The sequence below is a fragment of the Gigantopelta aegis genome, chromosome 14 (assembly GCF_016097555.1).
Source record: "Gigantopelta aegis isolate Gae_Host chromosome 14, Gae_host_genome, whole genome shotgun sequence".
In the NCBI taxonomy this organism is placed as follows: domain Eukaryota; kingdom Metazoa; phylum Mollusca; class Gastropoda; order Neomphalida; family Peltospiridae; genus Gigantopelta; species Gigantopelta aegis.
The window spans coordinates 36,547,805-36,691,983 of NC_054712.1; the positions used below are offsets into that span (position 1 = coordinate 36,547,805).

General features: G+C 36.2%; 6 protein-coding genes across 9 annotated transcripts in view; 3 read left to right on the forward strand and 3 right to left on the reverse strand.

Moving 5' to 3' along the window:
- Nucleotides 1-4,887, forward strand: part of LOC121388324 (bolA-like protein 3) — a 5,129-nt gene extending 242 nt beyond the window's left edge. Inside the window, exons 2-4 of the mRNA XM_041519619.1 lie at nucleotides 1,082-1,235; nucleotides 3,370-3,458; nucleotides 4,191-4,887. Coding sequence (XP_041375553.1) covers nucleotides 1,082-1,235; nucleotides 3,370-3,458; nucleotides 4,191-4,256 — 309 coding nt within the window. The 3' untranslated portion in view covers nucleotides 4,257-4,887. The remainder of the gene's footprint in view (nucleotides 1-1,081; nucleotides 1,236-3,369; nucleotides 3,459-4,190) is intronic.
- A 2,577-nt stretch (nucleotides 4,888-7,464) lies between these two features.
- Nucleotides 7,465-52,445, reverse strand: LOC121389219. Its single transcript, XM_041520821.1, is given in 28 exon segments — nucleotides 7,465-11,154; nucleotides 11,710-11,776; nucleotides 12,875-13,056; nucleotides 14,136-14,274; nucleotides 16,376-16,495; nucleotides 18,042-18,168; nucleotides 19,380-19,534; nucleotides 20,738-20,783; nucleotides 21,404-21,540; nucleotides 25,207-25,377; nucleotides 26,533-26,718; nucleotides 27,604-27,730; nucleotides 28,789-28,877; nucleotides 29,810-29,909; nucleotides 31,853-31,964; nucleotides 31,967-32,005; nucleotides 32,722-32,835; nucleotides 33,298-33,418; nucleotides 35,440-35,511; nucleotides 36,258-36,323; nucleotides 37,130-37,267; nucleotides 39,456-39,505; nucleotides 42,105-42,156; nucleotides 43,142-43,270; nucleotides 46,155-46,261; nucleotides 47,191-47,252; nucleotides 48,008-48,609; nucleotides 52,356-52,445. Coding segments are annotated over 27 exon segments (3,225 nt in total). The 5' UTR covers nucleotides 48,424-48,609; nucleotides 52,356-52,445; the 3' UTR covers nucleotides 7,465-11,053.
- An 87-nt stretch (nucleotides 52,446-52,532) lies between these two features.
- Nucleotides 52,533-69,091, forward strand: LOC121388517 (ubiquitin-conjugating enzyme E2 variant 2-like). Its single transcript, XM_041519880.1, has 4 exons — nucleotides 52,533-52,619; nucleotides 58,187-58,332; nucleotides 62,364-62,486; nucleotides 64,434-69,091. Exons 1-4 carry the CDS (start codon nucleotides 52,604-52,606, stop codon nucleotides 64,572-64,574), a joined length of 426 nt encoding a protein of 141 aa, XP_041375814.1. The 5' UTR covers nucleotides 52,533-52,603; the 3' UTR covers nucleotides 64,575-69,091.
- A 3,091-nt stretch (nucleotides 69,092-72,182) lies between these two features.
- LOC121388915 (cyclin-dependent kinase 10-like) lies at nucleotides 72,183-92,842 on the reverse strand. Of its 3 annotated transcripts, none has more exons than XM_041520454.1 (17): nucleotides 92,734-92,842; nucleotides 90,101-90,273; nucleotides 89,086-89,158; nucleotides 87,812-87,883; nucleotides 86,810-86,912; nucleotides 86,321-86,402; nucleotides 84,766-84,833; nucleotides 84,040-84,092; nucleotides 83,127-83,196; nucleotides 81,828-81,887; nucleotides 79,469-79,592; nucleotides 78,364-78,413; nucleotides 76,723-76,812; nucleotides 75,208-75,260; nucleotides 74,304-74,382; nucleotides 73,808-73,865; nucleotides 72,183-73,018 (listed from the first exon to the last, which is right to left on the reverse strand). In XM_041520454.1, the coding sequence occupies exons 2-17, from the start codon at nucleotides 90,206-90,208 to the stop codon at nucleotides 72,998-73,000; spliced, it is 1,164 nt and encodes a 387-aa protein (XP_041376388.1). In that variant the 5' UTR covers nucleotides 90,209-90,273; nucleotides 92,734-92,842; the 3' UTR covers nucleotides 72,183-72,997. The 3 variants fall into 3 exon arrangements, with proteins under 3 accessions (XP_041376388.1, XP_041376389.1, XP_041376390.1); XM_041520455.1 differs by having other exon boundaries at nucleotides 92,639-92,761; XM_041520456.1 differs by lacking the exons at nucleotides 90,101-90,273; nucleotides 92,734-92,842 and adding an exon at nucleotides 89,517-89,548.
- Nucleotides 92,843-93,061: 219 nt separating this feature from the next.
- On the forward strand, nucleotides 93,062-105,136 carry LOC121388578 (NADH dehydrogenase [ubiquinone] iron-sulfur protein 3, mitochondrial-like). Its single transcript, XM_041519969.1, has 6 exons — nucleotides 93,062-93,150; nucleotides 95,452-95,523; nucleotides 97,181-97,428; nucleotides 98,764-98,889; nucleotides 99,779-99,898; nucleotides 104,073-105,136. Exons 1-6 carry the CDS (start codon nucleotides 93,093-93,095, stop codon nucleotides 104,238-104,240), a joined length of 792 nt encoding a protein of 263 aa, XP_041375903.1. The 5' UTR covers nucleotides 93,062-93,092; the 3' UTR covers nucleotides 104,241-105,136.
- Nucleotides 105,137-133,848: 28,712 nt separating this feature from the next.
- Nucleotides 133,849-143,737, reverse strand: LOC121389036 (glycoprotein-N-acetylgalactosamine 3-beta-galactosyltransferase 1-B-like). 2 transcript variants are annotated; one of them, XM_041520641.1, is made up of 4 exons: nucleotides 143,622-143,737; nucleotides 138,743-138,978; nucleotides 135,483-136,141; nucleotides 133,849-134,602 (listed from the first exon to the last, which is right to left on the reverse strand). In XM_041520641.1, exons 2-4 carry the CDS (start codon nucleotides 138,936-138,938, stop codon nucleotides 134,465-134,467), a joined length of 993 nt encoding a protein of 330 aa, XP_041376575.1. In that variant the 5' UTR covers nucleotides 138,939-138,978; nucleotides 143,622-143,737; the 3' UTR covers nucleotides 133,849-134,464. The 2 variants fall into 2 exon arrangements, with proteins under 2 accessions (XP_041376575.1, XP_041376576.1); XM_041520642.1 differs by lacking the exon at nucleotides 143,622-143,737 and adding an exon at nucleotides 142,988-143,127.
- Between the last annotated feature and the right edge of the window lie 442 nt (nucleotides 143,738-144,179).

Sequence of the window (144,179 nt, forward strand, 5' to 3'; positions counted from 1 at the left end):
ACTAGTTGGGTCCGGTCCGTTTACAGGACATAAAATGATTTATGTTAAATTTGACGCATTTTTTTGATACACGTCAATTTTATTTTAAGATATTGGTATTTTCAGTAAAACACCAATTCATCTCGGTCATAAAATGACATTGAATTAACCGTTAACGTGGGTGGGTCCCGGCAGTGGGTGCGTGTGTTGGTGTATGTGTGTGTGTGTTGGGCGGGGAGTGAGGGAGGGGCATCACGGTACTCCACTGTGAAAAATGTGTCGTCTGTAAACATTCAACATGTAAATATATGAAGATAACAACAAGTGTTAAACGAATCATTATGGGATATGTTTGAAATGCATACATGATACACATGGCCGGTTTTACATGGTTGTCAACTGGTTGTCAACGACTCCATTTTTCGATACTAGCGCAATTTTTAAAGGTTTGGCATCCTTATGTGCAGAAATTACATTGATGCAGAGCTGTCAACCAGTAAATGTATTATGTGGTTCTTCCATGGCATGACATTTACCCTAAAGCTGAGTTTTTACTTTAAGGGGCTGGGGGAACATGGTCACATCCAGACCATTATATGCCTTGGTAGGGAGTCTTGTGGGGGTGAATCCTCTCACACTGTCCTCACTGTTTATTAATAAAGAAGTCTTGCCACTATATTTTAAGGCCTCTGGTAGCAATAGGTTTCACAAATGACATGATATATTTCCCTGGATATTTCGACACAAGTTAGTTGAGTATTCATGAGCATTCATTTCACTAATTAAAACACTATTCTGAATGTACTACAATCCCAACATTTCGATAAATATTTTTTTGCAGAAATAATTTTTAGGGACAAAAGAATTGCCATTTTGAACTTCAGAGCGGTATTTTGAACAAAAAACGTGACAGTTGACAGGTCTGTCACTCAGGGTTTGGAGTCTGTATCTAGATTGAAAATCCCATGCCTCGACTGGGATCCGAACCCAGTACCTACCAGCCTGTAGACAGATGGCTTAACACGTCGTCACCGAGGCCGGTCAAGTATAATTATAGATACTGATACTTAAGTATTATGTAAGAGTGTCAACATAATTTCAGGTTGTCCGACAGACCCTGTTTGGAAACCGACATGGTCAGCGTGGCTATGGCCAGACGACTGAACCTGAGCTCACTCCAGCGGAGAAACAGATCCATAATACTCTCAAAACTAAATTTCCTGGAGCGACGACCATAAATGTGGAAGACATATCAGGTACAATATTGCTTTAAACTAAATGAGTAGTTATTAAACCAGTGAACTATAAGATATACATTTGGTATATATATAGAGATTATTATACAAGCTTGTATGTCATAATGATTTTACGAAACCGATGTCAGGATTTTTGTATTGCCAGAGCAAGAGCGAATGTAACACATGAATCCTGACATGAGTTTCATAAAATCAGTACAATACACATGCTAATAATTTCTTTACCGGGTATTATCAATACAATTTTAAATTTTTTTTATGAATAAATTAAAAAAATTTCAATCACAACTAGGACACAACAAAATGACATCATATTTCATATGCAGTCTGAACTAGGACTGGGGAAGCAATGCCATGTTATGATATTGCTTTCCCAAAATTACATCATTACACTTGTTACAACACATGCGTTTTGTATGATTTTTATTACCGTATACGCAAAAATATTCGCGAATAAAATATACCGTGAAAATCGCGAACATGTTGACAGCACCGCAAATTTAATTACGCGCGAAGTTATTTATGATTTGGTATTTTCATGGATACAAAAGACAAGCAGTCAGAGGTATCTGTTAAATTTATACTGAGTTTTGTATGCATTTTGTCTTTACCACCAAATTATCCACAAGGCCAGGTGGTTCTGTAAACCTGCATGGTCACGTGAATTTGATCGAAGTGACACACAGTTGGGTGTAAGTCTGTTGTTATGTAATCTGTTTTGTTTGTTTTCTTTGTAACTGTGAATGGAGGTTTGTGGGTACCATCAATAATTAAAAGTTATTTCTTCTGATATTTGTCTTTTTCAATTTTCTGTATTGCATGTGCGTGTTCCATTGATAACAATGTCTTATCAGACATACATACAACATTGAGGTCTTGCTGACAGCATGGCGAACACGTCCAAGTATGTGCGTGAAATCGTCATTGAAAAAAGTTTGGCAAATGAAATATGGGTAATTTTGATTTTATTATTGGGGGACACAGTCGCGAAAATAATTCCTCGCGAAAATGTAAAATGAAAGCCCGATCGCGAATTATTTTAGCTGCGAAAATATTTGCGTCTACGGTATCTCGGTTATGTTGAACCATATGGATAATAATGTGTTTTAATCTAAATGTACTGCAATAACATGTATACAATCATTCAAATGGACATGTACGTTTGCTGCCAGGCAGCAGAAATCAATTCAGCTGATTTGAATTGTTGTCGTTCATTGACGCGGTTGTGCTAGCCATGTGGGGAAAAATGTCAATCATTTATTTTAAAAAAAATTGAGCTATGAAATACATCATTCTGAGAGATTACTCACATGATTATCTATAAAAATCCCATGCCGGCTTAATTACGTAATGATTTCATATGGAAGGAACCACATCACGAGAACACCGCAATGCAAAATTTAAAAGCATGTGGTAAGAACCACACCAATGGGACTTTTGACTTGATGGAAAGCAGGTCTTAGCACTTTAATCAAAGCTTTTTGAGGACTGCAGGATCTCCACATGTTAAGGGGCATTCTTATTTTGCAATTAGTCACACTGAGGTATCACTTGAGATTTGTTGGCCCTACAAATATCAAAACTTATTCAAGACTAAAGTCGTTCTGATTTAGATGTCACACTAATCACATAATGAGAATGTCTCCTTTAGTTAATAATGAGTAAAGAGTAGCACGAGACTTTTTATGTTTGTAACAAGTGTAGTTGTGTTCATCTAAAATCTATATTAAATAGAGGATATTTCATGTTTTTTGTCAAATATGATTTATATCTCATCGATTGAAGTTAGCAGTCACATCTCACGAGTTGCGAGTGTGATATTATGATTGCAAACTTCACTTGATGAGATATAAATCATATTTGACAAAAAATATGAAATTTTCTATTTATTATATAACTTTGGCAATTTACCTTCATTTTTAAAATGACAGCAGCAAAATAGTTCCGGCTTTCTTAGTTAAGATAACACTTTCTACAGTGATGACACATTTCAGAGTGAAATAATAAAATTTTCACTCTAAAATGTGTTATCATCACTGAGTGACTGATAACACTTTTATTTCACTGATATTTTAAGATATTTCACTAAATGTTATATAATAAATGTGGTTATTAATGGTGTTGTTATTTTAAGGAGGGTGTGGTGCCATGTACCAGATCTCAGTGGAAGCTAAGGAGTTCAAGGGAAAGCGAACAGTACAACAACACCTATTAGTCAACGAGGTACGTGTACCAATGGAAATGAGTTCCATAGTGCATTGAAAAATGCTAAACAAATGACAAGATGTTTTTAGCTATAATTTTACTTCAGGATTTATTAGTGAAAAAGGGAAATGATTTTGAAAATCCAAAGGGGGGGGGGGGGGGGGGGGGGGGGGGGGGGGGGGGGGGGGGGGGGGGGGGGGGGGGGGGGGGGGGGGGGGGGGTGGGGGGGGGGGGGGGGGGGTGGGGGGGTGGGGGGGGGGGGGGGGGGGGGGGGTGGGGGAGGGGGGGGGGGGGGGGGGGGGGGGGGGGGGGGGGGGGGGGGGGGGGGGGGGAGTAAATAAAAACAATTCTATAGTACATTAAAAAATGCTCAACAAATGACAGATGTCTTTAGCTGTAACCTTACTTCCAGACTTATATGGGGAACTGGAAAATGGTTTTGAAAATCTAAAGGGGAAAAACAAAAAATTAAAATGAAATATTCAAAACCAGATTTGAAGTAAATACATTTTTAGACAGAACATTTATATTAGAGTTAAATTGACAAGGCTGTTTTTATTAAACGTGTGTAAACAGTGTACATACATGTATATGTACACATGTAAAACAAAAACAGTATATTAAACAATATTATAAAAATTAGACTGTCTTTGTATACATAAATATTTTAAAAGGTTAATCCACGGTTCCAGAAAGTATTCCACACTTTAAATTACTATACATCATTTAACTCTTCTTCTTTTTTTTCAGGCCCTGGCTGATGAAATCAAAGACATGCATGGTCTTCAGATTAAAACCAAAGTACCAGAAAGCTAAATTATGTTTTAAAAACATGAGACCACAGTCTCAGTTGTTTTACAAGTGGCACTGTTTGACTATACATGTACGAGAGTATTTTTGATTTGGGTTGCTGGTCATATTCCTTCTGGACAACACTTTTCCCCATGCGGTAGTGGTTGGCAATGGTATGAAAGGGTACCATGACATGCTTATTAATTAATATGGATTACATCAGGATTGTTTTAAAATATTACTTTAATATACTTTTAAAATAATTGTGAGTATCAAAAGCTGCAATTTCACTTCCTTTTCGTGCATCTTAAAAGATAACGATCTTTACAATTTGCCATAATAAATTATATATTCAAAATTAATTAAAGACCAGTGGACTTGTTGAAATTCTTTGATTGTGTCGTGTAATATTTGAGAAAGTTTTGATCACAGATGGTTTTTAAAAATCGTTTTTGTACAAGATGACCCATGATATATGTAAACCTCTTGCACACTGTAGGTTTTTCATACATTTAAGCTACAGAAAAGCGCATTTGGCTAAAATTTGTTACATGTCGGTTTGTAACAATACTATTTTATAAGCTATAAATTGTTGTTTCAGTCATTAAATTTAAGTACATGGAAGAAGCTGGGGGGGGGGGGGGGGGGGGGGGGGGTGTTTAACATCCTATTTAAAGAAAAAATGCCTAAAATATCTTCTGACACTTAATTTTGTGGAGTATATAAATCTGTGTTGTAGTTAAAGGGACAGACCCTAGTTTTTAAACACCCAAGGCATATTTTTCCACCTAAACCCTAATTTTCAACCAGCAAAAATGGACACAAATCTGGATACAACAGAGTGAAACCAGAGTCTGCGATGTTGAAATACCTTTAAAAATAGACTAGAACTCGACTCCATAACCCGTTACTTCTCAGACGCACATGCGTTTCCAAAAATATGAAGAAAAAAAAGCATTTTGTGATATTACAAACACGATGATGAACTGAAACACTTCGGTTGTACGGAAGTGGATAATCTAAACAATAAAATGTAAGTAATGTTTGATTTCAGTGATCATAAATTGCTCAAATAGTGAAAAATATGCTGTAGTGTTTAAAAACTAGGGTGTGTCCCTTTAACATGTCTCATACCAATGTTTTAGTACATTGTAGTTCAAGAAGCAGGATATTCTAACAGCTGTACAATGGTTATGATTCTCAATATTTTTTTTTGTGTCCTAAATTTGAGATTGAAGACAATTTAAATAGAACAATGCCATTCTATTCCAAATGCTTCAGTATTAAATGTATGCATGAGACTGCAGTTTTAATTCGGGTACATAATTATTTATGAAAAGAACACTCCCAGACATTAATGGCTTCCGATTTTTATGAAGTGTTTTTTATTTTATTTTATCATATACACGTAGAATAAGTTTATGTTAATGGTGTTGTCCTTTAGACACATGATTACAAACAAAATGTATACAGATGTGATGGAAATAAACATTTCAATGAATAGTTTCATTTGTTTATACTAGTTTTTCTGCAAGAAAATGTCCGTTGTGCAGGACAAGGGCCTAGATTTTCGAAGCTATTTTAACACTACAATATTCTAAAACTTGTTGGCTATGGCATGTGCCATTGTGATGTCACAGCTTATGACTGTTTTACAATATCGTAGTGCTAAGACAGCTTTGAAAATCTGTTGCCAGATACTGGTATACAATATTTCAGTAGTTTACCTTGAATGTCCTTATAAAAATACTGCTCATGCTATACTTAAAATAGTAATAGAAAACACAATAATATTAATTAAAAAAAGAAGAAATTTATTTCACAAAACACCTCTTTATCAGTTACAACAATAACAATGGACGGACAATGAAGTACTTTTTAATAAATAACAACCATACAGTAAAATCTGTTTCAGTGGACATATCAAGATACCAAACTACACTACAAGCTACATATCTCTGTAACCCAGCTTTTGAAATATCCGTAAATAAATAGTTTACTTTGCATTGGCCAAACTCAGTATGTTATACATGTGTATTTTTTTTTTAAAGTTTCATTTCTGTGCCATAAAAGTTAAGTGAATGAAAATCTGTTAAGAACATTTTTAAAAAGTGTAAAAGTGATTCAAAATTATAATTATTTTGTATTGTATGAAAAGTCATAAAATTTAAACAATGTTACCACAAAAGTTTGTTTTGTTTAATGACACCACTAGTGCACATTGGTTTATTAATAATCCGCTATTGGATGTCAAATATTTGGTTAAGTCTGAGAGAGGAAACCGGTTTAATTTTTACCATTTGTAGCAAGGGATCTTGTATGCACTATCCCATAGACAAGATAGCATACATGTATATACCATGGCCTATAGTGGTGTTCACACTTACACTTTAAACGGGTTTAACTAAATTGGTATAACAAAACCAGTTTAAAATATAAGTATACCCATATTTCTAAAACACTTTGGTATGTCGTTTAAAGGCATACCGTCATGAATTTAAGGACCTTATTTATCTAAAAATGGATAATAAATAAAAATTACATTAATTGTTGGAAACCAAATCTAGCTATCGCATCACCATAACTGAACCATGATGGAGTGAAATCCATGTCATCCCTCTCGGCAATTTTAGTTTTTGAATTATGGACCATTGCCATAATTCGATTATTTTTACAAAACGTCATTAATAAATGGAGTATGGTGGTTATGAAGATGGTTGAATAAAGTACATTTAGGGACAAATCAAATTAGTTTTGTTCAGGTAATACTTTGTTATACCATTAAATACATGTAGGTCAGTGGTCTGTGACAATATGCCTTTAATTAAACTGATGTCACTAAAACAGTTTAAACGTATTTGTGAATGCAAACGGTTTTTCCTACATCACAAGCTCTGGGAATCCAGGGAGGACCTGCAAACAACTGCCCAATTCATCACTCAGATCGGAATATCTGTATGAGACAATTTTTACAAATTTGAACAAAGAAGTTAAACCAATATACGGTGGAGGTGGCAGTGATGTCAGTCGGAATAAGCAGTAAGCATGTGAGCAACGTCCTAACAGACTTTGTTTTGATGTCTTCTACAAAAAAAAGAGAAAGAAATGTTTTATTTAACAACATACTCAACACATTTTATTTACGGTTATATGGTGTCAGACATATGGTTAAGGACCACACAGATTTTGAGAGAAAACCCGCTGTCGCCACTTCATGGGCTACTCTTTCCGATTAGCAGCAAGGGATCTTTTATTTGTGCTTCCCACAGGCAGGATAGCACAAACCATGGCATTTGTTGAACCAGTTATAGATCACTGGTCGGTGCAAGTGGTTTACACCTACCCATTGAGCATTGCTGAGATGTCTTGTACAAATGCGGATAACTACACTTCCGACTTATACTGGTATAGCTGTTAAAAGTCTGAATGCTCATCATTTCCAACCAAAAATGTTTGAACTAAACTAGTATAGTTAAACCAGTTTTTAAAAAAAAGTTTGTTTTGTTTAACGACACCACTAGAGCACAATGATTTATGAATCATTGGCTATTGGATGTCAAATTAAACCAGTTTAACGTATAAAAATGTAAAACACTGCTTTTTGACCGTCTGGATCGATCCCTGACCGACTGTGCATCAGGCAAGCGCTATGTCCCGCCCCATGTTATAACAACCGATATCTCCTAAAAGATCATATTGTTCTACTTGTGTGGTCGTCTTTAACAAACTGAAAATAAACCTTCAGCTGCTAAAATATATTGCAGCAGATGACTGAAGAAAACTTTGATCATTTTGATACGTAATCGAACACCTCAGACTGATAGCAGGGCTTCAACGTAATGACAGCAATTGCTGCTGTTGCAATATAAACTGCCCTTGGTCAGTGGCTTTGCCGATGGCAGTTTTTTTTGCTGCTGGACTATATTAATAAATTATAAATTATTGCTGTTGGTTGAAGGGATAATTTTCGCTTTTTATATTTGTTGCAAGTTACTGGCTTACAATTGCTGTTGGCAGACTCGAAATTGCCATCTGTAAAAACAATCAAATTCTTAATTTCGATCCCTGTGAATGCTTTTCCCTACCCCTGAACTGCTCCAAATATCCTAACATCCATTGAAATGGCACAAATCTCCCACTGTGATGTGGTATCAGCTTCTATTTCTTTCACTCTTATGGTAATGTATAAAAAGAATTTTTTTTGTTTGTATATTGACATCCAAAAGAAACTTTACATAAATAAAATTTGAATAATTTGATAAATATTGTTTCTAAACAAAAACAACCAATTTAGAAACCACCTTACAAACACTTTGCATGTATCACGAAGTGCATTATGACGTTTAGGTATTGAACTTCATGATACTTTCATATCCCATTGTACCGTTTGTTGTTTTTCTATAATACAATTTCAAGCCTTGTAAAGTTTCTTTTGAATGTTGGTATAGTATTTAAGCGATTATCACTTGACAATATCGTTTGCATTGTTTCACAAAATACCTACCTGTACCCAAAATACCTGAGTTTGTTATAATTATTCAGCCATACAAAATAGTGTTTTTTCAGTTTAGTGCACATAAACACAACATATAAATAAATAAATAAATAAATAAATAAATAAAAGCAGAAGTGGTTCTGTTAAGACTCCACCCTACAGTTAGTCTAAGACAATACAGTTATACATGTACACATCACATGGAATGGGTAAGCAATAAACCATTTTGAGATAATGACTATACATGTACTGTAAGCTATATTATGAAGTCCCCATGGCGATTGTGTCAGAAAATAACATTCATGCCAGAGAATTAATACTGTGTCCACAGATCAAGCTAAAGCTATCTGTTGGAACAAATAATTTAATTGGTTCATGACCAAACATTATATATTGATAATCTGTTTATACATCATACGAGTTAATCTCTATTCCCCAATAAACACGAGGAAAGGAATGTTTAAAGATACCTAAGCATATTTTAACTACGGCTATTTGGCGTCTAATGAAGTTATTCCAAGAGAAAGGGGAAACCTGATGCTGCCACTTAAGTTATTCTTACCAATAATGCAGAAAGGGATCTTTTATATAGGCACAACAGTACATACCACAAACTTTGATATACCAATTGTTACTTATTAGTTGGGAAAAAAACAAAGTTCATAAAAGGTGACCCATGGCACCTAATTCGAGACCTCTACCACCGAATAAAATGATGAAAACTGTATTATGTAATAATTTGTTTAATTAGATTAAAAAACATCAAAATCATTGCAAGATCTTGATGATTTTGAGAGTTGAGAGTTAGAGTGAATTTTGTATTTAAAAAACATAAATGCTTTTCGGCTGGGCCTAAAATCCAGTATATTTCTGAGATTTTCATCTCTGTATTTGTATCCAAGGGTGATAAGGTGTTAATTGAGTTTGTTCACAAGGACTATTATTTTCTGTCACGTCACCTAAAGGGCTCCATAGTGTACAAACAATTAGAGCCGAATTTACAAAGCCTGTTTTTCTTAAATGCAGGTGTTTAAGCATTGCAAATGTAATTATACATGTGACATATAAATAGGCTTTGTAAATTTGACCCATTGTGTTTATTAAATTAATCATATCTAAATAAATATCTTATTCAAGAAATATATGTAAGAGGACTACATAGTTCACCATGGATACTATTTCTGTAAACATTTGCTGGTAATATGTTATTAAAATTACTGTTCATCAAAATATCTAGGTGTATGTACCAAGGACCAGAGAATGAAATTCTTTCACAATGAAACACTGTCAAGCCAGCTAAATACTGATAGTAAAAATAAAATAATATTCTTATCAACTGTCAAATACACAGTGTTATGTAGTTTCATCAAAATAATCAATCTTTCTCATTAACCATTTTCTTCAGCTTTCAGAACATTAGTTACACTACAAAGCTACATATGAAATACTTTGAGGGATATTACAATCAGAAATTATCTCAGACTTTATTTATAATTATCATCAATTAAGTCTTTTTAATTATGATCTAATTTCCATGTCTATTAAACTATTGTTTCAGTTAATACCACTGTTACTAAAGTACTAATCAAAATTATACCCAGGTGATTTTCCAGTCTTATATATTAGTTATGAAAATCCCTGAAATAAAAACCTGACAGGTGAAATCACAAGTACTAAGCTTAGCAGAGGGGTAGTCTCAGGTGTAATCAATATCAACCAGGGTGTTATAGTCTGTTTCAAATTACATATGTTTAGCAGTAAAATTGTAAATACATCTCATATTTCTATCTATAACAGGTCATTTATGATCATTTTTTGTACCGGTTGTTTGCATACAGTAACAGGTCATGATAATACTGACACATTTCTATGGTTTTCATTCCAGGGATTTTCATAACTAATATACAAGACTGGAAAATCACATATAATTTTGGTTAGTACTTTAGGTACTTTAAATACATCAATAATACTTTTTGCTGAATACTGACAACACGTCTTCTCTTATGCTGCAGTTAAGGTATCATAATGTGTATATAAAGAAATCGTTTTACAATGTAGTGCAGTCCATATACTTAAAAATATATTTATTTCTGTTAAGAAAATAATGTTTTATTTATAAATATTTCAAAATTGAAATAAATTAAAAGGAAAATATGACAAATATCAGGCGCCGATATCAATAAAGCCAGTCATCACAGGGCATTTCATATTAAGAAGCGATAGTCCACCAGAAGAATTGCTTTATAAAGTCTCAGTCGGTAATAACCAAATCAAATGCTTGCATGAAAGCATTACAATGGTTCTACTATGTACTGCGTTCGTGTTTTCATGAAGTTGCTGGCTCCAAGTCCTCAACTATCCTTGTAATGAAATCTTGTTCCTCTTTCTCCAGTGAAGAAATCTCCTTCAAGAATATTGCACTGGCATCTGTAAAGAAAAAAAATCCCCAAACCCAATAATTTATTAACAGGTTCACTGCAGCACAACACATCTCCCATCCCATACCAGTTACTTCAACTGGATTCCAGACTTTATTTTTTAGGGTGTGTGACCAGGAACATTTTATTCAGTATCGTCTTCCGATTCCCTAAGTGTCAGGAGATTGCGACAAAATTCTGTAATGTTATTTTCTAGTTTCTAATCAATTTTCAAACTGATAGCAAATGTTGCTAGGATCAAAGTTTTTAAAAACAAAATGTCCCCCGTGTGACATGTGTGAATGCACCTCTATGCACCCCTAAATTAAATTGAAAGAGTGCGAAATATCAAACAAACCTCACTTTTCCTTCTGATTATTCTGAAAAGTGTGATTTTTTCTTTCTATAGGAAAGTACACAATATACAGGATTACTTGCCAGAAGCAGCCCATATAGTAGCAGGAGGTTTCTTCTCGACCAAATGTTGAATATTTTTAATATGCTCGATTATCAAATAGCCTTAACATGTGCCGAGGTTTTATTAAATAAATATTCTATTTCTTACCTTTCCCAAAGATGTTTTTCATCTGTGTTAAGAAATTGCTGAATATGTTCGTCAGAGCACAGTCATCCTGAAATTAATCAAATAGCTGAATTAAAGTATTTAAGTTTTTATAAAACAACAAAGTAAATATTTGTCCATAATAAAAAAAACACACCCTCAAATAGAGCAAAGCACATAACATTGAAAAAATCTACCACACCACTAGAGCACATTGATTTATTAATCATCGGCTATTGGATGTCAAAAGTATGGTAATTTTGACAGTCATAGAGGAAACCTGCTACATTTTTCCATTAGTAGGGTTCTTTTATATGCACCATCCCACAGACAGGATAGCACATACCATGGCCTTTAATATACAAGTTGTGGTGCAATAAGCTAATGGGCCCACCAGCGGGGATCGATCCTTGGTCCATGTAAATGATGTCCTAAATTTTGTTTGGTAAAAAAAATAGGTTACGCAAAATAGCGATGCGTTTAAAGAAACTATTGTTCTGGACATTTTAAAAGGCCTCGATATGTCTACTCACTGTGAAAATTATCGTAGTTCACTATTTTCCACACACACACTCCTCCCCCTCCCCTTCAATTTTAAGTTGTTGTTTTTTGGGGGGTGGGGGGAGGGGGTGATAGGAATAGGAATGATGTAAAGTTATATAATTTGTGAAAAACAACCCCAACAAAACTGCTTTCTTTTCTACATGAAATAAGAGTGATGTGTAACTATATAAAATGAAACTCCCACTCTTCAAGAGTGGTAAAGCACTCGCTTGATACGTGGTCGGATTGGGATCGATCCCCGTCAGTGGGCCCATTGGGCTATTTCTCGCTCCAGCCAGTGCACCATGACTGGTACATCAAAGGCCGTGGTATGTGCTATCCTGTCTATGGGATGGTGCATATAAAAGATCCCTTGCTGCTAATCGAAAAAGAGTAACCCATGAAGTGGTGACAGCGGGTTTCCTCTCTCAATATCTGTGTGGTCCTTAACCATATATCTGACGCCATATAACCGTAAATAAAATGTGTTGAGTGCGTCATTAAATAAACCATTTCCTTCTTCCTTCCCACTCCTCAAAACTGCTTTCTTTTCAGATTATTCTGAAATTTATACACATTAATCTTATAACCATGACTCTGGACGTATCCCGTTGTAGACGTATACCTCATCCTCATCACTCCAGCTGTCCCAGTCAGAATCATTGTCGATGTGTCCGTCCTCTACGCTGTGACTGTCGTCTTCACTGCGTATGCTCCCAGCGTGAGACTTCATCAAGCTGAAACTGCCACTGTTACAGCTCACGTTCAGGGCCAGACACTCGGAGTACATCGACGCCAAGTCCTCGTCTGTGACACAAAATACACATTACAAAACCTGCTATAAGACGTTCATGACCTCACCCAATTCCGTTTGTTTTGTTTAACAACACTTCTAGTCTAAGAGCACATTGATTTATTCATCACAGACTATATCAACACATTTCATAGCTAATACCTGAACAAAAATAAATCTGCAGCTAGAGAGACAATCAGATAGCCATCCACATAGTTCATCATCTTTTTTTTATTCGGCTGTTTAAAAACATATTCTGCACCTTAAGAGCATTACTTTATTTTAATGTTAAGTTTGTAATTTATTGATTAACTACACCAATAAAGAACACTGACTGATTAATCATCAGTAATTGGATCTCAAACATTTGGTACTTCTGATAGAGGCTGGTTCAATCTTACCTTGAATGTAACCCCCCCCCCCCCTCCCTCCCTACCAAAACACCAGGAATATAAAGAAACAATCCCATAATCTATCAAATTTAACAACATTCTCATGCTATCTTAATTTATTTCTGTGCTTATAGGCACTAAAAGATCAGGTATGCTGTCCTGGCTCCGTATTCATAAACGTACTTAAGCCAATGTATGATGCCTAAATACATACTTAAAGTACACAGATAAGTATCACACAATGACTTAAGTATGTTTATGAATATGGAGCCCGGGGCCTAATTCACTAAACTGTCGCAACTTAACGATCTCGCAGTGCAATGCTAAAAGACTAGCTAAGATGATGCTTGTCTAGCAGAGCCGAAGAGAGCTTTGTGAATTAGGCCCCTGAGCACACATTTCAATTACTTGAACTGTCTTTTCACGAAAGGAATTGATAATAATTGTGAGAAGTCAAAGTAGAAACTTCACTATATAATTTTAATTCATACAAAATTATAAACAAATAAACATACATTCGTTAAACATAATCATTAAGCAATAATTTAAAATCATAAAGGATCATAAACTCTCCCAAAGGTGATGGAATGCTTGGCTCAAACTAGCCGATGGGTTGAACAAATGATGGTGCCCCAACGGTGTTCGACCCAACGAGATTCCAATGTACATCTGTTTACCAGTGATGTATAAATGTATAATACCTGGACAGTTATGGTCCTCCTCGTCTGGTTCTGACCAGTGTCCATCCACCTGGCTCATGGAGAAGTCACGCCACAACAGACCGATGTCGGCATCCTGCTCAGGTCTCGGGGACAGATCACAACTCGGCAGTCGCTCTCGCTGTATTATAGACACATTTTAACTCTGCAGCTAAAGATACAATCAAATAACCATCCACACAGTTCCTCATCCTTTTTTCATTCGGCTGTTTAAACACATATTTTGCACCTATAACAGGATTACTTTTAGTTTAATGTTAAGTTTATAATATTGTTTAATTACACCACTAAGGACATTGATTTAATAATCATCTGTAATTGGATTACAAACATTTTATAATTCTGACAAATAGACTTAGAGGAAACTAGGTACAATTGTCCATTAGCACCAAGGAATATTTTATATGTACTTCCCGACAGACAAGACATCACCAGGAAACATTTTGTTCAGTATCGCGTCGCAATTCACTATGCAAATTTCAGAGATCGCTACACAATTTTAAAACATTAAACAGCAGTTGCTAATCAAATTTTATTTGTCTAGAAATATCGCTAATCACGATTTAAAAAACAAAATGTTCTCTGATCACATACATGTACCACAGCCTTTGATATACCAGTCATGTACTTTTGTTTTAAATAGGATACTACATAGTATATTTAGTTATAAAATGCACACAGGGGTGCTAAATTATGATAGCCCCACTCCCATGGCTAGTGATATTCAATGTTGGGCTAGTAAATAACTAATATTACCATGCCCAACGGCTAGTGAAAACAAAAGTTGTCAAATGCTGCATTTTAATCTATTTTTTAAATATGAATATCCTGTAACCCACTCTCACCCCCACCCCCACCCAGTCTTAGTATTTTAAAGCTCCATCTCCCTCTTTAGGTGACATAGCCGATTATTACTATTAATTAGTAAAATTGTATTTACTTGAAGTTAAGTAGGGCTAGTGGATTTTTAATCGTGGCTAGTAAATTTCTTAAATTACTGATCCCATGGCTAGTGGATTTTTAATCATGGCTAGTAAATTTCTTAAATTACTGATCCCCTGGCTAGTGAATTTTTAATCGTGGCTAGTAAATTTCTTAAATTACTGATCCCCTGGCTAGTGGATTCTATAAACATTCCAGAAGCCCTGTCAAACTACCCTCAACTCAATCCAAAAGCAACACAAAGAAACCCAACAACCCCACAACAACCAAACACAGAACAACATACTCACGGAGTTATTAAAGAAACCCAACAACCCCACAACAACCAAACACAGAACAACATACTCACTGAGTTATTAAAGTAAAGAAAAAAGTAATAAGAACTAAATAATTTAATTTTTGGGACAATCAAATATAGAAACAGTTCTTTGCCTAATCAGCAATTACTCAAACTCGATGAATCTAGTTTAGACAGCAGGGATGAAATGTCATTGGACTAAAAATATCTGCACAATTTTGCAGGTCATTAAAAGTAGTGGACTGTTGACCTCTGACTGTGACCTTTTCATCAAGAAAAAGGAGTAGTTTTAAATAAGGAATTAACATGAAATCTTGAGGATTTTAATGATAGTGCAGCTGTTTTTGTCACTTACATTTATTGCATGTACAGACCTCGACATGAAAACAATTGAGAGGAGTAATTTATTGCGACCTTAACTTAGATTATTACTATATTTGTACCATATAAATTCACAATCTTAGGGGAGCAAGAGTGCATCTAATAAGATATAAAACTAATACATAGAGGATTCATCACAAGTATTTTTTAATATGGAAAATATCAACCGAGTCTATGTTTATCGGTATTTGTCGAGGCTCTGCTGAGACAAATACCGATTAACTAGACGAGCTTGATATTTTACATATTAAAACACACGAGTAGCAAATTCTATTTATCCTATAACACATCTAAAATAACATTTTCATTAATTTTGAGTAAATCACAGTAATAAAGTAGCCGTCATCGGTAATGTGACATCATCAATGATTGGCACAAATTAGTTTGACGTCACACATTTTAACTAAATCTTTGAAAACGTTATGCTCAGGTGTACAGGTCTTGTTGGCTTGTAAGCAAATGACCCATCCACAGCAACACATAGCCTAGAGATCTTGCAAATTTGCATACCATTATTAACCGTGTTAACGCACTAAATTATCACATGGGTTTATGACATGGATATGATGGGTAAGTTATAGGATAAAGAGTAAAATCGTACTTCTCCCATCCTGGCGCACACACTCTTGAATATAATTCTCAAATGTCTTGACGGGTTGATTGGTCGACACATGACTAAGTAAACATTCAGGATCTTCTGAAGAAGCTGACTGTCAAAACTCTACAAACAAGAACATAAATAATTACAAAATTTAATAGAACTATAATAAAGTAATTGGTGGCGCTTATGTTGTAATAATGTGAAATTATTTAGCAGATATTACTTTCCTAAGTTTGTCTTTCTTTCCTTTGATTTATAAATCATTGGCTATTGTACATTGTATGTCAAACAACTGGTAATTTTGACATATTGTTTTACAGAGAGAGAATTTTTTTTTTTTTTTCATTAGTAGCAAGGGATCTTTTGTATGCACCATCCCACAGACATGACAACACATACCACAGACTTTGATATACCGGTTTAGAGAGGTTCTGTATTGATATTTAAAAAGGGACTGAAAAACATCCAGTTTTGAGGGGTTTCACTTTAGTTACACACATTATGATCACCGGAACTTTATTTACATATTCCAAATATTTGTGGATTCAAAACATTTTCTCGACTAATTTTTTTTAAACTTGATGGATAGCACATCAGCATTGAAATATACTATCTCATTGTAACATGGTTCATACAACCACTCACCACTAAAATTCAAGGCCTTTTAAAGGCTTTTTCCAGTCAGCAAAAACCTTTTTCAAGACTCCTACACGTTACATGTACATGTTGTTGTAAAAATATATTGCCGCCATTTGCATACATACTTTCGGCATGTTACGGCACGGAAATTACCGACTGTCAAAGGGAAATAACTCTTTATTTCATACCGTGCAAAACAATTTCGTCATCGATTTTAACATAATTTTCAATAGCTAAAAACTGTTTATTTGTGGATTATTATTTTTAAATATATCAAATAATATTAATAGTAAGTTTATTAAAATATATAATTCACTACATATGATTATCTGCTAAATTCAAGGGCTTTTCAAGGCCAAACTACAATAGTCAAGGCCTTTTCAAGACAATTTTCAGTTTCAAGACCTTTTTAAGACTGCACCTCAAATTCAAGGCCTTTTCAAGCCTGTGCGAACCGTGTGTAAAACTAGTTGGTTTAAAATTCATTTGGAATGGCAGTATGGAGAAAACTTGAGATGTTTTGTCTTTCAAGAATACAAAATAGTAACCGGCGACTGTTGACCGGCACAAGGGACAATTAAAATGTTGGAAACTACAGTTCAAGTGTGTTGGGCAAGGTAACTCACCAGTAATGCAAATATACATTAATATAACTGACGTAACCAGACAATTGGTTACCTAGGTAAAAATCAAGTGAACCAAGTTCCGGTTACATAAAAGTTTGAAATACTGTCCCCTGGAATTCAACATTTGTTATCCAGTTTTTATTTGTTTTGGAAATGATTTGGCACATTACTTTGCTAATCATAATTAACTATCATTACTAAACTGCAGAAATGGGTCGGTCAGGTTGGGAAATGACAAAAGTGAAAATGATACTTAAAAATCTACTCATATTTGTTGGATATTGAAAGGTAGGAGGTTTTAATAAAAACAACAAAGGACAGAGTCAGTTTTCAGACTGTGCTGAAGTCTGAAATAAGGTATTTGTATGTTAATATGAAGTATACAATTATCTATTTAATACCTTCATGGCAATAACAGCTGCCAGTTCTTTCAGTGTGAAGAAAATGGCCTGGAGACAGGAGTGTCTTTCTTCTCCAGGTGCGAGTTTCAGGACCTGATCCACAACAAAATGAGCCTCCATACTCAGACTGTAAGTAAACATTACAACGCCACGTTCATGTGATGGCTTTCATAATCTTCCCGGTTTCTCCACAAGCCTTATCAGAACAATAAATAAATAATTTAATGATTTTAAATTTAAAATTTCCCATTGGACATCACACACCAAGAGATCTAGATTGTTGGCCACCATGGGCAGACAGTGTGTCGTAGTCAACATTAAAGTGCAATTAATTAAATTTCTGTAATATTCATTACAATTTGAAGCCACCTGATTGGTCCCTCTCGAAGGAAGGAAATGTTTGATTTAACGACGCACTCAACACATTTTATTGACGATTATATGGTTAAGTACCACACAGATATCGAGAATGGAAACCCGTTGTTGCCACTTCATGGGCTACTCTTTTCGACTAACAGTAAAGGATCTGTTATATGTACCATCCCACAGACTGCATAGCACATACCACAGCCTTTGTTACATCAGTTGTGGAGCACTGGCTGGAACGAGAAATAGCCCAATGGGCCCACCGACGAGAATCGATCCTAAATCCTAGACCTCCCCGGTCACTCTCGATGAATGTAAAATGAACGTCATCAGGGAATGTCATATCTGATGACATCACTTTATATTGATACTTTGTCTTATTGAGTGCTATTGTTTAAGAAAAAAAAAATCAAAAATCAAAATAGTGTTATTATCAGTACGTTTTAAATTTAATTATAAGGATTGTCCGTTATTTCGTTCATCAAGGTATGAACAAAAAACCCCAATCTACAAACAATTTGTGGATGATTTGTTTTGTTCATATCCCGATGTACATAAAAGAAATAACAGACAATCATGAATTAAAGTAAAATTTTAATCCTTAAAAGAGCTTTTTTTTAGCCATAAACAAAATCAGGAACGTCTCTTTAAAATAAATGTTTTTCATGAAGAAAGAAAGAAATGTTTGATTTAATGACGCATTCAACACATTTTATTTACAGTTATATGGCATCAGACATATGGTTACGGACAACACAGATATGGAGAGAGGAAACCTGCTGTCGCCACTTCATGGGCTACTCTTTTCGATTAGCAGCAAGTGATCTTTTATATGCACTGTCCCACAGACAGGGTAGTACATACCACAGCCTTTGATATACTAGTTGTGGTGCACTGGCTGGAACTAGAGTTTTTCATGATGATGAGTACTTGAAAACTGAGTACTTAAAATCTTCCAGATGGGTGGCTTACCTCCGGAGTAGTGATTTACAAACACAGACATCAGCTACGAAGAGGCCAACGTTGTGAGCCAACATCGGCAGACAGAGTGCGGTGTTCGACACAGGATGGAGACGGAGAAACGCCTGCAGGCTCCCAAGCATCTTCTTCATAAAAATCTTTTCTACCTGGAATCGTAAAATGACAATACTTTTTAACATGCTACAATTAAATGTTTATTAATATTTACCCCTTTTATGTTTTCCACATCATAAATTATGGTGAGTTTTTAAAACAATTATTATAAGTAGTGATAAATAGTACATCTTGTAATTTCTTTTAGCAATAAAATTTTGCAAGAGGAATTATACTGTATGAAAATTAATCTCTTATAACCTCTGGACTCCTTGAAAATCTTACTTAACTGATCTGATATATTAACTTTTAGACTACTGGATTAATTTTTAACAAAAACCACGTTGAGTGGGTACAAGTTTATAATTTTTACTCACATATATTCACATAAATGTTTTATAAATACATGAAATAAAGTTCATATATAAATCGGTAAGTATTATTTTCGTGTCTTTTTTGTAATTTTTATTATTTTTAGATCGGCTAATGGTGATTAAAATTAGGCAAAAAATGGAAAAAGTTGCGTTTACTTACGGGCATTTGTGGCCAGCTGTCCAGTATTTATGTCCATTATTCCCGATAACAGTGGTTTTCTGACCAGAATTTTTTTAAAAGCCCGAACTACGATTCATATTGCAATATTTGATAATTTTCGTTGTTGGTAAAACGATCAAATTTATCAAATTAGCTGTCACAATCAGCTATGGATACCTGAAAATGACCGTGACGTGCCGCCATTGTTGTCAAGCGAAAACACTTGCCGAAAACCACTTTTTGAACTCAAAATTTCAAGGCATTTTCAATTGAAAAAATCAAAACAAAAGCCACCATTTTGAAATTTTTTAAAATTCTTTTATTATATTTCCGTTTCCAGTGAGTGTCGTGTGCAAAACGGCGGGAAATATGAATTGGGGAATGTACTGTATACAGTGTACAGTATGTCGAGTGACATGATGTCGGGCGAGATATCTCGCCTGCAGTACTCAGAAGGTTAAATAAAGAATACTATTACCATTTATCTTACACAAGTTGCTTAAAAATTTATCGAATGAGAGAAAGCACATTAAATATGGTTTTTAAATGAGTTGTAGGATAAATGCTATCTAACAAACACAAATGTATTCCATACATCTTTACACAATGTGTTATTGCCGTGTGATATCACAAATAATGCATGTTGTTCTCTCACCAATAGGAGTGTAACAAAAACATAACTTCCACATTTGATGAACTTGAGCTAGTAGAAAATGTTTTACCTGTCGTGCACACTGAGTATCTCCATCTGGACGTACCAGGCAACAACTGAAGCAAGAAACAAACATTTATTCATTATATAATTACAAATGTTTCACCAGTTTTTACCATTCTGATTGGACAATGTGGATAAAAACTGAATGTTATTCTTCGATAAGCCTCAGAAAATAACGTTATAACAGCAAATTGGATGTCATTACCTAAATTGGTCATGGAAAGGACATTAGAAACTGACATATGTTTATTTTTAACTAAATACATGTGTAAGTTGTGTTGTTTGTAATCATAAAAAATTGTCATTTTTGTGGACTCTTAATTTTTAACAATCACAAATTTAGTATAAAATTGCTTAGCGTAGTGATGCTATTTTACACAATTTATGACTAATACAAACTGTTGTATAAAACAACAATACAAACTATCTCCAAAACATAGCTATACCTCATTCCAGGAATTTTTTTAAAATGTTTTTGTCAATAATTCCAGTATGGTTTGACATAAAACAAAAAAGAAAACGTTTCTGAAAATAACAAAACTGTTTACCTACACCCCAAAAAACAACAACAACAATAAAACCCAACAACAACCAACAGACAAAAAACCCAAACAAGCCCAACCAACTCACATTAAAACATGTCTGCAAAAAAACATAATCAAGTAACAGTTACCTTAAATATCCACAATGAGGTGAGGTGAAGTTATTTTCAGAACATCTAAACACCTCCTTGGATATCCGACTGTTTGGATGTGCAAAACAGAAGAGATTTTTCCAAAATGTTATCACAGACGTGCCAAGATGAGATCTCTGAAACCAAGCAGTATACAAGATGAAAATTATACAAGCAGGATTCAAATGTATCCACGGCAACAACGGCACGTGACATAGTTGCCCTTCTTACTTGCCAATGTGTCCTAAAAAATCTAATGTTGTCAACGGCAAGAATAATGCTGTGATGGGTTTGAAACCGTGCCTTCGCATACATTCCATGTTGTATATATGAAATAGTAAAATTATCATTAGTAACATGGTAAACGGACGTAGCCCAGTGGTAAAGTGCTCGGTTGATGCACGTTCAGTATGGGATCGATCCCCGTCGGGCGACCCATTGGGCTATTTCTCGTTCCATCCAGTGCACCACGACTGTTATATCAAAGGCTGTGGTATGTACTATCCTGTCTGTGGGATGGTGCATATAAAAGATCCCTTGCTGCTAATCAAAAAGAGTAGCCCATGAAGTGGCGAAAGCGGGTTTCCTCTCTATATATCTGTGTGGTCGTTAACCATATTTCTGACGCCATATAACCATAAATAAAATGTGTTGAGTGCGTTGATAACTAAAACATTTCCTTCCTTCCTTCCATTTCCAATGAAAGAAAAAAGAAAGAAATGTTTTATTTAACAACGCACTCAACACATTTTATTTACGGTTATATGGCGTCAGACATATGGTTAAGGACCACACAGATTTTGAGAGGAAACCCGCTGTCGCCACTACATGGGCTACTCTTCCGATTAGCAGCAAGGGATCTTTTATTTGCGCTTCCCACAGGCAGGATAGCACAAACCATGGCCTTTGTTGAACCAGTTATGGATCACTGGTCGATGCAAGTGGTTTACACCTACCCATTGAGCCTTGCGGAGTACTCACTCAGGGTTTGGAGTCGGTATCTGGATTAAAAATCCCATGCCTCGCTTGGGGATCCGAACCCAGTACCTACCAGCCTGTAGACCGATGGCCTACCACGACGCCACCGAGGCCGGTCCATTTCCAATGAATTGCATAGGCAAGAGTCAAAGGCACCAGGGTGAAATAATTTTTGTCTGAGGAAACTTGATAGAAAGTACATTGCCTTTGTGCCCCTCTTTTTAAATGAATGAATGAATGTTTAATGACACCCCAGCACGAAATATACATCGGCTATTGGGTATCAAACCATGGCCCTTTTTTTTTTTTTTTAAAGTTTGCCTTGGTTTGCCTCTTACTTGCCTTGGTAGAAGAGGGTGGTATTTCAGGTTTGGTATTGGTATTGGTATTTTGGGGGTAATTTACCTCAGAATCGGTATGGTATTAATGCATGCCTGAGTTAAGGCTCACCCATTACTTTCATACTTTCCCTTGACACAAAGTGTAAATGTATTTATCATCCATTAAAGGCTTTTGTAGGAGATATTGCTGGCACTATAATTTGTGATATAATTTTGATTGGTCAAATTTTAATCACAAGACAATGTTTTGTTATGTCACTGTTTTTGTTTCAGTGCTAAACCTACCATTAGTGACGTCACGCCACTGCTGTTCTGCTAGTTAACGAGTCCACCGCTGACATTCAACCCACATTACTGATATTGTTTACAACTGTCGCAAATGAAAAGAGTGATAAAGGATAATAAAAAGAATACCCCCTTCGTGTCTTGTGATATCATAATTTATCAACACTCGTTGATAAAAGTATAAAATCCTTGGCAAGCCTCGAATTTCATACTTTTATCAACTTGTGCTGATAAATTATGATATCACAAGACACTTGGGGAGTATCCTCTATGTACATGTTTTTCTATCAATTATGAGGAAGAACGATGTCCTTCAGCTCTTCTTTTAAGCCATTTTGTGTTCATTAGTTATATATTGTTAGTAGCAGGAAACATTTTTTAAAACCGAAATTTCAGTATTTTGAGATCTGCTCGATACAGTAAATCGGTACTGACTTGAAACAAATACAAATGGTATATACGGTATACCGCCCAGATCTATGCCTTGATGCCTTCCTTTGTGTTATTAAACTGAAGGCAACATCTGCTGTGTTCACCCAAAATTAAAATTCAATCCCTGTACAAGAATTTATACAAAGTATCATCCTTCATAATTGATACCGTAACAATGTTCCTACAGAAAAAAGTGATAATGGCCCACATTAAAACAATCACCATTCAAAATGTTTTTGTTTTTTCTACTTCAGTGCTAATAATAGAAAGTTTCAAAGCCCAAGGGCCTGGTCACATGAAATGAAAAGTTTTTTATTTAACGACGCACTCAACACATTTTATTTATGGTTATATGGTGTCAGACATATGGTTAAGGACCACACAGACATTTTAAAGAGGAAACCCGCTATCGCCACTTCATGGGCTACTCTTTTCAATTAGCAGCAAGGGATTTTTTTAATATGCACCATCCCACAGACAGGATAGTACATACCATCCCACAGACAGGATAGTACATACCATCCCAGACAGGATAGTACATACCATGGCCTTTGTTACACCAGTTATGGAGCACTGGCTGGAATGAGAAATAGCCTGATGGGTCCACTTATGGGGATCGATCCTGGACCGACCGCGCATCAAGCAAACTCTTTACCACTGGGCTACGTTCTGCCCCTTTCAATACATGCACCCTCCCACACAAGTAGCTCTGGCACTCGGCAAATTCACCAAATGCGAATTTTAAAAACTGGCAAAATTTTATTTTAATTTTGCAAAATAATTTCATGCAATTATTGCTGTTTTGTTAGAAAATAACTGGATTTTTACCATTTTTAAAATTTAATAAATAATTTGGTGAAACTTTCTGCTCACTCAGAGCTAGCCCTGGATCAGTATTAGCGGAGTCATACATGAGAATAAAGTGCAGTATTTATCAAGGAAGGAAACAATATATAAACATGGCTGAGCTAACAACAAAAACTCACCCAGTGAAAATACTATGAATCAATAATGTTTAACCACATCCTAGTGAAAACAAAAAACCCAAAACACTCAACAAATATTGATTATTAGTTTTAAAAGAGCCAATAATACAAATGTTATGTTCAAACTATTTGAAAGATATTAAACGATAAACAAGCATTTTGAGAGTACTGCTGAGGCAATACACGTCAACTACCTGACCCAACAATTTTTCTTATCTCCTAAATTCAACGGCCAAACATCCGTGAAAATTAAACTTGATCATAATGGTACATGATAAAGCTATATATAAAATTTCAGTTCAATATCTCAAGGTCTTCTAAAAAAGAAGTTTCGGAAAAACAATTTTCACACTGACTAAGTTCAAGGGCCATAACTCCATCAAAAATGAGTAAATCGCCATGAAAGTTGAACGTGATCTGTAACAGTACATGCTAAAGCTATACACAAAATGTCAGGTTAATATCTCAAGGCCTTCTGAAAAAAAGTCTGAAAAACAAACTTTCATATCTCCTAAGTTCAAGGGTCGTAACTCCATCAAAAATGGGTAAATCACCATGAAAGTCAAACTTGACCTGTAACAGTACATGATAAAGTTATACACTTCTGCAAAAAAAACATCCGGAAAACATATGTGGGACAGACAGATGGACAGACAGACAGAAGGACGGAGATGAAACCTATAGTCCCCTCTGGTTGGACTGGTAGGGGACTAATAAGAACATTCACGTGAAAAACAGATATATAGTAGCTATACAAAAAACACTGGCAGAAATTACTTACCTGATCTTCAGGAATATCAAAATTTACAAGTGATACAGTGATGATTTCTGCAGACAGTAATGAAAGCCGATCGAAGCAGTTTCTCTTGAGAACGTTTTCGACCAATGAAAGACATCCGTGAATGTTAGACTGAATACAGTCCACAATCTCCGTTACTGCTTTTCTTGAAGCCTGAATCACAACAACAAACACATCCAATTAGAGTTGTTAGTTAAACACAGGGCTTTATTTCTCAAATTTGACTTCACACCCACTGGTTTTGAATTTTACCATTGTTTCAAAAAAATTTGAAATTTTCAGTTTCATTTAAAAAAACATCTGAGTAAGCCTTGTTAGAATCGAAAAGACTAATACTATATATATACTTGTATTTATTAAAATTAATATCTAGTCTTATGTATTGTTTTCAAAATATGCCTTTGTATAATAATATAAAAAAGATAATTATTTACATTGATTGGGAATTTTTTTTACTCCAAATTGGGAATAAAAAACCAACATAGCTTTTTGAGGAATGGTGGGGAATAGTGCCGATTATCGGAGTCTAGAAACATAGATGACAAAACCCTTAACAGTTACCATTGCCATACAATTTTTCAGTTAAAATGGTTGGTAGAAAAGTCTGAGATATTGCAAAATAAAAATCTATCTCACATTATTGCAACATCGACGGTTTAATTCAATTTCATTGTATGACGGAATCACAGATATGCAACTGGCTTTAAAGGGACTCAGTCACGGATGGCTGACCTAATTAATGACCCAACAAAGTATTATCAGAAAATATATACCTTTGATTTGTCCCTAAAAGTACTTTATTTAACCATCTACATAACCAACATATCTCACTTATTATTGATATTTTGTAAAAATAACTAAATTATGTCGACGGTCCATAATTCAAAGAAAAATAATGGCTATTTGGATAGCAGAGGTGTGACATATTGTTTTTTAAGTCACGTGACGGGCATCCACCGTCTAAGTATTCAGTGTCAAAATGGCCAACCAACCTGTGTGCCGAAATATTTTCACTGAAAAGATGCAAGGAGTTCCGATTTTGTAATTTCTGCACCATGAAAAGAGTTCCAACATTCAAATTTTTTAATCGATGACAGGGTGACAGGGAATCCCCTCGAGTGAGATTTAATTAAAACGTCTTGGATGATACAAAAGTGAGGTTTGGTATTTACAATAAATGTAAGTTTCATTTATAATCCATATTTAGAGAAATAAAAATAAGGATATTAAATCTGTGACTGAGTGCCTTTAAAGTATGAGAACAAATGAGTCGAATGAACATGAGTTATTTTCAAGTTGTAGACTAACTATGTGCTGTTCTGTTGGTTTGTGAAGTAGCGGCACTAATCTCGCTCCGTGAACAACATTTTCTCTCAGGAGATAGAGGGCCATGTACAGACTAAGATCAGAACTTGTTGGCTTGATCTGCTTCCAAATGTCCAGCATTGTTTTACAGCTGTACCAACGGATAACCTCTGCTAAATATGGAAAAACCTAAAAGAAGAAAAGAAAAGAAAAAAACAAAACACTAAATGTTAAGAAAGAAACGACGCACTCAACACATTTTATTTACGGTTATATAACGTCAGACATATGGTTAAGGACCACACAGATATGAGAGAGGAAACCCGCTGTCGCCACTTCATGGGCTACTCTTTTCGATTAGCAGCAAGGGATCTTTTATATGCACCAATCCACAGACAGGGTAGTATATACCACAGCCTTTGATATATCAGTAATGGTGCACTGGCTAGAATGAGAAATAGCCCCATAGGCCCACTGACAGGGATTGATCCCAAACCGACCGCGCATCAGGCGGGCGCTTTACCACTGAGCTACGTCCCGCCCCCTAAATGTTAAGGAACATTAACAATTATAAACATTCCCCCCACCCACAACAGTACAGTATACATGTAATTTGTATCTCTGTGTGTTAATCTAATACATGCCTTAAAAAACAAAACAAAAAGTGGATTAAAAATATTCATTAAGATAGATCTCTGATGTAAATTTGTTTTTTAGAATGCTGATTTCCAAGGTACATAACTCTGTCAAAAATGAGTAAATCGCATTGGAAGTTAAAGTTGATCTGTAACATTACCTGATAAAGCTACATACAAAATTTCAGATCAATATCTTGAGGCATTGCCAATTTTTTTTTTTTTTTTAAATTGTATCTCTTAAGTTCAAATAACTCTGCCAAAAATGGGTAAATCGCCATGAAAGTCAAACTTGATCTGTAACAGTACATGATAAAGCTATACACACGTGTCGGACAACTATATGTGGGACAGACAGACAGACAGAAATGAACCTATAGTCCCCCCAGCTGGATCGGAAGGGGACTAAAAATAACAATCATTAATGTGAGAGTAAAACCTGTAGAGCAATTCTTCTGAGCTCCCACTGCGAGTCGGCCAGACACTCCACAGTTTGGTACAACATCAGTTTAAACAGATCACCACATTGCACAAAGGTCAGTGATTTCAAATGTATGTCCTCAAATCTGTAAAAAAAAAGAGACAGAGAAACGATTACAATATAGGCTAGAGGTCAATAAAATGGCTTCTTCAAATTCAGCAGGGATTGTACAAATTATTTACTAGAGCATTTTTTTTAACCACTATTTAGTATTTAAATTCAGCTGGAATTTTTTTTAATTATCTGCCAGGGCCTTTTTACTGCTATTAAATATTTAGTCTGTAATTAGCTGAATTTGTATCATTATGACATACTTAGATTATTGATTTGTACTAAAGTTCTATGGCAATATCATCTGAATTTCAAGGGTTCTTTTCAGAGGTGCACAAATCAAAAATATTTCACTAGCCCTTTGGGCCAGAACCAACTAAAATGTACTAGCCCGCCAGTATTTCTACTAGTTCGCCAGCCCATAGATCAAAATATTATTGTTTAACAATATTATAATATACACATCAAATGATAGATATAAATTTGACAAAAACATTATTAATAACACTTGGTTGGCCAAGTGATAAAAATCACATGGCAAACAAAATTTTAAAAAGTCCCCTCCTCCTCCCACCCACACACCCAAAACCTTAATTAACAAAAACAGATTGCCAGTCGGATTAGTAGTTGTGTTGTTTAATTCGTCCGTCAGAATTTGTACTCGCATTTGGCAAGCCGGCGAGTACTTTCTGCACCCCTGGCTTAAAATATTTTGTGAATGAATCTGTATACTGAAGACAGAACAAGTTATATGGTATCTTGTTAATAAGAAAGAAGTTGATTTAGTGGTCTTACAACACCCCCAATATTGTCAACGTACATAGACTTGAAGCTGGTAATAACCCATCAACAAAGCATCTACTAACTTTAAACCAGAAAGTTTAACCAATGTGTTATCAAGGCCAAATGAATGAAGATACTACAGATGGTATTTTTGTGTTATGCTGATTTTTATGGTCGTCTGCATATTTTAACAAACATTTATTATCCCCAGCACGGTTACCCACATTTCTTACCATGTCAGTAATACAGATAAATTGATTTTGAAAGTAAAATATCTTCTCTGCCTATTAGTGTAAAGAGAAGACCTACTGTTGTTTTTCTGAACAGCCTGCACAACATTTCATAATACTTTCTTGAATCTCTTCCACTCTTTCACTTGATTGTCCAGCACCAATAATCTAAATTAATTTCAAAATTAACATTTTATATTAAAACATTCAGGATTCTAAATTCTCATACAATACATTACAAAAAATCTACTTCACAAAAAAAAGAAAAGAAATGAAAAAAGAAGCAAAACGCTAATAAATTGTCTTAAACTTTAGTTTAAAAACATTAATTTTGCAATGTTTGAAATGAGATAGATCTATAAATTACCGGAAATGATTACATATGATGATCAATAATATCTTTTATCCCATCTAACCTGATATAACTTTGTCCAGCTGTAAATATGTTCTGCTGCATGGTCTATCCAAGAATACAACACACTCCAGAATGTTTTAAGTTAAAAACTGAGAGGAAACCCGCTACATTTCCCCATTAGTAGCTAGGGATCTTTTATAGGCACTATCCCACAAACAGGATAGCACATACCACAGCCTTTGATATACCAGTCATGGAAATAGTCCAATGGGCTTGAAGACTAAATATCACAATTACCAAATGTACGACATTCAATGGCTGATGAATATTTTATGCCTGGAACACATCACTTAAAACCACATTTATCCGTAAAACCATGCAAATAAAAATTTGACTAATGGCAGTTAATCTACTGAGATAAACTACTGCGAGCAAGCGTTACAGCTTCTTTATGGCAATCGATCCCCATCGGTGGGCCCATTGGACTACTTCTCCTTCCAGCCAGTGCACCATGATTGGTACATACACGGCCGTGGTATGTGCTATCCTGTCTGTGGGATGGTGCATATAATAGATCCCTTGCTACTAATGAAAAAATGTAGCATATTTCCTCTCTATGACTGTCAAAAATGACCATATGTTTGACATCCAATAACTGATGATTAATAAACCAATGTGCTCTAGTGGTGTTGTTAAAAAACAGTTTTTTTTCTTTATGGCAAATTAAGCAAAAGTGTCATCTTACTTGTATATAAAACGCATCAAGCATCTTGACTTGATTTAACAAGGAATGTCCATCAAAAGATGACACAAGCTTCCCACAGCCAACAACTCTCTCCGTATGCCTTGAAAACAAACAATTAATCTATTAGTTGAAATGTCATACACTGATGGCACCTAAGTCTGTGCACCTAAGCATTTGTGTTATATTTTAAAGTTGAAATATTTCTTTAAAAATATTTGTTTCACCGCCACAGTACAATGGAACAATAAATGTGTTACAACTAGTTATTTTAATTTTAATGTTTTTTAAACTCAAGTAATGAGTGCATTTTTAGTGGGACTCCCCTGCATTTACTGGCCTGCATGACGGCACATAAGTCTGCGCAGCAAACATTAAAACTACCACTTCTGTCGCTGAAGTTTACATAAAACAGCAACAAACAATGGATCTGACTGTTTATAAGTTCTAAATAACAAACACTTCCTGTTATAGTCTGTTTCAGAAACATTTAGATTGTGCAAATGAGATAAATATAAATGGTGTCCCATGCTCCTTAGTTTGGACAACACAAAATGACAATATTAAAAAAAGCCAATGTAAAAATATTTGACCATTATTCAACAAAAGTTGTCTGTTATTAACTGTAAATGAGCACAAATAGTGTTCGTTAGATACATAGGACAATCAATGATAATTTTGAAATAGACTATAGTAAACTAGGCCATGCTGTAAGTGCAATCTTCAAAGTCTGTGTGCAGCCATTTTGCATTATGTAAGTTGATATGCAAGGTTGATCATTACAACGTTGACAGACACGTGTTGACAGGTGATAGAAAAACACGTTGATCGAGGCTGGCAAAAGTATACTTTTAGTGCATTAATTCAGAGGTTTTTTTAAATAAAAGTGTTATCGACCAGTTTTATAGATATATTCACAATCAAGATGTGTTGTTTTAACAACGGTTTTGTGAATTAAATTAACGTTGTTTGTTTATTTACAAACATACCCCAACATTTGTTTCAAGACGTAATGTAACGTCATTAACGTGTGCAGACTTTTGTGCCGCGCAGACTAAGGTGACATGAGTGTACATCTATTGTTACATATTTTCAACACTTCCCCAAAATACAAGGTCCATCTTTTTTTTATCAAAAAGATTTCTTACAAAAGGAAACAGACATTGTTTACCACAAATTTTACAAGCAAAAACATTTGATTAAAAACAAAAACAGATAATGACCAATTCGAGTATCTATTGAAGAACACCATTATAAACTATAATTAACTAAATTGTACAGGAAAACCAATTCAAAATTTCTAATACAGGAACCTGTGGCATGTTTGGGAGGCTGACTGCTCCCAAACAATTTGACTGGTACCATTATCTTCTATCATATCACATTAATATAACGTCAGGTGCAAAAACCAGTCTAACGAGCAACCGCGATGGATCACTTTCCTGAATAGGCCACCGATAAGAAAAAGAGGGGATTCAATAAATAAAAAAATATTCCCATTAACACTTGGGTTGTTTTGCTAAATCACACCATCAAAATAATACTGAATCTTTGAATGGACACAAGAACATAGATCCTGCTTTCTTCTACTTCACCCCTACCATTCAAATAAAAATTCACAAGTCCATTTTAGGGCTCGAACTTAACAACGACACTGACGGCAATTGCAGTCGTTGAGATATAAATTGCCATAGGTAGAGAGAATCACAGACGGCACAAAATGTATACACCAAGTGTGCATTATCTGCCAATATTTAACATTTGTACATTTGAAATATGTTAACATACAGTAACATAATCTTTCAGTCATGTTTATTTGCTGCAAATGTCACATTTTAAAAAAATTGTCAGAGGCAGGCTCAAAATTGCCGTTGGTGGGCTGTTACACTCATTGCAATTCTTTTTTAAATTGCTGTGGAAGACAAATTCTTAAGTTCGAACTCTGCCATTTGTTCCTTACAAATTCAAATGCTTATTTACCAAGCTAGCAATTCATTACAATGTACAAATAAAAAAAACCCTAATAAACAGAAGAAAAAACCCCACCTTGGAAAGCAAGGTTCCTTTCCATTCTGTTCTGACTGGAGTTTTAGTTTCTGGTTCGCCTCAGGGCCAAAAATGTTACACACATGATCTTTGATCACATAGTGGCAGATGACTCATAGGCAAACAAACGACCTTCTCTGCCTTCCCAGGAATCTGTATAAAAGAAAGAAAGAAATGTTTTATTTAACGACGCACTCAACACATTTTATTTACAGTTATATAGCATCAAACATATGGTTACGGACCACACAGATGTTGAGAGGGAAACCCGCTGTCGCCACTACATGGGCTACTCTTTTCAATCAGCAGCAAGGGTTCTTTTATATGCACCATCCCACAGACAGGGTATTACATACCACGGGCTTTGATATACCAGTCGTGGTGCACTGGCTGGAATGAGAAATAGCCAAATGGGCCCACCAACAGGGATTGATCCCAGATTGACCGCGCATCGAGCGAGCGCTTTACCATTGGGCTACATCCCGCCCCTCTGTATAAAAGAAACTCGTTGCATTAGCCATCACTGTGAAATACAACCACAAGTTCAAACATCCATTATATAATACACCAATATACTTAGTCAATTATACAAATTAGACCTCTTACAAGGACACACTGTGGTTCAACACAAGAATTTCATGGAATTAAAGGTGAAACCTACCACAAACTGCTTTCAAATGGTGATTAAAACAAAAGAAAAACACTTTTATTTTTAAAAACATTTAATTAAAAATCACACATATTTTTATTTTTTACTTTTTATTTTAAACATGCAGTGATCTACAGTCCTGGTTCAACAGCTATAAATCTACATTGTGTATGGAACCAACATTTTAAAAGTACGACTTAGTCCACCTGTCTGACAGTACCTGTTTGTGCCTTTGATTTTACTTCAGAATTTTCTTCAAGGTGTGGATGCCAACCACTTGTTAAACTTTGTAATACCAGCTGAAACAGGACTGGGTTGTTGTTTGATCTTTGTACTAAAAATAAAATAAAAGTTAACATAATTATAACAAGATAATTCTTATAACATTACATTCGATAAGACAATGTTTAAAATGAAGTTGAATATACAGGCATAATTTCATATAGCAATTAAAAAGCTAATTTGCCAACGACATTTTTAATCGCATTTTCTTTTGTGATTTAAAAAATGCATTTGGCCTATATCTGAAAACAAAATTTGTCATATGTTTAACAATACTGTTTGACTCACTAATATCACACTGTTCCTAACACCCACTTCAACATTGCTATAAGACTGACTAACGGGTTTATTTATTTATTATTTTTAATCTCTCCCATTGAACTTTGAGGCAAGTCTTTTTTGATGCTAACAAATCTCATATTGACCAAACAATATCCTTCTACTAAATGAGTATTAAAGCTTAACCAAGGCTCCGCAACTAGCATAATTTGCAGAAGAAGCAATACATTTTTACCAAGTAGTTTAAAGAGATTGCTGGTACACTGCCTCACTGTGGATGCAGGGTGTGACAAGAAGCCGACAAATGTTGTCCAGTATTTACACCACTCTGTCATCAGGTAATACTTCGGCAGAAACTGTAATATAAAATAAGTTTAGCTCACATCACTTCCAAGAAGATAAATCAAAATAATATCAGGGGTTCAAAAATCCCATCGCCTGACGCCCGTGCCATGTGGAATTTTCATGCCGGGCAAGTAATTATGTTAACTTCATATGCCCGATGACAAGTGACTAATGTAACACGTAAAACCTTTTTTAAATGTTGTTACAAATCTCGATAAAACCTTTCGAAAGAGTTCTGATCATGCGAGCATTTACATAGCTCTATAAGGAGAACTAACCCTAACCCTAACCCTAAATGATGGAACGATCGGAACTCTTGCCAATGTGTTGATACACCAAAATGGAAAACAATGTGTTGAAAAGTTCGATAACAACTTTAGAGTTATTCCCCTTTTACTATCGACTAAGATCGGTAATTTCCGCCACTGAATGTTCGACTGAATTCATACAAGTAATCGGTTCGATGATCTTCAAACTTAGAAATAATATCCAATACACTTTACAGCTTAAATAAAATTAAAGTATACATGCCTTGTGTGTGCAATCATAATGTTTAATCCTTGCAAACATGGTAAATGAGGTGGGATACAGTTTCAAATTAAATTAGATGTTAACGTGATTCCGGAATCTGTTCTTTGCAAATGAACGGGGCGTAAAGCAAGTTTATAATTTCCGAGTTCACTTGAATAGAGCCTAAATATTATGAACTGTATTATTATAAAAGTTGCAAGACATTTTAGTTTATGGATTTTTCAGTACTTTACAAATGTAAATTTACGTTCGTGTAAAAAGAACGGGTACGGTAAAGTTATATTTCATTAGCCCTACGTCATAATCGTGATGGTGTGATGCCCTCTAAGCATACATGATTTTTTTTTTCTGCTTTATTAATAGTTTTTAACAAATAAATACAAAATGTTAAATAATATACACACAATAATGACACATGGGTCAAAATCCCTAAACATTTTTGAACCAATGCCAGCCATAAAAGAATGGCTCACGAGTGGAAAGGGATCTCACAACATCTACGCCCATACAAGTGGTCACTAAGGCATACATCGACACAATAATTATATTTAGATGAACAAGTGGACACTACCAAACAAATAACAAAGTTTAAATCAACAAATGGACACTATTTAAAAATTAAAGTTTAAATCAAATAGAGAAGAGAGTTGATACTACTGGACAGACATATACATTTAGTACTTCCTAGGTAAGTGTTGTAACCTATTGGCAAAATTCTTTATTTGTGCAATTAAACCAATTACTTTCAAGATTATTACACTATTAAAGGCATACTGTCACGGATTTAAGGACATTATTTCTCTAAAAATGGATAATAAATAAAAAATACATTAATTGTTGGAAACCAAAGCTAGCTATCGCATCACCGTAACTGAACCATGATGGAGTGAAATCCATATCAACCCTCTTGGCAATTTTAGTTTTTGAATTATGGACCATTGCCATAATTCAATTATTTTTTACAAAATATCATTAATAAATGGAGTATGGTGGTTATGAAGATAGTTGAGTAAAGTACATTTAGGGACAAATCAAATAATTTTTGTTCAGGTAATACTTTGTTAGACCAGTAAATAGGTCACTGGTCTGTGACAATATGCCTTTAAGCACTGTATTAAATTAAATAGGAGTAACACAATTGGTTACCGTAAGAAGTATGGGCAAGTGGAAAAATATATGGGGCAAGTGAATATCTGATTGGCACTTGAGAAAAAAAAATTGAGTACATTTAAAGGACATATTATTTATTTTTTCCTGCATAAATCGGTTTCTAACATTCTTTCCATGGCTTGTTTTACGAAATGACATCCCATTTGACGAAATGACATCAATTTCTTAAGTCTATTGAAGGATAACATTCAGTTTTTTAGTGACATTGTCCAATCAGAAAGTTTGTAATTATGTTTCATGAGTTCTAGCCACAATTTTATCAATCAGAATTGATATGTCATTTTAATTTTAATAAATAATTAAAATAAAAAAGCCACTTTTAAAAGTTCACCTTGAAAATGAAGTGACAAATGCTGAGAAGTCCTTCTGCTTTATATGCATCCACAAGACAGCATCCTGCATCCTAATAAAGGTATAATACACATATCAAAAACATCAGTGAACATATAGGGCCAACAAAGCCCGTTTCAGTCTTAAACGCAAGCACATATATTTGCAATGTTTAAACACTAAAAACTGGCTTTGTAAGTTCAGCCGATAATGTCATGTAGAAAATGTCAGCCTATAAAATATACAACCAAAGACAAGCAATCCACATGTCTATCTGTATGTCTAGTATATGTTTAAAAGCAGAAGCTGTATAGAAATGAATGAACGAATAGAGGGATGGAGGAAGGAAGGAAAGAATATTTAAGGACACATCAATACAACAATAACTCGGTTATTGAGTCTCAGTCAAAGGTATGTGAATCAATGAACTGACAATACAAATTAATTAACATCATATGGTCACTTTCAAAACACCGATGCCATATAACCGTGAAATAAAATGTGTTGAGTGCGTCGTTAAATAAAACATTTCCTTCCTTCCTTTCAAAACAGTGTAATAGACACTGAAATTTGAAAAAAAAAGCACTTCTTCTTCCAAATATTTTTTTTTTATAACTCCGATATGAGTTACTTTAAAATAAACCAAAAACTTACCTCCAATCCTCCCCTCCCCCCAAAAAACAAAAACCCATTAAAGCTGTCAGGTGTTACAAACCTAGTGCAATGGATACATTTTAACTGAATATTTTGTGAAGTCTTCCAAAATTCCAAAAACTATCACTAGTGATAGAATTAAAACAAATGAAATTATTATGTTACCGTGTCACCACATTTCTCCTCAGATGTCAGCAATGACATAACCTTGTCTAAAGTCTTCAGTGTTTCCTACAAGAAACAAAACACAAATCCAGTTCTACACATGAATATCTATGGTCTGACCATTTTCCAACCTCTAATATTCGTAAACTGTAAAAAAGCAAACAAAATAGTTTAACACCAGCTGATTAAAAACTGACAACCAGCTGAAATCTTTTGCAACCGCAAAAAATAAAGAATGTAACTTAAAGCTTTGAAGTATATGCATGGGTGGGGGTGGGGTGGGGTTACAGATTCATTGCTAAAATGTTGTATGCATTTTAATTGTCTGTACAGACTTTATGCAATATCAGGGCTATCTAGGGGGGGGGGGGGGGGGAGATGCGGTGGTGGCGGCAGGCCACAATTTTTTTTTTTTATCTTCTGAACCGTTTAAGTTTTAGACTATTAACTACTCAGTTGCCCCCCAGAACATAAACCGTACAGAAATTAACAAAGAAATGACCACTTTAGAAAATATATAATATGTCAATTTCCCCCATTTAGTTTAGAATACAGACATTTTATAATTAAAAATAATGGGCCAACTAATCATTATAATAAAATTAATGGACAGTAAAAGGTTACAGTTGTCTTTAAATGAAAGAATAAAATCAGGAACCAATCTTTCAACTGGTTCAGCTAAGGTAGAAATAGAATTAAGAACAAACCTTTTGATTAGTTGACCTGATGTTGAAGAATTAAGAACAAACCTATCGATTGGTTGAGCTAATGTAGAATTAAGAACAAAACTTTTGAATGGTCGAACTGATGTAAAAGAATTAAGAACAAACCTTTTGACTGGTTGAGCTGATGCAGAAGAATTTAGGACAAACCTTTTGATTGGTTGAGCTGATATAGAAGGAGAAGGCCTTGGCAGCAGTTTCTCTGATTGTCAGCTGGGAGTGGGAGACCAGAGAGAAAACGACGTTGTCGATGTTACGACTCACAACGTCTGGCATCACAAAATCTGTCTGAAAAACATTCAACAGTAGTGCTGTTTAGATGATCTATTATTATAATAATTTAAAAAATTTGATTGGTTAGGATCCAATGATGTCACAATTAATTACGTAATCCAAGCAAAACATTTTATTCAGTATTGCACTGTCATTAGCTATGCAAAATTTAAGAGATTGCTACACAATTCTAAAATGTTAAACAGTAGCTGCTAATCAATTTTTAATAGACTAAAAGCATCGCTAATCACAATTTTTTCTCGTCTGGGGCGAGCGAATGAGTACTTTTGGCCAGCCCTGCATACCATGGCCGTGGTATACCAGTCGTGGTGCATTGAGATGAAAAATAGCCCAATGGGCCCACCGACGTGAATCGATCCCAAACCGCCCACACATCAAACGAGCGCTGTACCACTGGGCTATATCCCACCCACACACATAATATAAGGACTGCAGTAGGTGGCCTCCAACTCATCCAGGAACAAACCAACTATACTACTCAAAAGAATTTAAGGGTCAAAAATTTATAACCAAATAAGTTTCAGAGTGTATTAGATTGATGATGTAAACTACACCAAATTTTTTATTTATTGTTCCATATTTACAAAAAACCACAAATAAACGTCACTGTATACAAGAAAGTCACATGACATGCTGTCAAAGTTGAAGGTTGCCAAACATGGATTTTACACATTAGAACATTCGTTTAATAGTGTGTAAATCCACCCCTGGCGCGAATACACTCGACACATCGTTGCCTCATGCTGTTGATCAGACATCTGAAGAACTCTTGGGGAATGGCCTGCCACTCTGCCATAAGAAGTTGACCCAAATCATGAAGGTTGGCCGGAGGGGCATGGTTATCCCGAACTCTCCTGCCTAATTTATCCCAGGCGTTCTCTATTGGGGCCAAGTCAGGCGAATATGCTGGCCAATCCATCCTGGCGATACCTTGTTGTCTGAGAAAGTCTGTTACCACCCTGGCGCGGTGGGGTCTGGCATTGTCATCCTGCAGAACTGCCCCGCTGCCAATCTGCTGAAGGCCTGGGAGAACCAACGGCCGGATAATCTCATTTAGATAGTGGATTCCATTCAGATTGCCATCCACCACATAGAGGGGGGTCCTGTGGTGGATAGAGATGCCGCCCCACACCATGACGCTGCCACCACCGAACCGGTGACGTTGTCTAACGTTAACGTCAGCGAAGCGCTCCCCAGGACGTCTGTAGACACGAACCCGACCGTCATTGAACTGGAGACTAAACCTGGACTCATCAGTGAACATCACTCGACCCCACTGAACACGTTGCCACCGCAGATGAAGCGTGCACCAGTGACGTCTGGCCGTTCTGTGACGTGGTAGGAGTGGTGGTCGAACAGCCTGGCGAAGGCAGCGTAGATTATTGGCTCTCAGACGATTGCGTATGGTTTGATCAGACACTCGAGTTCCAGTCGCAGTCCGCAGATTGTCACGTAATCAGCGTGCAGTGGTTGTGCGTTGACGTAGAGCCATATTGGTGATGTAGCGGTCCTCTCTATTTGTAGTGCTTCAGGGTCTTCCCGAACGCGGACGATTTCGAACAGAATTCGTTGCTTGGTACCGTTGCCACAGTCGGCCAACGACACTCTGACTGACACCAAGTCTCAGAGCAACATTTCTTTGCGTATTGTCATCCTGAAGCCAAGCAATAGCCCTTCCTCGATCTTCGATAGTCAGTTGAAGTCGTACCATTGTCGAATTTGGAGTGTGCACCGTACACGAACGCAAGCTCCAATTATACGGAAATTCAGCATTGGGAACATGGAATACACGTGCAAAGCATGCAAATGAAGCGCTTTGTGAAAAAGCAAGTTATGGGCACTTAGCTGACCTTTCGCTTTCGCCCTAATTTACGTGCAAATGTAAGCATGTTTTCGCCATTAGAACTAGTCGACAGTGTCAATGACAGTGGATTTTAATTCCTTTATGGGTTGCTTAGACCCACTTTCGTCAAAATGGAACAATACCATGCGTGACATTATGGTCTAGCTAATATAATTGACATTCAGAAAATAATGTCGAAAATATCGTCTGACCCTTAAATTCTTTTGAGTAGTATACATATATACACATACTTTTCCTACATATTAGCCAATCTCATGCAAAACATTATTCAGTGGTTCAAGAATAATACCATAAAAGTATTGTCAACTGCAGAATTACCTCCGAATCCATCCTTTCCAACAGAAATTGATAGAGCAACGAACTGATTGCTGAAATGTAAAAAAACAAAGCAAGTAAAATAAATAGATTCATAAACAAAGAATGCATAATTATAATTATAATCCTGTGTTTAATTTCAATAATTTATCATTACACATGTACAAAACTGTGACCCAAATATTCTCTAAGGTCAAAGACAGAATCTAATTTTACCCACTTTGTGGGAAGGTAGGCAATGGTTTATTTAACGACACATTCAACACATTATATTTACAGTTAAATGGCGTCAGACATATGGTTACGGACCACACAGATATTGAGGCAGGAAACCTGCTGTTGCCACTTCATGGGCTACTCTTTTTGATTAGCAGCAAGGGATCTTTTATATGCACTGTCACGGGGATCCTATAATACCCGTAACTGAATAAAACACGATTATCCAAATATCTCTCCTAACTGTATATCTAATAGATCTCTCTGTATCGGGCAGTGTATACCCGAGTAGCTCGGCTCTAGGTATATCAGAGATACGATCTTATATAAAGTATATGAATATATAGCACGTTTAGTTCACTAGAAAACACAACAAAAACACAATACACTTTGGAATCTGTATTAATACTACGCTGACAAATGTACTGCCGCAGTAGTTAATTAACAACAACAATATAATAACAACCCAGAACTAATCACTTAATTAGTTAATCACTAGGTGTCTAGTTTACACAATATTCTAATCACTTCACCGTGACACAACACACACACATGTGATAATTGACAAACGCTTCCAGGGGAACTTAATTAATAAAGGAATTACAACTCTATTCCTAACTGGTTAATTTTTAATTAACCCTTAACTACTCATTCAGTAACCTTGTAATACTGGTACATATCACCATAAAGACAATAACCTACAGTTTACCTAGGTCCTCTAGGATGACTGGTTAAGCTTTAATAATTTTAGACAGTGAAGCATACAATTTACTTCGTCAGTTTACCGGAAACACTGTCTAAATAATATTGGTATAATACAGTATTAAAATATTTAAAGTCACATCAATCACATCAAGGTTATACAACAAAGCAGAAATAATATATTTACCAGTCCGGACGGACAACGTTCCCCCTGGAAGCCTTCCTATGTTTCTCCCCGATAACTCTAAATCCTAGCTATTTATTACAAAAAGCCGAATATCGCCTGGGGGCACAACGCGGCACCTCACGTATCATGAGATATTGCTACAACTCCTGGAGACGTATTTTTCTCTTAGAAGACCAGACTGGTCGTCGCCTAGTTCGCCAGCAATACCCCAATCGTACCGAACTCGCGGAGGTATTACGTAACTACTGGCCACATGGCCTCCGCACCTGGTCTGGGTGTGTATTGCGAACAGCTCGACCACCGTTGCGCGGAGGTATTACGTAACAAAGTGCCCACCTAGTCTAAGTGCATATTGGGACTGCACACGGCCCTCTAAAACAATTAATATCGCCACAGGCGAAAAGAAATTAAGAGCATGTTCCGTCACATGCACCATCCCATAGACAGGATAGCACATACCACGGCCCTGCTAAAGTGAGAAATTAGCCCAATCGCCACTGATGGAGGCGATGGGACAGGACAAGGGAGGCCATGTGCCCCCCACTTTTCAGAGAGCTTTTTGCTTTAAATATTTACACCTTTATAATAGCGTAAAAGTGTGTGACAAACATAAAAGTGTCAAGCCGCCATACACACACTTTTTGGCACCGTACGCCACTGAATTAATGTTAGATATATAATTGTAAGACTGTGAGGTGACATAATAAGTTAGCTGGATTTTAAAAAGATGGTAAATTTTTATTTTATTAATGGGTTTTTTTATTTTATAAATGGAATATACTATGAAGTCAGCATTCTTAGCGTAGGTATTTCACAAGCAGAAATCACAACAAGCATTTAACACGACGCTGAAATCAACAGCACCAACATGGCACAAATTATGAAATTGGTGGGAATGGGGAATTGGTGGGTTACTTAAAAAAAATGTTTTTAAAAAAGAAAGCATGATTAGCTGGATTGAAAGAAAGAAATGTTTTATTTAACAACGCACTCAACACATTTTATTTACGGTTATATGGCATCAGGCATATGGTTAAGGGCCACACAGATTTTGAGAGTAAACCCGCTGTCGCCACTACATGGGCTACTCTTTCCGATTAGCAGCAAGGGATCTTTTATTTGCGTTTCCCACAGGCTGGATAGCACAAACCATGGCCTTTGTTGAACCAGTTACGGATCACTGGTCGGTGCAAGTGGTTTACACCTACCCATTGAGCCTTGCGGAGCACTCACTCAGGGTTTGGAGTCGGTATCTGGATTAAAAATCCCATGCCTCGACTGGGATCAGAACCCAGTACCTACCAGCCTGTAGACCAATGGCCTAACCACTACGCCACCGAGGCCGGTCCATTAGCTGGATTGAAGGCAAACACTTAACTGTTTTCAACCCACTACCCCACTTATTTTGGTTTGATTTGTGTAATACTGATGCTGGGTAAAGGCCTGCAAGCGAGTGCTTTACCACTGAGCTACGTCTCGCCTCCCCACTATGTGAGAACAATCATATGGCAGCCTACGACTTGTTAACACATGCGCGTGTATCTCACCTGCAATAGCCCCATCCTTAGATTGCCATGGTGCTTCAGGATCCAAGCAAACCTAAAACAATTATATTTTTAATTAAAGCTGACAAATTTAAAGCATATACAAACAAATATTCAAGAACTGAACTTAAAATAATTTTATTTGATTTTCAAAACAAACTAAGACCTTGAAGTTGAATCAAGAAAACTCAAGTGTCTATTTTTTTGTATAGTTTTTTTTATTTAACGACGCACTCAACACTTTATTTACAGTTATATGGTGTCAGATATGTGGTTACCGTTAAGAACCATACAAATATTGAGAGAGGAAACCTGCTGTCGCCACTTCAAGGGCTACTCTTTTCGATTAGCAGCAAGGGATCTTTTATATGCACCATCCCACAGACAGGGTAGTACATACCACAGCGTTTGATATACCAGCCGTGGTGTATTGGCTGAAAAGAGAAATAGCCCAATGGACCCACCAACAGGGATCGATCCCAGACTGATTGCGCATCAAGCAAGCGCTTTACCACTGGGCTACGTCCCGCCCTTCAAGTGTCTAATCACATGTAGTTTAAAAATAGCTCCCAGAGAGATTAATATAACAACTTGCAGAAAAACACGGCAAAAAAGGAGACAAAGATGGGGGATAATTTATCAATTCTTGCAATTAAAAAAAACAAAACAAGTTTGAGCAAAAATAAATCCTGAGGCGAAATTAAATTTCCTCAGTTAAAATACACTTTTCCCTGGCATTTGTGTTTCTGATATTTCTTCACTAAAATTACATTGGCAAACAATTTTACTTCAGCTTTACATCAACAACCCTTGCAATTAAGAAAATGTCCACCTCAAAAAAAAACCCCTGCTAATATAAAAAAAAACCTGAAAAAAATGCAGTGGAGAATTAAAAACACAGCAGCAATCTCCACGGCATTGCCGATTGCTGTCGGCAAATTACAGGGGTTGCATCAACACTGCTGAATGTTACATATGAATTGCAAGCACTGTATTAACAACATAGGATAGACAAAATCAAAAATGATTTCCATTCTTACCATGACAAGATCATTAAATAAAACATCTCTAGCCTTGTTTGGAAGGCCATCTACTATGGCTCCCAGGCGGCTGCAGGTTGCCTTGCGTATAGGAGACCAAACATCTGTTATACACAGCAGTAGGAGACCCTAAATATCAAGTGAAAAATAGTTAGAGACATCAACTTAAACACAGTGTCTGGTAACCCATGTTTAGGACAGTTTTTAAACCTAATGTTAGAACAAAGTGATATTACAGAAGACAATTATACCAGATAAAGTGGTCGATGGAAAGTGCAACTTCTTACCTTGTGTTTAAGGTGAGCGATCACTCAAACCCGCCATCACCCGTGTAAAATGAATTTTAGGTACTGTATGCTATCAACCCAATCTGATTAAAATTAGCTCTACTGGGTCTAACCAGTAGATCTAACAGCATTGCATGGACTCTCATGTCCAGGTGACATTTCATCTATAAATAACAATTTAAATATCGACCAATTACACTTCGCCTTTTATAGCGTTATTCAGGAGCATACAAATTCTAAAAATATAAGGCTAGACTATTTATGCAATAGGCGAACTTGTTGGTCTATTTCAACATTAAAAAAAAAAAAAAAGGGGGGAAAAAGTGCAGTAATAAACTTTCGATTGTATACTAGTATAAACAGATTTTATGGCTATACCATCGCGTTTTTTTTTTGTCTTGAAACAAATTTTATATAAAATTTTATATTGCAATTAGTTTCCGGCATACTTTGTAATTCACTCGAATTATTTCGTATACCCTTGGCATAATCCCGAATGTATTCAAATTCTTTTCAAATCAATGGAATGATTTTGCAAGTAAGGTTTTGATTGGTTGAATGAAAGGTCAACTGGACATGAGCTCCAACAGGCTGCTGTTAGATCCACATGTAATAGTGGAGCTAATTTTAATTAGATTGGCTATCAACTCACCCACCTAGCAAAAAGTAATGCAGTCCTACACAAATACAAGTAAATCCCATTCTCTCTTTCATTGTGAAACAGTTTAAGAAATTACACTTTTGCAATAAATTATAAACTAACTTCCACATTAAAAAAATATTTCTCGATACTCGTACATACCAGTTCATTATATTTATTTTTTATGGATGCTGGCCTTTTTAAGCTAATGTACATGTATGTAACCACAGATTAAAAAATTAATCTATTACTAAATGAAATCAAAGCTATTTGTCCTGTTTCTACAAAATATCAATGTTGAGTCCTCTAATTGTCATGAATTCTTTTTATGTCCATTAAAGATGGGGGTTGGGGGGGGGGGGGGAGAGAGATACAGGTCACCTACTGTATAAAACATTTATCCATGTTTTTTCTCTCACTTGCCTGCATATTTGAAATGCAAGACCTGGGTTATCACAAATTTATCAAGTTTACAAATCCCAGTATTTTTATTACTAAATCCCTTCACAGATTTACTGAAACATGCACTTGTTTGTTCATTTGTATCAATATTCTTATTATAATGCACTTGTGTATTAAAGGGACATACCCAAGTTTTTAAACACTAAGGCATATTTGTTATTATTAGAGCCGTTTGTGATAACTAAAATCATACTTTACCTTTTCAGTTAGATTATCCATTTCTGTACATTCAAAGTGTTTTTGGTCATCCTGGTGTTTTTAATATCACAAGTCCATTTTTAGAGGGTATTTCTTCATTTCAAAGTCAGAAACTCATGTTTCAGTCAATTGTAACTTTATCCAAATGTGTTACAGGTTTGTAGATTAACTAAACTTAGTCTGTCCCTTTAATAGATTAATAGCAAAGGATCGGCCAACTGGCCATTTTTATAAACAGACTTCTTCATGAATCAAGACTAAATACAAACATGCAATAAAGTGGGAACTAAGAATGAGGTTAGGAGACAAGGAATGAGAGAGAGAGAGAGAGAGAGAGAGAGAGAGAGAGAGAGAGAGAGAGAGAGAGAGAGAGAGAGAGAGAGATTAACTAAACTTAGTGAGCATTTCGATCTAATTAAAATTAGCTCCACTATTACATGTGATCTAACAGCAGCCAGTTGGAGCTCATGTCCACCAATCAAAACCTTACTTTAGAATCATGCCAGTGATTTGAAAATAATTTGAAAATATTCCAAATTATCCTGAGAGTATACGATATGTTTCATGTGAATTACGAATGCCTTATTTAGACCAGTAGAACTAATTTTAATCAGATTGCTAACAACACTGCGTAGTCTCCAATGTCCAAGTAACATTTCGTCTGTAATAATAATTTAAATATTGACCAATCACACTTCGGCTTTTATAACGTTGTTTGGGAGCATACAAATTCTAAAAATATCGGGCGAGTCTATTTTAGTGGCCGCAGTACAGCGAACCATACCAATACGTAAGGGATGGGTTATCAGTCTTCAATTTAGCATTAAAATTTATTTATTTATTTATTTTTAAACCCCCCCCCACCTAAATCAGTCTTAAGTTTTACATTACAAATTATTTATTTTATAAAATAAAACATGTTTTAAGGCATTCGTAATTCACACGAAACATGTCATATACCCTCAGGATAATTTGGAATGTTTTCAAATTATTTTTAAATCACTGGCATGATTCTGCAGTGAGGTTTTGATTGGTGGACATGAGCTCCAACTGGCTGCTGTTAGATCCACATGTAATAGTGGAGCTAATTTTAATTAGATTGTGTGCATTTTCATGGGTTGAAACTAGGGTCTGTCCCTTTAAGGGGAGATAATCTAGATTAGTCGGTAGAGAACACACTTAAGGTACTTGGTTCCAAGGATCAAATTCCATCGCTGGACCTATTCTTTGATATATTTTTTTAATTTTAAATGAGCCTAAATTTTTGGAGGTTTTAGCAGGTGACACTTTATTACACCTGCTAGGTTTAAAAAGTGGACTCTGGGTTTTTACTTTTTGCAGGCTAATATTTCAAGCCCTGAGTGCAGGACAGTTTGCAGAAATATTACAACATAAAAAATATTATAACAAAGTAATAGAACCTGACCTTGACAGACTGGAAAGTACTGGGTTGGATGAGCTCATGGTGGTGAGACTGTAGCCAGGACAAAATGTGGACAACACTTCGGTTTCTCACAACAGGCAATGCCGATGCTGAAAATCAAGTGGAAATTTATTAAATAGTAGTAAATGCAACTTTAAATAAGGCAGCATGCCATCATTTTTAACTGCTGTGTACTTGACTTTAAAGGAAAAAACGACTGCTGACAATGTTTTTTTCAAGCAGTTTTATTTGTTATTTATGTTCAAGATTTTGCACAACTCTATAAAGTACATGTACATTTACTGACTGTTTAACTTATTACAACATGCCTTTACCATCTGTTATATTATTACCACTATTTAATAAGTTACTTTAAAAAACAAAAACATTTCATATATTTGTTTAACACCCAATAGCCAAATAGAATATAGTATTCATGCTGGGTTGTTGTAAACATTCATTTCATTAATTATTAATAAAAATAATTAATGCAAAAGACATCAATGTCAACAAAAATCGTGCAGGTATTTGATAATCAAGGCTTTAAATTCATTCTGTAGTGTGGAAAGCAATCTTTGCTTTTCAGATTCAAAGATGGAAGCAAAAAAAAAAAAAAAAAAAAAACGCTAGTAGTTGAGAAGCTCTAGAATTCTTGTATCTCAAATTTAGACTTGTGGGTTTTTTAACAGCAATGTGGAAGGCTTGAGACAAACACAGGGCTGGCTTTGGGTTAATACAAAGTTTCGCCAAATTATCTATTGAACTTCAAAAATGGCAAAAAAAAACAAAGTTATTTTTAAATAAAATGTAGTAAAATTATTTCATCAACTTAAAATATAATTCGCCAATTGTTTTCAAAATTCGCAATTGGCGAAAATGGCGACTGTTATTACCTCTAATAAATTAAACATTCTCAATATTTCTAGAGTACTGTCAAAAATAAAATGGACAACAGAAGCTGATTATTAAAAAGCATATTGTACGTGTTGAGCAACATTTGCTGCCTGCCTCTTGTCAATTGCCAACGTTGGATAATTACCATTTGTAATCAGCTTGACATAGCCATCTATAACGGCAGGTGTGGGTCTTAAAAGCAGAAACCTATTAAAAAAAGACGTCAATTTTTAAACAAAATGTAAAATAATCATGATACATAGACACATAACATTACAAATATATGACAGCAGGGCACAATATTTCATATGAACTCTTGTTGTTTGCCTGTTGGTTATGCAACTTTTAATCATGTGAACTGCTAAATGGTTACATGGTGAACTGCTATGTTGTAAAATTAAATATTGAAAACAGGTGGGTTTTTTATGCTTGGTGTGTATCATGTCAGTAACAAAATATAATCTCTTTAAAAAAAGAAAAGAAGTTAATTTAAAATACATTTTGAATGACAATGTAATATAGAACCATTGTATAACACAGGGTGTTAGGATTAACGGCAACTCACTGGTTACACAAATATAATTTCTGTAACCCAAACAAATGGCTACTTAAACCTAGGTAAGAATTTTTTTTATATGTACCAACTTTTGGTTACCTAATCAGGCATTTGAATGTGGGGATTCTGCCAGAATCATAATATAAATAATAATATAGATATTTTCAGATTCCATCTCATAATTTTACGCTTCAGACCCAAAATCTGAGATTCGCAGTCTATGCATGGAATCGTGCTAAATTCTGTCTGCTAAATTGTCTTTTTTAATTGTGCCCTGTAATACTGACATGCATACCGTTACATCATATGATTGTATAACAAAATACCCATATTAATTAGTGAATCCGTGAAGGGCTTTTTAGTAATAAAAAATAATGGTAACTGAAATTAATTTTAAAAAAAGTACCATTTAATAAAGATATCCAGCAGATTGTTGAATCCTGTTTTCTGTCCTTGTGGCGACACCGGAATGCAAGTCAAATCTTTGACACAGTCTTTGTTGTTTTGGTCTAACCAGCCGTATCTTCGAGTGAATACAAACCATAGCAGCCTGTCCAACTTCTTAATGTTACTGAACAGTTCGTCAATATCTCTCTCGGAATACTTGATGTCTATGTGTGTATTATTCGTCACGAACACAGAATTATTTGTTGTTGAACTTGGAGACTGTCGGTTTGTCTGGATCTGGGACAGGCAGTGGCAACAAATATGATAAACGTTTTGGAGCACTCGATATTCTTCAGCATGGCAAATGTTGAGTATCTTTGAAACACTTTCGTTTAAATCATCAAAGTTTTTTTCCATTGTATGACCACAAATCATTGTATGTATAAATATAAATACCGATACAGATGTGACAGTATCACAGTACACATCTGTAATTCAATCATGTTTTGGTAATTAAGGGCTATTCATAATTAATAAAATCTGTCAGTACCAGCACATATGACGAAGCAGAAACTCGCAAGGTGGATGTAAGACTTGTCATTTACCCATCATGTGTATGACCTTAAAAAAATTAAAACAAACAGTAAAAATAAAGTTTTAAATGTTGATATCAATTATCATGCTACCATTTTAGCCTGTGAAATATCAAAATATTGTATTATAGCACTACATAAATTAGATATGTATAATGTAATTAAATGGTTACCTATCCATAATCTACAGGTAAACAGATATACCTGTTTACCGTTTCAAACAAACAAACTTCCATTTTGATATCTCCAGGCATTGCAAAAATCTGGAAAACAAATTTTCACATCTCCTAAGTTCAAGGGTGATAACTGTCAAATATGGGTAAATCATCATAAAAGTCAAACTTGATCTGTAACAGTACATGATGAAACTATACACATAACTTCAGCTCAATATCTCAAAGCCTTCTGAAAAAACATCAGGAAAATGTATGTGGGACAGACAGACGGACTGAGATGAAACCTATAGTCCCCTCAGGTTGGACCAGAAGGAGACTAAAAAAAGCAGGATGTGTCTTTACTTTGTTGGGTGAACAAATGGAAGATATATGCTAACTCAGTAACTGTTCTAGGGCTGAAAAGTCAGAATACTCCCTTTATAAGTACTGAAGTCAATAGCATAGGTGACAGATGCCATTAACCAAGGGGAGGGGACAGAATCTATATTATTTTTAATAACTGCCCCCTCCCCTCACTTGATGGCATCTTACCGGCCTCGGTGGCGTCGTGGTTAGGCCATCAGTCTACAGGCTGGTAGGTATTGGGCTCGGATCCAAGTCGAGGCATGGGATTTTTAATCCAGATACAGACTCCAAACCCTGAGTGAGTGCTCCGCAAGGCTCAATGGGTAGGTGTAAACCACTTGCACCGACCAGTGATCCATAACTGGTTCAACAAAGGCCATGCCATGCTTTGTGCTATCCTGCCTGTGGGAAGCGCAAATAAAAGATCCCTTGCTGCTTATCAGAAAGAGTAGCCCATGTAGTGGCGACAGCGAGTTTCCTCTCCAAATCTGTGTGGTCCTTAACCATATGTCTGACGCCATATAACTGTAAATAAAATGTGTCGAGTGCGTCGTTAAATAAAACTTCTTTTTTTTCTTTTTTTTTGATGGCATCTTCTGACACCTATGAGTATGATATTGATTAAGGTTGTTACTGAATTATATGTTCTCTGTCGCTATCCCCAACTTACAATTCTTTCCTTTCTTATTTTATATTTAAAATTAAATATTTTAATTTCAAACATGGGCCTAATTTCACATAAAATTTTATCTTATCCGAGATAATATTTTCTGTATTTAAGCCTGGAGCATAAATATGGAAAGTCCCGGTACCAAATGGTTAAATATCAGTGTTTACAACAATGACTGGGGGCAAAACGTCATGGATCCAAAGAAAACATACACTCCAATGGGGATAAAAAAATATATAAAATTAGATGGATCTTATACTTCACATTTTTTTTTTATCCATGGATACACACCCATTTTAGATTGGCATTTTTGAATGCTTATAAAAAAAAGTTTTTTTAAATATCCTTTCTGTTCTAGTTGACTTGAATCCGGTAGTGCAGGGCACACATTAAGTCAATACTTTTCTCATTGTGCAGGGCAAGTTGCTTCCCTCTATTTAGCAAATTTAAAATGGCGGGCAATTTTTTTTTTATCTTGTCGTTGGAAGATTTATTTTGTTAATAATGATGCAAGTACTTCAATCAGGATTTAGTGAGTATGGTAGGTTATACATTTTTGGTTTGTGTCCATTTGTTGCACTATTTCGGTTGAGAAATGGTTGAATCATGGTGCCACAAGTTTTGAATACCAGCTATTTAAGGCTATAGGCTCAGCCTACATATAGGGTATATAACAATATTCAGATGTAGAAAGAACCACACTTTCTACATCCCTTCAGACTAGAATCCAGGTCTGGTTATCGCCCATTCAATAACTTCATGTATTTTACAACACTATGTTCATTATGTTGATTTAACTTGTACCCCAGTATGAGAATCTAAAACTATTATAATTGATCTATAAACACTGATTATCAATATGAAAACATGCACACTCATGTCACCTTAGTCTGCGCACATTAATTATGTTACATTACGTCTAGAAACAAATGTTGGGGTATGTTAACTTTGTAAACAAACAAACAACGTTAATTTAATTCATAAAACCGTTGTTAAAACAACACATCTTGATTGTAAATATATGTATAAAACTAGTAGATAACAAATTGATTGGAAAAAAAACCCCTCTGAATTAACACTAAAAGTATACTTTTGCCAGCCTCGATCAACATGTTTTTGTATCACCTGTTAACACGTGTCTGTCAACGCTGTAATAATCAACCTTGTATATCAACTTACACAAGTTTACATAGAAGCTTCAATACATACCTTATTGGGTAGGACTTTCCTTTGGCACTGTCACGTATTTAAGAACATTATAAATACTTACAATAAATAGTTATGGTTAGGGTTAGTGACAGTGCGAAAGGAAAGTCCTCCCCCTAATTGTACTTTATGAATCCATAAATGAAATGAATGTTTTATTTTATCTGTCAACGTAAACATCCATGCATACTTTGAATTTCCTTCCGAGTGACACAACGCAAAATGGCTGCACACAGACTTTGAAGCTTACACTTACAGCATGGCCTATTTTTAGCTACAGTCTGTTTCAAAATTATCATTGATTGTCCTGTATGTCTAACGAACATTATTTGTGCTCATTTACACAGTTACGGTAATAACAAACAACTTTTGTTGAAAATGATCATTGGCTTTTTTTTATATTGTCATTTTGTGTTGTCCAAATTAAGGAGCATGGAACACCATTTATATTTATCTCATTTGCATAAGAGACGGGGCGTAGCCCAGTGGTACAGCGCTTGCTCGATGTGCGGTCGGTTTGGGATTGATCCCCGTCGGTGGGCCCATTGGACTATTTCTCGTTCCAGCCAGTGCACCACAACTGGTATATCAAAAGCCGTGGTATGTACTACCCTGTCTGTGGGATGGTGCATATAAAAGATTACTTGCTGCTAATCGAAAAAGAGTAGCCCATGAAATGGCGACAGCAGGTTTCCTCTCTCAATATCTGTGTGGTCCTTAACCATATGTCTGACGCCATATAACCGTAACTAAAATGTGCTGAGTGCGTCGTTAAATAAAACATTTCTTTTTTTTCCTTCATTTGCATAATCTAAATTTTTCTGAAACAGATTATAACAGGAAGTGTTTGTTGTTTAGAACTTACAAAAAGTCGGATCCATTATTTGTTGCTGTTTATGTAAACATTAGCAACAAAAGAGATTGTTTTAATGTTTGCTCACAGACTTATGTGCCGTCATGCAATCCAGTAAATACAGGGGGGGGGGGGGGGGGGGGGGGGGGGGGGGGGGGGGGGGGGAGAGTCCCCACTAAAATGCGCTCATTACTTGAGTTTAAAAAACATTAAAATTAAAATAACTTTCAGCTGTAACACGTTTATTGTTCCATTGTACTGTGGCGGTGAAACAAATATTTTTAAAGAAAGATTTTAACTTTAAAATATAACACAAATGCTTAGGTGCCACCAGTGTACATGTAATAATAACCAACATCGAAAATACGTTATTGTCGACAACACATTAAAGCCTGCTTAAAACTGACTGTATGAATATTAAATTCACTTAATCGATTCGCTTTAGCTAAAATAACCTGTCTGTTTCAAAATATAAGTAATGAATAGAAGGATGTAAACAGTAAATTAAAAAAAAGGAAGTATACCATAACAAGTTTAACAAATCCCTTATATTCGAAAATTACACTCTAACCCGCGAAACATCGTTATGTGTGACGTATCCACACTAAACTTGCAATGTTTCATAGTTACGCTATTGCAATGTGTCGTAGTTTACAAATGGACAAAGATGCCAGTCGTCTAGAAATTTCTAGTTCCAGTCTAAGCAGGTGCCCGATATTGTACGGCGCAATATAATCCGTACACCAGTTTACTACCACCATAGAACTAGAAAATGGCTACTAATAATGGTTTGTATAAATGACTCTCACTCTTTTTTTTTTAATGAATTATTTCCGCAATATTGAAATAGCTACAGCTAATCACATTTTGTTGCAACAGGCAATATTTTCATCTATTTAAAAAAAAAAAAAGTATTGATTTTTTTTAATGGTTATCTGTAATCAGTACTTTCTTTTCTATAATGAATCAATATCGTTTGACACAAACACTGACAAACATGACAAAGATTTTCAAGATCACAGATTAAAGTATTCTTACATAACGAAGTTTCCGTACTTTAATAAAGTGTGTTATTTTTATCATGATTACATAATATAACTAATCCTCAATAAAATAGATTGTCTGCCAATATTTTATAAGGAAAATTATTACAAAATTATTTCCCGCAAATTATTACCTATTATTGATGGTATGTGGTCAAAAAAGCTGTAGGATGAAATGGCCCTGAACATGTAAGGCAAACGATCACATAAAAAAGATCGAAATGTCCATTTTAAAAAAAGCAATAGAAATATGACTGCTTGATATTTTGTCCCTAAGCCATTTCACCTTGTACTAGTTTACTCCCCTATTTCTGGGTGCTTTCCAGACGGTTCGTCCACTGGACAATTCGTCCACTGGACGATTCGTCCACTCACCTCGGACAATTTGTCCACTCGACTGCATTTTGTTCAAACATATTAATAGTTATTTCTTTGACATTGTAATCGTTTCTTAACATTATTTTGTGGTATACTATAACCAAAAAAGTAAAATAGAGTTAGAATTCAACATTATTATCCAGTTTTTATTAACTGTTTGTATTCATTATCATGCGGATGATTCGTCCACGGACGATTCGTCCACTCGCTCGTACACGATGTGGTAAATAGGTAATGCAAGCCTCCGCGTCGGAAGACATTATTACCCCTCCGTCCATACACCCCTGAGCGTGCTGTAACCTCACTGTGGTGCAGGGGTGTAACATTCTCTTTGAGAATGGCCAATACAGCACACATTGAAATTTTGAGTAAAAGTCAGTATCTATCTTTGATATTTGTATTTTTGCACAATTCTTTCCAGTGTTTTTATTTAAATCTTGAATTTTTATATTGATGTTGATCATCACCTTATTTGTTTGCATTGCCCCTCCGTCCATACACCCCTGAGCGTGCTGTAACCTCACTGTGGTGCAGGGGTGTAACATTCTCTTTGAGAATGGCCAATACAGCACACATTGAAATTTTGAGTAAAAGTCAGTATCTATCTTTGATATTTGTATTTTTGCACAATTCTTTCCAGTGTTTTTATTTAAATCTTGAATTTTTATATTGATGTTGATCATCACCTTATTTGTTTGCATTGCCATAGTTTGACACCCAATAGCCGATGTATTTTTCGTGCTGGGGTGTCGTTAAACATTCATTCATTTATTCATTCCGTCCATACAGGTAGTTAGCGGTGCCGCTTTGAAATAAGGTGTGTTTTAGACGCTACTGGATCCAACTTGGTGAAACAAGCGTAAGCAGTAATGAGCCTGCATTGCTAATTACTTCACGATATCACAATAGAGTACACCTGTACACTTAATTGGTAAAGCAAATAGAAACCAAACAAGTTGAAAGGGAAGGGCTAAAGATTATCTTTACTGGGCATATTGTACTAAAAACATCCTACGACATGTAGCGTGAAAGGCGTACATTATAGAAACAAATAATAACCGAATAAATAGAAACACCAAATAATTATGTCTGCAGAGCATTGTTACAAAAACCTACCAAGCGTAATCTAATGCAATACCATTTATTTTCACCTTTGTAAATTTATGACACAGCAAAAAAAAAATACGGGGTAAAATATATCTAATAATTTATTTAGCCCCCACGTACATGTAGTACACATTATTTAGGCTGGGGAAATAAAAACCCAGTGGACGAATCGTCCGGAACTGATTTTGTGTATTGGATGAATCGTCTCGAGTTCCTCAATGAACGAATTTTCAGTGGACGAATTGTCCAGTGGACGAATTGTCCAGTGGACGAATCGACTGCATCCCTTCTGGGTCAGATTCTCCCTTTCCTCATGTCCATTTTCATTTTGTGCTAGTTTGTCATTTAAAAAAAATATTTGTTTAAATTATAGGTTTTGAACTTAAGAATTTGTTAATCACAAAATGTTTGAAGTGTTTTGGCCATAGGCATTATTTCTCACCTATTGCAACTTTGCTATAAATATGAAAACCAAAAATTATATCTTATTCTTAACCAATGGCAATAATTTGTAACTAGGGCCCCGTTTTATGAAGCAGTCTTAGCGCTACGATCACCTTAAGTACATATCTACCATGCGCACTTAAGGTGATTGTAGTGCTAAGATCAAGGCCCAGTGGTAAAGCCCATGACCTATGGCAATTTAGCAAACTAAGGCATTTGTCATCATAAAGAAATTAAAATAAAGAGAGAAAAGGGAGCATTTTTGGGGTGTTTCTTAAGGAAATTAACAAGAAAAATTAAGTTCAATGTCTAATTGCTAATTACTGGATAGTTGGCCTCATTACTCGACCTGCTATTACCTTTAACATAAAGGGCATACTCAGTTGAGCTACGAAGTTGTAAGAACTCGTACATTTTTTATGTTTTATCTGACATTACATCATCAGTGTATCAGTCTAAATTTTAGTTTTTGTTTAACGACACCACTAGAGCACATTGATTTATTAATCATCGGATGTTGGATGTCAAAAATTAGGTAATTTTGACAAATAATCTTATGGAGGAATCCCACTACATTTTTCAGTTCTAAAGTAGCAAGGAATCTTTTATATGCACCATCCTAAAGACAGGATAACACATACCACAGCCTTTGATATATACTAGTCACGGTGCACTGGAATAAGAAATAGCCCAATGGGCCCACTGACGAGTATTGATCCTAGTACTAATACTACTACTAATAGATTAGTCCATTGCACCAAGTTTTACATAATTTACATGTACTGCAGAGCTAGCTCTAGGTAAGCAAAACATTTCACCACATTATCTTTTAAACTTCGAAAATAGCAGGAAAAACAGTTATTGTCCAATAAAATATCAATTATTACATGAAATAATTTTGCCAGATTAAAATAGAATTTGCTAGTTATTTTCAAAATTGGCGTATTTAGAGAGTGCCAGAGCTTGCTCTGTACTGTTAGGCTTATTGGGTAGGTGTATCAGATTGAACACTTATGTACACCCAAGTCGCACGTACTTGGTAATGCTTCATGGGTGTGATTATGGTCAATAAAAAAAAGAGTAGTGGATAGTATCCGATACATGTCAGTGGTAAATAAAAAAGTAATGGATAGTATCCGATACATCGTCAGTGTTTTTAATAAGGAAAATATCAGCTGAGTTGATGTTAATCCCTATTTATCAAAAGCTCTACCAAGACAAATACCGTGATTAATTAGATGGGGGTTGATATTTTTACATATTAAAAGCATGAGTAGCGAGTACTATTTACCCTTTCAAGGTTTAGTGATTTCCCTAGAAATTAGGCAAGGCATGGTAGACCAAACACTTTTGGGGTATTTTCAGGGCACTTATTTTTCGTTAAAAATACAAACAAAATTAATTAAAATAAACATTAATGTAAGTTATGTGCTTCCTTTAATAAATGAATGGCAAAAGATATAAAAGGCATATTTTATTAATTAATAATACCTTTTTGGGTGTTTTATAAAGGCAATTTTAGAATTAATTATTGAAAAAGGCTTGTTTAATCTCAGGGCAGCATGGCGCTGATTGAGGCACCATGCTAAAACAGGCTAGGGAAAACACTACGGTTTCTGCCAGAAAGAAATATTTGGATATATCACTTGAGAATTTAGTTTTTACAGGGGGTCTGGGAGAAGCCCTGCCTTTTTACATTTCTAAAATAACATTTTAATTCAATATTTAGGAAATCATAATTCTAACGGTGGCCTTCATGAGTAACCCATATCCCATTGATTGTCCGTTGTTTTTAATTTGTGCTGACTGTACATCAATACATGTCACGCCATTTGCAATGACCGGTCTAGTGTTGTTTAATTCTTGGCCAGATTTATTTTAGTACTGCCAGAAAAAAAAAAATTTACTTCCTTTCATTTTAACATATATGTAACGACATATTAATTATTATTATAGCTTACTTAATATTATTGTTTTTAATGAAAATATTCAATTGTTTTGATTAAATTTGATTACCAGAAGTAGTAATATATGATAACGGAATATTATGCTTGAAACAGGTTATAATTCAGAACGTTGCCAAATAAATGCGGAATATGACAAAGCATTTTGAACTGTACATTCAATTATTTTTAATAAAAATAAATTGTTATTAAAGGTAAAATTAAAATTGGTAGACTATCCAGGAGAACACAACAATATGTGCATGGTTCTTATAATTCAATACATCTTACATGTATACATAATTCTAATCGATTATATAATAAGTTAATCAGTTGACACTAGCTGGTTAAACCCATAGTTGACGATACAATTTCAACCAATTCCCTATGTACAGTAGAATGTTTATGTAACATGCATACACTTTTCCTTACAATTTTAATCAACTTACTGCTAAAATTTTAAGTAACATTCATGATAAGACAGTGTACTGCTGCAATGACATACATGTTTGTACATGAACGTTATAAGTTTAAACTTTAATTAGTTAATTTACATGTAATGATGTAACCATGCGCTGTAATTTGCAGTTTCAGCTTGTGAATTACTTTATACTTTTTATTGTCTCACCTTGAGTCAAAAAACCATGATATAGACCTTTATCATGTGATATCTAGCATACCCAGTGTAATCAAAGTACATGTATGTATATTTAAACAGTACACAAGTTTTAAATATTTTGGTGGCGTTTGTGAAAAAATATATATAGAGAACAAAGTACCGTTCTGGACTTTCTTGACGTTGGTAAGCTGAACGACCATTCTCGACTTATTTCAAGATGCCTGGTAGGCAACACATTCAGTTCCGTAGAATTCCTTTTTAATGTGCAGGAGGTGGCACCGTGGGTGAGGTTTATTCTTTGGTGAAATTTTATTTTTCATTCCTTTTATTAAAAAAACAATCTTTCTTGCAGTTTTGACAAATACAATGAAAAAACAATCTTTCTTGCAGTTTTGACAAATACAATGATAGACATGTACATTTATTCAGGGCTTGAAAGGGCCTGTGGCCCAAATGCGACCAATGTCCTGTTTGGGTGACTTAAATATTACAAAATCATGGCGTTAATAACTTAATTGCCCAAATAATAATATCTTTTTTAGAGCTATACTAGTAACACATGAGCCACTGTTAATATTTGTATTTCATATTAAAATCATATTTGTGGTTCGCTTACAATAATTTGCCAATATGTATTATTATTTTTGGGCCACCATATTTTTTGGCGAGTTTCGAACCCTGTTTATATGTCCTTTTTCACCAGTAAACATTGCCAATACAATAAAATATAGGAGGGTGTATTCCCAAATATGGGCTTATTTGCAGTCAAGTACTGAATGTCTGTATATTTACATTTATATACATTTATTGTTGTGTTTCAGTTTTAGTGCCGCGGAATTTCAAGCTGTTAGATGAGCTGGAATCGGGACAGAAAGGCTATGGCGATGGGACAATCAGTTGGGGCTTGGAGAGTGATGAAGACATTACCATGACCTACTGGAACGCCATGATCATTGGGCCACCCAGAGTAAGCAGTTGTCTTTATTACATACCTATTCAGTCTTACTATAGTGATAAAGACATTTTAAACCATGTGATAAATTTATCTTGTATCACACATATGGACTGGAACTTGTAAATGGGGAATTCCATTTTTATGTTTACTCGAGTTGGCACTTTTTATTTTTTACTCAAGTTAGCTTCTTTTTATTACTGACTTCATGTCTGATTTACAAGTTATGTCACATCGTATTTGAAACATTGGTACACAAGATTGCTGCAGAGTATGATTCTTAATGTCAAGTACATCCATGAAAGGAGGATTGATTAATAGTTTAAAGAAAGTGTAGTTATGATGTTAAATTAAAAGTTGTTTTTGTAAAAAAATAAAACAAGGTATGTAATAAATACATAACTTCCCATATGTTGTTTTCGCTTCCTGTTTATTGTACTCATTTATTTTGTGCAAGAAAATACCACTTGACCGTTACAATAAATAAGAAGCGGAAATGGTTTATGTGAAGTTCTGTATATATAGCACATTACTAAAACCAGTAGAACATTCAGGATTAAGAATTTTGATCTCTTAAATGTTATTTATTTTTTAAAAAAAATTGGTGAAAAAGGGATCATTTTTCAGTACTCTCGAGTGTCAAATAAACATACACCTACATTTATTAAATTTGTGAAAAAATGTCGGTGTCTACGCTTATTCAGCACCCTACGTTTAATTACATCTGAAAAAAATGTAATCCCCTATGCTAATTCGGCACCCAACACTTATTACAATTCTTAATTTATCAAAAGCTTACATATAGCCTCTATTAGAAATTAGCGAGAAAACTTAGGCAGAGTTACATATACATACTTTCAAGATCTTACTACTGTTTTATTCTGTTTTATTACTAGTCAATTTTAGCTAAATTTCCAGACTCTATGCTAATTCCGCACTCTACTCTTATTGGGTTTTTAAAAATTTCCCCACCCATGCTAATTCCACACCCTACTTTTAATTGATTTTAGAAAATTTTCCAGACCTTATGCTTATTCAGCCCCTATGTTTATTAGGCACTCGAGAGTAATTTGATCACATGTATTCTAAAATGTATTTAAGACAAAAATCTTATACAGTTTATTCCCGTGGACTTCATATATATATATATATATACTCTTCAAAAAAAGTAACGCAAAGTCAGATTTTCATTGTATGTTTCTAAATCGTTTAATACATGAAAGAAACATGGCAGAAACTTGCAATTTGACACAGATAAACAACATTGACAGAGGCTGTTGTAACAGCCATCCAAGTTCCCAAGGTCCCGTTTGATGTCACGTACAGTCAGTAACGAGTGTGACCCCCATGAGAGTCAAGTACTGCCTGGCACCTCCTGCCCATCGAAGCAATCAGATGACGGATGACATCCTGCGGAATTGTAGCCCACTCGGCCTCCAAAGCGGCAGCCAGCTGTTGTAGTGTCTGAGGTTGGGGTTGTCGTCGTCGCAAACATCTATCCAGTTCATCCCACAAATGCTCGATTGGGTTTAAATCTGGGGATTTGGAGGGCCATGGAAGAACATTGATGTTGTTGTTTGCTAGGAAGGCTGTGGTGATGCGCGCTGTATGAGGACGGGCATTGTCCTGCTGGAAAACAGTGTTGCCGTTGGCCATGTTGGGGACGACGTACGGGCTCAAGATCTCGTCCACATAGCGCTGTGCTGTCAAGTTCCCCCTGATGTGCACCGTCTGTCCTGGCGTTGTAAGAGATGGCTGCCCACATCATCACACTTCCTCCACCAAATCTGTCCACTTCCTGTATGCAATTGCGTGCAAAACGTTCACCTTTTCGGCGGTAGACACGTGCCCGTCCTTCCTGTCTGCGGAGCATGAATCGCGATTCGTCGCTGAACCACACGTGTCTCCATTGTCTTTGAGGCCATACCCTGTGTGCTTGACACCATTGTAGTCGAAGCTGTCGATGCTGCTGGGTTAAAATCACGCCTCTAACAGGATGTCTGGGTCGCAATCCTGCCTCTCGTAGACGGTTCCGGACAGTCTGGTCAGAGATCCTACGCAGTCCCGGTATTGCAGATTGAGTGGAGGTAGCCGTGGTCGTCCTTTGGCGTAGGTGGCGCAACCGGATGTAGCGATCCTGGGCAGGAGTGGTGACACGTGGTCTACCGGATCTGCGAAGGTCACGTGTTGATCCATGCGCCTGGTAGCGGATCCATAATTTTGAAATGGTGCTAGGGTACACATTGAAAAGCCTCGCAACCTCTGATTGGGATTCGCCTTCTTCCAATTGTCCGACGGCGTTGTTCCTCTGTGCTTCATTCAGTCTTGGCATTGTGAAAGCTACGCTGACAGTTTTAAACTGAGTACAGCTAAGTCCTGAACCCTGCACTTTTATAGGGCTTCTTGTGACTCTTGCACGTGCACACCATGCCGACCGTTCAAATCGCTGAATTGACCGCAGGTGCGGTTTTGCGATTGTTAACTTTTTTACACCTGTCTTCAAGGTCATCAAATTCCGAACAACTTTGCTGGTGAAAATGCATTTGGTACGCCCCATTACACAACATACTTAGCGTTCGGAACACAATGTTTCCACACATCCATATTTATTAGGAAAATTTTATTTTTGCGTAACTTTTTTTGAAGAGTATATATATATATATATATATATATCTATATCTATATCTATATCTATATACATATCAGAAATGAGTCGATTACTTGACAAAAGTAATTTATTACGATTACTAATAGATTACGATTACTTAAGAATGTCCTGATTACGATTACAAGAAAATGGAAAGTAATCGATTACAATTGCAAATACATAATATGTCTGTGTGGAATGACAACTTTAACTGAGTGATGGAGTTAAAGACTGATCCCATTTTTTACGGGTTTGTCCTGCTTTATAATGCAATATTCCACAACTATTACATATTAAAGGCTATGGAATAACTACAATACTGGCCTGTCTTTGGGAAAGTAATATAAGAAGCCCTTTGATAATTAGGAGTTGTATACTATCCTGGTACACATATATGGGCATACATGTATGCAAGGTTAGTTGTCAGATTGGACCCACAGTACTATAACTAATTAAATTAATTACTGTGCATTGCCATCATTCAGTGGTCTAAACAAAATTCCCAGTTATGATTAAATTGTGCTAATTAGTAGTTGTTTACTGTCCTGGTACACATATATGGGCATAGCTGATTTTTTTTCTCTTGTTTCAACAAAGTGTCACAATTACTATCTCTGGACTACAAAACCATAGACAAGGGTATATCTCTGTTCAAGACAGAGTCAAAAAGATGGTTTAATGTTTGTACAAAACTGAGAAATAACTGATGTCATTATAACTATAACACCTTGTTTTTTAAATATTATTTCAAGGAGTTACTTCTCCTCTTTCAACACCATCCCTGCTACAAATCTAGCCCAGTTGTTTTGCATGCAAGGTCAGCTGTCAGATGGGACCCACAGTACTTAACTAATTAAATTAATTACTGTGCATTGCCATCATTGAGTGGCCTAAACAAATTCCCTGTTATGATTAAATTGCGCTAATTTTCCCAATCTCATCAGACATCAGGCCCTAGCTGCAAAAAAACCCTGGATAAATCCATGCCTTTGCTAAAATTGGTACATATAGAATACTACACTCATTTTCACTCTAAAGATATAATTTTTACGAAATAAGTGAACTTCCGATGTTAGTATCTGACCATGGGAAGTTCACGAGTTACGTAATTTTAAGTGTTATTTAGTGAAAACTAGTGTGGTATTTTATTTATTACCCACTATGAAATGATGTAAAATGTAACAATTATTTCCAACATTATTCAATGAGACCTGCAAATGCACACAGCTTAGACCAGGGAAGATGACATCATTTAGAAACTAATATGCACCACCAGGTGCATATAAAATTTGTACAATACTCAGATGTTTTCCAGGTGAGTAATTAATGTATTTACATAACAGTATATTACCTACATGTATGTTTGTAATATTGTTTGTTATTCACCTGTGTATTTCAGACTGGATTCGAGTCTCGGATATACCAGCTGCAGGTGATATGTGGAGAAGATTACCCCGATCGGCCCCCCTTAGTGAAATTCATACACAAAATCAACATGAGTGGTGTAGATGAAAATGGCAAGGTTGGTGTACATTTTATAACTTGTTTTATTATTCAGTTCTTCATTAATAAATTTGGCATATTAGATTCTAATTCTAACTGAAAAAATGAAAGAAAATTACACATTGAAAAAATATTTTAGAATTTAAGAGGTCCTATAAAAGAAAGAAAGAAAGAAAGAAAGAAAGAATGAATGAATGAATGTTTAATGACACCCCATCATAATAAAAAACATTGGCTATTGGGTGTCACAAATGTTAATACTGAAGTTGGAGGTTTGTGTTATTTTCATTTATAAATGTTATATACACATTTTAGTGTTTACAGGGAACGTTTTGTTCAAAAGTGTGTTAATATTCGCTTCACAAGTTTCAGAGATCGCTACACAATATTTTGAAACATTAAACAGTAGTTGCTTATCAATTTTTAATTGACTAAAAATATCGCTAATGAGGATTTTGAAAACAAAATGTTCCTTGGTTTATTAAAAGAAATTGAGGGTACATAATTACTACATATTACTTTGATGTTTTTTTCAAGACATGTTGAATTGTCTCAAGCTGGGACGGACGGACATGTTGAACTGGAATGGTTTATTGTCTCAAGTCAGGGGTGGGCATGTTGAACTGGAATGGTTTATTGTCTTAAATCAGGGGTGGACATGTTGAACTGGAATGGTTTATTGTCTCAAGTCAGTGGTGGACATGTTGAACTGGAATGGTTTATTGTCTCAAGTCAGTGGTGGGTATGTTGAACTGAAATGGTTTATTGTCTCAAGTCAGGGGTAGGCATGTTGAATTGAAATGGTTTATTGTCTCAAGTCAGTGGTGGGTATGTTGAACTGAAATGGTTTATTGTCTCAAGTCAGTGGTGGGTATGTTGAACTGAAATGGTTTATTGTCTCAAGTCAGTGGTGGGTATGTTGAACTGGAATGGTTTATTGTCTCAAGTCAGTGGTGGGTATGTTGAACTGGAATGGTTTATTGTCATAAGTTGGTGTGTTCATGTTGAATTGGAATGGTTTATTGCCTCAAGTTGGGAGTATAGGGGTGGGGTCAGAATGTAACTCTGGTAGGCAGGGATTTTTCCAGAAGTTTAAATACATAAAACTCTTGTGTCCTAAAAATTGCAGAGTGAAAGTGTTTTCAGAAAGGTTTAAAAATAATTTAAACATTCCATATGCTTTGCAAGATTAAAAAGTATTTTAAACGTTCCTGCATGCTTTGCAAGGTTAAAAAGTATTTCTTCTCTCTCTCTCTCTCTCTCTCTCTCTCTCTCTCTCTCTCTCTCTCTCTCTCTCTCTCTCTCTCTCTCTCTCTCTCTCTCTCTCTCTCTCTCTCTCTCTATACATTCCCCTGTACCTCTCCCATATATTCCCTCTTTCTATCATACCGGCCTCGGTGGCGTCGTGGTAGGCCATCGGTCTACAGGCTGGTAGGTACTGGGTTTGGATCCCAGTCGAGACATGGGATTTTTAATCCAGATACCAACTCCAAACCCTGAGTGCTCCGTAAGGCTCAATGGGTAGGTGTAAACCACTTGCACCGACCAGTGATCCATAACTGGTTCAACAAAGGCCATGGTTTGTGCTATCCTGCCTGCGGGAAGTGCAAATAAAAGATCCCTTACTGCTAATCGGAAAGAGTAGCCCATGTAGTGGCGACAGCGGGTTTCCTATCAAAATCTGCGTGGTCCTTAACCATATGCCTGATGCCATATAACCGTAAATAAAATGTGTTGAGTGCGTCGTTAAATAAAACATTTCTTTCCTTCTTTCAGTCATGAGCACGTTTTGAAATAACCATATCAGACACCAAATACAATTCTATTTTTAAATGTCCTAGGTTGTCATTAAATAAAATTAATATTTCTTTCCTTGTCTCCGGTTTTGAAAATCAATCCTTTTACACTGAAGTCTAGTACTCATTATATAACTTGTTGCTGAATTGAAAACAAATTTCTTTTACAGATAGACAATAAAAAAATTGATGTCCTCAGAAGCTGGAAGAGGAGTTACACAATCTGTACAATTCTACAGCATTTACGCCAGTGTATGTCAAGTAAAGAAAATTACAAACTGACTCAACCACCAGAGGGTTCCACATACTAACAGTGGAGCCATGTAACACGCCAACCTTCTGTACTGAACTTGTGTAACCAACTTGAGGCATCCGATCGCAAAGAATGGAATTAAAGCATATGCACCCATGGACGTTGATACTTATTCAAACACAAAGGATTTGAGACCAAAGTTAAAAACGTGTTTGCTTGATGTGCTGTCACTAACATGTGTACCGTACCTGTTGGAGAAAAAAAAAATCCAACATCAATCCAATTTTTTCTTTATTTTGGTCTGTTTTTTCTCTCTCTTCCTTTTATTGTTTTCCCTTTTCAAGTCAGAATGTTTTATGCGTTTTTTCTTTCTTTTTTTGTCCAAAATGGGTCGAAACCTAATCTGAGATTAAAATACTTTTGCCAGGCCACTGTGAAAATTCTTTATCGTTTACTATCGAGTAAATTTGTCATTTGGTTTAAGGATTTTCGATGCTGGTATAGGTGGGGAAAGGGGTGTCTTTCAGTTAGTGTATACATTGTCATGTATTCATGCATTTACATATATTTTTTACAGAAATATTCTTTTCAGGTTTCATAACTAACTCAAATATTTTTATGTTTTTCATGGAATGAAATGCAAAACTGAAAAACATATTATTATTTTTTATAATAAGAAGAAGCAGATTTGTCAGTTAAAACTAAACTTTTTCAGTCGTGCACGTCAAACAAGCATGTTTTTAAAGATGGCTTCATGGCCTGGTGTCATTCAAGCCACACGATCGAACTGCAGTCTGTTTTTTTTCCAGTCTGGTATATTGTTAGGGTGTATCAGAACATTCAGGCTTTCTTGTGATTAGGTAATCACATACTAGTGGGTGGGGTGGGGGTAGTGGGTGGGAGTGCAAGGACAACTATTTTGTAGATGAGTTGTTGGGACCTTTCTGGAAATAAATGGATGGGTTGAGGAGGGGGTGGGGTGTAGAAGTATCCAGAAAAAGATAAGTTTTGAATCCAACCAGTAACACCAAGAGTTAAAGTCGAATTTTCTGTATACAATCCAATTAGTTTCTCTATATTCTTGATATAGTGATATTTTATGTTTAATACAAGACTAGTCCATGTACCCACTCATCCAGTATTCTGGAATGGTCCCTCAAGTAGCTTGCCATATGTAAATAATGAGAGGCAAAATCACTTTCTTGGGCATGCTTTTGCAGCAAGGTAGATGATAAAAGTTTACCATGCATATCAATGGTTCTGCATGTATATGCTTGTGATCCATCTTTTTAATGACCTAATGAAAATTGGTGTTGATAAAGATTGGGACCATCTTACAATTCAGTATGCATGTGTTGATGCATATTACATGCTGTTGAGTACTTGTTTTGGCTATTTTTACGAAGTGGATATGTACTTAATAAAAATAGATGTACAAGAAGTAATTTTTAATTGTTGGACACTTCATTAATGCACACTAAATTACAGTAACAAAATGGAACAAAGAAAACTTCAGAAATATTATCAAGACTTAATTTAACTATAACTTCTTTCCTAAATTATATTAATAAATTGAACGATTTCTTGCAAAAATATTTTTTTAAATCGTCCTTGCTTTTAAAAATTTTTTTAGAGCCATAAAATTCCCCAAAACGTGTAAAAGCACTTGACCTAGAAGTGATTGCCATTAACTGTCCAAACCATAAAGCCTGTAATGATGTTATTTGTATGCTTCTATAAGAACTTGTCAAAGTTGTAGAAGGAACTACTGCTGTTACTTTAGCCACGCTGTATCAAATCTTGTAGCCCTGTTCTATGCTAGCAGTCCATTTCCACCAGTTCAAACCTTGTTACTGCTCTCAATGAAATGATGACATACCAGCATGTGATGCTTCAGGTTTCATACAGGTCATGAACATATAGGAAAGTAGATGGAATTTGCAAATGTCATGGAAAATCTTGGAATTTTAAGCTGGGATATGGAAAGTTGTGGGGAAAAAAATTAAGGGGACTTTTTTTTTTCCCCTATTAAAATAATATAAAATATTGGCAGTATGCATCATATCTTTGTAATACTATGAGGTTAAAAAAATCCTTGAAAATCAAAAATGAAAGATATATTTTAAATCTCTAAAGTTGCTCAGGGGCCATTCTGACATCCAAGAATTATACTATAGATTATGATTAATTTTAATTAAGTTTGAGGTCTTTGATTTATTTGCTTCATTTGTTGCCCAGATACTAAAGAAGTATTATTAGGTTGTGTTTGCACTAGTCGGTTATAATATTGCATACACCAATTTAGAATGATTTAAAGAGTAAATTTCTTAATAGGGATAACCTTTTTAATCGAGATGGGTGTGGGGTTTGATTGTTTTCTAGCCCCACCTGTGTCTAAATAAAGAAAATTTTTACGACCAAAGTCTAAATAAAGGCTTTCTATTTCTTATATATGAAAGAACCATGTAGGTACAAGTCTAGTCTAAAAAGCAAGTGAGTGACATTCACTCCGGAGGTTACTGTGGGCCAAAAGGTTTGAATCAGAGATTAATGGACTGCAAAAGTCTGCTTCCAGTAAAACAAATGCTGAAAATGTGTTCCCAGTAACACCATACCCGTATCACCGGCCAAGTGGTAGCAATAGATCCCCATCGTATATGGAGAGCTTTGGTGTATTTTATGTTTTCAAGAAAACCATTGCTCTGTGCTTTTAATAACAGCTTCTTTGTTCAGACGTGGATTTGTACATACTTGAGTTTTGTGTTCGGGTGTATTTGTTTGCTACAGGTATTATGTATTTCTAAGTCTCTTTCTACCATTGTCGAAGGTTTTTATGTGGAAAATAAGAACGGTGTACGTTGAGAGAAGAAAATGGGATATTAAATTAACTGTATCTGCACTAACAGTTTGTGTTTATGATTTTTCAACAGTTTTTAATTGTTGATAATCGATTTTGAGATCAGTATACTAAACTCATGCCCTTTTGTCTAACAAACAACCAAATTACCTTTAATTTTCTGTAAATGGCAAAATAATGTTTTCTGATGAGGGATTCTGTTCCCATGACTAAATTATTTCCCTTTAGAAGAAACTGAATTTAGCAGAGTTGATAAATACTTATATTGATCAGATTTTCAAATAGCGGAAAAAGTACAATGTAGTTATAAATAATACTGCATTTCAACTGAATCATTAGTGGATTACATGTATATGATGCCCTATTCTGTCTTAATACCCAGAAGTTTGCAAACCGTTACTCATGAATCAAATATATGGTGATGCCATCGGATCTCTTATAAAATTAAAGAATAATTACAAAAATTATTCTATTCTATTGCTTATGATTGATCCATCAAAAAGATTGCCAAAAAAATGCACCACATAATTTGCATGTATAAAGCCTTTCACTTATCTATGGGCCGTGAGTTATATGTGTTATTTTGGAATTTAAAGTGGGGTGGCAGGGAGGCCAACTTAAACTGCGAAACCACAACAAATAAGAATTTAATTGAATATGTATTAAAAAAAATTTAACATTTTAAATGGCACAGCTGGCTAAAAAAATTTCTTTTGATTACAACAGAACTAGATCTCATAAATTCTTTATTTTGTCATGGATTTGTAATTCTGTGTGCTAAAATACTCCTATCTATGCTTTAAAATATTTCTTTTCACCCCACTTCTAAAATATATTTTTGAAGCATATTGTTTAATGTAACAATATTTATTATGAACTAATGTGTGTAAAAATGCTGGACTCTTTTTATCTTAACAAATAAGTGAATGCTGGCTTTGTTTAACCACACCACTAGAGGACATTGATTTATTAGTCATTAGCTATTGGATGTCAGACATTTGGTAAATGTTTACACATAGGCTTAGAGGAAACTTACTGACACCAATTGCTGTAGCCCTAAGTCATAGACTTTATCCATGACAGGTTTTATTTTTTTTAATTAATAAGTAATATTTAGATCAAATTTGAGCAGATTAACACAATACTAACGGTATTTAAATAGTCTGTGAGATTGTTATATTGAGAAAAGTGTCACTTTCAGTCTGTTTGTTTGTTCTTAACTGACCAGGTTCTTTTACCACCGCCTTACACATTCAGTATAGTAATATTTATTTTGTTGAATATTTTAAGAATGTGCTAAAATAGCCTGATCAATTTTCAAACAGCAGTGGGTTTTATTTTTGGGTTTTTTTAAATGATATCCTAGTTGTATGTTTTATGTCCACAATTATGATTCCCATGTAAATAAAACATGCCACAATATTTAGCTTCTTTTTAAAACATTTTTTTCCCCGATTTGTTCCATGTTACCCGTTTTTTTCTTTTCTTGTAGTATAAACTTTAAATCTGCATTGTTGACAGCGATATGGTGTTAAATATGAATGAGTATTATTTGCTAGAAGTTTGTGATTCCATTTCATATTATGTCTTGCTCTGCATCTAAATTTTGTAAGAATCCCAATGGTTTTTGAAACACTATGTGGGAAATCTCCTGGAATCCACTGTCAAGAATGCATAACGTGCACAATTTGTCAATAAAACGGATTAGAAAGTCCAAATTGTTGTTTTTGATATAATTTTTGTTGTACGAAAATCATTCACCCACATCATGCATATATATATACTATTAGGTACATGTACATGTATTTAAATTGGGGATGGATTTTAGCTTTTTGTCCATAATCTCAGTATAGGGGTCTGAAGATAGTAGGAAAGGGGGTTGGGGCAGCAGCCACACGGACCTCAATGTGAAAACCAATTTGAGGAGAGTGATTAATATAATAACTGCAATGTTGATACAGTTAACATGTTACGGGGGGGGGGGGGGGGGGGTACGTAGCTCAGTGGTACAGCGCTTTCCTGATGTGCGATCGGTTCCTGTCGGTAGGCCCTTTAGGCTATTTCTCATTCCAGCCAGTGCTCTACAACTGGTGTGACAAAAGCTGTGGTATGTACTATCCTGTCTGGAATGGTGCATATAAAAAAAAAATCCCTCGCTGCTAATCGAAAAGAGTAGCCCACGAAGTGGCAATAGCGGGGTTTTTTTCTCAATTACATGGCTGTTAACTCCGTCGTGAGACGGATTTCCGTCGTAGGAGAAATTGTGGAAATTATTTTTTCAGTTTTTTTTTTTTTTTTTTTTTAATGAGAATCACTTGGGCCGTTTTCGGTTTCCGTAATGTCAACCCGATCACTTCGGCCGTTTCCTTTGCCCCACTGACCCCCCTTTAGGTACCCATCGGATGGGTATAATCTACCATACATTTAGGGGCCGGTGAACGGCCCCCTTCCCCTAACGTGAATTCCCAATCCAATATCAAACCTTTTCCCCAGTTACGACCCAACGGTTTCCCATTAAAGAGTCCCAAAGTTGCTCTCATCGTGAACACTCATAAAAATGTTTACAAATTTAGCTAATAGTATATTTAAAAAAAACTAACATCGAAAAAGTTTCGTTTTGGTTTTCCGATTGATTACGAACACATGACGAACAAGTCTGACCTGGATATGCAAATTAGGTGCACTTGTTTTTGATAGTCTGTTGTGTCGTAGTTTTTAGTAATAATGCCTACATTGTCTGATATAATACAGTTTTGGTAGACGATTACAACTTTTTTTGTTTTAATTCATCCATTTGCGTTAACACATATTTGGGATCTATCGCAACACGTCCAATCCGCTATTTACATAGTCCGAACGGACGTAGAAAGTAAAGTACACTGTCATTTGCTGTGCTATTTTAAGCAGACGATCTTATTTTGTAAAAAGGTGTGTACATATGTTTCGTACTTTTTTTCTTCAAATATTTTATTATTTTATTTTATTTTTTAAAAATCATTTTTGGTATGGTTTTTGTAATTAAAAAACAAAAACAAACGTTACTACAGTAGTTGTAAATTAAGTGGAAAAAACCCATTTAATTTAAATGTGCTACTCACTCCCTTTGAAGTAATGGTCGTACCCGTTGTCACATCATGTGGCGTAACAGCCCCCCTGAGAATCGTGCGAGTTTAATCTTTATAGTATGTTAAAAATTATGAACACTGTTACAATGAAATAGTTCTGCTGGGAGATTATTAGATTGCGTATTATAGATATTGAAACTTAATAAAGTTGATCCGGTCAAATATAACATTTACCGACCAGCGGTATGTTACTTCTTTATTATTCACGATTGAATAATGGGTCATTCGAGAACTACGCAACGTGCACTGAGGAGAAAGTGGAAATTATGGAAAATGTGACGAAACGTAATTGGGGGGGGGGGGGGGGGGGGAGAGATTATTGTGCAACGTAATGTTAATTCATTAACTTTTCATTAAGTAAAATGCAACCAGTCATTGCCATTTTATGTTAACATATATGTATTACTAAAGACCCCAGAGTAAAATATGACACGGTCACAAAACATTACAAGGGGAGGGGGTATTAAAACTGCAAGGTTTTGCGTTACGTATTGTTAAATGGACACAAAGATCAACAAAGGACTATTCCACATTAGCGTATTGCAGTATCGGACATTGGCTTTTACCCCAATTTTGAACGATCCCTTCCCCCTCCCATAATGAATTTGCAATAACACAAGGGCCACCCGATGTAAATGTATTTGATTTGCCGTCCATTAGCTGGCGGTCAAGCCTAAATAAATAATATCAGGTAATAATGCAAACTTTAAAAAAATGCCCGTAGCTTATGAAAGAACACCCCAACAAATGTCAGCCTAATAGGACTATTTCCATTAATATAGGTTCACTGCAGGACCCATCAAATTAATGTTTTTGTCCAATAAAAAAAAATAACAGGGTGTGGGATGGGAGAAATACATGTTTAAAGTGGACTACAATTGTCATATAAAACATTACCATTTTGAATGCCCTGTACCTTGAAATTTCAGTCACAACATTTTACTTTTGTTAACAGCCATGTCTATATCTGTGTGGTCTTTAACCATATGTCCGACACCATATAACTGTAAATAAAATGTGTTTGAGTGCATTGTTAAATAAAACATTTCCTTTGAATAACAAGTCTGAGGAGAGTGATGGGAAACTAGAGTGATAGTTCCCTTTGCAAGTCTTTTAGCATTGCACTGTGAGACTTAGTGAATATTCGCTAAGCTCTCTTAGGCTCTACTAAACAACAAAGCATCCTCTCTGTAAGTCTTTTAGCATTGCACTGCGAGATTGTAAAGTTGCGAGAGTTTAGTGAATTAGACCCAGGGGCAGTGCAATGCTAAAAGACTTGTAAAGAGGATGCTTTGTTGTCTAGCAGAGCCTAAGAGATCTTTGTGAATTAGACCCCAGGTCTGTAGGCTACATACCGTATTACTTTGACTTTCAACTGGGCAAGGCATTCCATTATGTTAATGGGATCCGTGCCCCTTGCTTTCAATGTGTTACGTCCATTTTAACTGCATTTAGGATATTGTCCATGGATTGCATCAGTCTTTGTTTCAATCCTAACCGTGCATGTTCATATTTATTCTCTAACAATTTTTATATTCTGGACCAGACGTAATTTGCTACATATGAGATCCTAGACAGCACCAACATTGCTAAATCTCTCACTTGTAGTGTTGGCTCGGATCTTTGAAGTAGACTGGGAGACAAAAAGACTTTCCTGTCCATAAAAAATAACTGTCACTCAGTATAATGAGTAATACATGTACTTGAAAAACAGAATACATGCATTTTCAACAAACATTTATACAATTACAACATTTGTGTAGCAATTACACGTTCATGGACGACGCACACTTCAGTCACAAGTGAATAGACTGCTTAACAAAAAAAAGTGAATGTTTCTTCTATTTCTGTAACAATCACTCTTTGTTCCTGTCCAATCTTATATTTGCCATAATAACAATCGGTTTCAGTTGCTTTCCAAATGTTTCAACTGATCTATCAAAAATGATGATGAAAGAGCTGAAGAATATTGAGAATTTTTCCAATTATAACCTTTGGTATTTATGTGATCCATAATAATATATATGCATATCATCATTCAAATGGACATTTTTTTTTCCATTTATGTTTGCAATAGTACATTGACAAATAACAAGTGAAACACTCCATAAAAAGGATCCGATTCACAACTGTACAGTCAGTTGCAGTTTTTAGAGAATTGTCAACATGTTCCGTATGGAATATCTATGTTGGTTCCGATTGAACACTTCTTCCATTTTTACTATTGCACAGGTAACGATAATGCTGTCTGCACACCTTCTTAAATGTCCAGTTTTATATTTGTGATTTGTTAGAGATGATTTTCAGTCAGTCAAGAAAATTGCTGTTTCAGTGTGACTTCACCCTCTCTGAACATTCTTTTAGAATATTTTAATAAGGTCTTCGAATCCTTTCTGCAACAGCTCATAACTTATTGGTTTTTGTTGTGGATTATGACATTCCCAGTAAACCACGTTTTTAAACATTTGATAAGAAGTCTTGGCAAACTATTTTTCACGATCACACTTTTGGTTTCTTGGCCTGGGAAAAAAACACAAAGAAATTTTCAGATATCTATTAAATCCACCAAGGGAAAGTGTGAAACACTAGCAAAGTGTATATGATATAACAAGAAAAATTAAAATTTCTAAAATGACTAGAAGTCTCTGATAGTAATTTTTTAATGTGTAATTGTCCGTAATAACAAACTAATTTGATATAAACAAAGTACCGGTAGATGACAAATAACTGTGTGTCACTTTTGGACAATGAAAAAGTGGAATTGTGACTCCCAAGTTAAAAGGTTAATACCGGCCTTGGTGGCGCAGTGGTTAAGCTATCGGACTACAGGCTGGTAGGTACAGTGTTTGCAGCCCGGTACTGGCTCCAACCCAGAGCGAGTTCTTAAGGGCTCAATGGGATGGGTAGGTGTAGTTTATTTCTGCACTTTTCCCCCTGTTTTTTCAATGTTAAAATAGACCAATAACTGCACCTATTGCATAAATAGTCTCGCCTGATATTTTTAGAATTTGTATGCTCCCGAATAATGCTATAAAAGGCGAAGTGTAATTTGTCGATATTTAAATTATTTATAGATGAAATGTCACCTAGATATGGGAGTCCACGCAATGCATTAGATCTACTGGTAGACCCAGTAGAGCTAATTTTAATCAGATTGGTGTAAGGCCACTACACCCTCTTCTCTCTCACTAACAACTAACCCACTGTCCTGGACAGACAACCCAGATAGCTGAGGTGTGTGCCCAGGACAGCATGCTTGAACCTTAATTGGATATAAGCACGGAAATAAGTTGAAAGGTTAATACTTACAGACAAGGTAAGATGTGAGCTGCTTCCAAATTCCTTGAATGAACCAGGTTTTGATTTTCTGAAGAAAAAAAGAAGATTCTAGAGAGTAATGCATGAATGAATGAATGTTTTATTTGACTACGCACTTAACACACGGTTATATGGCATCAGATATATGATAAGAGGACCATATTTATAATAAGAGAGAAAATCTGATGCCATCAGGCTCTGGGCTACTCTTTTTCAATCTTTATATGCACCATCCCACAGGCAAGATAGTATACAAGACAGCCTCTGTTACACCAGTTGTGGAGCAGTGGCTACAACAAGAAATAGCCCAATGACTGGGTTGCCACAAACTGTGTAAAACCTTGGAGAATAACTAAAACCATTTCTAATTAACACAGAGATCTAAACATTTGTTACATTTTAATGATATTTGGCCACACTGAAAACCAGGCAAGACTAAAGTCGAAAAACGATCACACATGTTTAAGAATAATTGAAAAGTACACACTGTTCTTCCTTCTGTGAATCGGCATTCTTTCGCTTCAGACGATGTTGAGGAAAGGAAGGCATGAACTCTGGTTCACAAGCTGAAAACAGAACACTCAGTATTAAAACTGTTCCATAAACACAATATTAAAACTGTTCCATAAACACAATATCTTAACAAACTACAAGCATTCTGACAGCACTGAGTGCCATAACTCCATCAAAAATGGACAGATCCCCCCCCCCCCCCCCTAAACTTAATCTGTACCTCTACATGGTAAAGCTATATCCCAAATTTCAGCTCATATCTTTAGGTATGTGGGGCAGATGAATGGACAAAAAGATGGACAGACCGATGGAAAACAAAACCTACAGTCCCCTCTAGTAGGAGACTAATAACCATAAAGAGTTGTGGTACCAAAATGTATGATGTAGGAATCACACCATTTTAAAATTGTCACACATAAAAATAAACAGAACACCACAAACATTATGAGCCTTATTTAAAAAAATTACAAAAATTAATCAATGTGCATTATTTCATATCCCTGAAAATCTTAAATGTGGACCACATAAAATGTACATGCAGTGTTAAACAACAACATTTTCCCTATCAGCCAACATACAATACACGGAACACCTTTTCACGTAAGCTGTTGTTTTGTTCATGCCTCAATTACACTTTAACTTCACACAAACTGCCAATTGATTAAGTGGTAAAATTAATAGTTGCAAACTTCAGATAACTAATTTTAAATTGAATGCAATTTTTTAGTAGTTAATTACATGTGTATTAGACAAATATAATTCAAACAACTGAACAATCAGCTACCAAGGTAAAACCCATTGGCAAGTGAACAGACTTCGGGTTATTGAATATTTTTAACTATTTGCCTCAAAAAATATTTTTTAATGATATGACATACGATGAGGCTGCTCCTTGAAATACGAACAGTCCAGACAGTCCTCAGCTGTGGCTCTGAAAGATCAAATATAACAGAACTTTACGTACTGGATGGACGGTTGACACATGAGAGACACGGAGAATACTACTAGTACATAATATGTGAAATTCAAGATACATGTGCATTGATTGTTTCAAAGGGGGCGGGACGTAGCCCAGTGGTAAAGTGTTCGCTTGATGCACGGTCAGTCTAGGATCGATTCCCGTCGGTGGACCCATTAGGCTATTTCTCGTTCCAGCCTGTGCTCCACAACTGGTGTAAGAAAAGCTGTGGTATGTGCAATCCTGTCTGTGAGATGGTACATATAAAAGATCCCTTGCTGCTAATCGAAAAGAGTAGCCTACGAAGTGGCAACAGCGAGTTTCCTCTCTCAATATCTGTGTGGTCCTTAACCATGTCTGATGCCATATAACCATAAATAAAATGTGATGAGTGCGTCGTTAAATAAAACTTTTCCTTCAAGTTACATGTGCATTGATTGTTTCAAAAAGTACATAACTGGCAAAAGTGAGGTAAGTTTCTACACAATAAGTTGTAAGATATAGAGAGAATACTACACAAGTTTCTGTTAAATATTGTTCAAGTTACATTCACTGTTTCAAAATGTTGATAACGGGCAAACGTAAGGTACATTTTTACACAATGAGTTGTAAGATGTAACATGGTATTGGGGGTCATTCAACATTTAATATGTAACACTCATGGGGAGGTTGAGGTGGTATCATGGGATGTATTACAAAACATTATGGGGTATAGAGAGAGCTTTTGTCAAGAGTTATGTAACATTTTCAAAACAATTATCTGAATTTTATTTTGTATAATTGTCTTACATATCCTCAAATTATAGGTTAAAATTATTTTAACCATCTGTTCAAATTAAGCTATTTACAGAGATTCTGCTTGTATGGTTAATTTGTGTTCCTCATTAATAAAAATTGTTAAATGTTAATTTCACTGGACAGCTTTAGCATCTAGGTGATCACCATAAAGCAGCCAGTGCCTTTAAATCAATCTGTAACATATGTGGGATACTATAAATCTTACAATGTCCTTTAAAATAGGCGTGTAAGAAAAATGAATTACTATGTGTGATGATGTTAGTATCTCCATTATGGTTCATAGGTTAAAAATAAATTAGTCCTACAATAACTTCAATTAATGACAGCCAGTCATCATCAAACGCACCAGACACATTATGTACAGGGGAATGTCCCGAGTAACTCTCCATTCCTGAAAAATAATGGTGACGAGGAATGGAGAGTTATGAGGATATTCTCCTACTTAAAATACGCCACTAAATAATAATTTTATGTGAATATATGTTAATATGGATTTTAACACCAATGATTTTGGTGGGTTAATTTAGTTTGAGTTTCATCACAACATCATTGAAAAATACTGTGACTTTGCAGGTGCATTTTAAGGATAAAGTAATACACATATTGCAATTAAGTTTAATGTGGTTAAGAAACTTGCCTTTTCACAGGATCAAACATGAACAGGAAGTTCAGAAGTCGAACACCACCATCAGACAGCCAGGGGAATGTGTGTCTTAAATTGTTGTACCTGTAAACAGAGAATAAATTACACATAACATTATCAGAGAAAGAAAGTTTGTTTGTTTTGTTTAACAACACCACTAGAGCACCTTGATTTATTAATCATCGGCTATTGGATGTCAAAAATATGGTCATTTTGACACAGTCTTAGAGAGGAAACCCACTACATTTTTCCATTAATAGCAAGGGATCTTTTTTATGCACCATTCCACATACAGGATAGCACATACCATAGCCTTTGATATACCAGTCATGGTGGCATATCAGAGATGACCAAGAAAAGGTGGATTGTAAATAAATGTTTATTTGTGTAATAACATCACTAAAGCTCACTGATTAACTGGCTAAGTATTGATTTCATACAATATATAATATAGGGTTAGACAAATCCACTAACCCTCAGTTCCGGCTAGTGAATTTTTGGTCTGGACTAGTGGAAATTATCAACTGTATTACTATAATGCATAGGGCACTAGCCAAAGCTAGTGACTTTCTTCAACACTTGTCGAACACTGTCGTATATTTGGTAATTTGAACACATGTATGGTCCCTTTTTGCAGATGTGGTCACATATATTAGTACAATGCACTCTGATCCAACCAGCATCCGAGTAATATGGATTCTTGTGTATACCAGCATAATCACAGAAAGAAAGAAAGAAATATTTTATTTAACGACACACTCAACACATTTTATTTACAGTTATATGGCGTCAGACATATGGTTAAGGACCACACAGATTTTGAGAGGAAATCCGCTGTCGCTACTACATGGGCTACTCTTTCCGATTAGCAGCAAGGGATCTTTAATTTGTGCTTCCCACAGGCAGGATAGCACAAACCATGGCCTTTGTTGAACCAGTTATGGATCACTGGTCGGTGCAAGTGGTTTACACCTACCCATTGAGCCTTGCGGAGCACTCACTCAGGGTTTGGAGTCGGTATCTGGATTAAAAATCCCATGCCTCGACTGGGATCCGAACTCAGTACCTACCAGCCTGCAGACCGATGGCCTAACCAGCATAATCACAGAGTACTGTCAAGTGACAATAGCTTAGATACAATTTGTCTAATTTATACTGACGTAATTCGTCTGTCTAATTTGAATCCAGTTTGGAAAGTTAATGTTTGTTTTGTTTAACGATACCACTAGAACACACTAATTTATTAATCATCGGCTATTGAATGTCAAACATTTGGTAATTTTGACATAGTGTTTTCCCTAGCTTGTTTTAGCATGGTGCAGCACCATGCCTCAATAGTCTAGCACCATCTTGCCTCAATCAGCGCCATGCTGCCCTGAGATTAAACAAGCTTTATCAGTAGTTAATTCTAAAATTGCCTTTATAAAACACAAAAAAAGGTATTATTAATTAATAAAATATGCCTTTTATATCTTTTGCCATTCATTTATTAAAGCAAGCACATAAATTACATTAATGTTTATTTTAATTTAAAAAAATTGTATTTTTAATGAAAAACAAGTGCCCCGAAAATGGTGAAAATGCCCCAAAAGTGTTTGGTCTACCATGCCTTGCCTAACAACGTGAGTCACTTACGGCTGTTTCTTCAGTGAGATATTTTCCAGTGCTGGCAAAGAAGAAAATCCCTGAAATATCAGAATGGAAGTAGCTGAGGTCTTGTTAGTGTGAAATGTTTTATCATTTAATCAGAATGGAAGTAGCTGAGGTCTCGTTAGTGTGAAATGTTTTATCATTTAATCAGAATGGAAGTAGCTGAAGGTCTCGTTAGTGTGAAATGTTTTATCATTTAATCAGAATGGAAGTAGCTGAGGTCTCGTTAGTGTGAAATGTTTTATCATTTAATCAGAATGGAAGTAGCTGACGGTCTCGTTAATGTGAAATGTTTTATCATTTAATCAGAATGGAAGTAGCTGAGGTCTCGTTAGTGTGAAATGTTTTATCATTTAATCAGAATGGAAGTAGCTAAAGGTCTCGTTAGTGTGAAATGTTTTATTATTTAATCAGAATGGAAGTAGCTGAGGTCTCGTTAGTGTGAAATGTTTTATCATTTAATCAGAATGGAAGTAGCTAAAGGTCTCGTTAGTGTGAAATGTTTTATTATTTAATCAGAATGGAAGTAGCTGAGGTCTCGTTAGTGTGAAATGTTTTATCATTTAATCAGAATGGAAGTAGCTGAAGGTCTCGTTAGTGTGAAATGTTTTATCATTTAATCAGAATGGAAGTAGCTGAGGTCTCATTAGTGTGAAATGTTTTATCATTTAATCAGAATGGAAGTAGCTGAAGGTCTCGTTAGTGTGAAATATTTTAGCATTAAATCAGAATGGAAAGGAATATTTTATTCCTCAATTATTATTGATGAAATACTTTACAATGTGAATGTAAGTAAATTAGATCCTTGCCATGTATAAAATCAACGAATGGATACTTCAAAGAGCATTCCAAATGCACCTACACACAAAAACGTAACGCTGAGCTAAACATTAATTAAAAGTATATTAATTAAAATGAGATGAACATACATAGTTGCAACTATATACCAAGTTTCATTGGTCTATGTTAGTTTGCAAGCAATGAAACTAAATGCGAAAAGTTAATGCCGGAGGTAAACTGTATTCATCCCCACTGATTTCAACTAACCTGCATGGGGCGAGTGTTAGGTTTTAATTCCTGCAAAACTTACAGGCCAGATACTGTCGTTTGGGGTGCCGAACATAGTAATGATGAGTTCAATCTGGTGAATTTCTGATCGTCCTGGTAACAGAGGTCGATGAGCTAACAATTCTCCCAGAATACATCCAGCAGACCTAAAAATGAAAAAAAAAAGGAAGAAAAATATTTTCTTTGAAGCACAGAGATGTATATACAGAGATGTGAGAGGGGCTGGAACAAAAAAGATTGCTGCGGCTGGGGAGCAGGGGTCGCTCAAGGACCCCTGAAGGAAAATTGTTGTTTGCAACCCCCGGAACTGCCAAAAAGTGCATTAAATGCTAACAAATCTAAACTGGTTATAACTTATAATATAAGGCACACATCATAAACTTGAAACCGTGAAAACATGTAAATGAATCATGTGTGGTCAACAGTATTGAACATCATGTTTTTGTTTTTTTAGACAAAATAGAAAAGCGCAGTTACGCATTTCTGCATAGCTCTCACATCCCTGTATATAACATCAACATACATGTTAAACCAATTTGTGGAATACAGTTTAAACTTTAAAGTTTGTTTTGTTTACTGAAAGAAAGAAAGAAAGAAATGTTTTATTTAACGACGCACTCAACACATTTTATTTACGGTTATATGGCGTCAGACATATGGTTAAGGACCACACAGATTTGGAGAGGAAACCCGCTGTCGCCACATAGGCTACTCTTTTATGACAGACAGCAAGGGATCTTTTATTTGCGCTTCCCACAGGCAGGATAGCACAAACCATGGCCTTTGTTGAACCAGTTATGGATCACTGGTCGGTGCAAGTGGTTTACACCTACCCATTGAGCCTTGCGGAGCACTCACTCAGGGTTTGGAGTCGGTATCTGAATTAAAAATCCCATACCTTGACTGGGATCCGAACCCAGTACCTACCAGCCTGTAGACCGATAGCCTAACCACGACGCCACCGAGGCCGGTTTGTTTAATGACACCACTAGAGGACATTGATTAATTTATCATCGGCTATTGGATGTCAAACATTTGGTAATTCTGACTCATCATCCGAGGAAATCCACTACATTTTTCTTAATGCAGCAAGGGATCTTTTATATACACTTTCCCACAGACAGGATAGCACATACCATGGCCTTTGTCCAATTGTGGTGCACTGGATGGGAGGAGGAAAAACTCAATCAGCTGAATGGATCAACTGAAATGTTTTGATCCTGTGACACAAGCACCCCAAGCGAGCACTCAACCAACTGAGCTAAATCATGTCCCCAAGACTACACATGTTTCAAGAAGTAATTCTATGTTTGAAATAATAGCGGATACTTGAATTCAAATGTACATCAATATGGAATGAAACATGATACAAATTTCTTAACATACACACATTACCCTGGCCAGCTCTAACCTCAGATAATTTTCCCATTGAACTTATGTAGTGTCCAATGGGCGACATCTCTGTCAATTCAAATTCTGTGCAACATACCTTTACGAAATGTTTGATCTGGAGCATGTTACAACAGATTCATGTATATTTAGATAGCTATGGTGATTTTACAATGTACATCTTATTAATGCATTAACCATAAGTAACATTTTGTTAGCATGGCACTGATTACAGGTCTAGACGCTAATTAAAATTTGGAAAACAAAATGTTTACTGAATCATTAAATTAATTTCCCATTCAAATCAGTGCTTCATGACTGCTATATCAAAGGTCTTAGTACCTGTATGTTCCGTCCTGTCTGTGGGATGGTGCATATAAAAGATTACTTGCTGCTAAAAGAAAAATGTACCGGGTATCCTCTGAAAACTACATGTCATAATTACCAAATGTTTGACATCCAGTAGCCGATGATTAATTAATCAGTGTGCTCCAGTGGTGTTGTTAATCAAACAAACTTTACATTAAATTTAATTTCATAATCTCTACCCTGGCTTTTTATCTAGGTCTGGTTTGGGTGTATTCCTATATTTTAAAGGGACATTCCTGAGTTTGCCGCACTTTTTAAGATGTTATCGACTAACAGAGACGTTTTAACAATTGTAATTACATATCAAATATATTTTTCTGCATAAAATATTAGTGGCTGTATATTGAACGTGTTTCTAATCGTTCTAATATTTGTACTAGGTTAAATTTCATCTTATTTCCTAAAATATTGTTTTTTCGTACGTACAAAATTATTTGAAAACACAATCCAGTTTGGGCTTCTTACAAATATTAAGACGACCAGAAACACATTGAATATACAGACATTGACATTCTAAACAAGAAAATATATATTTAATATGCAAATTTAATCGTAGGAATATTTTACTAGTCGGAAACATCTTACAATGCAGCAAACTCAGGAATGTCCCTTTAATTACTTACCACATATCTACAGCTGTTGTGTGTGTTTTAGCACCAAGAAGTAATTCAGGTGACCGGTACCTGTTTAAATAAAACAATAACATATTACCTGCATACATTATCTATATTATAATATGTTCATATAATATATATACATTTATTATATACATACAATGAAATCTACAGATCTATGGAAACCATAAAAGTGATATCCGGTGAAAAGTCATATTTTCACTGTATTTTAGCCACAGTGAAAATATAGAAATCATATTTACTTTTTTGTAAAAGATCATGATTAAATTATCTCCCTTCTCCTTGTCTCTTCTTATTTAAGTTTGATGATTACCAATGAATCTGATCGTATTTGAAAAATAACAAAATGTAATTTAAACAACTGTACCTATAAAAAGGGGATATTAAGTGCAATTAAGATAAAATATCTAAAATATAATGATGACACAATTTCCTGTCATGAGTATAAGTTAAAATTTAACAGTGTTCAATTTGTTTTCTTTTTGTGGGGTATTTTGGAGGATCGCTTTGTCAGGTATGTTTGCACAGCAGTATAATTAAATAAATGTTAATTTAATAATTAAATAAAGATAATTTTTATTCAAATGTCTTTTAAAAAGTCTATGGTCAAGTAAACTTTCTGGAAAAGTTCCATCAGAAGAAATATATCATGCCATTACGTGTTTTCAATAGGAAAAGCGAAATAATATTTTTTTAAATTAGGAAAGATGCATATAATAAATAGACTATTTCATGGTGTTTTTTCAAATGCGATTTTTATGTCAACTCGTGATGTGTGTAAACCATATTTTACTCATTGCTTCACAATTCGTGAAAATATGCTTTTCACACCTCACTCGTTGACATAAAAATTGTATTAAAAAAAATACACGAAATAGCCTCTATATATTTATTACATAATAAGCAGCATATCCAATAAAATAACATTTCCAAATTTCATAACGTTGTCGATTGGTGCAAATTAATCAGTTCATATATGTATATATATGACTGTTTCACACAACAATTATCATATCTTTAAGTCATTAGTAATACTATGAATAGTGTGTAAAATGGTTTTGACAGATGATATATATCAAATTGGAACAAAAGTGTAAGAGAAGGACAATAAGAGTAACTGGGTAGTTAATAAAATATTAAATTGTTTACAAAGTATTACAACGTTTATGTCCATTTAGAAAGCTGCAGCTTGTGACAATTAAAAATGGTTTAACTTGGGACATAAACTGGAAATAATATGTAAATGGTAACATCTTCACTATCCTCTTTCTATCTAATTTTACATACCAGAGAGTGACCACTTTAGGTGTCATGGCTTTCATGGGCAATCTGTACTTCCTAGCCAAACCAAAGTCAGCTGTAAAAACATTAAAATTAATTTGTTAAATACACATATATGTAGTCCTACATTTATTGTTATAAATGACAACACAATCACAGTGTTCGAGATTAACGGTATCCCGATATCCCAGGGATACCAGAATTTAATTTTGGATACCAGAATTCAATAATCCAGTATCCCACCAGGATACCATATAATGCTGTTGGGTTTCTTTAATCCTGCGTTTTTATTTTTCGCTGAAACAATGAAAGTAGTAATTTACTGGTGAAGTTAAGTAACAGTGTCGTCCAAGTTTGTTACGATGTTATTTATGAATTTCATTTAAGTGGGATACTAAATTCTCAGGTGGGATACCAGATTTTGAAATGTTAGTATCCAACTGGGATAATGCCCCAAAATTTTTATCTCGAATACTGAATCATAATAATTCTTGCAAAGTGAAGGAACCTAATAGTATACAAAAAATAGCACAACTTTTAACACGGAACATACATGAAAAAAGGATTATAAAATGTTTAAATTTTTCATGCTAGATGCATTTTTATTCACCAAGTGTTTCATCAACTGTTATAATTAAACTGGCTGGGATCATGAAGTGATTTCAATGAAAATTCTTTGGCAATAGGATTCACAGCCTTTTACTGAATGTACCTAGTAAAGTGCAGTCATAAAAAATGTCCCCACTCAAATTTATATATTTTTTAGCATATAATTGTAAATACTACATGTATATAAACAGCTAGCGTATATAAACCATTGTAAACTTAATAGCTAGCAAATAAAAGATTGTAAATTTTAGTCATTTAACTTTATCACAAAGCAAGAAAGTTAAATTATTAAAAAAAGATGATATCTAACCTATTTTAATACAACCCTTATCAGTCATCAGGAGATTGGATACCTTCAAATCTCTGAAAATACACAAAATGAAAGTACAGTGAAAAGTAATGTCCAGTTTATGGGGTATCTGGTTTAGAGAGGTTACGTTTTATTCTGATAATTTAAAAGGGACAGTGAAAAGTGTCAGGTTTCGAGGGAGTTCCGATTTACCGAGTCTTAGTTTTGAGGGATTTCTCTTTATATTAACTTGATTTATAAGTATTCAACATAAAAAAAAAAAAATTGGGTTTTTTAACGACACCACTATAGCACATTGATTTATTAATTGTCTACAGGATGTCAAATATTTGGCAATTTTGACATATAGTCTTAGAAAGGAAACCTGCTACATTTTTCCATTATGAGCAAGGTACCTTTTATATGCACCATCCCACAGACAGGACAGCATATACCATGGCCTTTGCTATACCAGTCATGGTGCACTGGCTAGAACAAGAAATAGCCCAACAGGCCCCCTGATGGCTATCGATCCTAGATTTGAGGGTGAAGTAACTTCGACTTCTGCCCACCCTTTTTAATTACTTTTTGTTCTGATGTGTTTATACATCTCTGAGTGACTTTATTTATAAATTTTCCAGGCAACATGCCTCCAAATCCCCCTACAGATTGCAATACCCTCTGGAAGCTCGACTCATTTGCCTTGAAAATCCTGGATCCCCCTTGTTTTACCATTGTTGCATGTACCTGTGAATTATGAAATTTTCATGGAGATATCGTAGACCTTTCAAAAGCTGGATGCCAATACACTTCACCTGAATAATCAAAAGAAAAAAAGTTCAGCAGAAATGTTATAAATTATATTTCAAGTATATTCTATGCCTGATTCAACGGTATATATTTTTATATTATGATTATAGAATTGGCCAAAAGTTTAAAAATGTAATTGACACAAAATTCTTCCATTGTATTTTAACTCTCTGCCCCTTCATATCGAGAATCCTGCCCTATTTGTTAGTGTGGAACATCAGAAGTCTATAATGATTAAGCAGGCCCACAGGAATAACATTTGTTTGTTACAAGGCATTTTTGGGAGGGTACCGGGATACCAGAGCATTACCCAACTAAAAATATTTCTCTGTATGGCATTAAATTCCTAGTACAGTGGACTCTGTCTAAACCGGACTCACTTCGTACCGTCAAAACAATCCGGTTTACCTAGAGGACCGGTTTAGACAGAGTTCATCCAGAGTTATGGTTCTTGAATGATCGACAACTCGCGATCAACAATGATGTTAGCAGGAACGAAATTTCACCGTTACGTTGCTCACACTTAGATCTTGACCGTGGGATGGTGCATTGTCAATAAATAACAGTATATTTCGTCGTTGTCGTCACATCTGTCTGTTAAGTTGTTGTAGCCAATCGCGAAACCGTTGAGATGTCATCCAAGTTTTGCTGTTGGCTGTCCAAGTGACATGTAGTGTGTCCTTGTTTATGTTCTTGAAACAACGAGGATTCTGTGCTTTACCAATCACCAAAGGTTTTAACTTTTCTCCCATTGAACTACAGCACAATAAAGCAGTTAATCTTTCTTTTGAAACTTTACCACCTTTCACCGCCTGGGTTTTATAAGCGAATGTTTTGTCGGGTAACGCTCGAAAGAACAATCCGGTCTCATCAAAGTTGAAGATATCTATTTATACATGCGTTAGGTTGGCAAGTATAACTCACCGAATTCATAAGAGTGAAATCAGTTAGGTATCAACACACACACCAATATTAATCTGATTGATCTCACGTCCTACTGCAATAAGAGTAAACTTCACACGAGTGCGATTACATTTTGTATTTGATCTTGCGACAGCGTCCTGATTACTTGGCAATTGACGATCATTGTTCGACTAATTAAGCAGCCCGTCATTCAGTCAAATCCCAATCCGGTGTAGACAGAGGTAATTAATGCATGAACGGTTCTTTCGTTCTTGATTTTTGATCCATAGTCCGGAGTAGACAAAATACGGATTAGGCAGAGATTTATACCTAAGCAATAAACGGTAGCTGGACGGGGCTTTAGAAATGGACCGGTTTATGCAGAGATCCGGATTACACAGAATCCAGTTTAGACAGACTCCACTGTATCTGGATAATAAACCTGCAGTGACTTTGGGTTATAATATTCAGTTATTTTAACATGGTTGTTTTTTTAATATATGCTGGTCAAAAAAAGTTAATTTTGGAGTCCTCAAGTGGCCAAGGGGATTACTGGTCCTCAAGTTCCTATAAACCTGTTGAGAGTTACCTGTGATTCTGAAAATGGAGCTGCCATGTTGTCAAGCAAAGACGCCAAGTCCTGTTCACAATACTCCATCACCAGAAAAATACTAAAAAAATTAAACAAAGTATATGATATGTACCTCAAAAACACAATAAACACAGCTATAGTGTCATGATACCTATTTATAAATAAAAGTTGAAATAATGATAAAAAGCTGTCAACACTATCGAAGTTAAATAAAGGTAATTTTTCGGCAATTTTGATCAAATTGAATTTAATGTATGAAAATGATTTGCTGCAAAAAAAAAAACCTGAAAATCACTCCTGAGCTATAAATTGATGAAAAAAAAGGAATCATTTATCATTAAAAACAAATTGAATGAATGAATGTTTAACGACACCCCAGCACGAAAAATACATCAGCTATTGGGTGTCAAACTTAGTAAATGCAAAACATAAATATTAAAAACGAAGTCTTTTTATTAATGAAGCTGAAAGTACATATATAGATACCTGTCGAAGCTCTTCCCAACAACAACTTCTTTCATCTCCACAATATTATCATGCCGCAGATTCAACAAAATGTTGATTTCTCGCAGACCGCTGATGGGGATTCCTGAAATCATCATCATTAACACTGAAACTATTTACAATACAGTTATAAAAAAATTCACTATGCTAATAGCTTTTATTGGTTATTTTGATTATTAGTTTCTAATGTGGTTGAGTTTGTTTTTTGGGTGTTTTTATTTTTTAATTTTATTTTTTTTAAATTGGGGGGGGGGGGGGGGGGGGGGTTGGTAGTTGTAAATAATGGATGTGGTAGTGAATTAGAAGTATGTGTTTCTCTGTTTGCATGAAAGCATTACTTATTTTTTAATTATATATTTAAAATGGCTGCTTGTGTATGTTAACTAAACTAAAATCAGGGCTAGCTCTGGCATTCACCAAATTCGCCAATTGTGAATTTCAAAAACAATTGGCGAAATTTATTCTAATTTGGCAAAATAATTTCATGAAATAAATGATATTTTGTTGGAAAATAAATGGGTTTCTGCAGTTTTTGGAGTATAATTAATAATTTGGCGAAATTTTCGGCTGACCCACAGTTAGCCCTGAAAATATTCACAATAAATTATTATAATTGTAACTTTTACAGCACTAACTTTTATAAAAAGAATAACCAATATTTCGGGTTTTCAGAGAATGAAAAAATGTCTAGACTATCTATATGTAGGTTACAAGAATATCTAAAAAATAAAAATTGCATAAAATTTTAAGTACTAAATGTTTTTGTTTTTTTTACACATTCTACTATTATTTCATAAATTAAGTAGGCCTACAATGTACATTGTCTTTTCTGTTCCACTATTTATTCAATGTCCGTGCCAAATATCAGAAACCTGTCAAATGTTTTAAGATACATAAAGCAAGATACAGTCGAAAGAGCATGATTTAAAAAAAAACCCACCCTAAAACATCTAATTGCAAATTTAAATCCATATAACTTCCTACCATCTTTTTCCCTTTCCATCCTCATTTTTTTGAGAGCCACCACTTTGTTTGTGCGTGTATCTCTGGCTCTGTCTGTAACGAAAATAACCATGTCAGAATAACAGTCGTTGACATTTACTTGATATGCCATATGCAGGGTATATACTGGTGTATGACATTGCATATTCAAACAAATTATTTACTAGTTATATAATGATAGCAAGAACATATATACTAGGTACATTCAGGTATTCAGACTATTGTAGGCATTTATTTAAATTTGGATTCTTGCTATCTTTATAATATTATTTAAGAAATAACAGATTAATTTCTGTCATTTACAACCTGATTTTTATGCTTAAATTCAAATAAGGTTCAAGCATGCCGTCCTGGGCAAGGCTAGTTGTTAGTGGTTAGTGCCCTACTGGGCAGCTAAAATTCAATCTGCATGAGGTTAGAGGTGGTAGTCAGTGGCGTAGCATGGGTTGCCAGTGCCCAGGGCAAGGCAAGTATTGCACCCCCTAACCAGTGGACCGTTAGCACTCCCCGAGTCCCTTCCACCGCCCCGGTGGCCCCGCCCACACTATGCCACTGCCCAACCCTTTCCTGTCCTGCCCACGCTACACCACTGCTGGTACTGTGATAAATGTTTACAGTTTGCTTTAACAACATCACTAGAGAACATTTAGTTATTAATCATTGGTTATTGTATGTCATACATATACATCTGATAATTCTGATAAGCATGAATAGTCATCAGCAACAGGGAATCTTTTACTTGCTCCTTCCAACAGACAGTGCTGGTACATAAATAATTTTAGGCATAGAATTTGATTTTTTTTTTTTTTACAGGATTCTGGCAGAATTGTAAAAATTATGTAATGTGTATATATTTTAGGATTTCATTTCTTAATGTTATGTTTCCGAACCAAATCTAGGATTCTTGGAAGTAGACATTCCTGTTAAATTTGCAGCCTGAATTTCTAAACTCATAAACAAAGAAAGAAAGAAAGAAATGTATTATTTAACAGTGCACTCAACACATTTTATTTCCGGTTATATGGCGTCAGACATACAGTTAAGGACCACACAGATATTGAGAGAGGAAACCTGCTGTCGCCACTTCATGGGCTACTCTTTCCATTTAGCAGCAAGGAATCTTTTATATGCACCATCTCACAGACAGGGTAGTACATACCACGGCCTTTGATATACCAGTCGTGGTGCACTGGCTGGAACGAGAACTTGGAAGTACAGATTCCTGTTAAATTTGCAGGTGAAATTTCTGAACTCACAAACAATGCCGTATGTTCCTTCTCCGACTCTGTTTAACTTCTCAAAATCTATCACTGACCGACATTTTCCCAGCTGAAAGAAAAAAAAAAATTTGAACAACTTTTAACATTCATGAAAATAACTTGAATTTTTTTTTTTTTGATAATCATATTAAATGTTTTTAAAATGGAACACCTAGTCAAATGTTTCTGTGGCACATGCAGGTCATACATAAAAACCTTAATAGCCACATTGGGGAATGCATTTGAAAACTTATTTCAACAATAGTTTTAAAAACATGTACATGCACCACTCACAATTCAAGTCGGCATTCAACAATGCCAATGTAAAAGTAAGTAAACTTAATTAAAGAGACAGACCCAAGTTTTTAAACACTACAGCATATTATTTACCATCAGAGCCATTTATGATCAATGAAATCAAACATTACTTATATTTTATTCTTTGGATTATCCATTTCTGTAGAACCGAAGTGTTTCTGGTCATCCTGGTGTTTCTAATACTAAAAAAACATTTCTCATATTTTTAAAAATGCATGTGCGTCTGAGAAATAGTGGTTTATTGAGTTCTAGTCTATTTTTAAGGATATTTCCAGTTTCAACATCACAAACTCTTCTTTCACTCTATTTTAACTTTATCCAAATAAGTTACAGGTTTGTAAATTAACTAAACTTAGTGTCCATTATTATGAGTTAAAACTAGGGTATGCGCCTTTAACATTAGCAATTTTTTTTTGGGGTCAACACAACTTCAGTGAAGAAATACATTTGCTAGTATAAATATTTATAATACAAATTCCAAGGCAGAGTGTATTTTAGCTGAAGCAAACTACTTTTGCTGATTAATATTATAGTACTTATATTTATTTTTGGTACTTAAGGCAAAATTTTAGGTTACAAGGGCTGCACATGTATATCTTTTAAGAATTCAATATAGTACCATAGACATTGTAAACACATATGATAACTTGACATTTACATTGCATGGGAATGGAAAGGACTGAATAAGTTTTACCCTTGCTGAGTCTGGCATTTCCATCCACTCTCCAGTGAGAATAGACATAAAACATGGCTTCTCCTGACTCAAACTTCGGCGATATCGTTCAACACCTTCAGACACCATTATGATGGGTGCATCTGTTTTCAAACTTTAGTCTTCATTAAAGTTCTGAAGCTCATGTCATGGTGCTGTAAAAGAAAGAAAATGTTTTATTTAACGACGCACTCAACACATTTTGTTTACGGTTATATGGCATCAGACATATGTTATGGACCACACAGATATAGGTCTGGGATCGATCCCTTCAGTGGACCCATTGGGCTATTTCTCATCACAGCCAGTGCATCACGACTGGTATATCAAAGGCTGTGGTATGTGCTATCCTGTCTGTGGGACGGTGCATATAAAAGATCCCTTGCTGCTAATTGGAAAGAGTAGCCCATGAAGTGGCGACAGTGGGTTTCCTCTCTCAATATCTGTGTGGTTCTTAACCATATGCCTGATGCCGTATAACTAATTAAAATGTTTTGAGTGCATCGTTAAATAAAACATTTCTTTCTTTCAATCATGTGTCAGTACATGTAGTTCGAATATCATTAAAACAGTTCATAAGTAAAAGGTTTAATTATAACAAAAATGTTGGATTACTGCCCTACACCGAGTACAGTAAGCAAAGATTCCCACTCAATACTTACAGGATATTAAACAAGCTTCCATTTTCATATCATGTTTATGTCCCGAGTGAAATAATTTTTAATTGTCGTGAGCTTTAGCAAGTGATCATGAAAATTATTCCACAAAGGACATAAACATGATATGAAATGGTACTGAGTTTAATATCCTAGTATTCCTACATGTATTTATTACCCATAATCAATCTTAATTTATATCACTCAACTTGTTTGGTTGATGTTCCCCTAAAGTTGTAGTGTGCCAATCGATGACGTAACAAAGTGTTACATCCCACTTGACGTTCTAGTCACTTTGATATGTACCAAAATATATTTAACCATATGGATAATAAAAAAATAATCCTACATGTATGTTTGATATTAAATACCTCTATATTGATAATTTTCTATTTCACTTACAACAAATATTTCACTTATTAATCACTAAAACACACACTTACAGGAAGAAACTTGACAGCATTTCTTTTCAACAATGTTTCGGTTAAGTACATAGGTCACGTGTCTTGTTGGGTTTTTTCCTGTAGTGTGAAGTTTAGTGATTAACGACAGAGTACTCATGCTAAATAAATAATAAGTGTTCTCACTGGGTGAAAATTAAAGAAGGACGACTGCATGATCCCACTGCCCCTCCCTTCAAAAAACCCCCAAAACATAAAATTATCTTTTTTAAATTGGGTTACTGTATACAGTGTTCGAGATTAAATTTTTTGGGCAGTAACCCAGTTGGATACTAACATTTAAAAATCTGGTATCCCACCTGACAATTTAGTGTTATATGGTATCCTGGTGGGATACTGGGTTCTTGAAGTCTTGTATCCAAAATTAAATTCTGGTATATAATTCTGCACTGTACACGCTGGTTCATCTTTTATAAATGTACCATTAGTTGGAACCTGAGATATTGTCAGTCTGACATTCACAGGCATTCGTTTTGCTGAACTGATCAAAGTTTTAACATTACATAAATTTTATTATTTTAATAAAGATTTAATGATAAGTGAAAAATAATAATGATTTTTTTTAAAGTGATTCGCTAATGTGAGATAACATTTATCTGTTCCTTTTATTTCCATCTTTGAATGAATTGATCGCATTGATATAACCAGTTGACAAAAGTAGTTTCGTTTTTGTAAAGGCGGTGTATGATACATAAATGTACATGTATGATTTGACACTCAAGCTAAATTTTAATGATGAATGTTTTAGTACCACTTCCATTGTTTTTATAAGCAGTAATATCCCTAAGAAAATTTAAAGTTTCTATTTTATTGTGATTTGCTGAATAAACAAATGACATTAAGTAAAAATCGTCAGTTATGACCAATTAAATCTGCAATTAAGGACAAAATATCAGACGAGAGTGAGTGGACACAAAAAACCCAGAATGACCGTTCTGATCATGTGACAAATTTGGCGACAAGTAAGTGGAATTGTTTAGTCAGAGGTTGCTGAAACTATAAAAATTTAATATTTTTATTGCTCAATATAACTTTTAAATTATTATGTGGATCAAACATACAAATGGATACTTGTACGTGACACAATAGAGGCTGTTAAAAATACTGTTAAATTACTCTGCGATAACTGTAATAAGCTTCTGAAGTTTTTCATCATGGCCAGTTGCCTTTGGAGTTTGATTTAGGGTCTATCCAGTGTGCAGACTGATAAAAAAAAAATTGTGTGTGTGAAAAAAAAAGTGCAATTTTTTTCAGTTGAAATTTAATTTAAAATTTCCAAAAATACTTTTAAATGGTGCATACCACAATATTTTATGGAATACCATAAGTATCAAATTCATATTGATGTGAATAAACTTGACACCAGCAACCCCCCCCCCCCCCATCCCACCCCACACACACACCTTTCTTTGATATTTCGAAATTTCCTAATCTTTCCTAGACAGTATTTCAGCTTAGCTTGAAAATTCTTTTTATCTCTAAAAATCATAATAGTTACATTAGCGCCCAAGTCAAGTTTGAGCAGAGTTTGAAATTGCTGCGAACACCTCTCAGTCTCTGTTTTGCTTCTTAGTCTCGTCTTCTAATCAGATTGTGTTGAACGAGACTATTAGGAACTCTTCATCTATAAGAAAATATGAAAATGGGGTTGGGAGTAATTATTAATTCTCATTATATTTTCTTATAAAAATTGATTATGTTTTAGTTTTTAGAGAATCATAAACCTTATTCACATCATATTATTCACATTATTTAATAGTAATTAAATTCGAGGATTATTCAACATCTAAGCAAACATACTTGCAATAAGAACTCTTAAAATATTGTTTACACAATTCTCACACTGCAAATGCCAAAATGGCGTCCAGATTGTGTAGAATTTTTAAACCAACCTTTTTAGCAGTCTTTAACAAAGGTAACTGAACTTCATTTATGTTGTTTTTCATCAGTTGTGTTTTAAAATTGTTTGCTACCCAATCTTGCATGTGTCAGTGAAACTAAAGATGCACTGTAACATTGATAATATGACCTTTGTTGACCCATGAGCTTGAATGTCCTCTGCCAGTGCCTTCTTTGCTGTCAACAACTGGCCGTAGTATACAGTTTCCTATTATGTCCAACGTTTACTGCAGGAAACACTAAACGTGCAACAGTATAATATTAACTAGGTAAAACCTACAAGCGAGCACAAGTGAGATAAATTAAATACGCTGTAGGCTATAATAAATACCATCAACGTCACAAACTGCGTTCACCTAACAACAAAAACATAAATACGATAATTACGGAAATACTATTCTACAGTTTTCAGCTACAATATGTGAAACAAAATAGATTGCAATCAATTCATGTAAAAAATCAACAATGTTGACAATGACAATGACATAAAACAAATCCATTAGTAAATAAAACTGAAACACCCTCCGGTAAACAGGAAAGACTCGAAAGAGTGCAACGTTTCTAACTGCATTCAGGCGCATAAGTTTGCAAAAAGTATCGTGCCACGCATCTGCGATTTGGTATTTTCCATTTTTAAGGCCACTACATGAAAACATATAAGTTTCATAACTATGCACAGTTGACCAACACTTTGTTTAATGTTTTTTTGAAAGGAAAAGTTCAATTTATCAAGCCTTCTGGTCCGGTCCGCGTGTTAAAAAATTTACCAACACCCATAGCTAACACTTGATGTCAATACTGATAGGCTGCTTAGACATATATACCTGTACATGTATTCATACCAGTGAATAGTTTGTAAAATTTTTTTTTTTTAATGAATTGATTGTTAATTAACACAATTTATACACTCAAAATTATTTACAATTGTTATGAATGGATTATGAGACATGCTCGATGGGGTTGAGATCAGGACTTTTAGCGGGCCAGTCAACAATGAAATCAATGTTATTTGTCCAAAGAAAATTTACAGTGTCTCTAGCTGTATGAGAGGTGGCATTATCATGCTGAAAAATCGAGATGTTGGCGTTGTTATGGAACAGGAATGACGTGATGAGCGAGAATGTCATCGCGGTAACGTTGAGCATTTAAATTGCCATCAATGACGACTAGTGGTAAATGATAACCATGGGCAATGGATGCCCAGACCATGACGGAACCCCCACCCCCGAAACGATCTCGTTCAAGAACACAACAGTCAGCATAGCATTCATTTCTCCTACGGTAGACACGCACCCTGCCATCACCACGTAAAGAAAATCTGGATTCATCTGAAAAAAGAACAGTATTCCAGCGTTGCCGTATCCAACAAGTGTGTACACGTGCCCAATTAAGACGATTTAGACGATGACGTTGCATTAAAACGCATCTGACGTAAGGACGTCGTGGATGTAAACCGTTCTCCCGCAGACGATTACGAATAGTTTGCCCACTGATTCAGTTATTATGAAGCCCAGGTGTGTTAGTAGCAGTGGCAGTTTGGAATCGATTGTGCAAATGCCTATTCATGATATAGCGGTCTTGACCACGCGTTGTAACACGCGGACGTCCAAGACATGGCAAGTCGTTGTTGCTTCTTGTCGTTCGAAATCTTACGCGAAGATTTCGTATCGCTCGACTAGAACTCCCAACATGCCTTGCAACATCTTCTGTCGACATGCCAGCATCAAGCATGCCAATCGCCCGTTCGCGTAAATTATTGGGTATTCTTGGCATACTAAAAATGCTACAATGTAAAAAACTTTAATTTTTTTACAAATTTTGAAGCGTTTTCGTTCACTTGACAACATTGTCAGTAAGACAAGTAAAACAAATTGACCGAATACTACACGGGACATGTTGAACCATGCATGCACGTGCAAATTGAATTTCACGTTGTCGACGATTAACAGTGCAAAAATAATTGATTAAGTTTATGAATCCTGATAATACAGCTCAAGGCTAATACTACCTATATAATTTGATTACACAATGAATTCTTTAACACAACAAAATATATGTACAAATCGGAAGTTTCTTTTTTTGTTCAGTATATAAATATGGTTACAGTTTGGTATGTGGAATTTGTGTCATTGTGATGTTTTTTCCATGTGGGAGAGTAATGGCCTGTTTTGTTTTTATTAACTACCCTGATTACTTTCTCGCAGAAAGCCTGGCTGTGGATATTTATATATTTTGTATATTTAAATGCTTGTCTAATATATGTGAGAGTGTGCACTGTACATACATGTATATATAAATTTATATGTTATTTTAATAGGTCCTATTCAACCTCTAGTAGCATCTCCATTCTACAGACTTCAGTCTACAGACTCAACTCAGACTAACAAACGTAAGTACAGACAATTTTTTTTCAGTATTGTGTCACAATTCACTACACAAATTTAAGAGATCGTTACACATTCTCTATTTTCAACCGATCACTAACCATTGCAAAACGAAATGTTTCCTGAAGTACACAAACCTTTTTGATCTAGCATGCAACTTTTGCTAGTCTAAAAATTGTCTAGATATGTATGTGGATATTTTATAACAGCTAGTGGATGTATACTTAATATATAACATACAGATTTAACTAAAAGATGAGAATTGATATCATATTATTAAGCCAGGGATTTATCCTGGAATTTTGATACGGTAAGGATCTCATGTCTGATGAGATTGGGAAAATTAGCATGAATAAATTAACCTTGGCATAATTTTTCAGACCACTGAATAATGTAAAAATTAGCATGAATAAATTATACTTGGGCTATTTTTTCAGGCCACTGAATAATGTAAAACACCACTGTTAAATTCAGGGCTTCTAGAATTTTTTTAAAATCCATTAGACATGGGATCAGTGATTTAAATTTTTTTACTAGCCAGGATTAAAAATTCACTAGCCCTTCTTTACTTTAAGTTAATACAATTTTACTAAATAATAGTAATAATCAGATATATGTCACCTAATGAGGGGGATAGAGCTTAAAACACTTAACATTGTGGGTTGGAATGGGTCAGAATATTCATATTTACAAAATAGACTTAACTGCAACATTTGACAAAAACATTCACTAGCCGTTGGGCATGGCAATGGTAGTTATTTACTAGCCAACACTGAATATCACTAGCAATGTGAGTGGGGCTATACCATAATCTAGAAGGCCTGAAATTAATTTATTAGAACACACATAAATATATATATTGAGAAGTTTTAGCATAAAAATTGGGAATTTTCAGTGCCACTATCTATGCATTGTATGTATTGTTAATTTGACATGCAAAATAAACTAACTAACAATAGTTTTCAAATTAGCCGTAAATTATGAAATGCACAAGGCACATTGCCTATGTTTGATATACTAGTATTTACATTTCAGATTAGAAAAACATTTAAAACATGTATTCTTTGACATGATGTCTAAAGCTGAAATCTCAAATAGAACTTAAAAATTATAAATATTTCTTTCTTTCTTTCTGGAGTGGGACATAGCCCAGTGGTACAGCACTCGCTCTGCATGGTCAGTGTGGGATCGATCCTCATCAGTGGGCCCGTTGGGCTATTTCTCGTTCCAACCAGTGCACCATGACTGGTCTATCAAAGGCCGTGGTATATACTGCCCTGTCTGTGGGATGGTACCTATAAAAGATGCTTAGCTGCTAATCGAAAAGAGTAGCCCATGAAGTGGCGACAGCAGGTTTCCTCTCTCAATATCTGTGTGGTCCTTAACCATATGTCTGATGCCATATAACCGTAAATAAAATGTGTTGAGTGCGTTGTTAAATAAAACATTTCCTTCCTCTCTAAATATCTGTGTGGTCCATAACCATATGTCCGACGCCATATAACCATAAATAAAATGTGTTGAGTGCGTCGTTAAATAAAACATTTCCTTCCTCTATCAATATCTGTGTGGTCTTTAACCATATGTCCAACGCCATATAACTGTAAATAAAATGTGTTGAGTGCATCGTTAAATAAAATATTTGTTTCTTTGTTTTTTCAGCTACTGTGCGTCAACAGAATCCCCCTCTCCGTAAAATCCTGTCCGAGTTTGGCGTGTACGTCGGCGAATGTCTTCCCAAGTACATCCAGGAAGTGAACGTGACCACCTGCAATGAGCTAGAGATCCTCATTCACCCGGAAGGTGTCGTCCCGGTGATCACCTTTCTCAAGGATCACACCAATGCACAGTTCACGTGTCTTGCTGATCTCTGTGGCATGGATGTACCGTCGAGAACATATCGCTTCGAGGCAAGTGGCTTTAAAAGTAGCCTTATATACACTGGTTTCTTACACACCTGTTGGTGAGAACATCGTTCGTTATTTTTGATAACATATACTTGTTAACACATGTACATTTGTTAGCAGTTTCAAGACATACAACTGGCTGCTCCTAGGTGATGACCAGGTCACCAATGCCATGCATCCAATGAAAAAACAGCACGGTTGAAATCGATTACACTGTGACATATAGTTAACCTGACAATCATTTGTCTGTGACACGTAAGTTAGCTACAGGTGCAAGGGCTATAAATAACTTTTAGTCGAAAAAGATGTTAAAATTTACTTGAAACCTGATTTTTGAGGATATGTAAGAAATAGAATAATATGTAAATTGTGTCCGTTAGATACCATTTAGCTTACAGCTCGTTGTTTTAAAAATGTATTCAACTCGCTTTCGCTCATTAGATAAATTTTAAAACATCTTGTAAGATAAATGGTATATAACAGCCACTCATGTATTATTAAGTGACACAGGATGTAATTTGTTAAAAGATGAAAAAATACATGGTACTCCAAAAATCTTTCATGGTACTTATACATCCAAAGATTACGGTTTTCCGGATTATCTGGAATTCCAGATGTTTTTTCGTCAGTATTATGACAGTCAGTATTTCCAAGTTTTCTGCTGTTTGTCCAATATTTGTCATACCAGTATTTTCCATACAAAATTTAATTTTAACTAATGTTTTGCATCCATTCTGTATAGGGGCTGCCATTTACACCATTTATTGTGTAACCCTGACCGTGGGTCAGGTTCAGTAGATCCAGCCATCAATATTAAAATTTCTGTATATCTTTCATGCCCCAATTTCATCCCTGTAGGTGATTATATGCTTTAAAATAAATGTTACCAGGACCGACCTAGATGTAAAAAAAAAAAACCCACTATTTCATGTAAAAGTTTTCGAATCTCAAGTATATTTTTAGAATAGCCTACGAGTTTATGTTTCTTATCCTCGTGGGCCAGTCAACATCACCACAGGCCAGTGGATTTTATTACCTGTCATTTCGTTGGACTGGCAATTATTTTACATTTATTAATTGAGTTAATCATGTTTTGTCTGGCAGGTTTTGATTCGGGCCCGAAGAATTTGTAGCTTGTCGAACTGAATATCCAATTTCGACGTCACCCATAATAATATTGCATGGTACTATGACATTTTTATGTTTGTATCTGAAGAAATGTTTTTAAATTTAAAAAAAAGCTTAAAACCCGTTGAAATATGTTTTATTAAGTAATGTTGTTCATGGTGCTGAGCGCTATAATTCTATTTTAATAATGTGCTATGATTTTGTCCACAGATCATTTATAATTTGCTGTCACTGCGTTTCAACTCCAGAATCCGAGTGAAGACGTACTCCGATGAGCTTACTCCAGTCGACTCCATTTGTTCAATTCACAAATCTGCCAACTGGTATGAAAGGGAGGTAATTGTGAATTTTAGTAAAACATCTTGTAGATCTCTGTGCAGTCAGGAATTATAGAATGCATATTTTAGTTCAAATTAGAATACATACAACTTGACAATTAACCACGACAATTGTTTTAAATTTTTCGCAGTATTTTTTGAGCCATGGAATTTTCAACTTTCTATTTGACTTTTCTTAATTCATTATGATTATGTTTTTAATTTAAGTTATCTCTTACATATTAATTTCAAAACTGCCATGGAAAATAGCTGGAGATTGTTCCCAATTAATGTTTTTTGCTGCAGTCATTTTCATAATTGTCAGGATTAGAATATATATTACGCTATTTCTGTTATATATATATATATATATATATATGTATGTACAACATTTTCATTACTTTAATGCCTGTTTCAATGTTAGTGTTACCTACATGAATTTCACAAAAATTGCTTTAATAATATCTAAGTATTATTAGTATCTAAAAGGTACTTTCTACATTTTGACATATTGTAGCTGAGGGGTATTGCCAGTGTTTTCAATACATTTTCCACCTTAGTTGAAAAATATTCTCTTTTTTAAAAAAATGTGGTTGTCATTTCAGATAAAATGAGATGCACACAGTAAAATAATATTAAAATACAAAAATAAGCATCTAAAAGGTACTTTTTAGATTTTGGCATATTGTAGCTGAGGGGTATTGTAGCATTATAATTATTGACAGTGTTTTAAATACATTTTCCACCTCGGTTGAAAAATATTCTTTTTTTAATTTTTTTAATCTGGTTGTCATTCCAGGTAAAATGAGATGCACACAGTAAAGTAAAATAATATTAAAATACAAAAATAAATCATTGTTATCTGACAGAATGTGTGAACGACATTGTATGGGTCGTATTGATTACAGGTGTGGGACATGTTTGGCGTATTCTTTGCCGATCACCCAGACTTGAGAAGAATACTGACAGACTATGGATTTGAAGGACACCCGTTCCGTAGAGATTTCCCACTTGTTGGATACACAGAGGTATGTAATTCATAAAGGAAGAATTTCTTTACGGAGTGACTTTAAGAACATTTAAAAGATTGACAAACTAGGAAGGAAGGAAATGTTTTATTTATCGATGCACTCAACACATTTTATTTACGGTTATATGGCGTCAAACATGGTTATAGACCACACAGATAATGAGAGAGGAAACCCACTGTCGCCACTTCATGGGCTACTCTTTTCAATTAGCAGCAACGGATCTTTTATATGCACCATCCCACAGACAGGATAGTACATACCACAGCCTTTGATATACCAGTCGTGGTGCACTGGCTGGAACGAGAAATAGCCCAATGGGTCCACCGGCGGGGATCGATCCCAGACTAACTGCGCATCGAGCGAGCGCTGTACCACTGGGCTACGTCCCGCCTCCAGAGGTGTGTAATTCACAAATGAAGAATTTCTTTACGGAGTGACTTTAAGAACATTTAAAAGATTGACGGACTACATCTGCAGTCAGTTCCAAATAAAATATTTACAGAAAATATGAGCCCCCACTGTATAATATGGAGCTCCATGCATTTGCCAAATTGAAGTTAAAGTTCAAGTTTGTTTTGTTTAAGGACACCACTAGAACACATTGATTTATTAATCATTGGCTGTTGAGTGTCAAACACATTTGAATTTTGACATATAGTCTTAGAGAGGAAACCCGCTACATTTTGTTTCATTAGTAGCAATGGATCATTTATGTGCACCATCCCATAGACAGGATAGCCCAGTCATGGTGCACTAGCTATGATGAGAAATAGCCCAATGGGTCCATCGACGAGGATCGATCCCAGACCGACCATGCATCAGGCGAGCGCTTTATCACTGAGCTATGTCCTGCCTCTCTTGTCAAATTAGTGCTATCTTTAGTCTACCATTATTGCAAGACCCATTAATCTAAATATGTTTTGTGCTGGAATTAGGTTGTTCTTGTGATGGCTCATGTATGTACTACGTGACCAGTAGCCAGTAATACTTAGTATATCAAAGTGGCATTAAACACATTTTCATTCTCCAGTTTTTGTGTTACTTTGTCAGACATCGGGATGGGACGTAGCCCAGTGGTAAAGCGTTCACTTGATGCATCGGTTGGTTTGGGATCGATCCCCATCGGTGGGTATATCAAAGGGTGTGGTATGTGCTAACCCATCTGTGGGATAGTGCATATAAAAGATCCTTTGCTTCCATTTTCTGATGGAGAAATGTAGAGGGTTTCCTCTCTATGACTGTATTTAAAAATTACCATATGTCTGACACCCAATAGCCGATGATTAATAAATCAATGTGCTCTTTTTTTTTTTGTAAGACCTCACTGTGATGGAAGTGGTTAATTTCTCCCCTTTGATTATGGTTAGAACTTTAAGATATTGCCATATTGATACCCTATAAATTAACATGCTAATTACTCATCTTTATGATGAACTAGTCTCAGGGTAGTGATGGGAGCGAGACTGATAGCTCCCCTTAAACAGTGAGGTCTGGTCTGTCGCATGCTGTGTTGTGATGAATTGTGATGGCTGAACCATGAGGACATTGGTAACTTAACTATTACGTTTTTGCCAAAAGAAAATCTAGGCTCATGCTGATGTAGAATTTTACAGGGGTGGGAATTCTCCTCGGATCAGATGTTTTCCTCTCATGGAACATTGTATTTCCTCGCATTTTAATCGTCCTTTCCTCCAAAATGTGTCAGATGGCACAGATTTTAACCTAGGATTTCAAGAATTTCCGGGACCCCTCCAGATTTCCTCTTCTTTACAGTTCACAAATTCCCATCCCTGATTTTATATTTAACGTCCAGGCCCAACGCTTATCAAACTGTTAAGTGTCTAGACATAAGAATTTAATACGGTCTTGTGACTTTAACCTCATGGCAACATCGACAAATTGCTTGCGTGGGACATCATTACAGATTTGAGGCTAGATTCTAGTCAAATAAACACAGAGTCCAGCACCAAGACTTTAGCAATGTCTCCAGACTTGAACTGTGTTGTCTGTCTGTCTGTACCGGCCACACTTTATTAAAGCACTGTCTAGACTTAGATGATTCATAGGGTTGGGACCTGGCTTTAAAATTACTTCACTGTAGTTTTGAGCAGTCTTTGTTGATTTCCCTGATGAACCGCACTGCGCCGGTGACCATTACATGCAGTGACAAATGGTTATGTTATTGACAAAAGGAATTCTGGTTTAAAATCAATATCCTTCATGTTCAGTAAGCTGAGATAAATTGCAAAGATTTGGAAAAATGTTCTTAAGCTTTTATAAAATGGAGCTAGTGCAATGGTTGAATAAAATAATGATGTTGCAATGATCGATTATAATTGAAAATTGATCGGATTGGCTCTGATCAATTATAAAAATCCATAATCGATCGTGTGGGGAAAATGTTAACTGTAACTGGTCCTCCAGTTTGGATGATAAAATTTATGGAAATATACAGTAGTTTGGTTTTGTTTTCATGTGTACATAAAGACAAATTCTATTAAATAGTTAATAAAGGTACAATTAGTCGTTTACAAGGTGCACACGACAATAGGTACATGGTCCTTATAATTCTAAGCCTTCTTATGGTCATGGAATTCTAACCAATTGTGTAATCAAAAGTTGATCGGTTGGTGCCAACCAATTATAACCGATGATCGACGATGAAATCCCAACCGATGCCCATCACCTGAACAAAATCCATGGAGTTTTTAATTCTCCACGGCACTTTTTTCTTGTTGACTATATTCAGATTGTTTTTTCTCCATTGCATGTTTTTTGCCGAAAGTAAAGTTTGTTTTATTTAACGACGCTACTAGAGCACATTGATTTTTTATCTTATCATCGGCTATTGGACGTCAAACATATGGTCATTCTGACACTGTTTTTTTTTTTTAGAGGAAACCCGCAGTTGCCACATAGGCTACTCTTTTACGACAGGCAGCAAGGGATCTTTTATTTGCACTTCACACAGGCAGGATAGCACAAACCTTGTCCTTTGTTGAACCAGTTATGGATCACTGGTCGGTGCAAGTGGTTTACACCTACTCACTGAGCCTTGCGGAGCACTCACTCAGGGTTTGGAGTCGGTATCTGGATTAAAAATCCCATGCCTCGACTGGGATCTGAACCCAGTTCATACCAGCTTGTAGACCGATGGTCTAACCACGAAGCCACCGAGGCCGGTCACATTTTCTTAATTGCAGGGGTTGCAGAATGTTGCATGATGATTAAGGTGCCAAAGGCACATAGCCACCAGAACGTTTTACATAATGTTTATAGAATTCTAATTATAATTTACTGAATCGGATAACACTTGTAGCGAACTTGTCTAAACATTATGAAGGACCTTGGGACCTGAATCAAGGCCAACGTAGGGTTGACTGCAGATTTCACATGTTTGTTTTACACATTCGATACGACCTAAATGAGAATGAAATATCAGATTTTGCAAGCACAGGGCACAATACTTCATGAGAACCGTTGTTCTGTTCGTGTGTCGGTTATGCAACTTGAAATTCTCGTGAATCACCAATCAGTTACGTGGTGAACCATGACATTCTAAAATTAAAAGTACCTTATCAGTAGTCAAATTGAAAATCTTTTGGGTTTTTTAAAAACATACATTTGAACAATCAGTGTAGCATAGAACCGTAGTCTATATGTTTTAGGATTAGGTAGGTCTAACTCATCGGCTACATGTAACCGAACAATCGGTTACCTAATTAAAACTCACATGAACTGACTTCCGGTTACCTAAGATTTTGAAATATTGTCCCCTGAAGCATAGCAGGATCATATTCATTCATGCTTTTAAAATGATGAGGTTGGCACTAAGTCAAACTGAAATGATGGGGCACCATCCTGTTTACAGCCTGCCCTAAACCAGTTGGCAAAATGGAGCTTTTTTCCCCACCCGTAAAATCAGCCTTAATTCAAAAGTGCCGTAATATTTTGGACCTACTCTGATTTCAAAAAGAAAATTACACAACAGACCTTATGACAAAATGTTATAAAATGTACCAATATAGGTTTACTTCACCTATTTTGTTAAACTTCTCTTGAGAAAGGAGGAGACACTTCTCCTACTTACTTAATTCTAGATTAGGTCCTGTGTTTATAGATTTCAAAACACTCTGTGGACAATATGTTGATTTCTTTTCTTACTTTTCAGGTGCGTTATGACGACGAAGTGAAGCGATGTGTAATTGAACCGATAGAAATGGCTCAAGAGTTCAGGAAGTTTGAGTACAATAGCCCTTGGGACCATTTTCACAAATACAATGCGGAAAGGAAAAAGGAAGATACTCCTCAAATTAAAGACAAGCCTGAGGGATCTTAAATGGACACTGATAGTAATTTAATACGTCATGTTTGCAGAAAATCTATAGACATGATAATTTAAAGCCTAGATTATATTATACGATGCGATACATCTCAACTGTTGAGTCATGTCATGTAGTATGTATTTAAAAACCTGTTGATCTGTGACTGAATTTTAGTTGGCACGATTCAAAAACCATCGTACAGTGTGGCTCATGATGACATGGCTTTGAGTCGAGTCGTGTCATATAATTGGTTGAGTTGCGTCATATAGTATGATCTGGGCTTAAGTGTACATACAGGATTTTTGAAACCTACATTTGGCAGTTATTAATACACTAAGCGTACAGTGTCTTTGGACAACTGGTAACATAACAGGCACAGAAAGAGTATAGACAGTGGTAATTAAAAGACCAGCTACACAGGTATATAGAAATCTATAAACCTTATCATTTGATATGACATCCAATGGCGTAGCCAGCATGAGGCAGACAAGGTGCTTGCCTCATCTGGAATTTCCTCAGATTTATTTTATTTTTCCCATGACACTGATATTTATTTTACAGGTCTGGGTTTCCCTGTGCATTTTTTCCTCTCTGGCTATGCCCCAGACATTTCAGACTGTCTGGCTTTATTTAACGTTTGTGTTTGGTAAGTAAAGTGTTTCAAATTAAAACAGAGATTTACTTTGTTAATATTAGGTGACCATTTGTGAAAAGTACAATGCATAGATTAAGTTTTCAACAAAGCTCTGATGGTGTTGAAAATTTGTCAGTTTGAAAAAGTTATATGACAATATGACGTAGTATCCATTTTTCAAACAATGGGTTTATCATGTTTTATAGCAAATTGCTTAAACATGTTTGTTCCTTTTGTAGTTGTTTTGTTTGACTAAAAACATTGTGAAGCTTGAAACTTGTGTTTTGTTTGTGTTAATATAATAATAAATGGGCTAATTTATAAGTATTAGTTTATGTTAATTTATTATTTTAACTAGCACCATTAAGAATGCTTTAGAACTGTCAACGTTGTTAATGACACGGAAGGAAAGGAAGGAAATGTTTTATTTAACAACGCACTCAACATATTTTATTTACGGTTATATGGTGTCGGTAGTTAATGACACAGTCATAGTGTTAACAATGGTTCATAAACAACCACCCTGAGTCAGTCTATCACCCAGCACCACCCTTTACCACCCTTCTTGTATAATGTATCCATGTTGGCATCTTCCACCCACCTATCTATGAGAAAAGATTATGTCAGTGTGTTATTTAAAAATTTCAGTTTCCTACTGGTCCTATGTAGTACTAGTAATATTGTAGTAGTAGTAGTAGTAGTTGTATTATTAGTTGTATTAGTATTTTTAGTTGATCCCTACTCCATCCACACACTATCCACAGCCACACCCAGGTCCATAGCTTGGGTGGGTTTTTTTTTTTTGGGGGGGGGGGGGGGTGGTGAGATGAAATCTAGGAACAAACGATCATAAAAATCGGAAGACACTAGACTATGGCAAACGTGAACCTCCACACTGAGTTAAGTGTTAATTATATTGCATCGGCACAGGTAGGTAAATTCTACACAAAGTGATACCAATCAATGTTTTTTGTTGTTGTTTTTTTAAATTATTATTATTATTTTTATTCAGCTGCCCTCTTTCTTTTCTGGGGGTGGGACGTAGCTCAGTGGTACAGCGCTCACTTGATGCATGGTCAGTCTGGGATCGATCCCCGTTGGTGGGCCCATTGGGTTATTTCTCACTCCAGCCAGTGCACTACGACTGGTATATCAAAGGCCGTGGTATGTGCTATCCTGTATGTGGAATGGTGCATATAAAAGATCCCTTGCTGCTAATCGAAAAGAGACAGCGGGTTTCCTCTCTCAGTATCTGTGTGGTCCTTAACCATATGTCCGACGCCATATAATCGTAAATAAAATGTGTTGAGTGCGTCGTTAAATAAAACATTTCCTTCTTTCTTTTCTCTACCCTGAATTCCATATGATCTGGCAGCTCCTCATATCTTTCAACTTCTTTCACTGTCCACCTCCACATCCTGGTCCTTGCATCTCCATCCACGAAAGGTTCTTGTCTCTTGCGACCACCCGTAACACGCACCTGCCATTCCTCACCAGCTTTAGTCTGACCACTTTGGAGAGTGTTCAGTAGTTATTTCTGGTCTTGTTAAAAGGCATTTGTAACCACCTACTATACTCCCCTACTACCGGCTGTCGTTAGTGCAGTGGGTCAGACCAGCTTTATTAGCGGCAGAGGACGAGGATGCCAGGTCGTTGTAGGGAAGTGCACAGAGACTGCACCTATGGGGGAAGTTGAGACAGGTAGATGATGGTGTGGACAGCTCAGAAGATCGATTCTGAATTTGAGTCCACTTACAAAACATGGGCAAAACAGAGAGAAATTGGAATGTTGGTTTTTTTATGTTAAGATAATGTAAATGATAGCCAGAGGGTGATAGATGATAAAGATGAACGAAAGTGTGAACCAGCTTTGACGGGATTTGAACCACAATTGTTAGCTTGATTGTCCAGTAGTTTATCCACACGGTCACGGAGCTTACTCAGATCAATGCGTATAGGATGCATCCATTTCCATCCAGTATGCGCTTCATATCAAAATCTGGCATATATATTAGGAGTAACATTTATACTGAATATGGAACAGATGGTTGCTCAAAATTACGAATCTAAAATTTTGGAAATGAAAAATTTGATAAATCAATGGTTAACACGGAAGATAACAGGTTTGGGTAGAATCACTGTAGTGAAAACACTAGTAATCCCCAAAATCACTCATTTATTAATTTCACTACACCTCCCCCACTCACCCACTCAAACCAGCTAGAAATAAAAGAGCAGTTTTAGTGCAATGTTATAAATGTGGAGTATAAAAAGGTAGATATTATAAATTTTGCAATAGCATTAAAACTGACCTGGATTAGAAGATTTTTTATATCGAATTCAAAATGGGCAACTCTGTTCTTTCTTTGACTGGTTTAACAATGAAATTTATGGGGATCACTTTATTCAGTTAAAGACAAGACAAATAAAAAAAACTTAGTTTGGAAAGATGTACTAAATAATTGGATTTTACTGCAACGTAAACAAACATTCGTCAATACAAAAGACATTCTGTGTTCAAACATTTGGTATAATAACAATATTATTATAGATAAAAAGCCTGCAGTATTTAGAAATTACATGGAAAAAAGGATTTTATTTATACAGGACTTACTTAATAACCAAGGTCAGTTTATAGATTATGACACATTCAGCTTAAAGTATAACATATAATAAAATATTCTAGAATTTGCTTCTTTATTAAAGACTATACAAGTTTTTATACGCAAGAAAACTACTTTTAACATCCAAAAAGTTGGTATTCCAAAGCATCCCATTTTATCAGTGAAAATAAACTACTCAACGACACGAATATACTTCCTACTTCGCAGATTAAATACTCTGCTTAAGGATTTGCTTTTTCCCCTTCAGAGTGGGCAAAGTATTATAGCCTGCCATCTAAGATTTTGAAAGACCCAACACTGTTATGGTTCCAATACCAAATCCTACATCGAATTACAGCAACGAATACTTTCTTATATAAAATAAAATATGTTGATTCAAATCTCTGCAATTTCTGTCATCGCCAGCCAGAAACATCGGATCACTTGTTTTACGCTTGCCCCACAGTCGTCGAACTCTGGAATCTTATAGAACAATGGTTGCAACAAACAGGTGGAGACTTCCAGTTTGACAAAACTATGATTTTATTTGGTGATATAAATAAGGAAAACAATTTCGTAAATTGGTTAATTATAAATGTAAAGTATTATATATACAAATTTATTTTACAGAACACCACACTAATAAAACTGGATTCAAACATTATATTGAAGATAAGCTATTATTAGAAAAATATATGTATTACAAGAATTGTTTACATAAAGAATTCGACGAAAACTGTGAATGTTGACTAAGATTTTTGGAAAATATTTAAACGACCAGCCTTTTTTTTTATATAAAAAAGACTATGGTTGTTTGTTTCACAATGTTGCTGGTTTGGAGGAAATACTTATTTCAGCTTTCTTCCTTCCCTTTATCTCCTTGCTCCATGGTATATTTTATATATAATTGCTATGTACGGTAATGATTATCTATTGTTTTCCTGGGGCAATAAAAAAAAACAAAAAAAAAAAAAAAAAAAAAAAAAAAAAAAAAAAAATCTCAAATATGTCTTAACTTGTAGGGTGGGATGTCCTCCACTGGAGATTATGCCCCCATCCATCAAAGGCCCCCCCCCCCCCATACCGTGATTATTATGCTAACTGGGGGCAGCCATTTTCTTTTATTTCCGAGGCGTCCAGTACAGCTAGCTTGCGGCGAAGTGACGTCAGCTCCTGACCAACTCCTGTATGCACAATGTAAACAAAAGCAGTAATTTTCAACAAGGCGCTTGTCTTTGATCAACCTGACTTGTAAAACAACGCAAATGACATGATAATATAACAAACTATTTAACTAAATATATTTCAAGTTGCATTAACAGAACGAAATGGGGTTGTAGTGGGTTTTTTTGTCGAATAATCCAAAGGAAAAATGTACACTATTAAGCCTATTGGTATGCTACGTTGGAGCAAAAAACGACAAACCACGATACCTATGTGCTAATGTTTCTTTCATTGGGACTTCGTAATTGGTCAGTTCTCTGGTTTTAGATGGGAAAGTACTTAATCAATGGTTTTACAGAACTATTTACAATAATAAACCATGTCCATTTCCAATTTAGAGGCAAGAGGTAATATTACACAATACCGGCTGGGGTGTGCTAGAGAGGAAAAAAGAAACGCCGAGGTAAACCCAGACCTGTAAAATAAATATCAGCGTCATGGGGAAAAATAAAATAAATCTGGGAAAGTTCCAGACGAGGCAAGCGCCTCGTTTGCCTCATGCTGGCTACGTCATTGACCGATATGTATTTTTGTGTCTAGACGGCGTCAATTACTTGTCTCGTCTAGTTACCAATCAAATGCACACCTGCCAATGAGGAATCACAGGTAGAGATTAGACAAATTAACTCAAAAAACACTACGTGTATCATTTCAGTACCTAGGATAATGCATGGACAAAACATGGTATAATTATTTCGACTTGTTGTGTAGCCACTTTGATAATGGTGGTTTATTTTATATTGAAAAATAATATATACTTATCGCTGGCTTGCTGGGATGTATATTATTACAAAACACTGCAATGCATGACTATTTTATCATCCCGCAAAAACTAGGTAGATTTGTTTCTCTAGTTCTAAGACTCATTCCTGATGTTACGCGTTAAGTATTACGTAACCACAAGCTCGCAAGAGGGCGTATTCACTGGAATGGAACAAAATGGCTGCGCCCGTTAAATCTAACAGCCGTCACATTTAACCGTTTTATTAATTAAATACAATAATATACTTGTTGATATTAAGCAATAATGTGCATTATATATCGTTGAATATGCATGCCAGTCCAAAAGTCTTGCTTAAGCATTCCTTTAACCATATGGCCGACGTCATATAACCGTAAATAAAATGTGTTGAGTGCGTCGTTAAATAAAACATTTCCTTCTTCTTCTTCTGCTACTTGTACTGGGATATGAACCCAGCTCACCTTTATAATGCAAGTCGATTGCTAATCCTCTAAACACCAACTCCTTTCGCTAATAAATAAAATTTTGTTTTGTTTAACGACACCACTAGAGCACACTGATTTGATAATTGATTATTGGATGGTAAATATTTGGTAATTTTGATAGTCTTAGAGAGAAAACCAGCTGTATCCTTTTATTAGCAGCAAAGGATGTTATATGCACCATTCCGCAGACTGGATAGCGCATACCACGGCCTTTAATATACCAGTCGCGGTGCACTGGTTGGAACGACCGGCCTTGGTGGCGTCGTGGTAGGCCATCGGTCTACAGGCTGGTAGGTACTGGGTTCGGATCCCAGTCGAGGCATGGGATTTTTAATCCAGATATCGACTCCAAACCCTGAGTGAGTGCTCCGCAAGGCTCAATGGGTAGATGTAAACCACTTGCACCGACCAGTGATCCATAACTGGTTCAACAAAGGCCATGGTTTGTGCTATCCTGTCTGTGGGAAGCGCAAATAAAAGATCCCTTGCTGCTAATCGGAAGAGTAGCCCATGTAGTGGCGACAGCGGGTTTCCTCTCAAAATCTGTGTGGTCCTTAACCATATGTCTGACGCCATATAACCGTAAATAAAATGTGTTGAGTGCGTCGTTAAATAAAACATTTCTGTCTTTCTGGTTGGAACGAGACATAGCCCAATAGGCCCATCGACGTGGCTCGTTCCTGGATCGACTTCGCATGAGGCGAGCGCTTTACCGCTGAGCTACGTTCTGCTCCGGTGTATATACACTTTACATTATGTTAGTAGTAGCTTGGAGAATTTCCAAACACTTGCGATATACTAAAACAACACATTAGAAGTTACTTTTATCACCCGAGACGCACTGCACCAAAGCAGATGAACCATACTGATAACGAAGTACATGTTTTGGTCTTTGTTCACTTCAATTATATTAACCACATGTATACTGATGGAAACTGGAGACAACCCCTTTCGATTTATCCGGTTTGGGGGTTATGGATTAACGTGCACTTGTCACTTAATGCGTCAAACACTTTTGGACAGGTACTAAGTGATAAATAATAAATTGCATAATGTTAACGTAGTCTTGTCAGGTGTGTTTGTTGTGTTATCTTTACGTTATTAAGGAAGAAAGAGGGAATAACAAGATACACATTCTTTTCCGGGCTTTGAGCGAGCATGTAAGTAGTGACTATTATCTTCTTTTTGTGACATTACTAACAACGGAGCGGAATTTCGTTCATTCGGTAGAGCGCTCGCTTGAGGTGCTTGGACGGAGGGCAGGGCAGTACCCTCCGGGTAACGGGGGGGGGGGGGGGGGCAGTTGCCCCCCCCCCTGAGAAACTCACTTTTTTTAAAAATGAAAATAGCATACACATCTCAGGGTTTAATTTGTATAGTGTTTCATTTGTTTATAGAAAGTAGTGCCCCCCCCCCCCCCATGCTCTTTTTATCAGGGTACGGCCCCGGAGGAGTGGGTGGGGTGGGGTGAGGGAGCGGGACATATTTAGCGCTCGCATCGGTGGGCCTATTGGGCTATTTCTCGTTAAAAAGTCTGTTAGTCGATAACATCTCAAACATTGTAGCAAACTCAGGAATGTCCCTTTAATATTTCGATGTGCTCTAGTGGGCCGTTAAAACTAAATAAACTTTATTTTACTTATTGGAGGCCGGTGTTTATTAGAGGCCCGGCGTTTTTATTTTGTTGCAGTGTGTTACAGACCCGGCGCTTATTGGAGACCCGACGTTTATTTTGTTACAAAGGGTTACAGACCCGGCGCTTATTGGAGGCCCGGCGTTTATTTTGTTACAAAGGGTTACAGACCCGGCGCTTATTGGAAGCCAGCGTTTATTAGAGGCCCAGCGTTTATTTTGTTACAATGTGTTACAGACCCGGTGCTTATTGGAGGCCCGGCATTTATTTTGTTGCAATGTGTTACAGACCCGGCGCTTATTGGAGGCCGGCCCTTATTGGAGGCCCGGCGTTTATTTTGTTACAATGTGTTACAGACCCGGCGCTTATTGGAGGCCCGGCGTTTATTTTGTTGCAATATGTTACAGACCCGGCGCTTATTGGAGGCCCGGCGTTTATTTTGTTACAAAGTGTTACAGACCCGGCGCTTATTGGAAGCCAGCGTTTATTGGAGGCCCGGCGTTTATTTTGTTACAATGTGTTACAGACCCGGTGCATATTGGAGGCCCAGCGTTTATTTTGTTGCAATGTGTTACAGACCCGGCGCTTATTGGAGGCCCGGCGTTTATTTTGTTGCAATGTGTTACAGACCCGGCGCTTATTGGAGGCCCGGCGTTTATTTTGTTACAAAGTGTTACAGACCCGGCGCTTATTGGAAGCCAGCGTTTATTAGAGGCCCAGCGTTTATTTTGTTACAATGTGTTACAGACCCGGCGCTTATTGGAGGCCCAGCGTTTATTTTGTTGCAATGTGTTACAGACCCGGCGCTTATTGGAGGCCCGGCGTTTATTTTGTTGCAATGTGTTACAGACCCGGCGCTTATTGGAGGCCCGGCGTTTATTTTGTTGCAATGTGTTACAGACCCGGCGCTTATTGGAGGCTGGCGCTTATTGGAGGCCCGGCGTTTATTTTGTTGCAAAGTATTACAGACCCGGCGTTTATTAGAGGCCCGGCGTTTATTTTGTTGCAATGTGTTAAGAGACCTGGCGCTTATTGGAGGCCCAGCGTTTATTAGGGGTAATACGGTATGCCAATTTTATTTGTGGGATTGACTGATTTGTAGTTATTTATTGTATATATATGTAATAATAGCACACTGTGGAACTTATAACTATGACATAGCACCTTTAAATTGGATAAGTGACCACTGTATTTATTAGCGACGACTGACAAATGAGACCGCAGGCCATCTTTCAGAGTTAGAAAATTGGATTCATCCATCACCCCTATCGGTCGAGAGAATCAAGCCAACTGGACATCCCAATATTGCCGAGTTCCGTTATCGAGCTCTTGTGCAACTAAGTCTCGGTAATTCGGGGCTCAATATGTCCGCCGTGATATTAAAATAACCACAATATGTCATTAAACGTTCTTCAGCATATACTTCTATAATGGTGCATATTATATTCTCGTTAGTAACACATTGCTGTGTCAACGACATTGACCCATGGCCACGGGTGTTACATGTAGAATCATGGTAATTCCTCCATTATTGCTGAACATTAATAAATGAAAAGGTTATGAAAGGAGAACAGCAAATGCTATCGCCTACCACTGTTGTCATAACAGATGTTTGTATAGGAAGGAAAGAAAGAAATGGTTTATTTAACGACGCACATTAAATTTACGGTTATATGGCGTCGGAGTTTGTATAGGCGTACGGGCTTCCATTTGGTAATGGGGAATAGGCCGATTAATTATTGCCGGAATTAAACGAAAATGCCCGAATCTGGATAACAATTTTGATTCATTCCGGTATTTGCATTACTACCAAACAGGACATCCAATAGTCGATGATAATTAATAAATTAATGTGCTTTAGTGGTGTCGTTAAACAAAACAAAACACTTTACTACCAAATGGGTTTGTTATAGGGTTCCGAACGAATCAGCCCTCATCTTTACTTTAAAGGAACATTCCTGAGTTTGCTACAATGTTTGAGATGTTATCAACTGACAGACTTTTTAACGATTGTAATTACATATCATATATATTTTTCTGCATAAAATATTAGTGGCTGTATATTAAACGTATTTCTGGTCGTTCTAATAAGGTGTACTTGGTTAAATTTCATTTTATTTCCTAAAAAATATTTTTTCGTACGTACGAAAATATTTGAAGACAAACTCCAGTTTGAGCTTCTTACAAATATTGAGAGGACCAGAAACACATTGAATATACAAACACTGATATTCTAAAAAAAAATATATATATTTAATATGTAAGTTTAATCGTAGAAATATTTTATTAGTCGGAAACATCTTACAATGCAACAAACTCGGGAATGTCCCTTTAATTACAACTAAAATAGTGATTCCTCGATATTTCCTATAATTCCTCTTAACTAACACACATTTACTCTTCTCCAGTGGACAAGCGCTCGCTCGATGCGCGGTCGGTCTGGGATCGATCCCCGTCGGTGGGCCCATTGGGCTATTTCTCGTTCCAGACAGGGAACCACGACTGGTATATCAAAGGCCGTGGTATGTACTACCCTGTCTGTGGGATGGTGCATATAAAAGAGCGCTTGCTGCTGATCGAAAAGAGTAGCCCATGAAATGGCGACAGTGGGTTTCCTCTCTCAATATCTGTGTGGTCCTTACCCATATGTCTGACGCCATATAACCGTAAATAAAATGTGTTGAGTGCGTCGTTAAATAAAACATCTCCTTCTTCTACACCCAGGAACACGTTATTCTACTGTTACGATGTATAAAACCCACCGTTGACTATGGGCTGTTTTGTAAATTATTTCCTTCCTTTCCATTCGTGGTATGGAATTTTACGCATATAATACGGGATAATATACTGTACGGAATAGTTATAGCCAATTATAAACTGCAGCGTACAACAATGAGTTGGTTGCATGCAAAAATCTATATTATTATTTTTGATTCTACCTTGCTATGGATAGGCTTGTGCGGGGGTGGGGGGTCTAGACTATGGCGAAAAATATTTCGGTGTGTGTGTGTGTGGGGTGGGTCAAAACAATACATTAACAAACAAATTTCCTTGAACAGTGGGTTGCGCCCCCACCCCCACCCCCACCCCACCCCCGAATACGCGCCTGATGGTATGCGATATTTCTCGCACTGCCTCGCCTTAAGTTTTCTAGTATCTTAGCAACTTTGTTGTTGGTCTGCAGTATCTATATACGAGTAAAGCATTTTTATTATACAGTATGACTTCTCTAGTAATTAAGACAGGGAATTTGAGCCTTAATCTGTTGTCTTTGCCGTTCTTCGCAGTACGCTGTGATGTGGTTGTGATTGTGGTTACACTTAAAAGTATCAAGTACAGGTAGTTGTTGACGAAGAGACAAGGCACTGCATATTTAATAACCTTCACCTTTGAATACGTACGTTTCATGTCTGGAACACGGTATTCACAATGTACAGTTAATTTCATGCGTACATTATTATTTTCATTTCGTCTTATTTTCGTTCTTTTATCCAATTAAGGTTCAAGCACGCTGTCCTGGACACACACACACACACCCACCCACCCACACACACACACACCTCAGTCAGCTGGTATGTCTGTCCAGGACAGTGGGTTAGTTGTTAATTGTTAGTGGTTAGTGAGAGAGAAGAGGGTGTAGTGGCCTTACACCTACCCACTGAGTCGTTAAAACTTACCTCTGGGTGGGAGCCGGTACCGGGCTGCGAACCCTGTACCTGCCAGCCTTATGTCCGATGGCTTAACTACGACACAACCGAGGCACGTTGATAAGGAGACTGTCCTGAGATTGTTTTGCATCAGTTATAATACTCATTGGGCTATTTCTCGCTCCAGCCAGTGCACCACGACTGGTACCTCAAAGGGCGTGGTATGTGCTATCCAGTCTATGGGATGGTTCATATAAAAGATCCCCTGCTTCTAATGAAAAAGAGTAGCCCATGATGTGGCGACAGCGGGTTTCCTCTCTCAATATCTATGTGGTCCTTAACCATGTGTCTGACACCATATAACCATAAATAAAATGTGTTGAGTGCGTTGTTAAATAAAACATTTCCTTCCTTCCATTGTAATGTATTTTTGGCAACTAAGCTTACATAATAAATATATTTTCTTGTTTCGATTATCTATTTATACAAGATGTTTGTGGTCGTGTTCTAATGTTTGTAGTAGTCATTTTTCATTTTTATTTGTAATACAATCCCCATATTATATATATATTTTTCGTACATACTAAATTATTGGGGGGTAAAATCCGGTTTGGGCGATTACAAACATTAGGGAAGAAGAAGTTTCTTTTGTTTAACGACACCACTTGAGAACATTGATTTATTAATCATCGACTATTGGATGTCAAACATATCGTCATTTTAATACAGTTATAGAGAGGAAACCCGCTACATTGTTTTCATTAGTAGCAAGGGATCTTTTATATGCACCATCCCAGAGACAGGATGGCACATGCCACGTCCTTTGATATACCATTCGTGGTGCACTGGCTGGAACGAGAAATAACCCAATGGGTCTACCGACGGGGATCGATCCTAGACCGACCGCGTATCAAGCGAACGCTTTATGACTGGGCTACATCCCGCCCCAAATATTAGGGAGACAACAATCACCTTGCTTTACAAAGGCACTGATATTCTCAATCTAATTAAAATTAGCTCCACTATTACATGTGGATCTAAAGACAGCCAGTTGGAGCTCATGTCCACCAATCAAAACCTTACTTGCAGAATCCTGCCAGTGATTTAAAACTAACAACCCTGCGTAGTCCCCAATGTCCAGGTAACATTTCGTCTGTAAATAATAATTTAAATATTGACCAATCACATTTCGCCTTTTATAACGTTATTTGGGAGCATACAAATTCTAAAGATATCGGGCGAGTCTATTTTAGTGGCCGCAGTACAGCGAACCATACCAATACGTACGGGGTGGGTTATCAGTCTTCAATTTTACATTAAAAATTATTTATTTATTTATAAAATTTAAAAAAACTAAATCAGTCTTCAGTTTTACATTACAAATTATTTATTTTATAAAATAAAACATGTTTTAAGGCATTCGTAATTCACACGAAACATGTCGTATACCCTCAGGATAATTCGGAATGTTTTCAAATTATTTTTAAATCACTGGCAGGATTCTGCAAGTAAGGTTTTGATTGGTGGACATGAGCTCCAACTGGCTGTCTTTAGATCCACATGTAATAGTGGAGCTAATTTTAATTAGATTGTGATATTCTAAACAAGAAAATATATTTAATATATGATTTTAGTCAACAAAAAGGCCAGAAGCAAACTCAGAACAGTCCCTTTAAACCTACAAGCTCGGGTATACTTTTATTATTATAAAACCTTTCAGAATAAGTCGGGGCGGGACGTAGTTCAGTGGTAAAGCGCTCGCTCGATGCGCGGTCGGTCTGGGATCGATCCCCGTAGTTGGGCCCATTGGGCTATTTCTCGCTCCAGCCAATGCAGCACGACTGGTACATCAAAGGCCGTGTATGTACTACCCTGTCTGTGGGATGGTGCATATAAAAGATTCCTTTCTGCTGATCGAAAGGTGTAGCCCATGAAGTGGCGACAGCGGGTTTCCTATCTCAATATCTGTGTGGTCCTTAACCATGTGTCTGACACCATATAACCATAAATAAAATGTGTTGAGCGCGTCGTTAAATAAAACATTTCTTTCTTTCTTTCTTTCTTTCTTTCTTTCTTTCCAAGACTACAGTTTATTCATAACCATCTTCCGACATGTTAGAAATCGTTACCAAGACAAGTCAAATGAAAAAAAAAAAGAGAGAATTTATTTTATGACAAAGATGACACAAACCATATACTCGTCTGGTTAGTGTTTTTACCAAAACGACAAAAATGTCAAACTAAAGCACTGGCTGGAACGAGAAATAGCGCAATGGGTCCACTGACGAGGATCGATCCCAAAGCGACCACGCATCAAGCGAGCGCTGTACCACTGGGCTACGCCTCGCCAGTATATAATAAAGAGTATTATATACTCTTTATATGTAACTATAGTATTGGTATTAGGGGTTTCTGTTTGGGGGTATCTGTGGTGTAGAGTTGCTGTGACGTTAAAGTATCAGAATATTAGTCTTGAGTCATTGCTTAATTCATTTCAACTTATTTTTGTACTTATATCCAATTAAGGTTCAAGCACGCTGTCCTGGGCACACACACACCTCAGCTATCTTGGCTGTCTGTTCAGGACGGTGGGTTAGTTGTTTAGTGAGAGAGAAGAGGGAGTAGTGGTCTTACACCTACCCATGGATTCGTTACAACTCGCTCTGGCTGGGAGCCGGTACCGGGCAGCGAAACCAGTACCTACCAGCCTTATGTCCGATGGCTAAACCATGACACCATTGAGGTCGGTAGTCTTGAATCTAAGCTTTACACGTTTTATAAACACAGGGGCTCAAACTTCTGTGTGTTGTTTTAGGACATGACCAAAACACACAAAACCCCTCCAAACAACAGCATTGATGCCTGTCATTAATACATATTTGAATTTTGTATTTACTGCACTATTTTCATGAAGGTACACTCGAGACTAAATTAGCAGCCGTTCAGTACATACGTATCGCAAAATCCAAGGCAGTATCGAGTCACCAACAGCTCTCCCCTTATTGATATTGATATACTGACTCAAGCTATATCTAGCTAGATGAGTATCCGGCGTGTGTCCCCAGTTATTTTTATTCAAAGTACAGCTCTGCTCCTTCACTAATATCGTTTTGTAATGCCAAGGCGCGAATTTCAATTGTCCATAATCCGCATCAGTCACTATCTATGCAAATGAGTTGAGTAGATTATGCGTCCTCCGTACGCGTGTGCGTATCCGACCACTCTGTGCATTGTGGATTACGGATACGGATACGCCCTCCGTACGCGTGTGCGTATCCGACCACTTTGTGCATTGTGAATTACGGATACGTATATGGATTACGAATACATATACAGATTACGGATACGTATATGGATTACGGATAAATGGAATTTGCGCCAAAGACTAAACTCCTTCTAACAGCATAAAATAATCTTGTGTCCTCTCAAGCACACCCAATTTTATTCACGATGACTGCAACGTAATTTGTCCTTTAAAGTGCTGTGCCAGACCATACACTAAAATTTCAAATTCCACAATTAAATGCTTTCTTAATTCATTGCAATAATATTTTACACCGATATATAAATCAATAATTACGAAAATGCCCCATAAAAGTATTAAAACATCACTCCCGTAGAACACTGCCGGAAACGACCGAGTAAAATTCTCGGTAAAAACATTTGCCTGTAAATAGCCATGACGTCACGAAGGGAACGCGCTTCAGGTTCCATTAGACCAAATCAATTCCTATTGCCGGTAATGTTAACGTTTACTAATAAAACTGATATAAGCAGCGTTTCAACACACCCAGGAAGTACAGCAATAGAAAGTGTGGCACCTCACATCTAATCTAGCTGCAAGAAAATGGGGGGTAACGTATCATTTAAGAGATTTAATTTATGTTTTTAATAGCAACCGTCATTTTTGCTGAAAATTGCAGTTCCATTTTTGGGGGTACCCCGCATTAGTTTCAACCTCTGGTATATACTGCATAACAACTGTATAACAAATAAAAGTGTATTTATTTATTGTCAATGGATAATAGTATTAGCACAAATAATCAATGTCACATATTACTACCAATCACACCCACAGCTGCTTTTACTCCGTAAATATTTCACGGTGCACGTCGAACCTTGACACGGTACTCTCTTCTTTGGTACTATGCAACCTTCACAGAAACCTACCACGAGATGACTTCCAGCGCAAGCGAAAGTGGGACCGACAGCGACTGCCAAGCTCATTGATCATGCGATTCTTCTTTCGATGATGAATAGTGTAGTAATGACGACTGGTCTAATATTTGTGCAACACAACAAATAATGCCTTATCAGTTTGAACCTGGAACATCTTCCGACGAACCACCGGCTTGACAGATGACGATGAAAATGTTCGTGGAGACAGCTTACCACTAATTTACAACTTTTATTCTTGTTTTATTCTTTAGCTTTTCGTGCGAATTATTTTGCTACATTGTATGTTCTAATACTTGTGATGTAGTAGAAAAGACGATAAATAACTCTTGAATTCTACGAGTCAAGTGGACCCGATATAGGTAATTTTAAGAAATAAAGAAAAACGACTTTTAGTCCGTCCCATCCCTCCATGAAGATGGGTTTTTTATTGAACAATTTCAGTTTAGTTTGACGTAAAAAAAAAAGTAAAAGTATTTTGGAAATAACAAAACAATACTATTTTTTGTGTGCAGTTGTGAAAACAGTCTGCTCAGAAATAATATAAGTTATTTTAATTTTAAGAAATAAACAAACGACTTTTAGCCCGTCCCATCCATCCATGAATATGTTTTTTTGTGTGAATAATTTCAGTTTAGTTTGACGTCAAAAAAAAAAAAGTAAGTGTTTTGGAAATAACAAAACAATACTCTTTTTTGTGTGTGTGCAGTTGTGAAAACAGTCTGCTCAGAAATAAATAACTTATAGCACATTCCATAGTATGAAAAAAGGTTTTCTCTGTGGGAAGGTACAGTAAAATTAATTTAATGTATTTTATAGTCTGTTTTACAGGGAACGCCTTTTTTCATACTATGGAATTTACAAGTCATTTATTTCCGAGCCGATTGTTTTCTAAGATGCATACAAAATTAGCTTCTTTTTTTTCTTTTTTCTATACAAAAAAACCCTACATTTTTGTAGGATGGGGCGGACTAGGCTATAGATACTTACTTGTTTGTACTTTATTGTTTTAATGTTCTCGAACTGTAAAGAAAAATCTCACAAATGAACGAGATGCAAACGACAACAAATCGGATCTCGATGATTGCACGAACCGTGCATGAAAAAACTAACTGACCGGAGTTGTAAAGCATAACGCAATTTGGGACATTGACGATATGCACCCCAGGGTCGTTTCGGTGTGGACGGCATCGGCTTGTTGTCATTTGTTTTGTGTCGCAGAAAAATTGTTGGTATACGGCATCTTTTTTTAAAAGCCATAACACATGGTATTCCCATATCTCGCTTAAGCCGACAAGCCAGTTCGAACGAATCGAAACTAAAGTGCCTGCAGTCACAACGGTCTCCGGCATTTTCTTCCTGTCCAGTATTTTCACGTTGTTTTAATCAAATTCACACACAGATTTCTCACAGCAACATTACTAGGAAATGCGTGAAAACTAAATTTATCGGCTTTTGTATTGCTAAAGCCGCCAACAACAAGCCGTTTAACCATAATAAACACAAAAGAAGCAATGAACAATGGCGCTGACTATCGAAAGGAGTTCCCTTCGTGACGTCACGGATCAAATCTTACGGAAATTCCCGAAGCGAATTCAGCTGGTTCTGTTTTTCAGGGGAATATTTTTAAATGGAAAATATACCGGTATATAATTTTTTTTTTTTTAATTTTTTTTAATTTTCTAATCATATTAAATGATATCTTGATTGATATATAGAGAATAATACATTAGTGGCCGTTAGATACCATTTATCTTACAACGAGTTTTAAAACGTATCTAACGAGCGAGTTGTAAGATAAATGGTATATAATTTATACGAATGTTGTATTCTATTTCTTACATATCCTGAAGATCCCCCCCCAACCCCCCCCCCCAAAAAAAAAACACCAAAAAAAAAAAAAAAAAACACTACAAAAACAACAACAAAAAAACAAAAACAAACCAGTTTTAAAATAAATTTAAATGCCTGTTTCAACGAAAACCTATTTACTGCCCTTGCACTTAGGGTTAAAGCCGCACACCCTAGTTCCATCCAGCGAAAATAAATTATAATTTGGTTAATCTACAAACTTGTAACACACTTAGATCACGTTTTTATCAAATGGTGTGAAAAAGCAGGTTTTATATCGATAAATACCATGGGAATCCCCATGTCCCAATTGCTTGAAATAATTTTGAAAGTTAGTATTCTGATGTCACTGGTAGATGTCGCTCGAAGCACAACAATGCCTACGTCACGACAAATTTCACAGACTTGGGGTGCGTTCCTTTCACCTCTTCTGGGCATGTTCCAACTGTTCTGTCCTGGTTGTATCCCCCTCCAGATATCGTAAGACTTAGCAAAATTATTGGTTTTAAGGGTTTGTAACGTTTTGTATTGAGACACTTGTCTGAACTTTATTGTTACTGAAAATTTTCACGAACTGTGAAGAAATATCTCACAAATGAACAACAAGCAAACGACAACAAATCGGATGTTGATTGCGCGAACCGTGCACGAGAAAACAAACCGAACCAAAATGATAACGGTCACGTGGTATACCAACGTCTGTGACGTTTACACAGGAAGATTCCCTCTAAAAATAGATTGGACCTCGCTTGCTTAACGGTTTTTTCTCGAGTGCGCGCGGCATTTTAAGAAATACAAAAAAATGCATTTCGTGGTTTTACAAACATCAGGATTACCAAAAAGCACTTCAGGTGAATGGAAATGTGTATTCTAAATAATAAAATGTAAGTAAAGTGCAATTTTATTTGTGAAAAAATGGGTTTAATAGCGAAAAACAACGCCGTAATGGTTAACAACTAGCCGTAACTAGGACGTGTCCCTTTAAAAGTCAATTTCAGGTTATCTTGTACGCCACGAAGTGATCGATTCGACATTTTTTATTTTTTTTCATTGGCTGCATGGCACTGGTGACCTGGTCATCACCTAGAAGCAACCAGTCGTATGTCTTTAAAATGTTAACACACATATATGTGTTAACAAGTATGTGCTATCAAAATAATGAATGATGTTCTCATCAATGGGTGTGTAAGAAATTCGTGTAATTAGTTTAAACCAGAATCGGTGTACCAGCTAATATTGTCACTGAAACGTGAACGAGGTCCTACTAAACATAGAAATTACAAATTTGGTGTGACAGTCAAAGACGCTTCCACTTATGTCTAAAACTATATAGAAGCTTAAACCCATTTTTTTCTGATTTACTTTAATCGTGAGGGGTGATAGTATGTGTATGCCTCGTGTGCAATTTGGTTGATACGCTGCGGGTAGGAGTTTAAGCCACATATATATGTTATCGTCATCGTCTGTGGGATTTTATTTGGTGGTACACACCCTGTAAATGGAAAGATAATAAATGTTGAGAGACAGGTAACAGTTTAGTGCTGGTTTAGGTCTCTTAGGCGATGATTGATGCCATACGGTCTTGCGTGATATAACAAATATTCTAGAGTGTCCATGTTTTGTTTGTGCACGTAATGAAATGAAATGACGTAATCACTCAAACTGTCCACTCCCTGCAAAAAAAAAAAAAAAAAAAAAAAATTAATAATAAAAAAATACAAATAAAATACAAATAAAACTAATAAAAAAAAATAAAAAATAGTAAAATAAATAAAATAATAAAAAAATAATAATAATAATTTTTTTTTATATATTATATAAATTACATATCTAATTTGCTAGTTGCATAATAAAGATTCATTAAGTTGTGTTTTAAAATGAAAAATATATGTCATAAACTACCTGTCCATAAATAAATACAACATAAATAATTCCATGTACCAAATGGATAGGATCAATGATAATTATATTCCCAACACGTCAATACCAGGACCGTATCCTCCGGGGGGCAGGGGGTTGGGTGGGTGGGGTGGGGGTTGGGGGCTGTTGCCCCCCCCCCCCCCCCCGAGAATCTCTTCTTTTTTTTTGTACTCCAGAAAATAGCATACACATCTCAGGGTTTAATTTGTATAGTGTTTCATTTGTTTATAAAAAGTAGTGCCCTCCCTAGGATTATGATCAGGGTACGGCCCTAAATAAAAAGTAATTTTATAAACATTACGTGGTAATGTCTAGGCCTGGATTCGAACACATAGCTGCCTGGCCTAAGGTTTAGCGAGTCGAAGGATCGATCGTCCTCATTGGACTCAGTTTTTGCTCATCCCAACCAGTGTTACACGACTGGTATACCATAGGCCCTGATATCTACTGTATTGTCTAGAGGAAAATGTATATAAAATATCCATGTAGCCTGTATACCTCAATTTATCTAATTATATTTCATTGGTTTTTTAATTTACTGGGGTTTTTTTCTGGTTTTCTGCAAATAATAGTATAGTCGATGATGATTAATAAATGAATGTGCTCTAGTAGTGTTGGACAAAACAAAAACTTTACCACCAAACGGTTATGTTATAGGGTTCCAAACGAATCGCCCCGCATCTTTACTTTAATTACAACTAAAATTGTGATTCCTCGGTATTCCCTATAATTCCTCTTAACTAGCACACATTTACTCTTCTCCAGTGGAAAAGCGCTCGCTCGATGCGCGGTCGGTCTGGGATCGATCCTCGTCGGTGGGCCCATTGGGCTATTTCTCGTTCCAGACAGGGAACCACGACTGGTATATCAAAGGCCGTGGTATGTACTACCCTGTCTGTGGGATGGTGCATATAAAAGATCGCTTGCTGCTAATCGAAAAGAGTAGCCCATGAAATGGCGACAGTGGGTTTCTCTCTCAATATCTGTGTGGTCCTTACCCATATGTCTGACGCCATATAACCGTAAATAAAATGTGTTGAGTGCGTCGTTAAATAAAACATCTCCTTCTTCTACACCCAGGAACACGTTATTCTACTGTTACGATGTATAAAACCCACCGTTGACTATGGGCTGTTTTGTAAATTATTTCCTTCCTTTCCATTCGTGGTATGGAATTTTACGCATATAATACGGGATAATATACTGTACGGAATAGTTATAGCCAATTATAAACTGCAGCGTACAACAATGAGTTGGTTGCATGCAAAAATCTATATTATTATTTTTGATTCTACCTTGCTATGGATAGGCTTGTGCGGGGGTGGGGGGTCTAGACTATGGCGTTGACTATGGGCTGTTTTGTAAATTATCTCCTTCCTTTTCATTCGTGGTATGGAATTTTACGCATGGATAATATACTGTACGGAATAGTTATAGCCAATTGTAAACTGCAGCGTACAACAATGAGTTGGTTGCATGCACAAATTTATTTTATTATTTATTTTTCTACCTTGCTATGGATAGGCTTGTGTGTGTGTGTGTGTGGGGGGGGGGGGGGTCTAGACTGGCGAAAAATGTTTCGGTGTGTGTGTGGGGTGGGTCAAAACAATACATTAACAAACAAATTTCCGTGAGCAGTGTGTTGCGCGAATCGACGTGATTCTGGCTGTCAGCTTGTGTCTCAAACAGTGAAATGTACAAGTACAGTAACTAGCCTTGATTCAGGCCATAACTCGGCTGACAGCTTGTGTTCGAATGCAAGTTTGTTAAAACAGTGATAAAATACTTATCCACTCCAAAATGTGTTGGGTTGCAGGATAAAGATAATAACCAGTTAATGATGGTTGATATCGGCTTTATCCTGTTCAGGACGAATGGGAAATTTCCCATTCTTACCTTCACAGGATAAAGCCGATATCAAGCGTCATTAACTAGTTATTCTCTATTTATCCTGCAACCAGTGTTCCTACTGGCCTGTTATGATAACAGTATACTAGCATGTTATGACTTTTGACGTCACGTACAAAGGGAACTACTTTTCCACCCACAGATATCATTCAAATAACAGGACACAAGAATATATACAGAGTTCGACAAATCCGCTAGCCTGACGCCCGTGGCTAGTGGTTTTTAAGTTCGGGCTAGTGAGAAACGCAAAACCACTAGCCCGCAGGGCTAGTGCTTTCCACCCCACCTCCTTATCGCTCGATTGTGTTTTTTTTTTTCCTCGGCTGAAATTTCATTTAATAAATTTGATTCTGACGTTTGTCATCGAATAATATCAACAACGCAATCAGTATATAATAATAATCCACTTGAACTAGGTCTGCAAACTGCAGTAACATGTTATCTCTACATCACCACAGTTACAGCATGCATTGTTTACTTTACCCTTTCAAGTTTCTGGCACAGGAAATAAGTCTAATGACATACGTGCTTTGATTGGTGGGACACGTCACGTGGTAGAGAATCTCGCACATATTATGCTTTAGGCTAAGAAACTTGCAAATCACCAATCGCGACGACAGGTTAATCTCAATCAAGTGAACCCCAGTCATGCTTTGAATTTCAGTGTTTGTTTTATTTACCTATTGTTTTTTAATTTAACACTTCGCTAACATGTGGTTATCGGCAATCGGGAAAACAATTTACTTTAATGGTAACCGCACATGCAATGACTGCTTGGCCTATTACGTGTAGCGGTCTGGATATTGCGTCACAGCTGCCGATACAAGATGATACCTTTTTTGTTCATAATAGACCTCTTTCTGATTCCACTGCGCATGTGCCCGTTGCGGAGTTACTCGAGGACGCAAACCGCGAGATTTCGCGAGATCTCGCCAAAATAGACCTATCTGGCCTCAGATTACAGTTATCTTCCCATTTGGTTGTCCAAAATCCGGAAGTTTCACCGAGCAAGTAGTCTGCTGTTTGACTGTGATTATTTCATGGCAGACAGCTATGAAGTGGCAACTGTTTGACTGAAGTGACAGGGGATAGCATGTAGTTTGTAAACATGTGTAACTTGTTGACATTGAAGACTTGTTTGTGGTAATTCCGGCCCATGCAAAAGTAGTGCTTTTTGTGTAAAATGGGTGTACTCCGGCCTGGTTTAGAGGGTGTGTCTGTTTAAACCAATATGCTGGGAGAAAGAGCTGGACAACAGGGGTTGTCCTTTTCAGGGTATGTGTCCCCCGTGCAGGCAAAGGTACATACAAAACTTCACGGGCCTGCTGATATTAATAAAAATGTTATAGCCACTAAGGCTATATAGAAACATATAGCGAAATTAATTGTGGTCTGAGGCCATCTGCAAATTGGGGGGCAAAAGCAATGGGAGGCCACGACCATTGTTCAATTATTAACTGTTCCAATCGCATATGTCCGGGAAATTCGTTATCCTTCCATCGATATCCAGCCAATGGATATCGGAAACGTTTGTGGGTAATCGTTTCACGTAGAAAACGATTTTAATGTTACTCTAAGTACGAGTGTTTGTTCGGGACATTTTGTAGGAGGGAAGCCAGTGAACGCATAAGGGACCAAAACCTTACTGGTTCTGTACAGGACGTTCCTACACAGGGCGGTCTAGTATACTTAGATATGGTGGAAAACACATTAACAGTAAAGCAAATAAATATATATTTTGTATATAAAGAAAATATATGTATATTTCGGATTATACTCAATAAAATATATAACGTGTGCGTGTGTAAATATATAAAAAATATATGTAGTCAGGACAGCTCTGTACAGAACGTTCCTATACAGGGCGGTTTGTATTCTCTACTTAGATATAGTAGTAAACAGTAAATAAAATAAAATAAAATAAATATATATTTTGTATATACAGAAAATATATGTATATTTCGGACAATACTCAACAGAATATATATATATATATATATATATATATATATATATATATATGAACTTTTAATGTTATTATTACTCAGTGTGTTTCAAATTTAATTATAAGTATTGTCTGTTGTTACTTTTACGTTCATCTAGGTATAAACAAAAAAATCATCCGCAAACTTATGTGAGAACGGCTTCGCCGATTCACATAATTTACGGATGATTTATTTTGTTCATACCCCGATGAACGTAAAAGAAATAACAGACACTCCTTAAATAATAATAATAATAATAATAATGATATATAAATATATATAGAGTGATGACGGCTGTGTACAGGACGTTCCTACACAGCTCCGTCTAGTATTTTATATACTTAGATATGGTGGAAAACACATTAACAGTAAAGAAAATAAATATATTTTGTATAATACTCAATGCGTTCATGTTGACACTGTATAAAAACGTGTGTATGGGTAAACAGAACGGCACCTACCTTCACCCCCCCCCCCCCCTCCCCCAAATCCCTCTTTTTTAAATTCCCACTTTATGGATATACATGTAACAGCATAAATTCTCTTCTTTTTTTAACTTTTTCCAATTAGATAGACACTAAGAAAAATGCAACAAAACACCTTCTGATATATATATATATATCAGTCAAACCTGTACTCAGCGGTCACCTGTTAACGCGGCCAGCGACAACCTAAATCGGATCCCAAATCGCTAAAATACCTGCATTAAGCGGCCACAGTAAAGTTTTACTCTTATATAAAAGGGATATTTTAACAACAGCGATAAGGTGCAGCAAATAACCGATCTTCACACCTTCAGGAATAATAGTACCCATTCAGTCCCGACATCTCCACTGTGTATCAATTAAGGAAGTATGAATCTGACATGCATCTAATTGCCTCTGGGCAGGCTACGCTTGACATTTGTAGATTCACTTACTATAACAATACATCGCATGAAGTCGGAATTAAATAATTAAATGAAAAAAGAAAACAAACATGTGGAGAACGGTTAATTTAATATATTCTATTTGCATTATTTTTGAAGGAGACAACATGTCAAAAGTTGATTTATAGTCAACTATGAAGCACACATCCGTTAATTAGCAGTACAGACGGTAAAACAAGAAACAACAACAAATGTTTTGAAGACTATATATGTGGCAACCTGTACTCAGCGGCCACCTGTCTTAATCGGCCACGTTTATCTACTCCCTTGTGTGGCCGCTTAAGACAGGTTTGACTATATATATATATATATATATATATATATATATATATATATATATATATATATATATATATATATGTGTGTGTGTGTGTGTGTGTGTGTATCTCTCTCTCTCTCTCTCTCTCTCTCTCTCTCTCTCTCTCTCTCCTCTCTCTCTCTCTCTCTCTCTCTCTCTCTCTCTCTCTCTCTCTCTCTCTCTCAAATATATATATATATATATCGATCGATGCCATAACCTGTCGATGCCATAACCTATGGAATCTGTCAAATGTTTTGTTTATACTTTTTACGAGATAGTCTTTTAATCTGGCGTTATCAAAACCCTCGGGTACGAGTCGCAGAGACTTTGTCCAAGTTGTTGCACTGCTTTTTAATTTGAACCATTCCGCTGTAAATTTCAGCGGACCGTTTTCTACGGCCATTATACCATCTAATTCGAAATATGTACATGTTAGTTGCCAAAGTTTAAAAGTCTCCTACGAAGCTACTCAAGTCGCCCATAACAACCCGTCTGTCACGCCCCCCAATTTGTAAGTAGACTAGTTTCAGTCTATTTTATCAAGGGACGTTACTCTTCGCGCGCATGCGCAATAGGAATGCGAAATACCTCTATTAACAACGGATTAGATATCCCCGTTATATTCTTTTGATATCGGTCTGACACGGGATAATGCCCTGTATTTGAACAATTGGCATCACCGTTCCTGGCGACATAAATAGTAGGGCCCTAAATCTTAGTAAATGTATAACCCGGCGTTCGCTACAACAGCTTGTTCTGAATGTGCACGTAAAACCCTATGACATGACATGTATAACCCGCTACCGAATACACTGAACCATCTATTACCGTGTGTCACACTGTCGTACCCTCATTTAAATTTAATTATTTTGATAGTGGGTTTAGATATCAACCATGAGTTTGCTCAATTATTTTTCCCCGGAGGGAGGGCAAAAGCGAAAACGGAACAATGACGATGGATCACACTTGACAAAAAACGTACAACACGACAAAAAACTGAATTATATAAAAATCCAGTTATAATTGATCAGGAATTTGGGCTAGTGCTTTATCTTGGTGGGTTAGTGCTTTTCACAAACCCACTCCAAAATTTGTTGGGTTGCAGGATAAAGATAATAAGCAGTTAATGACGGTTGATATCGGCTTTATCCTGTTCAGGAGGAATGGGAAATTTCGCTCGGCAAGCCTCGCGGAATTTCCCATTATTACCTTCACAGGATAAAGCCGATATCAAGCGTCATTATCTCGCCTTCATGTAAAATTATTTAATCTCATTGGTTGTTTGCCGTTGGACAAATCCCTTATACCCCTGTGGGCGGAGCCAAATTCTCTTATACCCCGTCTGTAATTTCCAACAGTTTCCAGCCACCCCAGTTAATGCTAAAGCAATAATTAGATTATAAATAACATTGATAATCAATCAAGTATACATAATTAATTTTATTTTTACTATAAAATACACTATTTCAATACTTTTAAAAGCTGCAATGTTGAACTGGGCCACCTAATTACGGTCGTGGTGTTATTGTATTAATGCGCGATTAACAACAGTTGTTTTTTCGTTTTTTATTTTTAATATTTTTATTTTTTCACTACATACATTTCTGATAAAAAAAAGGTTGTTTTTTTGTTCTGTTTTTATTAATATCTGTTTCACAAACAAACTGTATTACAAACATTTGAAGTTAAAAACTCGTTTATCGATGGAACTATATTTCGTCACTGGCAAGTGGTTTCGTTCGCGTCCGCGTGGTACGGCTCCGTTAATAAATTGTTAACAATTATTGTCTGGCGTTATTTTGATTATTTGGCTATAGGCCTATGGTTTAACATGTCGGCAAGATAAATTCGTTGTAGAAGCATCTCTCGGGGTATATGGCTTTTTATGTACCCTCTGTGTGCACACAGAGGGTACATAAAAAGCCATATACCCCTCGTGATGCTTCTACAACTTATATTAACTAGTTATTCTCTATTTATTATACAGTATGACCTCTCTAGTAATTAAGACAGGAAATTAGAGCCTTAATATGTTGTCTTTGCCGTTCTTCGCAGTACTCAAGTACAGGTAGTTGTTGACGAAGAGACAAGGCGCTGCATATTTAATAACCTTCACCTTTGAATACGTACGTTTCATGTCTGGAACATGGTATTCACAATGTACAGTTAATTTCATGCGTACATTATTATTTTCATTTCGTCTTATTTTCGTTCTTTTATCTAATTAAGGTTCAAGCACGCTGTCCTGGACACACACACAAACGCACACACATACACACAAACGCACACACACTAACACACACACACACACACACACACACACACACACACGCACACACCCCTCAGTCATCTGGTATGTCTGTCCAGGACATGGGTTAGTTGTTAGTTGGTTAGTGATTAGTGAGAGAGAAGAGGGTTTAGTGGTCTTACACCTACCCATTGAGTCGTTAAAACTCACCTTTGGCTGGGAGCCGATACCAGGCTGCGAACCCTGTACCTGGCAGCCTTATGTCCGATGTCTTAACCACGACGCCACCGAGGCACATTAATAGAGAGACTGTCCTGAGATTGTTTTGCAGCCATTATAATACTCATTGGGTTATTTCCCGCTACAGCCAGTGCATCACGACTGGTACACCAAAGGCCGTGGTATGTGATATCCTGTCTATGGGATGGTTCATATAAAAGATCCCCTGCTTCTAATGAAAAAGAGTAGCTCATGAAGTGGCGACAGCGGGTTTCCTCAATATCTGTGTGGTCCTTAACCATATGTCTGACGCCATAAAACCGTAAATAAGATGTGTTGAGTGCGTCGTTAACTAAAACATTTCCTTCCTTCCATTATAATATGTATTTTTGGCGACTAAGATTACATAATTAATATTCTTTCTTGTTTCGAATATCTAAGTTTGTTTTGTATAACGCCACAACTAGAGTACATTGATTTATTAATCATCGACTATTGGATATCAAACATATGGTCATTTTGACACAGTCATAGAGAGGAAACCCGCTGCATTTTGTGTTTCATTAGTAGCAAGGGATCTTTTATATGCACCATCCCAGAGACAGAATGGCACATACCACGGCCTTTGATATACCAGCCGTTGTGCACTGGCTGGAACGGGAAATAACCCAATGGGCCTACTGACGGGGATCGATCCTATAATGTAATCGGCGGCAAGCACATGGCAAAATGACGTAAACATATAATTAAACGAGAGTGCTCTTCCTTGCACGGATACTCGAGTCCTGTGAACGGACTCGAGTCTTGCTAGACTCGGCCCGTGTCCGAGTACTCGAGTACCGGTGGAGATCCTAGTACTCTTACAGATCAAGTTTGACTTTCTTCGCGATTTACTCATTTTTGACAGAGTTGTGGCGCCTAAACTTAGGAGTTTGAAAATTAGTTTTCCGGATTCTTTTTCGCAGTGAAATTTTGTGTATAGCTTTATCATGTACTGTTACAGACAAGTTTTGACTTTCGTGACGATTTACTCATTTTTCACAGAGTTATGGCCCGTGAACTTAGAAGATATGGAAACTGTTTGGGACAGGTATCGGACATGTATTGCTTTATAGCAGTATTACCAGAATACTGGTTTATTTATTTTTGTAGTACCATTATTAAAGAGACAATCCTGAGTTAGCTGCAATATTTAAGATGTTATCGACTAACAGAGACTTTTTAACGCTTGTAATTACATATCAAATATATTTTTTCTGCATAACATATTAGTGGCTGTATATTAAACGTGTTTCTGATCGTTCTAATATTTGTTAAATTTCATTTTATTTCCTAAAATTGTTTTTTTTCGTACGTACGAAATTATTTGAAGACAAAATCCAGTTTGGGCTTCTTACAAATATTAAGACGACCAGAAACACATTGAACATACAGACACTGATATTCTAAACAAGAAAATATATTTAATATGTAAGTTTAATCATAGAAATATTTTATTAGTCGGAAATGCAGAAAACTCAGGAATGCCTGTCATTAATACATATTTGAATTTTGTATTTACTGCACTATTTTCATGAAGTACACTCTAAACTAAATTAGGAGCTGTTCAGTACTTACGTATCGCAAAATTCAAGGCAGTATCGAGCTAGCTCGAGTCACCACAAGCCCTCCCCTTATTGTATTGATATGTTGGGGATATCAATATTAATAAGCAAGCTATATCTAGCTACATAAGTGTCCGGCATGCGTCCCCAGTTATTTTTATTCAAAGTACAGCTCTGCTCCTTCACTAATATCGTTTTGTAATGCAAAGGCACAAATTTCATTTGTCCATAATCCGCATCTATCGCTATCTATGCAAATGACTTAAGTAGATTATGCGTCCTCCGTACGCGTGTGCGTATCCGACCACTCTGTATATTGTGGATTACGGATACGGATACATCCTCCCTACGAGTGATACGGATACGTCCTCCGTACGAGTGTGCGTATCCGACCACTTTGTGTATTGTGGATTACGGATACGGATACGTCCTCCGTACGAGTGTGCGTATCCGACCACTCTGTGCATTGTGAATTACGGATAGGTATATGGATTACGAATACGTATACGGATTACGGATACGTATACGGATTACGGATAAATGGAATTTGGTCCAAAGACTAAAATCCTTCTAACAGCACAAAATACTCTTGTGTCCTCTCAAGCACACCCAGTTGTATTCACGATGACTGCAACGTAATTTGTCCTTTAAGGTAGGTTCGACTGTAGGTGGTGGTATACCAAATAGCATATGACCGGGTCAAAAAAATAAGAAAGAAAGCAAGAAATGTTTTATTTAACGACGCACTCAACACATTTTATTTACGGTTATATGGCGTCAGACATATGGTTAAGGACCACACAGATTTTGAGAGGAAACCCGCTGCCGCCACTTCATGGGCTACTCTTCCGATTAGCAGCAAGGGATCTTTTATTTGCGCTTCCCACAGGCAGGATAACACAAACCATGGCCTTTGTTGAACCAGTTATGGATCACTGGTCGGTGCAAGTGGTTTACACCTACCTATTGAGCCTTGCGGAGCACTCACTCAGGGTTTGGAGTCGGTATCTGGATTAAAAATCCCATGCCTCGACTGGGATCCGAACCCAGTACCTACCAGCATGTAGACCGATGGCTGACCGGGTCAAAGTTGTAGGTGAACCAAACTTTTAATAACACAGTCAGTACTACCAGTCCTACTATTGGTAATGAATATGACAGTGCTTGTTGTCATAAAATTTTGTTTCATCTGATCTGTAAATAGAGAATAATACATGAGTGGCCGTTAGATACCATTTATCTTACAACGAGTTGTTTTAAAACGTATCTAACGAGCGAAAGCGAGTTGGATACTTTTTTTTTTTAAACAACGAGTTGTAAGATAAATGGTATATAATTTATACGAATGTTGTATTCTATATCTTACATATCCTGAAGATCCCCCCAACCCCCCCCCCCAAAAAAAAACCCCACAAAAAAACAAAAACAAAAAAACAACAAAAAAAACAACAACAACAACAACAAACAAACAAAAAAACACCCCAAAAACAACAACAAAAAAACAAAAACAAACCAGTTTTAAAATAAATTTAAATGCCTGTTTCAACGAAAACCTATTTACTGCCCTTGCACTTAGGGTTAAAAGTCAATTTCAGGTTATCTTGTACGTCACGAAGTGATCGATTCGACAGTTCTTTTTTTTCCATTGGCTGCATGGCACTGGTGACCTGGTCATCACCTAGAAGCAGCCAGTCGTATGTCTTTAAAATGTTAACGCACATATATGTGTTAACAAGTATGTGTTATCAAAATAATGAATGATGTTCTCACCAATGGGTGTGTAAGAAATTCGTGTAATTAGTTTAAACCAGAATCGGTGTACCAGCTAATATTGTCACTGAAACGTGAACGAGGTTCTACTAAAAATAGAAATGACAAATTTGGTGTGACAGTCAAAGACGCTTCCACTTATGTCTAAAACTATATAGAAGCTTAAACCCATTTTTATCTGATTTACTTTAATCGTGAGGGGTGATAGTACTTGTATGCCTCGTGTGCAAATTGGTTGATACGCTGCGGGTAGGAGTTTAAGCCACATATATATGTTATCGTTGTCGTCTGTGGGATTTGATTTGGTGGTACACACCCTGTAGATGGAAAGATAATAAATGTTGAGAGACAGGTAACAGTTTAGTGCTGGTTTAGGTCTCTTAGGCGATGATTGATGCCATACGGTCTTGCGTGATATAACAAATATTCTAGAGTGTCCATGTTTTGTTTGTGCACGTAATGAAATGAAATGACGTAATCACTCAAACTGTCCACTCCCTGCAAAAAAAAAAAAAAAAATTAATAATAATAAAAAAATTAATAATACAAATAAAACTAATTAAAAAAAAAAAAAAAAAAAAAAAAAATATATATATATATATATATATATATATATATTATATAAATTACATATCTAATTTGCTAGTTGCATAATAAAGATTCATTAAGTTGTGTTTTAAAATGAACAAAATATGTCATAAACTACGTGTCCATAAATAAATACAACATAAATAATTCCATGTACCAAATGGATAGGATCAATGAAAATTATATTTCCAATACGTCAATACCAGGGCCGTATCCTTCGGGGGGGCAGGGGGTGGGGTGGAGTTTGGGACTTTTGCCCCCTGAGAATCTCACCTTTTTTTTTGTACTCCAGAAAATAGCATACACATCTCAGGGTTTAATTTGTATAGTGTTTCATTTGTTTATAAAAAGTAGTGCCCTCCCTAGGATTATGATCAGGGTACGGCCCTAAATAAAAAGTAATTTTATAAACATTACGTGGTAATGTCTAGGCCTGGATTCGAACACATAGCTGCCTGGCCTAAGGTTTAGCGAGTCGAAGGATCGATCGTCCTCGGTGGACTCAGTTTTTGCTCATCCCAACCAGTGTTACACGACTGGTATACCATAGGTCGTGATATCTACTGTATTATCTATAGGAAAGTGTATATAAAATATCCATGTAGCCTGTATACCTTATTTTACCTAATTATATTTCATTGTTTTTTTTTAATTTACTGGGGGGGGGGGGGGGTCTTCTGCTTTTCTGCAAATAATAGTATAAAAAGTCCTTAAATATTGATAATAATGGAGTTGAGGGAGGTCTATGTTAATTACACCCTTTATGATCCCAAGTAACAAAAGTACTTGCCTGTTTAATTCCGTTTTTGTCATATCTAAATAACCAGCTGGGAAGTGCTCCAGCAACATGGTTATACGGCGGGAAACAGTGAAATCTGCTCTTGCCAAATTTATCTGTGGAATTCTTCAGCTGAACTCCCAGGCTACCCATACATTCACCAAACGCCTCGTCCCCATATGTTCCAGTCTGTCGACACACTTTGGAATCATTTCCAGCCCTGCCAAACCGCCTCAGCGCCTCTTTGCTAACAACAAACCCAGACCCGCCACTCGAATAGTCGTATTTGTTAATCGCTTTGAAGTGATGTCCAAAATAAATCGGTTCATTGGTATCTTCCTCGGACAGAAGATATCTCAAATTTTCCATGATGACGTATGTATCGTCATCCGTCTTCAGGAACCAATCAGCGTCGTCGAAATGGTGTTTGTACACGTAGTGGAATCCTCCAAGGGTTTTCTCAGTGAGATGGTTTCTGCCTTCCGATACGTTGATGGCGACGATGCCATATTCTTCGTTGGCTACGGAACTGATGATGACGAGTTTGTTACATCGTCGGCCCCAAGTTCGCTTCAGGTATTTGACACGTGATTGTACGGTCAACGGCATCGTCATGACCCAACACAACACCCTCACCCGTTCGGCTAATTCCCTGGCAACTGCGTCATCATCTGAATAAGATTTAAAAAATACAATTGTGTAAAGAGAGACCAGAAAATGGGTAACCCATGGGGAATTCATTAATGATCACCAAATGCAACACCCTCACGCTAGTTCCCTGGCCACCGTGTCGTCATTTGAATAAAAAAAAATTAAATGCAATTTATTAAAAGAGAGAGACCAGATAATGTGGAATCAACGGGAAATTAATTAATCACCACACATCACAATACCATCACGCTTTCGACTAATTCTCTAACCACAGTGCCCTCATTTTAATAAGATTAAGAAGGAAATGTTTTATTTAATGACGCACTCAACACATTTTATTTACGGTTATATGGCGTCAGACATATGGTTAAGGACCACACAAATATTGAGAGAGGAAACCCGCTGTCGCTACTTCATGGGCTGCTCTTTTCTATTAGCAGCAAGATATCTTTTATATGCACCATCCCACAGACAGGATAGTACATACCACGGCCTTTGTTACACCAGTTGTGGAGCACTGGCTGGAAATAGCCGAATGGGTCCACCAACGGGGATCGAGCGAAAGCTTTACCACTGGGCTACTTCCCGCCCCTTAAGATTAAGAAAACAAACATTTATTAAAATAGAAAGACTAAAAAATGGGAAATTAATTAATTAATTAATTGTTCGACAAAAATAGAAATACTGAGCGATATGAGTCTCCTGTTCAAAAACTTCACCCTATCCAAGTTGTAGAGAGATGTGACTTTGCCCTATAACATGGACCTCGCTTCACCCTTGTATGACCTTGCTAAATAATCTTGATTATGAATTACTATATCAGCCATCACTAGTCAAGGTCAGGGCTGTTCAGTCAGATCGAGCGGAAAAACGTCCGCTAGACTGGTTTATGCGCTTCACGGTAAACCAAATGGCGACGTCGGGAACCAATTAAATAATTTGCGAATGTTAGCGAAACGTTCGCTGGCTGAACGTATGCCAGATGTTAGTCGATAAAACCATTAACTCAGAATTTATTAGGGAGAATCAAATGGACGACATGACAAGGTCGTGATGACATGTTACTATGGATATTACTGGTCAAGATCAGCTAGTACTTTGCTGCGTTGTTACGACTTTTTCAGTCATGAATAGCGCTCTAATCTTGCCGGAAGTCGTCTTCACGACTAGAGATCTCGAGGTAAAAAAAGAAACCGACTTCACTTTCACGACACGAGATTTCACTACACAGATGTCATTTGCCAATGAAATCCATGTTAAATTACCCAACTTTAAATGAAGATGATTGGCAATAGAACGGGTTTTCGTTGGCACTAACGACATATATCCATTGCGAACATACATTATATATATATGGATTTATGTTAGCTCCACAACTGAGAACATTTTCGTCTCAGTTGTTTTGCTATATGACCATATCTGGCTGTAGTACCGATCCGATCAGGTGGTTTAAGAACCGATTCAAACCGGCCGCCTGTTTGGTACACACCCATGTCCCTAGCCCGAGTACTCTGACTGTAAGAGAGCTAGACGGACATTTTGGAATTTTAACTCTCTTACAGTCATAATACTCGGGGTACCATTTCCCAAAACGTCAATGCACAATATTACAAAATATGATGGGCCAAATCCAGCTAGAGGGCTTACCACTGAAAAATACAAATTGTTCTCCAATTACTAGAAGCGACTATGTGTGAGCTACAACATATTTCACAATTAGGAACTATAGTGAAATGCGATGAATGAACTCTCATCCGAAAGTGCACTGTGTAGTGAGACCCATGTTAAGATTCAAAATGGCAATAAAGCATGAGAGTCGATCGGTGGGGGACAGGGGAGACCCGTCCCCTCACTTTTCAACGCCGGGGGACAATCTATAAGAAAGTATTATATTCCGTCTGCATACTCTACAGTATCTTTTTTCAATTGTTGATAAGTTGTATAGTCAAAGGATGTGTTTTTGTTGGGAAGTCCGTTTTAATGGATGTGTAGATTGCGTGCAATCTAACGCAGTCGTAGATATCGATGTCAGTAGGTTTTGCGTTGAAAATGTAAACTAACAGGTATCACTTTCAGAGACGAGTTTTGCTAAAATGAAGCACAACGTGTAAATGCATTACAGTTAACTGTTTCTTAATACTCGGCAATGACGTCAAAACGGAAGCTATTGCAATCTCAGGCGATTGGACTACGAGAAGGGGGCGGGACGTAGCCAATTTGTAAATTCAAGCGATCGTTATAAGATTGATTCCCATCGTTGGGCCCATTGGGTTATTTCTCGTTGCAGCCAGTGCACCACGATGGGTATATTCTGTCTGTGGGATGGTGCACATAAAATATCCCTTGCTAGTAATGGAATTTTTTTTATCGGGTTTCTTCTCTAAGACTATATGTCAGAATTACAAAATGTTTGACATCCAGTAGCCGGTGATTAATAAACCAATTAATTCTAGTGGTGTCGATAAACATAATAAACACAATATTTACAATATGATTGGAACTCACCATCAAGTCAAGAGCAAGAGCAAGTGAAGGTATGCAAAGATTATGTCCTGCCACCCACCTACTGTTGTATGAATAATTAATTAATTAATTAATTAATTAATGTATAAATGTATTACCATACATTGTGCTTGATCCTCCCGTGTCATTTGATCTGGATTCTCGAATTTGTACAAACTTGGACTGATCTTCGTTACCGACAAGCGTCATCACCCGAGTCTTGCTGGTCAGTAAGAAAGCTGCAACGTACATGACGACGACAACGACGACCGTATTGGCGGATATAAACACGAGACGACATCCAATGGAATTCATAGCAAGGCGAGAGGACTGGTGTGCAGTAGCGTCTGGTTATCTACAATAGTAGACTTCACATGTCTTTAATTAATAAGGCGGGGCGAGACGTAGCCCAGTGGTAAAGCGCTCGCTTCTAGCGCGGACAGTTTGGGATCGATCCCCGTCAGTGGGCCTATTGGGCTATTTGTCGCTCCAGCCAGTGCACAACGACTGGTACATCAAAAGCCGTGGTATGTACTATCCTGTCTATGGCCGACGCCATATAACCGTAGATAAAATGTGCTGAGTGCGTCATTAAATAAAACACTTAATTCCTTTATTAATAGGGACCGGCCTCGGTGGCGTCGTGGTTAGGCCATCGGTCAACAGGCTGGTAAGTACTGGGTTCGGATCCCAATCGAGGCATGGAATTTTTAATCCAGATACCTTGCTGCTAATCGGAAAGAGTAGCCCATGAAGTGGCGACAACGGGTTTCCTCTCAAAATCTGTGTGGTCCTTAGCCATATGTCTGACGCCATATAACCGTAAATAAAATGAGTGCGTCGTTAAATAAAACATTTGTTTCTTTCTTTTTTATTAATAGGGCATAAGAATTAAAGTTAAAAGTTTGTTTTCTTTAATTACACCACTAGAGCACATTGATTAATTTAATTGATCTTCGGCTGTTGGATATCAAACATTTGGTCATTCTGACACGTAGTCATCAGAGGAAACCCGCTACATTTGTTCCAATGCAACAAGGGATCTTTTATATGCATTTTCCCACAGACAGAAAAAGCACATATCACGGGCTTTGACCAGTAGTATTAACATGGCAGCACTATTAAGAGTCGTTTTTGATAACTGAAAGCAAACATTACTTACATTTTATTGTTTAAAGCATCCATTTTCTAACATCCGAAGTGTTTCTGGTCATTCTGGTGTTTATAATATCACGACATGCATTTTTAAATTTCATTTTAAACACGCAGGGGAGACATTATTGTTAATATCAGCACTCTATATTCTTATAATATGCACATATTTGGCATCACTGGAACGGGAATGATCCACTATACCCTTCAGTATTAATAATTGGAAGATTTTCCCATTTGTTATGTAACTAGAGGCCAAAAGGTGGCGCTTTTTGAAGAAAAGTGAACATTTTAGACGTTTTGCAATAAAATCGCCACAGTGTGCATGAAAGGTGAATGAATCAGGTAATCTTAGCTTAGAATATATAAAAAAGGAACCTGGAATAATTTTGGTCGTACTTTATTAGTTTTGGGACACTAATAATGCAGTTTAACCCCTCCATATCCATCACCAAAATTTCACTAAATTCATTTTTCTGTAAAAGTACCGCTAAGTGAAATGTATCATTTAATTATTTCCTGTAAAATGCTGTTAAGCAGGTTTTTTGTGTTCATATGACACATTTCATTTCTTTGGTGAACATATTAACCTTTATATTAATCCTACCTAACTGTTTTTATCTAATTATTATGTTTGTGCAGGGACCATCTCAAGGCGATCCTTTAGATCCACCTAATGGTACAACTCAACTGGAAAGCAGTCTAGGTGTCATCGTCACTAGCCCTGTTTGATTCATCATCTGTGTCCTCCTCGTCGCTGTATTCCTCATCTTCAGAATCAGTTTCTGTGTTATCCTGATCTATGGTCTCAAGGATGTCTACAAGTTCTACTGGGAGTACATCCTTCTCACTCCACTTTGGTTCCAGCATCCCATTGTCATTTGTCCATCCATGTCCATCGGTTGGGTCTGGTATGGGTGGTTGTGGGATATAAGCACGTTTCCATACCCCAACCTGAACGTTTACCCGTTTCAGGTGCTCCATCAGGGTGCTTTGGCATGGGGGCATGGAAGCAAAATCAGTCTTCCTTGATTGTCTCAGTGTCCCATCGTCTCTACATTTTAAAAGCAGGCGAACATGGCGACGGTTATTTACTTTCTTTAGTCTTTTCTCCCCGTACATTCCGCAGGTGAAATGTTCTATCACCGTTGCCACTTCTCCAGGTATTGTCCATGCTTCCCCATGTTCTGCGAATGCTTTCTGGAAGGTATCGTTTTTCATCAACATTTTGAGGGGTTTGACCTTTCCTTTTGATTTAAAAGCACTGGTGCTGTCACACCACGTGAAGCAATGCAAACCCAGCAGTGCTGAGCACAGTATTGGAGTATGTGACTCTGCTAAGTCACTAATGTCAATGCAACGCTTTGTGCCTCCCTTTTCCCTTTCGAACAGAATTTGCAGGCCATTCAGCCGATGTGCATGGTGCAGCAAGATAACAAAAGATATCTGTATCAGGGCTTTTCACTCGCACAGTTCGAAAACCTCGCTGCTTTGCATATGCACAATACAACACCACTCTTGTGTCCGTTTCTTCCTGTGTTGATTTAAGGGCTTCAATTTCTTTCACTGAGACATTTTTCCCATCAGAAGTCAATTGGTAAGCCGTGCCTTCACAGATAAGAGTCACCTCTCGACCAGTTAGGACATGGACAGAACTGGGACTACTCCACGTTTCCAATAAAATCTGTACCAGCTGTTTTTCATTGTCACCATTGGGCAAGAAGGATTTCCTGTCCTTTGGCCGTTTCATTTTCCCACTACTTAGAATCAGCTTCTCCCCAACTCCTCGATGCTTCCTTTCCATTGCTTTTATTGACTGAGGACTGTACATGTCAGTGCTGAACACACAAAGAATACTTTGTTTTCAATGCTGGATCTAAAGGATCGCCTTGAGATGGTCCGTGCACAAACATAATAATTAGATAAAAACATTGTGGCGGTTTTATTGCAAAAAGTAAATAAAATTCACTTTTCTTCAAAAAGCGCCACCTTTTGGCCTCTACTTACATAACAAATGGGAAAATCTTCAAATTATTAATACTGAAGTGTAGAATGGATCGTTCCCATTCCATTGATACCAAATATGTGCATACTATAAGAATATAAAGTGCTGATATTAACAATAATGTTGTAGCATGGAGCCAAACTCATGGCCTGTACACCTATTGAGTACCAATGGTTTTCCTATTAACATAATTTTTCTGAATTACTAGACCCATAGGTATAAAAATATACCAAAGAAGTTAAGATATGGCGGAGGTGCACGGTGGCCCCACCTAGCCCATGGACTAAACTTATTATTCATTTCCAACAATCTGATTAAAATTAGCTCTACTGGTATATGCCAGTAGATCTAACAGCATTGCATGGACTCCCATGTCCATGTGAAATTTCATCTATAAATAACAATTTAAATATCGACCAATTACACTTCGTCTTTTATAGCGTCATTCGGAAGCATACAAATTCTAAAAATATCGGGCGAGACTTATTTATGCAATAGGCGAACTTGGAAAAGTGCAGTAATAAACTCTGGATTGTATACTGGTATAAACAGATTTCATGGCTATACCATCATTGTTTTTTTCGTCTTGAAACGAATTTTATATAAAATTTTATATTGAAATTAGTTTCCGGCATACTTCGCAATTCACCCGAATCATTTTGTATACCCTCGGCATAATCCCGAATGTTTTCAAATTCTTTTCAAATTACTGGCATGATTTTGCAAGTAAGGTTTTGATTGGTCGAATGAAAGGTCAACTGGACATGAGCTCCAATGGGCTGCTGTTAGATCCACATGTAATAGTGGAGATAATTTTAATTAGATTGCATTTCCAAGGGTTGAAAGGAAAGGGTCTGTAACTTTAAAAGTACTTGGTTCTCTTGTAACACGATATGGCATTTCTGATTGAACCGTTTTTTGTTTTTTAAACATGAAATAGTTAAAGTTTGTCTTGCTTAACGACACCACCAGAGCACATTGATTTATTAATCATTGGCTATTGAATGTAAAGGAGTGTAAAAGAATATAGCATGTTGTCAAATAATACACCATGTAAAAGAATACGCAATGTTGTAAAGTATACGACATGTTGTAAAATAATACATCGTGTTGTAAAAGAATACATCGTGTTGTAAAATAATACATCGTGTTGTAAAAGAATACACCGTGTTGTAAAATAATACTACATACAAAATAACCTTCTTACACATGCACTCGTTTGTGAGAAGATCATTCGTTATTTTTGATAACACATATTTGTTAACTCACATACGTGTGTTAACATTTTAAAGACATACGACTGGCTGCTCCTAAGTGAAGACCAAGTCACCAATGCCATACCATCCAGTGCAAAAAAATATTGGTCGAATCGATCACTTCGTGACGTATAAGATAACCTGAAATTGACTTGTTGATGACGCATAAGTTAAGCTCAAGGGCCGTAAATAGGTTTTCGTTGGAAAAGGCATATAAATTTATTTTGAAACTGTTTTTCAGGATATGTAAGAAATAGAATACAACATTCGTTTCCGTTAGATATCATTTATCTTACAACTCGTTGTTTAAAAACGTAGTCAACTAGCTTTCACTCATTAGATGTGTTTTAAAACAGCTCGTTGTAGTATAAAATGGTATCTAACGGCCACTCATGTAGTATTCTCTCTCTATATATCAAATTGTAAAATAATATATTACATTGTAAAATAATATATATATATATATATATATATATATATTGTAAAAACAGAATGCACTATAATGTAAAACAGATCCAAACAGATTTCAGAAATTAAACTTTTGAAATTATATTCCAAGAGTAATTTAATTGTCAGCATACTTACATTGAATACGCGTGCGTCTTTCGTTTGAAGTCGGTTGTATTTTTATCGGGATATCGACATATTCGTACGTCACATATTCGATCAGACGACAGCTGAGTCGTGTTCTTGACGCAGGAAGAAAGATCTTTTTCGACGTTGTGGACTTTTGTGATTATGACCTTGACATTGTCAGATGACTTACATTTAAAGTTACACACTGAGATATTATTGCATGTAGTTGTGATAAATAACGACAAATTAATCAATGACATATAATAATAATAATAATAATAAATAATAATAATCTTAGCATAATTTACTGAAGAATATCAAAAACGTATATGTGTTTATTTATTATGCACGTTATCATACCCAGGACAGTACATACCACGGACTTTGATGTACAAGTTGTTCAGCACTGACTGGGGATGAGGAAAAAAACACCATAGATGGGAAATGATCCTGGGACCCATCGCACGTCAAGCGAACGCTTTAGTACTGAACTACATCCTGGTCCTATGTTAAAGACCATGGTATGTGCTATCCTGCATATGAAGAGTTCAGGCGCAAAACGCGATA

What these genes read in the sequence shown, in the direction of transcription:
- LOC121388517 (XM_041519880.1), top strand. An exon ending in TGATCATTGGGCCACCCAGA is followed by an intron (nt 58,333 to 62,363) that starts GTAAGCAGTTGT and finishes TGTGTATTTCAG; the next exon opens with ACTGGATTCGAGTCTCGGAT. An exon ending in GTGTAGATGAAAATGGCAAG is followed by an intron (nt 62,487 to 64,433) that starts GTTGGTGTACAT and finishes TTTCTTTTACAG; the next exon opens with ATAGACAATAAAAAAATTGA.
- LOC121388915 (XM_041520454.1), bottom strand. Translation starts at nt 90,208, where the DNA reads ATGGTGTCTGAAGGTGTTGAACGATATCGCCGAAGTTTGAGTCAGGAG. An exon ending in GTTGGGAAGAGCTTCGACAG is followed by an intron (nt 86,403 to 86,809) that starts GTATCTATATAT and finishes TAATTTTTTTAG; the next exon opens with TATTTTTCTGGTGATGGAGT. An exon ending in GCTCACATCTTACCTTGTCT is followed by an intron (nt 73,019 to 73,807) that starts GTAAGTATTAAC and finishes TTTTTTTCCCAG; the next exon opens with GCCAAGAAACCAAAAGTGTG.
- LOC121388578 (XM_041519969.1), top strand. Translation starts at nt 93,093, where the DNA reads ATGGCGTCCAGATTGTGTAGAATTTTTAAACCAACCTTTTTAGCAGTC. An exon ending in TTTAGCAGTCTTTAACAAAG is followed by an intron (nt 93,151 to 95,451) that starts GTAACTGAACTT and finishes TTATTTTAATAG; the next exon opens with GTCCTATTCAACCTCTAGTA. An exon ending in CGAGAACATATCGCTTCGAG is followed by an intron (nt 97,429 to 98,763) that starts GCAAGTGGCTTT and finishes TTTTGTCCACAG; the next exon opens with ATCATTTATAATTTGCTGTC.
- LOC121389036 (XM_041520641.1), bottom strand. Translation starts at nt 138,938, where the DNA reads ATGAATTCCATTGGATGTCGTCTCGTGTTTATATCCGCCAATACGGTC. An exon ending in AGGATCAAGCACAATGTATG is followed by an intron (nt 136,142 to 138,742) that starts GTAATACATTTA and finishes AATCTTATTCAG; the next exon opens with ATGATGACGCAGTTGCCAGG. An exon ending in ACAAAAACGGAATTAAACAG is followed by an intron (nt 134,603 to 135,482) that starts GCAAGTACTTTT and finishes TTTTTTTTGCAG; the next exon opens with GGAGTGGACAGTTTGAGTGA.